The following is a 109,218-nucleotide window of genomic DNA, read 5'->3' on the forward strand; positions in this document are numbered from 1 at the left end:
GAGAGAGAGAGAGAGAGAGAGAGAGAGAGAGAGAGAGAGAGAGAGAGAGAGAGAGAGAGAGAGAGAGAGAGAGAGAGCGCTGCACCACTATACATCCTGCAGATAAGGAAAACCGTGGCACAGATTTCTAAAAATATGTGTCACAATCCAGCTTGAGCAGCTCCCGGTACACTAGACATGCTGTTTTACACTCATCCACATGGTGTGTGTGTGTGTGTGTCTTCAATTTCTCTACTTTCATCCTCCTCTTTTTTTCTTCATTTTCACACTCCGCTCCTCCTCTTGGGCGCCTCCTGATCCCTGCGAGGATCAGCGTGCACGGCCGTGCGCTGCGTGCCCGCACTGACACACTGACCATGCGAACGCGCCCCCGTTCACGCCCCCCCCCCCCCCCTTGATTTGCAGGCAGCTACTGTACAGTAGTTAATTCAGTCTCCGGCGGGGGGGCTCGACGAGCGCTGTCACCAGGCGGAAAACCGCACTGCAGCACCTCCTCTCCTTCTCACTCCCGGCGTCTCCGCTCATTATTTTTTTCCCCTCTTTGTCTCACTGCACGTATCTTTCCTTCCCTCTCGATAACGCGTCGCCGTCAAGGAAGGCGCAGCCATAGTCATCCCCACGCTAATTTCCTCTCCTTATCCGTTTTATTCGTCTGTGTAAAGATGTGTGTCCTCATGAGTCACCTCATGTGCGCGCGAGGGGGAGTGTGAGAGCGCGAGGAGGAGGCGAGGAGCATTGCGTCATCGGGGAGGTGTGTGTCGGGGCGGGGAGGTGGGCAGAGCCGGCCGTCAGTCAGTGACGCCGGCGCAGCACGTGCGTCGCTCATGGCTGAGGCGACGGACGCTCCTCCGGCGAGCAGAGCGAGAGACGCAGCTCCCGCCTCCGCCGGTGGGCTGATCGTTGCAGGGGGGCCAGCCAGCCAGCGTCTTGTGTGCGAGAGTGAGCTTGTGTGAGCAGCGTGCATGTTGGATTCTGCTCCGGCCGCAACCAGAGCCGCCGCCGCTGTTGCTGCAGCCGCTGGTGAATAATGCAGACAGGGGAGCAGAGTTTGGACAGCATGCAGGGAGCCAGATTAATAATGCACCCAGCCGGGTCACCACATCTTCATTAGCCGCTCGCTGCCGGAACCTGTAGCTGCCTCGACTCCGCTGACTGACCGACTCCGCTGACGGACCGCCGGCTGAAAGAAAAAATGTCTCACTACCATTTCATCAAATGCTGTAAGTAGCCGCTGTCGGTCTGCTCGCTGTCTGCCGGTGCACGCAAAGCGTCTGTGAGTGTGAGTGTGTGTGTGTGTGAGAGCTGCGATGTGCACGCCAGTCATGGGCTTTCACACTTATCACAAGCGGGGTGTCATGTTCTGTGTTAAGTTTCCATGCTGAGGAATTCTGCTCACCAGCTGGTCAGAGTGAGTGAGTGTGTGTATGTCTGTGTGTGTGCGTGCGTGTGTGCGTGCGCGCGGGCTAGATGGGTGTGTGAGTCTGCTGCAGAGAGCTGCTGCGGATTGCGAGAAGTTGACCGGTGGATGCGGCAGGTAGCGGCTCGGGCTGGAGATGGAAACGTGCAAATTCCAAAGAGGGTCCGGCTTTTTTTTGGAAAAAACAATTATTTATTTTTTTGTCCTCAAAGTGAGGCGACAGTCTTGACGGAGGGAGAAATGTATTTCAGTTGAACAAGGACAGATGGAGGCAGGGGGGGAGGGGAGGGGGAGTGAGGGTGATGTCGAGAAGGGAGAGGCAGGATGGGGGTGAGGGAGGTGAGGACGAGATGAGTGACGTGGAAGATTGCAGATTTTGGTGCTGCTGCAGAATTAATTACCGGGGGAGGGGGGGGGACGGAGAAGTCGAGCTGATATTTGAGAGGAAGTTGCACAAAAGATTGGAGGAATTCGCCAATTGAGTCTTGGTGCAGGAGTGAAGTCATAAAGTCTCTCTATGACCCTCATGTCCCCCGTGTAACGTCAGTCAATCTGCATCCTTCACCCTTTCCCCCGGTCGAACGTTTGTTTTTTCACAGACAGTGTGTCCTCAGCGTCGGTGCGTCTTTATCCTTGAAATAATTCATTCTTAGAAAGGTTGAAATGTCGGAATCACATTAAGGGAATTCCTTCCCTCACTGCACCAGCATCCAGATATCAGTGGTCAACACTGGAGGTCAAACTGAGCTCTCATCGATCCTGATCTGTTTTTGAAATGGCCCAGATCAGAAACGCCTCAAGGAAACCTTATTAGGTGCCGTCGCAGAAACTCTGACTCATGGCTAGACTGATTTGATGGGCAGAGGTCAAAGTCGGGGTGCGTGCAGAAGAAAAGTGGCATTTCTTTCTGCTGGATCTATTGGATTTTTTTTCTCGGATTATCGACAGCAGTCATTCAAACCACTGAGATGCACGTTTTGCTGTTCTTGGTGACACAAATATTATTCTGGAAGAACAACAATACAAAAAAAGCACTGGCATAGATTCATTCTAATTCCAGTCTCATTTCCAGTCTCCTCCCGCGGTCGCAATCAGCCGCTGCCTGCAGGATGTTTTTCTGCAGTTAATCAGGGTCTGATAACTTGGAGATAGAGGAGAAGAAGAAGAAGAAGAAGAAGAAGAAGAAGAAGAGAGGGCTGCGGCTTTTTATGCTTTCCTCCCTGCAGCTTTCCGATTCATTCAGTTTGCCATTAGAGTCCGACTGTCCTTCATCCCCTCCTCTATTACACGCTATCGATCCACCCACAGTCATTCATTACATGCGAGCAAAACACTTTGCGCTTCATTTGTACGAGCCAGAGCAAGTGCATCATCACTTTTCTTTTAATGGCTGGCTATTGAGTATATATAAAACGCCCTTAAATATGTAACTCATTCATCTGAAAGTTTGAATAAAAAGTCTGATGACGTCCTTGTCAGTGCTGCTGGACATTTTACCCTAAAAAAACAAATTTACGATTGACAGTTTTGGATGACGAGCGGCGACAAGGGGTCACATGTACAGTCACGGCGTGTCAAAACACTTAGAGCTGCCGTGCCGATTAAAGCCAGCCTTTTAGCTCACTGAGCACACGTTATTATTTATTCATAGGTACATTTGTACAACCTCGAGTGTGCTCCTTTACCGACAGGCTGTTTCCCCACTTCGGGTTTTTTTTTCCTTCCTAACAGCCAATTCTGAGAGACGAAGTGGCCGGCTCTATACCGTACCTTCACGTGACTGCTCGGACTTTATAGCCCGCCGCGGCGGCGGCAGCCTTGAATGCATATTTAATGGGTGATGTATGGAGATGGAAGGCTGGTGTGAGCAGGATGGGAGATGGCAACTGGCGGAGTCAAGGCAAGGATGGAGGCAGAGTTCACCGTGCGGCCGACACCGCCGCCGTGGTTTATGCTCCTGGATACCACCCCACCCCTCCCGTCGCCTCGTCTAGGGTCAGCGTGTGGATGAGGGGTGGCTCCATCCGTCAGTCCATGTCGGAACGAGTTTGTTCCGCTCACTAAGCAGCCGTGACTCTCAGCACGGTCGAGCATCGTGTATGTGGATGGACAAACACTCTGGATGGACTGGATTCTAGTCGGTCTTGATGTCAAAGAACTGACTGTCCATCCAATCTATTTTCAATACCCGCTTCTTTCCGAAGCTCAGGTTCACAGGGCTCTGCTAGCCTGTCCCAAAACGAGTCAACGAACTGAACCTTCATGTGGATCTGCAACCACGCTGTTCATAAATGAGCTCCTACGCTTCAAGCCTTACATGTCAGCTAACAGAGGTTGGCCATCTGAAAAATTTGTGACGGACTAAACCCCAGGAACAGAAGTGTAGCCCCAGTTACTGTAAGAAACTGGAAAAGCAAACGTTTCAGTTGGGCGTGTTGCACTGCAGAGAGTTGCTGCTGTGACTAAAAGCATTAGTAAGATCCATGGAGGAGTGGAGTGGGCTTAAACTCGAGCTAGCCGGGGCGGAGCAACTAGCTCCAAACGCTGGCCGCTGGACAAATTCTCACACGCAGAGGATAAATCACACCTTCTTGCCGTGTGCCGAGACCTTCCGTGCCCCCGTCTCTGGCGGTAAGCCCTGGATTTCCAAGCAACAGCGTAGCTTCAAAAGGCAGCACAAGCCCGAGCTAGCTGAGAGGATGCTAGCTGAAAAAGCATCAGGCTCAGACGAAAGGAAAGTCGAGCGGAAAGTCTGTATTTTCGAGCCGACTGAAGCAGACGTCTTTGGTGGAAACACAAACACAAACACACACACACACAGACACGCAAGTCCTGCCACAGCACAGACGAGTTCTGCACCGCTTCTGATGTCTTATTTTAAGTAGCTTCACAGAGAAACGAAAGCGCATAACAGATCGGGGCGACTTTGTATTGAGGCACCCACTCACGGAGGTGTTTGCTGAGGACACGGCGGCTGAGAGCTCAACACAAAAAGAAAAAGTGGGAGTGAAGAAATATGTGAGAGGCAACAACAGGGGTGGACGGAGGCAACTGCTGTTTGAGAGGAGATTATTCAGTGGAGATGGAGTCGCGTGATATTTGACCAGGCAGCACTTTGACTCTGTGTGTGTGTTTCTTTTGTTTTTGTTTGAAACAAAAATGTGTGTTTGAAACAGAATAAAATACAGTGGAAGCCGCCACCTGGCATGAACAGTATAATGATGACCCTCCCCGTCCCACCCCTCTGTCTAGTGCCGGAACACAAAAGGAACCGGAGCAGATGGCGCTGGTGTATTCTGGTGTGTGTGTGTGTGTGTGTGTGTGTGTGTGTGTGTGTGCGTGCGCGTGTGTGTGCGTGCGCGCGCGTGCGCGTGTTTGTGTCTGTGTGTGGAAAAGACCGTTGGGCGGAGGAAGGCAGGTGTTGGAAACGGTGTCTAGATGCATTAAACAGTAAAAACAGCACCTGGGGACACTTTCACTTGCCAGATAAAGATCTAGTCTAAACAAACCTGGCCGACCACAGGCGAGAGACACTTGCAGTCTACTGGTGCCTACTAATGGGCTGTTATTCACAGTGTCTAGTGTTGCCGACTTGCTTTCCTTCCTCCAGGACGCTTCGCTTGCAGCCGCGCTGAGGAGGCGTCCCGCCAACACTTTACCCGGGCTATTAACGCACGCCTTGTCTCGCTCTTCTCTCTCATCTCACAAAAAAAGAGCAAAACAAAAGACGGACAAAAGTGAGACGTTGCAGAAAAACCGCTGGAGACGCATGTGGGGCTCGGAAAAGAAAAAAAATAAGTTGTCGTGCTGAGCGGAGGGAGCTCGCCAGACAAAACGGGCACAAAAGGATGAGAGCGGCAGGGGAGTGGAGGAGCAGAGTGTGATGAAAGCAGGAGTGAGATACAGACGACGGGGCCCAAAAGATTTGGAAGGCTGAAAAACACACAAGCTCGTCTGCTTTTACAGAGACGTCGTCCCCGTCTGACTTCGCCGCTCCTCCTCCTCCCACCGTGACCTGGATTAGTTGAAGTCGATTGACGCTCTTCACAAGAAAACCTGAAGTGCGCGCCTTTTCCATTCTTTTACCCAGGCACGCTCGCAAAGTCTCGTCCCCGAGTCTGAGCCCCTCCCCTCCTCCCTCTCCTCCTGCTGCTCCTGCTGCTGCTGCGGAACCGCACATCCTAATCGTCGCTCTGAGCGGCCCCGTAATAGTTTTGGCAGCCGCCTCCAGAGGAGATCTCGCTTGGCTCGGTTCCAGCCTGAGATTAGGCAGGAGTCAGGAGAGTCACGACGCAGAGAGGCGGTGAGTTGGGAAGAGAGAGAAAGAGAGGGACGGGATGGAGAAAACATTTATCTGGAATCAGATATTTTTTCATGGCTAATGTGCCGAGTTACCCTGATGAAGATGTGAGCGCATAAAAAAAAAACAAACAAAAAAAAGTCGGTCACAGGTTAAAACCAGTTTAACCTGAAGAGGAAAGCGATGCTTCTAGTCGTGTTTGCTCACCTGCATTGTTACAGTAGTGGCAGTCATTTCACCAAACTGACTATTCTATTCTACTCTATTCTTGTCTATTCTATTCTATTCTCTTCCACCTTGGGGTCTTTTCCGCCGCTCAGTCATTATAGACATTATACAAATGCAGTCATTCAGTCTCACCGCGACAACTCTTATCTCCTCTGCTCCGCCGCTTGCAGGTTGTTTCCAGCTATGTAACGTCTTCCGCCAGAACATGGAGATCGACCAGTGCCTGCTGGAGTCCCTCCCCATCGGCCAGCGCCAGCGGCTGGTCAGGAGGATGCGCTGCGACCAGGTGCGGGCCTACTACGAGCGGGAGAGGAGCCTCCTGCGGCAGCAGGGCGCCGCCAAGGCCCCGCCCGCCGGCCACCGCAAGAAGCGCCGCGTCCGCTTCGGCCTGGCCGACGTCATCCAGGACGCCATCATCCGCCACGACGACAAAGAAGGTGTGTGCTTGTGTGTGTGTGTGTGTGTGTGTGTGTGTGTGTGTTGTGTGTGTGTGCACTGTAAACTGTTGGCACAAATTCTGGATATCGAGTTCGCAGCACCGGCTGGATTTAGACTGCAGCTCTTGACGCCCCAATCCAGTTATTCAATTACTTTGTCTTTTTTAAAGTGACCTGTTCTTGGTATCTGCATTAACACCTGCTCAAATTTTGCTCACATTTGAAAAAGGAATCATGCGTGTTATAGATCCCGAGCCAGAAAAGAAAACTAGCCTCTGCTGAACAAGAGAAGTCATCAACATTTTTGCAAAAAACATGTTTTGCAGCTTTTGGGAGACATTATTGCAGTTTAAAAGTTCCTGCATTGCACCACACCCTTGTGTGTGTGTTTGTGTCTGTCAGTGAGCTCACAAAAGCAAAGTTCATCCTTTGCTTTTCACCAAAATGCAGTTCTGGAGATCTGCACCTTATGATGCCACAGATGACACCAGTATCTCATTGATAAACCCATTGACAACCCACACATACAAATACACAGAAAGTCCAAAAAACGTTCAGCTGTGAGCTAAAACCACTTTTACTTCTAGCAGGAGGGCTAAATATGTTTTTATCTGGAAATCCAAAGGGTTTTTTTTTCCTTCTTCTTTTGATAAGAGGTTTCAAAAAGTCCTGCCGCTGATTTTTGTAGGGCATTTTAGTTTTCGGTCCAATCTTCTTCTTTTTTTTTTACCTTTTACTTCCCACTCTGTGCTCACGGTTCACCCTGCCGCCCTCATGTATCTGAGTCAGTTGTTGCAGGTGGCTGCGCTTCGCTCCGAGGCCGCTGAGGTTCTTTCGAGGGCTCCGTGGGAGCAGCTGGCGAGCCGGACCGAAATCAGGCTTCCCGTGAACGGGCATTAATCAGCTCTGCCGCTGATCCTCCCCGCTCGGCCGCGCCACCGAGTCGGGCCTGAGCTGCCTTTTGTTTTTGCTGAGGGCAGCAGTCTTGACCTTCTGCTGGATTTCATTTCAGCCAGACTCGCAGCCGCATCAAACAAAGTGCTTGACTCTTTGAGGAAAACCCTCTCGGTTCTCTCGGCGCTCGCAACCTCTCGACTCGGCTTTGGTGTGACTTTCGTGTGCGGCTTTTGTCGCTTGGGTTATCGCTGCCCTTTGGTGCAGACTGACATGGTGGAGTTTCTCCGTCAAAGCCCTGTGAAATCTTTTCCCTTTCCGGCATCAAAATGTATCTGCACACAACAGCAGGCTCAGGCATAAAGAGACTCGCTGTGCCGATGCGTGCTTCTGCTCTCTCGCATCCAAGAAAGCTCGGGCTGGTTGCAACATCTCGCATGGTCCTAAACAGCGAGGTTTTAATGCCACTTTGAACACTGCAGCGACTGCAGCCCTATCGCACTCAAACGTAATAGTCACGTGAGTGTTTCGAAAAAGGAAAATACCTGGAATGGAATTGAGCTGAGGACGAGGCGAGGCGGCGGAGGAAAGATGAAAGAGACCAAAGGAAATGGAAAATTGGATGGCCGGGATAAAGACGCATCCGCTTGGGAAGCTTCTAAGGTGGTAGGGAAAAAAAAAAAAAGATGATGCGCGGACATGAAGTGCGATAGGAGAATCTTGCACCTCATCTCTGTTTCTCATCCCCGTCGGTCGTATGCAAACATCTCTCTCACTTCCAATGTGACATTTGGTGAAATTGCTTTCCGCCCCGCGCGGCCGTCTCTAAATTTCATCAGAGCAGGACCCCCCGGTTGGACGGCGGCAGCTGTGGCCCCTTGCAGCCATGGAACATGCAATCTTTTTTTTGTTCGCTCGTCCGCTCCTGATTGAACTGAGAGGGTTGATATTTTGATATTTAGAGGTGCAGCCATTTGGTGGTCCACCGCATCTGGCAGAGATCAACGTCAATTAGTGAAAGTCATAAAGGGCCAGTGAGTGGGATTCATTGACTCAATCACCTAATCATATGGTGAGAAACCCTGCTGATGGCCAACTCGATCTCATATCTTTCTGATACCAGCCCAGATGTAGCATGTTCTCATTGTGTGTAGTAGTAGTAGAAGTTCTCCAACTTCTGCAAACAGTCTGAAGACAGACAGCAAGCTGACTGGCAACACCAAATTGTCTGAATTTGTGAGTGCAAATTGCTTTTGGTCCCTCTGTGGCCTTCTGATAGAGTGGTGATTTGTACACCTTCACCTTAACAGAGCTGGGATAGGATCCAGCACCCTCATGACCCGTGAGTCATTAGAGGATGGTTCTTATTCTCTAATAACGTCTCTCGTGTCCAGTAACTATGATTTAGAGGCAAAGAATATGGCTTTCCATCAAGTCAGTCTCTATACTTCAGAGTTAACTCTAAAAGTGTCAGTCTCTCCTCTGCACCCATTCATTCAGACACAGTGAATCAGAACTTCTAGTGGTCGCGGAGGTGCGTTTTACACGACGGCGGTTTCGTCTCGCAGCTGATTTGTGAAGCAGCGGCCACAGGAGGTCAATCAGCGTGGTCGCCGTGTCAGCCGAGCCCAGTTACTCCGCTAACCAGTGCATCGATTCCGTCCGTCAGGCTCAAAAGACAAACTCCTCTCTCCTCTCTGCCTCCACTTTTTGCACAGTAGCGAGAAAGTGGAGGCAGCGGCCGTCAGCTTAGCGCGGCGCTGGCGTTACACAACGTTTAGCCTTTTTCCCCCGCCTTCACGTCAGCGCACAGCAAAAAGCTGCTCGACAAGCAGCTAAGCATACTGTCTAAAAAGTGTTCATACACCACAAGAAGGTGTCCTCTTAACTACCAGACAGCGGTGGATTTTTATTTCCTTTTTTTTTTTTTTTTTTTAATTGGTGCAGGCCCCCCGGAGCGTCTAAAATTAAACCTTTGACTCAGTCCATGACTCACTTCTCCTTTACAGTTCTGTCAGCAGAGGGTGATAAGGTGGAGACTTCCCTCTATCTCTCCGCTGTTTCACTCCTTTTAAAATGTAAAATGGAGATATGAAAGTAGGAGCGTGACACCAATTTAGCCAAAAGACATGAATTGTTTATCTGCAGTCTCTGAAGCCTTGGCCTCTGTGGCTCAGAAACTGGACCATAATTTGAATTTCGGGGTTGTGACGAATTCTGCCTTCCTTCTCAAAAAAAAGAAGTAGAGAGACTCCAGACGTAGGATTTACACCAGGTTTGAAAATGGTTACCAGAGAGTGCAAAAAGAAAGTACTTTAAACTGTTAAACTGTTAAAAGTATACTGACTCAAACCCCAAGGTTTTTTTTTTCAGTTTCATTTTAATGGGTTTTTGTTCAAAGTGCATCAACTCCTCCCTGCGAATGCGTTTCCTTAATGCGCAGCTCTCGCGACTCCTCATATCCATAATTGCTCATTTTGCGTGGGCAACAGATTTCCCCGCTCAAGTCATGCCGGCGCTGTGGATTGAAAAAGCGAACAGTGCATTTTGTGACGACAGTGGAAACAAAGGGAAGAAAATGCCAAAGCTCATTAAGAAAACATGGGTCAGTGAGGTGAGACGGCAGCATCGTGTAGCTACGACTGTGTGATAACAACCCCCCCTAAAAAAAAGAAGATGACAGATGCATTCATAACAGTGAGGAATCGAAATCTTATGTGTATGGGTTGCTTGTGTGTGAGTGTGTTGGGGGCGCATGTGTCTGCTTGCAAGATGAAGAACACCGGCAACACTGATGTAAGTGGAGTATTATGGAGGACGCATTAAGTGGGATTCTATCAAATTCATGGAATGTCACGCTCCGGTGAGATAAGACAGAGGCGGGGAATTGAAAAGAGAGGCTAAGGCGGCAGAGCACTTTCCTGGCTCGTGCACGGAACCCGCGCTTGTGAAACATGGGCATCAGATCAGATTCAAGAGGTTCAGCCAAAGTATTATCACTTAGACGGATCACTGTCACAGGAGCAAAAGCAGTTTCGAGTGGCCTCTTCGCTAGTGGTAATGTTACTTTTTTTCTTCAGTGCTCTCAGAGGGTAGCAAGGGCCAGTTTCTATGCTTTAAATTCAAAAAGAAACGTAGAGGACACAGTCACAGTGCACAGTGAGTCTTTCGGACGAAGTCATTGCTGAACTTTCAGCACTTGTAGTTTTGTCTGCATGATCTAATTTAAATCCTGTTTACTTTACACATTTTTTTGCTGCTGTTTTGCATCCTCCTTTGCCCCCACCTCTCTCCTCTCCAAAGAGGTTCCGGTTGCCATGGAAACTCCATACACAGGCTCTCTTTCCCAACAGCTGTTTCGAAATTTCCCACCTAATGATAGCCAACTTTGCTTCCTGCTCACCATCCATTTCCTGATTGCCAACTCTCTAATAGTCCAATAAGACATCTCATCAAACACAAGCTGCCATACTGACGTTTGAAGGGGCAGTTCACTACTATACGGTTTTTGATCTTATTGGTGCAGATTTTCTTTTGGGAGGAAGTGATGTTAATTCATGCCAAAGAGAACATAAAAGTCATTTCATAAAACTGAAACTTTTTATTATTTTGCAATATTATGCACTATTTAACATTGGGTGATATAACAAAGAGGGAGTTTGAATCAAAAACGGTCCGCCCCAAAAACACACTCTTGAGGAGCCTCAAACACAGAAGATGGCCATCCATCCATCTTGTATCCAGCTACCTGAGGGTCAAGAGAGGATGAATGCTGGACAAGTCCCCATGCAAATGATCATTAAGCCCAGAAATATTGTTATTGTACTTCTCCTGAAATAACTTTAGCGGAATAACAGCATTGAGGCCGTATCCTACTAGCATGGCTCTGGTCCTCTCCATCTTGTCTAAAACGAAAAGATCCATCTTTGACAGACAATGACAATGCCAGAGCCAATGTCTTTGCAGTTTTCACAATCACAGTTTAAGTAATTCTGCTGAGTCCTGTAACGACCAGGCAATCGAGAGCCAGTGGATTTATGGTCTCCAGGTACTGGACCAGACCAGCGATTGGCTTTGAACGGTCTGTAAGCGCTACAGCAATGCAATTGATTTCTGATCGAGATATTGGCAGACAAATACTCGGCTCCTATTTTAAAGTGCCTGCAGGTCAATATGAGGCTCTTGACCCCTGGCCCCTCTTTAAACACTCTCAGTAATGTGCCATCAAAACCCCAATGTGCCCCAATGTGTCCATCCATCAAAGTCTAATTTACTGCCGCGACGGACGGACAGTTTGAGGATCTGACTCCATCCTGGCTGCCCCATACACACCAAACATGCTTATAAATTTCCATTTACAGCCCAATCACAGGATAAGGACAAGGCTGTAAAAGTGCCACTCGGTCCCAGTGTCATATGGTTCTCTTTTTTATTTCTTTTGTAATGACTGTAATGAGCCTGAATTGGCGGTTAACAATTGCTTCTCATCAACAGCGCTGGGTCCATTAAGCACCGAAGGCGATTGTTCAGGGTTTTTTTTTTAAGACAAAAGTACAGTTTTGCCAAATCGTTTGTTGTTGGATTTGCATGAGGAACCAAAACCACGATTGGGATAATGGGAGATTGTGTAATATATCTGTCGTGCCACAAGACTTTGCAATACATGCACAGTTGTTTTTTTTTCGTGTACCTACATTGTACCGCACCAACTGCACCAAAAAACTACAAGCAGCCGAAGAGAAGCCTGTCATCACTTCAGGAAAATCCAAAATGACAGTGGCCATTTGTGACATTGTCGGCCACAGCAGAGTAATACTACCCAACCAGTGCCCTGCGTTCGTCTCCCTCCACCACTCAGTGTCCGGGCTTTGTGTGAGGCTGTGGGATGTGTGGTTGCGTGACACTGGTGTGTGTCTGTCTTACACTGTCTAGTCAAGACTTGGCACTGGCCTGAACTTGTCTGCCCTGCTCCGTTTCTACTGTCGTGCACTTTCCTTCTCTCTTTCCCTTTCGCCCATGCTGAAAAAAACAAACAGGTCCACGCTGTAGTAAAATCATCTTGACCTTGTTTCGCCTGCTGCTGTCTGCTGATTTATTCATGGCCGACTGCGTGAACTTGCTCGCCGCCGCGCCGTTTGTGTTTTTCTCCTCTGCAGATCTGTGTCATTGGGCGAGTGGTTCGAGCGGCTCGCTGGAGCGCTGGATTAGAAGCAAAGCCGACCTGCACTCGCACACACACGTTACTGTCCTGTCAAGGGCATTCAGTGATTTTTTTTGTTGTGGTGGGGAGATTGCAGTTTCTTTGTGTCAGCGGCTCCCTCGCTGTCGGGGTGCATCAAGTGCTAACCTGTGGATCTTTGCTCTTTTCCAGTGCTGCGACTCCTGAAGGAGGGAGTGGATCCCAACACTCTGACTTCTTCCGGAGGCTCTCTGCTGCATCTGGTGAGAGCGCGATCGCAATCTCGCACGCACACACACACACACACACACACACACACACACACACACACACCTGGGAAAAGCGGGGCCACTTTGAAGCGTAACTCCCACATCGGTCCCGACACGCTCTGCAAACACAATCTGCCACTGCTGCCAAGGCAGAATAAGAATAGAGTTAAGGTGGCACAACTGCATTCAGGTAATTGTTCGCTGCATACCTGTTGCCCGTCGAAAGCACCCTCACTATGCTCCTGTTCTGCAGTGCGCCCGCCATGACAACGTGTTTGCGGCGGAACTCCTGATCGAGCGAGGCCTGAACGTGAACCACCAGGACGAAGACCTGTGGACGGCCCTGCACGTCGCCTGCGTCTGCGACCACGCCGACGTGGTGCTGCTGCTGCTGCTCGTAAGGCACACACATGGGGAAATGGTGTATGTTGTGTACTTCCCTTTACATATAAGCACGCTGGGTATTATTGTGTGCCACCAGTGTGACCTTTTCCACCATCAAGTGCAACATTGGGGGTCAATTCTGAAATAATTGAAGCCTGGTTTTATTCCGCTAAAAAAAAAAACACCTGAGTCTGAAGGTTTTTTTTTTTTATGTAATATCATTGTAATGTTATTAGACACACACACCCTATCTTGTGGAAGGGTGCATTCAGTTCTTGTGTGTGTGTGGTTTCGCCGCCTTTGAACTCACTAGCTCTGCCAGCTGCAGAGGAGGGCAAGGGCGCCCGTCCCAGCCACCTCGCAGCATTGATGAGATCCACGGAGGGTTAACTGTATCCTGGAGCGCGTAAGACGTCTGGTTTGCGTTGATTGGGTCCTCAGTGAACGTCGACTGCGCGTCGGCGCAGGAAAAAGCTCATGCAGGGAGGAAGGAAGCGTTTGAAGAGGCGCCAGGCGAAGAGAGTGTGGGCCGAGTGGGTCCGTCCCACTGTTGTGACGGCACGACTGCCGGTTGCTGTTTGTGTGTTTGTGCGTGCGTTTAATTTCCCTCAAGGCAGAGGTTCGTGTTCGCCGACTAGCTCGTGGAGCAGGATGTGGCGGCGACACATAAAATTAAATTCACACAGACGGAATTGAGCCTTCCGGATTGTCGCATGCGTGAGAAAGAGAGATTCAATTCTGCTTCCCTGGAGGCACTTTTTGCATTGCTCCAGTTGTAAATTGGGTTGAATTTACACTAAACTCTGCATTGATGGTAGCGAGCATGTCACAAAGAAAGCAATAGATGGACCTCTGATAATAAAATATGAAAGTCATTCAGTGTGTTAGTAGTGATTGAGGTCAGGGAGCCTGAATCTTATCTGAGAGTTTGCATAGACAAGCACATCAGACAGTAGAGCAGATACATTATTCTTTTCTTGGGGGGGGGGAATGGTGCAGAGTTGCTAGAATAGTGAATGACATGAAGTGTTTCCTAAATCCTTTGGATTAATCTCACAAATCCATTTTATACATCTTATTTTATTGCAAATTTCCACACTGTGGGATTAATAAAGGCACTCTATACAGAACCCTCAAACCATTTCGAAAACAGACCTTGGATTGTGATTGGGCGAAACCTAGCCAGTTTGACTTGCCTATCACAGACCATATCAGATTTGTCCCTTTGCTTAATTAATAATGAATCTCTGCCTCTTTATCTGTAAAGGGCAGCCATTGGTTATTGAACCTACTTTTCCACTAATTAGATTTGCTTAACTAGCTTCCTGTTGACGATAGTTGGAGTCTTTTTCCTTAGCCGCTGAGCTTAGTGGCGTTTAACACAACTCTGAATTTTTAATCGAAGTACAGCTACAGCAGAATCCACACCAATCTGTATAGCAGCACATTGGAGAGCATGGAGCGGTCAACTCTGGCACTCCAACCCTTGGAATCCTGAAGTTTTAACGCACTTTTGTGCTCTCTATAGCAAGTTTGCGATCAGAGATGAAATCTGAGCTGAAGCGACTTCCGTGTGAAGGTTTTCTCATGTAAGCCTTGTGTCCTAAAGGCAAAAAATAACAAAAAAGAAACACTCTCACACACTTGAGTTGGTTTTTCTTCACAAGGAAATATCGTCTCTGTGCAGCAGTTGCCTCGAGGCACTACCAGTCAGGGGTAAACACAGCTTTGGTCAAACGGTTTTCTCTGACGGAGTTGCTGGATCCCTGTTTCCTTTCATTTGTTCTGACACCCGTGTCCTCCGCCGCAGCCCCCCGCCCGCCTGCGCCCGGCGCTTCCGCTCCGGCTGCCGTCTTATCGGAGCCGTGAGTGGGAGATCTTCCCCCACCGAACGTAACAGGTTCGTGTTTTAATGAGTCGCGGAACAGCGCTCTTGCCTGGGGGAGCCTGAATGGCAGCTTTATCTTTGATTGACACGGTGAGGGAATAATGCCCCTAATATGTACTTATCTCCGCCGTCCTACTGCGACACCTCTTTCTCCACCTCCCATCCGGTCATCCTCCGCCTGCGTGACCTTGATTTCCTGTCTCAAGTCGCAGAAAGCAGGTTTTTTTTTTTTTCCTCCTTTCCCCCATTTTTTTTTCTTGCTGACAGAGACGTCACAGAGCTTGTCCTGTGGAGGGGCGGGGGGGAGCGCAGCGGCATTGGCGGGCTGCATTGCGCTGTCCTCTGGCCCCCAGATTGGCAGCGGCGGCTTTAATTCTCTTATCTCCCTCTTCCAAACAGCGGCGGAATGAGAAAGCCGTTTGTAAACTCATTTCATCCACAACCCATTACCAAACACATGCCCAAAACAATCCCCAGCTCCGGCTCTGGTTATTGCCAACCTGGCGTAATTAAATCCACGCTATGCTAAATTGATGCTACGATTCTCGGCTTTGGCGACCAATAACAACCGCTCAGGAGCCTCGCTTTTGTTTTAGATTCTGCAATGAAGAAGAAAAAAATAACCCGTAGGAACATTCAAGTCTGACTGTGTTAAAAAGCTCTTTAGGATCTGCGCTCCCAGCAGATTAGACAAGAGCAGAGCTGGCGCTGTTCCTCTTAATGATCTAACGTGTTTCTCCGCGTAAGTCACCGGATTTTAGCTCGTCAGACACACTGGGAGAACACGGGCGAGCCGGCGGTTTGATGGTTCTGCTGCAGCGCGCACGCCTCGTGCCGCGTGGCTCGGAGCTCAGCAGGGCCGCAGCTATAGGATTGACCCACTTTCCCCCCCATCCTCGTAAATGTTGAATTTAAAACTTCAGAACGCTTGAGTCTTTTGAAGTCAAGCGGTTAGCAGCGTGCCCCCGGCGGCGCGGAACTCCGCTTAGCACCAGTTGAATTCTCTGCGGTTGTCTGAGGCAATGTATGCAGGATATGTTTTGTTTTTTTCCATCCCGTGACCAAATGATCCCTTCTAAAGGCTTGCTGCAAATTAATTAATAGGCGAGAAAAGACTAGAGTAGATACTGCGATGCAAAAAGAGATCCGTGCATCGAGAAAAAGTGTGAGCGACGCACGACAACATTTACAGTAGTCCTTGTTTTTCACCTCGTTTCAACTCTGCAGCCGAACATTGAAGCAGATGCCGTGTGCACCCAGCGCACAATAAAACGAGCAGTGTTCAGTTGTTGCAACATTCTGCCTCTGGTATTTTCCTTTGCAAAAGTCTTTATGGCACTTTGAGCGACAAAGCGTCTGTTTGAACAGAGATTATTGTCTCGTCTAGTTTAGGACTACAATCACTTTGGTACTGCTGCGTCCATTGTTTTTGTGAACTGGATCCAATTGAAGTCAAATTGAATCAACTTGGCAAAAGCATAGATAAACCAATCACAATTTGGAAGTCTGGGCCTAAAGTGAAGCTCCCATAAGCGAGTGAGCCATTGCAATCCTCATCCTGCAGGTTCAATTCCCATCTGGGGCCTTACTGTCTGGATTTACTTGTCGTCCCTGTTGCCTGTGTGGGTGTGTCTACGATGGCTTCCTCCCCCAGTGAAAAGACATTCACATTAGACTAACTGACAACTCTAAATTGGTGCTAACTGCAAATTTGTGTGTGAATGGTTGCATGTCCTTGTGCCCCTTCAATAAACAGGTGACCTGTGCAGGTTGTGACCCCGCCCACACCCTTAGACAGCAAGGTTAGAATTCAGCACCCCCGTGACCCTGAGTGGAGGAGAACCGGGGATAGAAAATGGATGGATGGGTGGATGGATGGATGGATGGATGGGTGTAATTTTAACTGAGCCCTCCTGAGTGATTGACAGGAGGATTCAGCACCATGGACAGTGGCCAAATGCTACCTGTGCGACTCGCTAAGTGAAGGGTGCGTGTCAAGCGTCAGTTATAAAAGTAAAACTAATTTTAAAACATTGTGATCAAGGCAGTCAATTGAAAAACCCTAACAAAATGAGGCCTTTTATTGTTTTTATTTTTAGGCTACAGCAGCTGTCCTTTGAACACGTCTGCCTTTGTGTGGCACATGGCATTTTTGAAGCTGAGTGTCTTATTGTACACACTGAGGTTGTATAAGACAAAGTTTATAGATTATTCCAAGCATGCATGTGGTTAATTCTTGATGGAAAACATTCAGAAATCCCCTCTATATATGATATGCAGTTTTCAAAATTCAGGTAGACAAAGGGACATTTTACCATGTGAGCCCTCCTCTTGAAGACCACCAGGCAGATCCCCTGCGCGGACTCATCATATTGTGGCGCGGAGGAGCATGTCCGGGGTCGGAGGTTAACTCGGATACACTCTGCAGCTTGCGACTGCTGCCAGACTCTGCGAACTCATTTATAACTGTCAGCGCCTTATCGCGCGACACACAGGCAGTGGCACACAGGTCACGCTTCCCTCGCCACGCTGTCTCCGACTGCTGCTCTGCCGGCTTTATGTCCCGAGCAGGAAGTTGATATAAATTATTTTTTACAGTGACAGATGTGTTTTGTCAGCATCTAAAACTACTTACCCAAGGCATAGGAGGTGCAGTCCAGCATTTATAATACGGAGGTTTTTTTTTCCTTAGTTTTTTTTAACAGTACATACTGTTAGTGTGTTGTATCTTTGGGTAATATTTTAGGGCTTGTGTCCTGGTGAGAGTTTACTGTCTTCTAAACACTTTTAAATGAGGGATTCAGCAACGAAAGAGGCTGTCTCCCTGTGCTGATGAGGCCTATTGCCTCAGCAAAGACAGATGGGAGACGTCAAAATCCAGAACAGGATTATTTCCCTCACCAGACTGGAGTTTAGACTTAATTAAAAAAAAAAAAAAAAAAAAAAGACAGTAAACACAAATACACACTTGATCTCAGAGATGGTTTTGTCCAGACAATCCTGTTACCTCTCTGCGTCTCCAACTTCTGTGGTCTCCAACCAGCCCGCTCTGACCTCTGACCCCTGACATCAACTCTGTCTGCTTCTCTTTTACATGCATCATAGCGCTGTCTTCAGGCAAAGACAGGCAACATAGTTTATTTGCAGCAAAGGCTTGATGGAAATATTTCTCATTTTCAACTTTTTTTGGTCGTTGTTGTAAAATATTCAGCAACGGCCAAATGGGAAATTTGCTTTATCCACAGCTGCACTGACATTTACAAAACCTTGAAGTACATGCAAGTCCACGCACCACATGCATGCACACACAAACACAGGCGCACACATTTGCCGTCCCTCCATTACCTCCATATGGCCAGTCCCCATCTTGTTCTGCAAATAGTGTTCACCTTTCTCATAAACCTGTGTGTGTGTGTGTGTGTGTGTGTGTGTGTGTGTGTGTGTGTGTGTGTGTGTGTGTGCACTTGCAGGTGAAGTGGTGGGTGGAGATGCATGCCGTTTTGTTCTCTCCCTCTGTCTCGCTTATCGTCTCATCTTACACTCGTCGAGCTGCGCCTCGGTTTGCGATAGGGCTCTATGTGTCCCCCCCCCGCCCCTCTCATTTCTTCCGCTCATGAATAGTCAGCAGCGCGCGGCGATTAATGTTAATTAATTCCCTTTGTTAACCTTCAGCTCACCCTCGCATGCGAGCGAAAACAGCTCCCGAGAGACGACACGCAAGGGTGCAAAAAAAAAAAGAAAAAAAAGAAAAAGGCATACAGCCCAGCGCGGTGCAGATTTCCTGATAAGCGGAATTGACGACATTGTGCAGGATCACACAATGTTTGTTTTGGGCGGCCTGCAAAAGGAATATCCCATGCATATTCCATAAAAGCATTAACCATTTATAGGTAACAAATGTTTTAACATTTTGTGCATTGCAGTCCCCCCCCTTTTTTTTTTTTATTTCAGCTGAGCTAACAGCAAAGCGCTAAGGATAACAGCCCATGTGTTTCGCTGTCCCCGCCGGTTCCCTTCCTCCCATTTTTCACTTTGACCAACCCTTCTCCCTCTCTGCCCGCCCGAGGACTGGCTCGTAAATCTCCTTTGTCGCACTGCAACTGGGTTGTTAGAAATCTATTAGCTTTAAATATTCAGCAAAGGTCCTCACAGAAAGATCTTGCGCCATCAGATCTGGTTGGGCTGCGATCGTTGCCCAACTCCCCCCTCGCTGTCTTTTATTTTCCCCGTCAAAGAACAAGACTTGGGGATTTATGGCTGGAAACCGTCAACGGCCGCTCGAAAGGACGTATGTAATGTTACCTTTAGTGCCTCGGCCCCTGGAGGTGGGGGGTTAAAATGAGAAAGTGGAGGAGTAAATATTTGCGCTTTTGCACGGTCGACGCAATTCCGCGACGACGGTGAATGTCTGCAACGAATGATAAGTGTCGTAACGCGGCTACGGGAGAGACACAATCAATCATAACGGTGTCGCGTGAGCGGCGGCTGCGTCGCTGTCGCAGTGACGCTTATGAGAGGAGCCGGAGGGAAGGTCCTTCACGTTAGGCGGAGCTGTAACGGCAGACTGCGGCAGCACTGCGCCCCCCCGTCCCCCGCTCCCCGAGCAAACACAGATTAATCTTGTCAAACGCACACATGTGCTCACACTAATGATGCCCGGTGACAGTAACCAATGCCCTCACTCTTCGCAAGCTCAACCCCTGGGCAGTCACTTAATGAGTTCTTTAATTCACTCACCGCATTGTCCGCCAGCGTCTCGGCGGCGCTGCGCGGGTCCGCACCTCTGGGAAGCCCAGATAATGGTGCCCACTTTGTCATCAAGCGAAGTCTGATGAATGGCCACAGATTAAATTCGGTTTTGTTTGTGTCTCCTCTGCCGTTTTCTGCTGCCTGGACTGACTGGAAGACCGGGGTGAACGTTCTGCTGCAGGATGTCAACGGCAACGTTTCCCTGGACTACGCCTCCGACGGCAGCGAGACCTGCTGCATCCTCCGGAAGTACCTGCAGGAGAAGGGTAAAGACACCGTGCACCACAAGCTTCACATTTCGCTTGTCGTGAACTCATTGAATCTGAAGGACAGATGTGAAGCAGAATAGAGAAAAAGATATAACAGGATGATAGAGCGAAGAAGTTAAGGCAGTACAGGAGCCTCGAATAAAACAATTTAAAGTTAAATATAGAAGAGATTCTGGTGGGAATACGGCAGTGCTACCACATGGAGACAGATCGTTATTATTTTTTCTTATGAAACTGAGCCCTGTGACACCTTTATTAGCAATATTCCTGTTTGGGAAGTGAAACTTTTTACTTTCTTTTCTCCGTCTTCTCTCACTTTTAACGTCTCACAGCAGTTTGCCGAACAGTAACAGCGCATCTGCTTAAGTTCCCAGTATTTATCCTCAGTAGGTAATGAAAGCTGTATAATTGCTAAACGTGACCTTCGCAGTCTCAACATTAAATTAGTCAAGAATACGCTGAGTAATCAATCATGAGACAGACCGAGAGACAGGCAGTGTATTTGTTTGTCTGATTGCTGAGGCTCCGTCAGATGTCAGATGGCTGAGGAGGGAAAACAGGAACCGAAAGGAAACAAAAATAGAAAAAAAAAACTATCGAGTTGCATAAGTCTGAGAAGAAGAAGCCAGACAGGAAGCAATCGAGATGGTGACTGTGGTTTGTCTCTCATCCTCACGCCGTCCTTCCCTGGGTTGCATGGTGAACACGCCCCTTCCCCCTCGACGCACACCTACGCACCCGCTCATCCAGGTTCACCCTCGACGGCAGCGCCCGCCTCCTACCTGCTCGCCTGTTATCTCGGAGCGCTCTGCTTCCGTCTGCCGGCCCACGCGCCCCTCTCGTCCCTTTTTTCCGGCCTGCCGAATCCCCTCCGGTCTGCGCTGCCGCGAAGCACCCTCTTACCCGCACAGCCTCCCTCCGCCTCTGTTGCCATAGCAACCCGGGCGCACGCTCTCCGTCCTCATCATGTTCCGCCGGCTCAGTAGGGAAAGAGACGGCCTGTCCGCGAGTGTGCACGTCAGGGAGAGACGTCCTCGCTTAGTCCATCCTGCTCGGCTCACTGCTGCATTCCAACAAAGAAAAAAAACAACCAACTACCGATAACTCTGGTTGTTTCTCCACAAGTGCACACCCCGCAGCTATCATTTTTCTGCCAAGTCTAACTCATTGATTAACGATTCCAACCGGCATGCTCGGGGGAAAAAAGTCCCATTAACTAGTGGCCTGGAGCTTGTCACTGAAGGGATATGGATTCATTGAGAATCAATTGAGGCTATCACAGCAAGTAAACCAGGTCCACTCTGTACATTGAGCTGCAGGGCGCTGATCTCCATAGTGATTCAAAAATGACCCTGTTTGGATGCCTTGCCTTTTAATTACATGGCTCTGAAGGAGTGAGCGTTAGAACGTTAGAGGAACTTAATCTCACAAACAAACTTCAGCTTTAATCCAGCGTTTTCCTTGTTGAACATGCAGCTAAAATCATCTTAAAGGTTCCGCATTAAGCAACTTTTCGTATCATTGTTTTTCCATCCTGGAATCTAATGGAGCAGTCTTTCACCATCTCGAGAAAACAGCAGATTTAGCCCTCTGTTTGTTGTCGGCAAACAAAAAAAGGTTTTCCTGGTTGTCCTTGGTTTCCTGCTAAAAATGACACTTTTAGCCCTTTCATGTTTGGAAAGAGATAGACGACTGGAAGTGGTATCGGCCCTATTTCCAGAACAGTGTTTTGACACACACCCTCTGAAAGGTGGCTGAACTTCTTTGCTTTGTGGGGAATTCACTGACCAGGCCGGAGACACATATGGCTGTGTTTCTGCATAATGTGGGACTGCGAATGACTGTGATTTCCTATTCTGACAAAAAAGTTAGACTCTTTGAGAAGCATACGTTATCATCATTATTGTTATTATCAATATTATTAGTGTTGTTATTGCCCATGAGATCCTGCTCTAACACGGACACAACCTCTTGTGCGTCACTCAGGCGTGGACATGGCCTCCATGCACACCATGAAGATGCAGAGGGCCAGCACCATGATGTCTGACGTTAAGCAGCTTTTGGCAACGGGTGCGAGTCTCAGCCAGCCCAATGAGGACGGGGTCACTCTGGTGAGTCCGCTTTAAGCCACCTCTCACCATTGGATGCTTTGCCTTTGTCGATATCGCAACCTAATCTTTGTTCTTCTCCTCTGAAAGCTCCACATAGCCTGTGCCAGCGGCTACAGAGAGGTGACCTCCGTGCTGCTGGAGAACGGCTCCGACCCCCAGGCCGCCGATGGCAACTTTTGGACCCCGCTCCACCTGGCTTCCAAATACGGACAGGTAATCCGCAGCCGCTCGGCGCGCTGTCAGAAGTTAGTCAGCGAGAGTGGATGGAGAGGTCACTTGATTTGAAGACATCCTGCTGCATCGATCCACTCGCATTAGCGTCGTCTCATGACATAATGAGGGAGTTATGGATTCTGTGGGGTGTGTCTCCGGCGGGTTTTACCTCGGGGGCGGCGTGCACACGCTCTGATAAAGGCACTCTGATAAACTGCTCTTTTTTTGGGCTTATTGATCAGGAAACTCCTGGAGCAGAGAGACAAGACATTTCGGGTTTGGAGTCTAATGGTCCCTCCTTGAAGAGAGGAGATTGATTTCCTGATGGGGCGGTGGCGGTGGCGGCGGCAGCAGGGGCACACTGTTGATTTGGCGGATTTGGAAAGGGTCCAAGCTGGGAAGCAAAGGAAGTGATCACGTTTAGCTCTTGCTGACCCAACAAGATATTTAATTACATTTCTGCGCTGTGTGCTCAGCTGCTGACAAAGACAATTTATTCATTCTCCACATCTTTGGTTCTTCTACCCTAAAGGCATGGGGTTTTTTTTCTCCTTCTTCTTCTCCCCGCACTACACTGAGTTTTTTTCTCCTCTGTTGCTCTGAGCTGCATTTCTCTTTTCATTCATAAAGATCCAGCACTCGGATTTTGCTGCAAAATCAAGATGTACAAAAAAAAAAAAGAAAAGTCTCAGAATGGAACAATGCCTTGCTTGCATCTCTCTGTGCTTTCATGCTTCCCGTGTGAATAATTGCTTCTCGCGCGCGCAAGTGAGTGCGCCTGACTTTGGAATGGCAGTCGGGGGAATCGGAGAATCGATCGGCCCTCTCCCGCAACGCTAAATCACCTCGGCCGTCGCCTCCTCGCCGGTGCCCCAGCTTCACTTCTGCATACCAACTACTTCCCGAGCCCCCCTCTGTACTCCCCCTGCTGTCACCGTTCCCACATGCCCGGCCTCGACGCTGACATGTCAGTAATGCGCGGCGCGACCGGTTCAAGACGAGTGCGTGCATCCGGCTGCGGTAATGCCGGCAGTATCTGCGCTGGGAGCTTTTTTTATTCTTTCGCTTGAATGAGGCACAAGCAAACTGTTGCCTGGAAACACCTGCCGGCAGCCGTAACACGAGCTGCCACAGTAAACCCGGAGAAGCCCTTCGCAGCACGGCATGCGACCCTTTAAAGAAGACGTATGACCCTATTACCGCGGCTAATTAAGCTTTCCTCTCTCATTCTCGAGATAAGCGCCAGGGCCGGGCTCCGGGCTCGAGGCTTTTCAAGTCGCGCTCTCCTGAGGGCCTGATTGGATTTTTTTTTTTTTTTTTTCTATGGGATTTTTAAACAAAGATGACAGAACGTTAAAATGCAACCCCAGCGGAATGGAGATTAAATTGTTCATTTCTGCTCATAAGTGCTTGTGAAGAGAACTTACACAAACGTTCTTTAATGTTAATATTTGGTCTGTCAAACTCTTTTTAAAGGACGTTTTTGTCTCTTGCTCGATTCTTGTGGATCTACTGCGTCTCAGCGGTGAGGTCACGCTGTCCTCAATGATCCCAATGCACCCGTGCACCTTTTCCCTGCCCCCCCTCCCCAGTCGCACCGCCTGTATTTATAGGGTGTGAGTGCAGCTGACTGGGGTTTGTGGGCAGGGGAGATGCTGTGGACCCACTGGTCAAACAGCTGTCGATGTATGTCACATTCTGTCGGCTGAAATGTGCTGACTCATCCTCCCCACTGCCGCAGAAGATGATGTCTTATTCCCCAGCAAAAAAAGTAAATCTTCAGACAATGGCAATGGGTTTCGAACTGCAGTGAGAAACGCATTTGTTATTCTTGCAGAGGAGAATTTTTAAAAATTGGCGTAAAATAAACAGGGTGTCCCAAAAGATTGACATCATTTTAAAAGCAATTATCTTGAAAAATACTAAGTCTTGCTCCATGAAATTGAACAGTTTAGATGTTGAACATCCTAAGGTTATTATGAGACTGATTTCACAAGTGTTCAATATGTGCACCGCCTGTGAAACAGCACACGTCAACTGGGTGTGCCGTGTCACAACTGGGTGACTGTGTGTGAGCATATTCCAGGACCCAAAATGACTTCACTTTGGGAGTGAACGGCATGGCTCAACCTGAAAATAGAGCAAAATCAAAATATTAAATATAAAATCTTGATCTGTTTCTGTACATTCTGTGAAAATGTGAGGTTATTTCAACAAGAATTGCCAAAATGATTGGCCTGCGAAGTGATGTCAAATTTTCTGGACACCCTGTATTATATAAATGGTTTTCCAATGTGTGTCTCTAGCCTGTGAAAAAAGCTCTTCAAAAATCTCCATGCTCCACTTTTGAGAAAGTGGGTGGTCAATGACATGGCTTTGGAAATCCTTCACTTGTGATGTCACAAAGGGCATTGATATCCCTCCCAGATAAGTGGCAACACACCCAGCCAGGTGAGGGTTAGATCGTCTCACGGCTGCTTTGTTTTTACATGAGGTCCTTTTGAAGTCATTACTTTTAGCAGGAAGATACAATCCATGCAGCAGCAAGTGCGGAAAAGTGACAGTATTACTCGGCGTCCCCTAGAATCATTGTAAAACTGTTCAAAGATGATATTTAGTGCTGTCATTTCTTAAGAATTACAAATGAGGACTGATAATTCTTATTCATAGCTGCTCCATTGTCTGGGATCCACAGTCGGGGATAGAGAATAAGGATCTGAAAATAGGGAGAAGCTCGATCGAAACTAAAATTCAAGGCATAATGGAGCACGGAGGTGCCAGCCATCACGCGTCACTCTGGAAAGAAATGAGGGTGGATGACAGCAGGGTTCCTGCAACTGTGACATGTGTCAGGAGAGAGGCTCATTAATAAGGCTTTTCTTCAGTCAGGGGAAACACTTGGACAGCTCTTCTCATGTGTCACACTCTTTTTTTTTTTATCATCTGTTCAAATTCAACATCTACATTTGACCCCCGAGCTGCGAATACGGCCTTGAGCGCAGCGTCCGCTTTGAACGTTGACATGGAGTACAGAGTCCAGGAAGTGCGTCCAGGAATAGATGTTTTGTGTTCTCGTGCTGACGACGCTGAGAATAAACTCTGATCTGATCAAAATGGATGTGGTTGTTTTTTTTTCTCCCGCCGCACACAGACGAGCATCGTCAGCCAGCTGCTCAGACGCGGAGCGAACCCGACTCTGCTCAACTGCAACCAAGACAAACCCTCAGGTAAGACACACACACATACACACACACACAGTGGAAAACCAGTCGTGGTAGTAGCCAGTAGAGAATCGGCTTTCAAGGCAGAGTCTCAAACCAGCAATTTGACTGAAGCTCGTCTTTTACTGCAGCAATCGCAAGGCTGGGCACACAACAATAGATCAAGCTGCTAATGAATGTGTCTGCAGTTCATTAGTTAAAGATACACCACACATTATGTTGACAGCAGTCCTTGCGCTGATTGAATACGTGGGCGAGGTTTATACAAATTTGCCTACATATCTTTATAGAATAAGCCGCCCACTGGAGCAGCCACATTGTCATTATTTGATTGCGACTTTAATTATTACCCTTTTAAGGTAATTGCACTGTAATGCTTCCCTCTGCTTTTGTCACATTGCTGAGGGATGTTGAGAAATCCAGTCCCGCTGTCTGCATTTTAATCTCCACAGCAGAATAATAAGACCACCGGTTGAATCGGGCTATTAGTGACACGACGTGTAGCCACTGACGGGGTTCCCGACGTCTTCATCGCCGGCCAAAGTCTTTCAAACCGTCTCCTGCCATTTACTCCCGCGGCTTTATCTCACCTCTGACTGCCGCGCGGCAGCCTCAATCAATATCTCCTCCGAGCCAGTGGCCTTGGAAGAGATGTGAGACAAGTCCGCTGAGACTGACACATCCCCCCCTCCCCCCAACCTCGCTCCCCCCTCACTTGACTTGAGGCCGAGCGAGCGATAGCGATGCGAGTCGAGGGGCTTGTCAGTCACGCGGAAGTAAAAGGACAGAATGAAGCCATCCGGCTCCCCTGTGGCCTGTTAGACCTCATTACAGACACGGGGAGGGGGAACCCGAGTCCCACTCGCACTTAAGCACAGCTGGACTGATTTACGGGTGGGCTTCGCATTAAGTGAACCAGAACAGGGTCATCAGCTGGGGGTGGTACACGGTATGACGTGGCAGAAGACAAAAGAAGGGAGGAATGTTTCTGATTGGTTGTGACAGTTGGTTGAAGGTGGTGGTCCTCAGGGTCCAAAATAAGCAGCCCTAACTTTCCTCTGTTTTTTTTAAAGACGTTAAAAAACAAGCCCTTCGTGATGTCACAAAAGTCAAAAAATACCTCACTGATCACCTGCCAATCAGCCGCATTGTTTGATTGTTTCTTAGTTCCCATTCCAAATGATGTGAAGGATCCGACCAAGCATCAGTTTCAGCAAGGCACTACCACCGAACCTTATAGCTGGAGGCTGTAAACAGAAGGCTAACACGTGCTGCTATGTTGATAATTCCTCATGCAATCCGTCCTCCCACCAGACATTGCTGCGTCGGAGGCCATCGCTGACCTGCTCCTGAGGGCGGAGGAGAGCTGGCTGCAGAGGCTGACGGACCCCTCGGTGCCCCTGCCGTCCGCCGACCGGCGCTATGACGGCGGCTCGCACGACATCAACACGCCAGTGAAGAACCTGTGGGTGCTCGCTTCCAGAACTGTCGCCTGACGATTTTAAGCGATTAAACGCCTCTAATCTTCGCAGCGCGTTATCTACGTTTTTACTCTCGAATTTGCTTCCCGCTGCCTCTTATCTGCCGCGTCTTAATGGACTCTTCCTCATCCCATCTGTCCCCCAGGAACCCTCTGGGCCTCTCCATATCTAAGCAGGACAGTCTGCTGGAGAAGTGTGCCATGTTCAGAGAGGCAGGTGGAGCCTTGAGCCGGCAGCCGTCACAGGACAATGGCCTGGACGGCCCCTTCGGCTCTGGAAGCAGCAAACTGGAGCAGGTTGGTGCTTTCGTAACCGTAATAGCGAGAGCAAAACAGAAACTATGAGGAAGAACATAACTGTTACCCAATGCTGGCGGGGAGGGGAACAACATTTGTTGCATTGCATTTCACATCATAAATGATGAAGGGATGTGAGACACATCAAACGAAACTTGGGCATTCATTAAAATTTTTGGAGATTTTGTCTTTTTCCAAATTAGGCTCCGGCTCTGTGGGTTCCAGATAAAACTGTTGAGCTGCTCAGCCCATTTTGTGAGACATTAGATTTTATTTTCTTCTTCTTTCGCAATTTCATACAAATCACCAGAGCCAGGTTTCTCATATCAGGTCTGTGTCATCGTCACCCTCATTTGTCCTTGGTGTTATCTCGAGCGATCACAGGCTGCCTAATTGCAATGATTTGGAGCCGGTCCTTTGAGATGAAGGTATTTCATTCAAGTCTTTGTTTAGCTGAGAGGCAGGAGGCGTGACAAAAGAACGCAAAATTGCACAAGACTGAAAAAAAAAAAAAAATGCTGTAGGTTCTTGGCCAATATCCTTCAAAAATCCTCAATGAGAATAAGAATGACACGGAAATTGCACATTTGACTGCCTGCGTGTTCATTCACACCCTCACCTTGTGTGTCACTCAGGTGAAGCTGATGCCGCCGGCTCCCAATGATGACCTGGCGTCCCTCAGCGAGCTGACGGACAGCAGCCTGCTCTACGAGATGCAGAAGCGCTTCGGCAACGACCAAATCTACGTAAGGCCGAAACAATGGGAATCTCGCCCGACGTTAAACTTGCACCAGAACCACAAGACACACACACACAGAGAACACAGGGATTTATTGAAATATGGATGCGCTCTCTCGAGAGCGATGGGACCATTATGGATTATTCATAAGCAGAGTTTTGTCATCGGTTGCAGACTTGGAATGTATGAATGCGTGGATCATGTCACATTTTCAGCCTCTGCTACAGTGTAATCCAACATTGAGCCTTTTCGCTCTGTTGCCCATTGTGCCCGAGGACCTTTCCAGCTCTCTAAGCCACAGTTGGCTTGGTGTCTGTTATTTTTTTATATGTGTTATACACATGTTTCTTACCAGTTTTGCTCGCGTCACTTGTGAGACATTTAATTCTATATCAATGCCTCTCCGCAACACACTGGTGGCAATAGCAAAATCAATGCCATAACCAATCGATACTCTATGTGGGAAGAATCCATTCCAGAACATTCAGCCGTAAAATACCTGCATTTCCTAACAATTGCGCCATATTTTTGGCCCATTTTCTCCTCCCCTTTGATAAAACGAGCCCGGCCCATTCTTCTCTACAGGGACCGGGTCCTATGGAGGCTGGAACCAGATCAATGTGGAAGCTATCCAATGCTCCCCGTTTGTCTGTGAAGAGGCAGTAATAGTCGGTCATTAACCCAGATGGGGTGGGCAGGCAGTAGGGTCGGCCCCAGCAGGGGGCGGAGGGGGAATCGCACCAAAAATACAGGGAGGACAATAAGTGGTGGTAGATTGGTGGATTAAGAATAGAGAATTTATTGGAAGCCATAGTGATGGGTTTCAGTCTATTTGAAAGAAGTGTTGAAAGGGAAGGAGGGCCGGTCGCAGAGGGCAACCATCAGAGGGGATGTGGGCCACGTCTTCCAGTGTCTGAAATCCTGTGTTATTACAGGTAAAAGACATGCAGCATGTCTGAAGACAATAATAGTCCTAATAGATTTACACCTAAGGTCCTAACATGATGACTTCAAACGACATTTCAGGGGAGAGTCTCATCAGGCAGAGACGTGGCGAGGACAAAGACGGTGAATGGTCCATATGCTCCCAGCAGGGTGGGCAGAGAAGGGGCTTTGATGAGTTCTCTCCTTCCTGCCTTCTGTCAGGAGTCAAAGGCCAGTTTACCAGAATAGGACAGAGCAGAGTACTGGTAGGTTTACTGGCACACGTACCACCAAAAAAGAAGGAGATAACTGGGCAAGGCTTCACTGTTGGTGTGCAGAATAACATTGAACATTGAACATTGAGATTAGGCATCATATGCCTTTAATCTGTAGGCATATCATATATCAAAGTCTGTTTTTAAACTCGATTTTTGGACTTGCAACCTTGAATCAGAACCATAAGATGGAACAGCAGATAATGTTTCTTTTTAATTGTATTTTTATTTTATTTATTTGCACCATAATACAGAAACAATTCATAGATTAAAAAAACAAACAATTATACAGAAAGTGCTCGAGAGGTAAAACCCCCAAAATGGGCTTATTCAAGGAGACTTTCCCAAAAATAAAGATAAAATAACAAATAAAATAGAATACTCAAAATTCAAACAACAACAATAGAACAGATACCATATTATAAGACAAAAAAAGTAAAAAATTAAGAGTGAAAGTGAAATAATTAAGTAGAAGCAATAGAGTCTTGATGTATTAGATAGGACTTCAGTCAAGACTTAAAACTACGGCCTGTCTTGTATTTTTAGAATGAAAGGTTTTAGCGAGCAAATGTGGAGGGTAAATGCATTTATAAATAGATATGCAGAATTGAAGGGTATTAATGTCATAAATTGACGAAATGTTAAGTTTTTCGAATAGAGGGGCAAAGGGAGATGATTGTTTAGAAGAGGTGGCTAAGCCTGACAAATTTCTTTTGTGTTATGAATCATTTCTGTAAATTAGTCGGGTATGTGCTTGCCCATGCAATGTTGCGATGACTTCTGCATCTTCATCAAGCTCCAGGCTGATTTTCTTTGCAATGGAAAGGTAGTCAGCAGCTGGATGGAAGGTATTAAACTCCAGAAGATGTTTTTTTTTTTTTTTATCTAAATAGCCTAGGGTTTTAAACGTCCTGTGCCTGGGTTAGGTTTTTTTTTCCGGTCAATTCCTTTGGACAAATGTCACTGCTGAGGTCATCAGCGACGGTTCCTCTCTGACCTTCCTCTGCCGTGAGATTACCATAAGTTTATGCTAATGTAGGTTGTCACAGCCATGAATACTGATCTCCAGGAAAGTGTGGGACAGATATTTTCAGGTCAGCATCGGCCGCCGGCAATCTGCAAGTAATTAACCCCCCCCCTCAGTCCGCCTCCTGTGTGTTTGTCCCGGTAAAATACAGCACAGGCGGATTATAACCCCGAAACAACTCATGTGACTAAATTTCATTTGTTTGCTTTCAATCTCTCATTTATAGACTTACATCGGGCATATACTTCTGCTGGTCAATCCAAACAAGGAGCTGCCCATCTATTCCACTTTGGTAAGCATCAGTTTATTTTTGACACACAGGCTCTCAGTGCTGCTGGGTGCTAGAGTCTCTTACTGTACAAGTCCCAGACCGACGCACCGTAATCCCTGCATAATACATGCGGGCTCGCATTTGAAGGGCCGCATTCTGCACGCGGGATCTTACTATAAATGAGCCGCGTTTGCTGCATAATGAGCAGGACACGAAGAGATGAAATGGACCTTGAGGCTAATAAATAATGCAGCCTTCCTGTTAGTGATACGCGGCGCCGTGCTGCAGCAGCTCGGGGAGAGAGATAGCAGGAAGGTCCGTCTCGTTACGTATGCACACTCATGAAACTGGCCTCCTTATCGTAACACTACCTCCACCCTTGCTTAAAATACTGGGAGGCTGAAAAAAAAATTACGCTTGTTGCAGGAGACCCTTGCATGAATAAAAAAAATATCTTCTCCTGCCATTACGGTACGGAGCCAAGACCCCTCCAGCTGTTCCATTCATGTCCGTCCAGGCATCTGTACCCCGCAGAGGGTGCGTAGGAGCCGGGAGGAGTCACTCCCTAGAGAACATATGTCACGACATTTGCGACCTGCTCGCTGTCTGTCGCCCTCTGCGCTCAGCGGGACCACGGCCAGTCGCTCCCACTCCTCTGTCAAATGGCCCGTCGCTCAGCGGCGCTGCCAGACTGGACACCCGTCAGGTTTTTAACGTCTTTGGCTGGTTGGTGGGGCGGATCGTTGCTGTCAATGGGGTGATCGAGCCTCATCAGAAGCTGGTTAAATACTGACGTGGTGTGTTTCAGCTCCGCTCGGGGACGCCTTTGGGCAGGGATCAAAGGAGTCTAGCACAAACTCACAGAGGCTCATGTCTGAGACACTTTGGATTTGGTGGGAGGAGGTGAAAACACTTCCAACACGTCTATCTGCAAAGATCCTTTTACTATGAAAAATTCACTCCTGTAGTTTTTATTCCTTAGGCTTTCTGTGTACTCTTCAGAAGTGAAAAGGTAGAATTTTTGTCTCTTGTCTGCTCCCCTCTTGGAAACTAAGTGCGAAAAAGTCCTCCAGGAATTTTCAATTTGTCACTTTATGACATCACACCCCGTTTTCTCTCCCAGTTTCTTGGCAACCCCCCCCCCCCACCCCCACCCCCCCAGCCATCTCAGTGTCTGCTCCACCCTCTGACACCATTTCGCTTGGGTGGAAGGTCCAGCATCAGTTTTGCATAAAGCCAAAACCCAGGATATATGCAAGAGGCTGTAAGCAGAGGGCTTAATATGCAGGACATCCACGTTTCCTGGATGAAAAATAAAGATAAAGATAAAGAATGGTGCCTCGCTGGCTGTCTTGCTTGCGTGTATCCAGGTGACATAATCAGCGATCAAATGTCCCGACGGGTTTCTCCTCGTCTTTCAGGTGAGTCAGCTGTACCTGAGCTCCACGGGTCGACTGTGCTCGTCACTGCCACCTCACATCTTCTCCTCGGCGGAGAGGGCCTACCACATGATGCTGCAGGAGAGGCACCCGCAGTGTTTCATCCTGAGGTAAAGTACCGTCATTAAACCACACAAATAAACCCCCGTGTGATCGCAAAAAGCTGTCCATAATTTGACTCAGCTTGCCCACCTGCCCGTCGCTCGGCAACCTGGCCACGCGCACCTGCTCCACGCTGAGGCTCAGACCTGTTGACGTTCCGCATGGTTGGAGCTTCGCTGCGGCGCTGTGTGCTGCGGGCAACTTCCTCGTCCCAATTAAATCTTGTTCCGGCTCTGCACTGGCATTCTCACTGACTTGTAACCAATCTGGCAGCGTTAATGCATCCTGACCACAGGCTATTTATCTCACTTACACACTCTGTGACACACACACACACCCGCACCAAGGCATTCACCAACAACCAAGGACATTGTGTACATAAAGCCAATGCAATGCTTTCCTTGTTTGTCTTGTTTCTCATTCATTCAAGCCTCCTCTTTATTAGGGCCTGTTTGTGTCTTTGGCTGCGTTCAGACAGCAGGCGAATCTGATTCAAATCAGATTCCTTCTCAGATTCTCAGATTTTTGGGGCTAAATATCTGTCGACACTGTTTTTAGCAAGTGTCCAAATGGGATCTGGCTCTGTTCGGATTGGGCCACATTGTTGACCGATCTGACAGGTTACTGTAGCAACGAAGTCGGAGCAGAGGTGTCGTCCACCGCGTGTAGTGGGACATCATATAATTGCGGCACTTGTTGCGTTACATGCCCTGGAGCTTGGCTTGAATGGAGCTATCTCCCCACAGACTGATGAGGCAATAAGTTTCCTCCTCTGTCACGTTCCAGTGGTCTGACGCATTGGGTCTTTCGTCGCGTAGAGTGACGTGACGGACAGTCAAAACTGATCGGTGTGTTTGGAGCTGTTCACACTGAGACGCATCTGTCCAAATGCGATTTGAAACTACCTCCCGAAGATGGTTCCAACCCATTTTGCAAAAATCGGACTTCATGTGATTTGTGACTGTTCAGACTACAAAAGAGCCATCCATTTCGATCTTGATGGGCTAAAAATTGGATTTTGGCTGGCAGTCTAAACGCGGCTTTTATGGCATCAGGGCTCTCTGTCTTAAACCTGTTTGCTCTTTACTTGGTAGTACTAACGGAAACAAACACTTTTGGCTTTCGTAGATAACTAGTGCAGTTCAAGGGGCCCACTAGTGGCACTAATGGCCAAAATACTCACTAGCAGTGCTAGTTGCCCTGTTGCCAAATCGGGAAGCCAGATGAAGTCACTGTTGGCTCTCACTATCTGAACCAGTGACATGAATAAGTGATTGGCTATTGTTTAATGATAATAATAATAATAATAATAATAATAATAATAATAATAATAATAATAATAATAATAATAAACTTTATTTATATAGCACTGCTCATACACAACATGTGCAACCCACAGTGCTTAACACTGCAGGCAAATGTCTAACTGGCTTGGACAAAGAGCAAATTAGTAGAGGGCAGGAAGGAAGAGGTCTGATACTGATTATATGTGTAATAAATGCTCAAAAGGATTGCCGTTACTCTTTATTTCCTAAAACATACATGGCTTCATGTTTAAAGGCAATCAGATGCCACAATTCCCTAACAAGCACTGAACCTCACACACACACACACACACACACACACACACACACACACACACCTAAATGCTTAAATGCAATCAGTGGCCATGACCCCCCAGAGACCAGGGCTGCGCAAAATGCCCTTGAAATCTAATAAAAACTGCTGAATGAGAAGACATGGGAAAGGCCTTTGGACTTCACCCTCCTCAGCAGTCCCGTTAATAGAAAACACAGAGACACGCCTACAGACAGACAAACAGCACCGCGGCACTCTGCGGTCATTAGTGAGGGCTCCTGACCTTCCCCGAGCCATCTGCTCGGTGTTTCCGCATCGTTCTCAGCTGTCCGCAAAATTAAAAAAAAACAAAAAAAAAACAGAACATGCCCCCAGTGCCAGTAAGGTGGTGACAACAGCACGTGCAAAGCGCTGGTCAGCGGGGGCGACGCTAGATGTTGTAAATGAGAAACGGGCTCCCCGGAGGGGTGATGTCAGCCGGCCGGAGGGGATGTTACCGAGGTGACGAATGAAGGAAACACCCTGATCACGAATGCATTGCACACATTCTTGAGAGGGGGGGAGAAAAAAATAACGTGGTGCAGGGGTTAGTATGAAGGTCCAGGGTTCAATTCCCTCGGTAAGAGGGCTTTCCTGCAGGGGGTTTGCAGGCTCTGCCCATATTTGCATGGGCTTGCCCCAGTTTTACCCCCTCTCAATCAAATTACGTGTGTGTATTACATGTATTTGGTGCCCCTGACCGGGCATGAAAATCTGGAGCTGGTATTCTGCCACTGCAGCAGCATCAGCCCTCCTCACATATCACGACAAGTAGTGTAATAATGTGTATGTATGTATTAATCTCACATTGGGGAAATTTACAGCAACAGTACAAAAGAAAAGCAAATGCTGTCCAGAATAACCGCAAAACCGCTATCTAAGGTAACAAATGAGCTGATGAAAGCTTGTAAATGCACACATTTTCTCATTTTGACGATGACTAGTAATTACTTTTCTGCATCCTCCTCCCAGTGGTGAAAGTGGTTCTGGGAAGACGGAGGCCTTTAAACACATTGTGAGACACCTGACGGCTCGCTCAAGCCCCAAAGGTTTTGCACTCGAGCCCAGAATGAAGCACGTAAGTCAAAGTAATCATCATCTCTGTGCTAAAAAAAAAAATGTTTTATGCAACCTGCCTCACATTTTCCCCAGAGGCAGTGGCTTTTTACAAAGGTATAACTGACATGAGTCAGCAGTCAGAGCAATTGTTGGATTTATGCAAACCGTGCAAATAAAGCACCTTCTTCACCTTAAAATGAAATGAGACCATATGAATAGAGAAACACAGTCAGAGAAAACATTCAAACAAGAAGCGTATGATGATTAGACGTGACGTGAAGAAGAGTTGCTCATCAGGAAAAGAAGCCGCAAGTATCAATCAGAGCCAAAGAGGAGCACAACCTGTCATTTAGGTCAGCGTTCAGCTGACTGCTCCCACTCGAGTCATTGCGGTTCCGACTGCAGCATGTCGGCGGTTCTGAACATGTGATTCACTTTCTGCTCTCACTCAGTCTCCCCCATCAAACAACAAAGCAACGCGTTGCCAGGGAGCGCGTAGCGATGAAGTCATCCTTATGTAGCAGATAAGTGGGTCAGCTTGCTCTCTGATCATTCTGGGACACCGGCACACATAAAAAAAATCCCCAGTACCCGCATAGTGGATGTGTATTGACACCTAGTGGTAGAATATGGAAAGCAGCAGAAAATGAATTTTGAAATTTGAACCAAAGATGGAAGAGAGCTACTGTTGTTAGTAATTACAACTAAAGGCACATTCGCTGTGTGTTAAAATTGTTCTTGAGGATTCTGTGTCGTTAATGACAAATGTTTCCTGAATTTCTTTCCCCGTGACATGCAGGTTAACTGTATTCTGGAGGCCTTTGGTCATGCCAAGACTTTAAGGAACAGTAACTCAAGTCGCTTCATCAAGCTGCTGACCATCCAGTACTGTGAGAAGACAAAAATGATGCTCAGAGGTAAATTAGATCGCTGACATTGGAGGACTCCGTGTGAAGTGACCTTGTGTGAAATCCAAATCCTAACTCTGCTATTTATTTATTTATTTTCCCCTCTGAATAACATGTGTTCATTAAGCTTAAAATATTAGAAGGCATGGTGTAAACACCAGGGAACGCCCGCAATTTGAAGAGTTTGTTTTTTTAAATCCTTCGCAGCTCAAGAACGTTATAGTGAGACACCAGCAGGGGGCAGTAAGAGCCCATTAGTCTTCCTGGTGGCGCTTTTTTCAGAAGAGGCAAATTCACCTCATTTAACCTCGTAGACATTCTCTGTTTAGGTCACAAATTGCCTTTTGACATTTTTTTTTTTTTTTTTTTTTAGCGTCGTACGAACTTATTGTAGTATAACTATGATATAACACAACATTATGTTTTTCGTAGCCCGTCTATACACGTACATGCTGGAGAAGTCTCGCCTGGTCCACCTGCGTCCGCAGCAAAACAGCTTCAGCATCTTCTACCTGATGGCTGAAGGTCTCTCCGCCGAGGAGAGCAGCGCACTTTACCTCAACAACGTCCTGGCTCACAGGTACACGAGCTTGTACCGCCACCGAACAGGGGGCTGGTTTTAGATTTCAAGCCGATGTGTTTGTGCTGCATTTACGCGTTGGAGTCATTACCGAATTGTGAAGCGCGAGCCTGGCTTGTCTTTCACTTTCAGCCTAACAGCCCTGAAACCTGAACTTGAACCTGCTGCTCCGTGTGTTTGTTTCCCTGCACCAGATATCTCGGTGGAGGCCTTCCAGGGGAAAACCCTCGAGTAGCCAAAGCCTCGACCCAGAGCAGGGAACGCCTGGCAGCAGTCAAACAGGCGCTTCGAGCACTGGGCTTCAACAAACAGGTATCCAGCGTGGCAAAGTCATAAGAGGTGAAAGGAGGTTTTGAGGGCAGGCGGATGACAGAAATCTAAAGGAGATCTATACAAAATCCATCTTGTTTGACTTCTGGAATGAGGAAGTGCCACGTACAGAACTCGCAGCGTAAGAGTAGGAGCTGACGTCATGCCGTGTTTGTGCTGTTCTCCACTTTCTGGTTTTCATGTATGCAAATCTCCTCTTCCTAAACAGTTAAGCCGCTTCCTCCTCCTCCTCCTCCTCCTTCTCTTGACACTGTGTCAATAAACAGCAAATGACAGCAAACAGACACCTCTGGATGCTGGTTGTGACATTAAACCCGTTAAACCCGGAGCCCTAGTGGCAAATTACAGGACCGCGAAACCATACAGGAGTAAAGAAGTGCATAAATGACGTTGTAAATGTTTGTGCTTCTCTCCGGGCAGACAGCTTCCTCAGCCAGGTATCAAAATATGAGGAAGGTTCAACAATGCTTAAGATTGTAAACCGAGGGCTAAACATACAGAATAGTGTTACTCGTTTATAGATATAAAACTGGATAGAATCTCAGACCTTCAACGCTTTCCGCAAAAGGAACCAGCCTCTTTCTATTATGGGACAGTGAGCGCTATAAACGAGTCGATTCCTCATTCAGACACAAGGCCTCTCTGCTCTGCTCCGACACATAACCACAAGGTTTGAAATTTTTGCAATCCTGATCGGGAGCTCGTTGTGCTCTCCCGTTATCTATCTAAAGCCCCAAATACAGCGTGTGACCACAGTCAGAAGACTGTATATTTGTATCCCGCTGACGGAGCACGCCGTGTTCTGCACGCTACCCTCCGTGTTCCCCAACCCATTATCGGCTTCTATTCTTGGCCTCTCAGTCAGCGTTTGTTAGCGGCGAGTGTCCAGCGGCAGTCACTACAGAGGGTGCGGAGCCATACAGAAGGAGGTGCCACCGGACGGGAGCCGGCGTCCGCTGCTCGAGACAGATGAAGAGGCGAAGAGAGAGTCCGAGTGGCGGGAGTGGATGAGGAGGAGGAGTAGCAGTGGAAGCACTAGACCACCCATTGGTCTCTGTCTCGGTGTAATCAGGGGAAGACTCCCAGTCCCGACCTGGAGGTCAATCGTCATTAATACTCCCCATCATGGCTTTTCTCATTCCGGCCTCCACCTCTGCCTGCGTATAGAGTGTCGGACAGAGACTAATGCCTGCGTTTATCTCCCAGATATCAGCTCCAGCGTCCTGCTTTGAGGGAGCGCGCACGCAGACATATTCACACACACACACATGCACACACACAGTCTCAGACACCCCCCACCCCCACTCACGGATTCACAGCAGTGGAGTGGGGGGATGTGGTGGTGGTGGTGGTGGTGGTGGTGGTTCCCATTAAGTGTCCTTTACTCAAGGGCGGAGTGAAACGGAGAGTCAGACAGTATGGATAGAAGAAGGAGGTGTGATGGTAGATAGGAATTTTTTTTTTCTCAATAGTAATTGTGTTATTAAGACCTGCACAATAGGACAACACTGCTTATTTTGCATTATTTTGAACAGCTAACCGTAAAGAAATTCCATTTTCTCCTGCAATTGCATCTGCTGTCATATCTCCTGGTTCCAAATGGGGGCGTGAGGGTCAAGATTGTTCATTAGAAATCAAAGCCGACGCAACACACACATACACAAACACAGAAATAAACAAGAATAGTTGTTTTTTTTCCTTAAGGCTCGGAAACACATTTTTACGGGTTTGTGTTTTGTAACTCTCCTCTCCTCCTCTCCTCCTCCTCTTCTTCCTTCCCCGCCAGGAGGTCGACTCCATGTTCACGCTGCTCTCCGCCGTTCTCCATCTCGGGGACCTCCGCTTTACTGCGCTGACAGATGCCGATACAGCTTTCCCCTCTGACCTGCAGCTGCTGGAGAGAGGTCAGCGCCCGCCGTCGCACCCCCACCCCCTCCCCCCCCACTCGCAGTCACACAGGGGCGAGAATTCGACGCCACGTTTTGTCCGTCCTCGCCAAGCGGCGATCCGCTCGTCCCCCCCACCGGCTGAAACGTAAACCCAGCGCTGTTGTTGAAACCCACACACGCTTCCCTGCGGCTGCAAGTCGGTTGTTTACCCTCGTCCGCCGCCTCCCTCCCTCTCTCCCTCATTATGCAACTGCTCCATGTGCTCCTGCGACCCCTGACCCCCGGCGAGACGGTAAACAAATGACATCAGCGGCCCCAGAACGGGGAACGAGGCCCCGCCGTCGTCTAGGAGACGTGATGTCACGGCTGGCGATGTCAGCGCGGCCACGCCGGGCTGCTGTCACCTCACTCCGCCGCTCAGACGACGACGGCTTGAGGAGAGCGGCTGATGACTAATCACTGCCAGCGTGGCTAATCGATTAAGCCGGAATGATCCGCGGATGCAGGAAGTTGCAACATGATATCACCGCCAGAGCTGGGAAAGAGCTGCGGGATGATATCAGTGCTTATGTCATGGCCATTACGGTTCAATGCTTTTATTTTGATTGTTTGATTGCTCTCTTTTGTTTTTCTTCTCTCTGCCTCGCCTCTCTGCAGTTTCTGGAATGTTGCAGGTGTGCTCCAATGACCTGAACACCGCCCTCACCTCTGATGTTCAGTACATAAAAGGTATGAAAAAAACAAAATGGCATAAAAAAAAAAGGGTTATTTTCTTCCCTGGTAACTGGGTAATAAACAGAATTCATATTATTTGATTAGATCCATTCAAACTGTGCCTCATTTTCTGAAAACTGCAGCGTTTAAAGAGATTGCCACTGACCACAAGAGCCCTGAACTCAGACTCTGCTGCACTTTTGACCCTCCGCACTTTTTATTAACTAATGTGGCTGATTCTTGTTTTATCTGCTATTGATATAGCTCTTATTTGCAGCTTCAAACCTTTTATTTAATTTCTGACTGATTTTGTTTGACTTCGCATCTGCTTTTAACCTCGGAGGACACTATTTTATTTCTCTGTACTTGTACCAAGAAATGACAAATAAAAGAACATTTGACCTTTAACCTCTGACGTAGGCATTTTCCTTTTCTTTTTGCAAACTTTGATCATGCAAAGTGTACAAAGCGGATGCCTGTCGTGCTCTAGAACTGTATAAAATACATAAACAAACAGTCAAAGTTGCCTTGAATCTGTCTGATTGGAAGACTGATGATGGGGAATTATACTTCTGGCCAAAGGTAATCGCCTCTTTTTTGTCGTCAGGTGACGCAATCACTCGGCGCCACACGGTGGAGATGTCGGAGCAGTACAGGGACCAGCTGGCCAAGGCGATCTACGGACGTCTCTTCGGATACCTGGTCAACAGCGCCAACGACTACCTGCAGGGGCAGGACGACAGCCTGGGGTAAGGCATGAGGCCTGTGTGTGTGTGTGTGTGTGTGTGTGTGTGTGTGTGTGTGTGTGTGTGTGTGTGTGTGTGTGTGTGTGTGTGTGTGTGTGTGTGTGTGTTTTTGTGTGGGTATGTGAGTTAAAAAGGCATCACTTCCCAGCCTAAGCCACCACTAAAGTAACTCTGTCAACACAGAAGAGGCTGTGCACTTATGCAGCCTGTAAAGCGACAGCCGTGTTATTGTGAAATGACACATAGTTTCCAGTTTACTCATCACATGAATCCACAAAATGTACAAATTTGCTCAAAAATAGTTGAGTGGATGAGACGCACACCCACAAAACCTCACCGTCCTACTAGGGGCAACAGGATCCTTGTTATTGTCGACGTATTAGAGCCTTATCACTCTGATGACCTCCAGTAACATCTGCTGGATGTTTGCTGCGTATTTTTGACCTAAGCCCTTTTTCCACTAACATGTCCAGGAACTTTTACTTCTAGGAATTTATTTACCTGGGTGAAAGAATCCTTGCTAATCTACACAGTTTGTGTTTCCACAGCCGCTCAAAGTTCTCCCCCTTTTTTCCGCCTTTTTCTGTGGAAAGTTTGTTGTGTGTGTGTGTGGGGGGGGGGGGGTTGTGCCTTGATTAATTCCACTTTAAACTCGCCAAGGTTTTTCCCCAAATCCCCAGCAAATTAATCAAGTTCCTGCTGTAGAGAAGTGAAAAAAATCAACCCGTGGCACCAACGTGAGATGTGTGCGACTCCGTCATCTCTGTTTTCATGTCCGTAATCTGCGGCTCGCCCTTTGTTCCAGTGACCCCGCGTTCGAAATCAGCGTCTTGGACATCTTTGGCTTCGAGGAGTTTCAGAGGAACGGATTCGAGCAGGTGGGAAAATCCCCAGCACAACACTCCTCCTTAGATCTTACTCATCCCCCCCCTTCAAGTGGATGAATAATGACATGCTGCCACTTTCTGCTTCTTTTTTTCTCTGAGTCTAATCAAATTGCCCAAACATCCTGGCCTGCTTTGGGCAGCATTTGCTTGTCTGGTCCCGTAGTTGCATGAATGAAATGAGTTTTGTGCCTTGCTGTGGTGTGAATGGTGGCTGTCCTCAGATGAACCCCTGTGCCAACACAATGGAGCCCCTGTGTGTGTGTGTGTGTGTGTGTGTGTGTGTGTGTGTGTGTGTGTGTGTGTGTGTGTGTGTGTGTGTGTGTGTGTGTGTGTGTGTGTGTGTGTGTGTTTCGTCGAGAACTGCGCAGCTCCGAGAGATGCCTTCTGTGTCTCTCTCTGAAGAAGCATTTAGTTCTAGCTTCGGCTGGCATTGTTCATTTTTATCGACAAAGCCAAGCAAAACAGTCAAGATTATTTTCTTCTTCTTTTCTCAAACCAGAGACGATCAGCTGGTTGCTAGTGCTTTTTCAGAACCTTGCACTGAACAAGTTGCAAGTCAGAATCAGACATTAGAAAGAGGAGCCTGTAAATCATAAATAGGAAGCTGTTCCTGTAATAATAAATATGTAATGCAGCGCACACTAAAAAATGTATTCTCTTCCGGTGTCATTGAACAGCATCACGCTGAACTTGAGGTAGAATTTCACTTTCTTAAGTGTGTATTCTTGTTACTGGGAGCTTACATTTACCCACAGCGGATCTTCCACTCTCCTCCCAACCCTTTTTTTCCCCAATTTTTTATTTCCGCGCATCTAACATGTCAGCGGCCCGGAATGATCTGTAATCCAAGTGGAAGCCAGATATTGCTTGACCCGTCTTCTCCAGGTCACAGACAGAGCAGCGGTTTGGAAGCACCGGAGGTCGAAAAAGGAAAATAAGCAGGGCGCTGCACTCATGAGATATCCTCCACCGTTGCTGCCGGGCTGCATATTAATGTCAGACTGACATGGGCGATAGAAGAGGAAGAGATAGAAAAAAACAAACAAACAACAGCGTATCAGTGACACAGACAGCCACGCACGGCGACCCTCGAGCCTCCGGGGCCGCCGACTCCGCCGACTCCGCCGAGTGCAGCGTGATCAGGCCCATTAGGGCTCGTTAATTAGAGCCGTGTTTGTCACGGGTGTGTTGTACCTGCTCAGCACTTTGCTAATGAGCTAACCCAATCAGCCACCTGCCGGGACTGAGCCTTTAATGTACTCGAGCGGCTCGCGAAAGACGCTCAGAAATGAAAGAAAAACAACACGGCACGCTGTAGATCTGCGCTGCCTCATCAGCAGACTGCTGAACAAGATGTGGGTCACGGCTCCGCTTTTCTTTTCTTTTTTTAACGCAGACAAATGGCGCCTTCGAGGAATCTTTGTTTACCGCTTGTGCACAGTGCAACATGTACAACAACATGTACATTTAGCCTTTTGTTTTGCACCGTGTCTAATCGAGGCGAAGATTGGGAAAATATGGAATTTCCAGGCCGACTGCAATATCACTGTTTCATGCAACCATTTACCAGTCACCTGTCACATGGCCTTGATTTTTTAATTCCTCTCTTTTTTTTTTTATGCGAGAAAAAATACGTTTGCGAGCCTGATCCGGCCCCCGGGCCACATGTTTGACACCCCTACCCTAAACCTTCTTCTTTTGTCAACGCGCTTACACAGCTAGCGCGATGAATCACCTCTTGGTGGCGCCGCCGCCGCCGTGCCACCTCAGTGTCCTGCGGTGCCCCTCGCTGGGGTTCACGGCGAGTTCACCTGGGCCCCCTGCACTCCGACGCCCCGCGCTGTCGCTCTGCTTCCGTTCGCATCGCTCTGACGATCCTCACCGCCATCTTGCCCTCCGGTGTTTTCTGGGGCGAACACGTCCCGTTGACTCCTCCCACGCCGCGCCGCCATTAGCCGGTTTGCCGGGTTAGGCAGAGTTCACGTAATTCCGGCAGAGCGCGCAATTGCGGAGACGCAGCGGGAGGGTGGGAGGGCGGATGGGGGGGGGCAGCATCCGTTACCGGGGCCAGGTGTGTCGCTCAGGCAGTCATCCGTCTCCGCGACACCGAGCCCAGATTGGATTTGCATGTTTGCGTACGTGTTGGAAAACAAAGTGCGTCTCTGGGGAGGCCGCCTCACGAGTTTCACTGTGCTCCGTGTCGTGTCGTGCATTCCAGCTCTGCGTGAACATAACCAACGAGCGGCTGAGGCAGCACGTCTCCGAGGTGCTCTTCCAGCAGGAGCAGGCCGAGTGTCTGCGGGAGGGCGTCGCCATGGAGACACCACGCTCCCCGTGCGAGCAGCCGGCCGTCCTGGACTTCTTCCTGCAGGTAGGTGTTGTTGGAGGAGGGTGGGGGGGGGGGCGCCGGTTTGGGCCAGTTTGCTCCAGTTGGTTTGTTTTGTTGTTGAATGATTCCATGCAACGTTTTCCATTCAGTCTAGAGCAGAAACTGCAGCTTTGGAATCAGGAAGTGGTGAAGAGCATTGGATTTGGAACAGATATTATTTTTCCTTTTGACCTATTTTCAGTAACCCGCTGGGTGAAATGTTGTGACTGATTGGAGACAGTTTAGCATACAACGTGTAATTACGGCTTCATATGGAGGTCAGGCGCTATTAATCCCATTATTTCCTTACTATTGCGACTCTTGCCTCCTCCATCGTGAGGCCTTTCGTTCCAGGTTTCCTGCCTCTTTGCCCATCTCCATCATCCAAACAAAGCACCACAGGGAAAAATGTATTAAAGCTATTAAATATCACAAAGGCCTCCTTCAAACCCCTGGGGGGACGAATAAAAAAAACAGCCGTAATGAAAAGAGTTTTATGGCTCTCGTCAAGGCCGTTTGTAAATATTCCCGTCATAAACAACGCGCGAGCACCTGCCTGCTTCTCCCTCCTCCAGAGGCCTCAGGGTCTGCTGTGTTTGCTGGACGAGGAGAGCCAGAGCCTGCGGCCTGCCGAGCAAACGCTCTACAAGAGGCTGTCGGCCCAGCTGGACAGCAGCTCCGCCCCCGGCCTCTCCCTCACCACCAAGGACGGAAATGGGAACCCACCGCCCAAGGACCAGGGCCCGGCCTTCACCGTCAGCCACTACGCTGGACAGGTGCGTTTATGTCTGTCAGAATATAGAGTTACAGCTGAACTGGGGACATGGACGGTGACAGAGGCCATGAGTAGTAATGCTTCATTTTTTCAGGGGGGTTTTTTGAGTGCAGAAAAGTAGTAAAAATGTTGAATGGCCATGTTGTTTAAACAACAGTGCGACAAACACTTTATATTATTACATATTCAGGAAAATTCTTTTGTGGCTATTGATATCAAGATTGTCATAGTGTGACGTCCATAACCTGGCTGAAAACGCCAGATGGATAAATTTCCTCTTTAAAATCATTTTATCCATCTTGTCCATCTGGATTTGAGCCCATAGAAAGAAGTTTTAATGGCATTCAAGCCGACTAATCAACCAATTGAGTCACACAAAATTGGCACCATGACCAGAATTCTTGCCAAAGCCATTTAGCAATCAGACAGAACAGCGTTTCAGTAAACGCAATGATGTTGAAAAACCGTCTTCATGCCTTTATGTTGCTGTTTTGATGTAAAAATCTCTTCTAGTTTTGATAAAAATGCTCCATAGCAAAATCAAACCTCATTGTTTACAACTCACACTGTAGTGGTTTTCCTCTGAGCTTTGCATCCATTTAAAAGGCTGATGGTTATGCAATACCTTTAGAATGTATACAAACAATTTTGAAAACACCGTCCAAGACGGTCGAGTGACATAGTCAGAGTGGAATTCAGAAGCGACCCAGCTGCTGCGCGAGGTCAAGGCGGCGGCGGCGGGGGTGGGGTGGTTACACGAACTAACAGTCCAGTCTGTGTGTGCTTCTTCTGTTCTGTTTCTCCAAACCAGATCTCGTATGACCTCACGGGATCTCTCACCAGAAACAAGGACTCCCTCCCTCAGAATCTCTTGTTTACGCTCAAGTGTAAGTGGCCAGACGAAGAACGGGTCGTGCTTTTTTTTTTTTACGCAACCCTCCACCGGCCCCTTCTGACGAGCGCGCGAAAAAAAAAAAAAAAAAAAAAACCCCGCTGCAGGCGTCGGCGTGTGTTTTGGACGCGGGGCGGAGGAACCAGACGGCGCCGTCTGTGCGTACATTGTCCGTAGAAAGGCACCAGATGTGGCGAGCTGCGGTCGGCCGGCGCCGGGGAGACACAAGGCGGCCTGTTGTGCGTTGCGCCGGGCCGGCCTCGCGTCCAGCACCCGTAATTGCCATAATTCCCATGATGAAGCTAATCCCCCCCACCGTCTACTTCACCTCCCCGCTCGCTCACACATTGGCTGGCGTGACGCCTCCATTCATCTGGAATCCTCAGCCTCCATTAAGGACGCGAGCGACTCGTCCGCTCCCACTTTAAGTTAAGCCGTAACGCTAATAGCGGGCTCCCGTCGGGGGATCTGCAGAGTCAATACGCAGGTAAGCGGAGGTGATTGCTCCTCCATTGGAAGACAATTACCGCCAATTCGCACCGAAAGCGTCCGCAGCAGACCACTGCCATTAAAGTCAGTGTGCATGTTTGTGCGCGGGAGTGCCACTTCCCATCATGCCTCTGAAACTCACATGATCTGTTTGGCCAATCAGAACAGTCCTGGAGAATGTCACTTACAGACATGTCAGGACGAGCTGAGGAACGTATGAAGTTGTGACATCACGCTGGGAATAAACTCTTTTCTGGTGATTTGGTGATCAACTAGAAGACCATAACTGAAAAATTTACATTAGAGAGATTTGCTAAGAATCGCATTTGAGGTCACAGTCGTCCTGTCAGCCATTTTAAAGGCGTTTATTTTTGTATTGCCATTTATGGGGAAAATGCTTTTGGGCCTATAGGATTTCTTTGCTGCAGTACCTTTAGTGGCCACTGGGAAAAACCGGCCTGTGCTTTTGGTGTAAATTGGGGGTTAGCGCCCCCTTAGCTCCGTGGAGTCCTGAAACGACGCCGGGGGCTCCCCCCTGTTTGTTTTCTTTACCTGCCGTCGGCCTCCTCGACGCACTCAGAAACCCTCTCGCTCCGTCCCGACACGCCCACAGTCGCGGCCGCACGTGTTGTTTGCAAGACTTTTTTGTGAATAGGCTCATTGTTGTGTTGTTGCGCCGCCCCCCCGCGCCCAAGTGCTCTCCTGATTGTTTACGTTGAGCCTGACTTCATCCCTCCTCCTCCTCCTCCTACTCACTCCTCCACGGCTCCCTCTTTGTTTACATCCTCCTCTCGTCCGCTAGTCCCACCTCTTCCTCGTTCGCCACACACGCACACACACACACCCCCTTGTTTCCACCAATGCCGTTTGTTCCTCTTTGCCCTGACTTTCCTCCCACTCTTTCTTCTTCTTCCTCCCCCCCGGCAGCCAGCGAGAGCGTTTTACTGCAGCAGCTCTTTCAGTCCAAGCTGACGCAGACCGGCTCGCTGGTGCAGGCCAACCAGGGCCGCGCCAGCCTCCGAGGAGCCAAAGCTGCCCTGTTGCTCCACAAGAAACCGTCAGTTACCCTCCTCACTGCCAACACTGCCCCCCAGCAGCCCCGGAGGAACCTTGATCTCACCAAGGTACAAGGAGCAGCAGCTTCAAGACTGTCTCATTGCCGTGGCCCTCCAAATGTTCAAGACCTTTTGAAGGGATCCATTTCCATTCCATTCAAAAGAATGGAATGGAAATATTATTAGTAGTGTTTATTCAGTTCTAAAATTCATGTGTTTAATTGGTTAAAATAAGTATTCGAATTTACACAAGTAGCATCTCCGTGCTTGAGGTTTGATGATAACGCCCTGATTTCACAGCTTTTCTGAGAAAAGCAGGAGAGCCTCGTCATCAGAAAATTCGGCAGCTCAGTGAAATCAAGCCAAAGGTGGACACGTGACGTTAGAAAACCAGGATTAACATCAGGGTGACCTTTCCCAGATGGGAATCTATATAGCGAGAGTCTGATCAATATGTGGGCATTATAGGAGCAATAGGCAGCATTCGCCTTATTAGACTTCAGGATAAACAAAACGTTGCTAGAAAGTGACATCACAGCGCCCCCCGTTTGTGTGTGTGTGTGTGTGTGTGTGTGTGTGTGTGTGTGTGTGTGTGTGTGTGTGCGTGTGTGTGTGTGCGTGTGCGTGCGTGTGTGTGCGTGTGTGTGTGTGTGTTTTATCTGGTTCCCTGTTCCTTCCAGGCCAGATAGGCTGAAAAGTGATGTCAATGCACATGAATGTCCATGTCCTCCCTGCCCTCAGAATACGGCTGTGTAGCAAATACTGCAAACAGTAACACAACTCGCTAACATGGTGCTAAATTGTAATTTACAAGAAAACTAGATTTTTCAGTTAAAAAATTATAAGAAATAATTTCTTCTAGTGATATTAGGTCATAGTGGCGTTTCAAATACTGTGCACAATATAGTGGACTGACATCATCACTGTGACTTTGTGTTATATCAAGCACATCCTTATTTATTCAGTGCTCGCTGCATCAGAGGCTGGCGAGGTCGTGCAGGGAGCCGGTTTGTTTTGGTGACAAACAGTGCCCATGCTGTTCTGGAAATTTGCACTTGATCAACGAGTCAAATGGAAAGCAGCACGGCGAGTCGCAAGTTCTTCTGGGTATCCGGCTGCCGTCTCGATCAATAAAGAGATTGAATTCTTGGAGCGCAGACCGCGGCCTAAAATAAGCCGCTTCCCACGACGGCGCTATATTTAAACCTCTGGGATTCGGACTTGTTTGAGAAACTCAACAGGCACGCAAACAAACTCATGGGACTTGACGGTTTTCTCATGAAGCCGCGGATGGCCACATTAGGTAATGAGGCCGCACCACACGGGAGGTCACGCAGTGAGAGCGCTGATATGCCGGAGTTGTATGTGAGGTTACGATGTTGCTGTTTTTACACCGTCTCTTTCTCTTGTCAGATCTTGAAGAAGAAAGGCTCGAGCTCCTTCCTCCAGCGACTGGAGCGCTGCGGGCCAATCACGGTGGCTGTCCAGCTCCGAGTAAGGACTCTCACATTGACACGTTTTGTCAGGGAACTGTGAAATAGAATGGAAACGAATTAGAGCAGGGGTCACCAACACAGTGCCCGTGGGCACCAGGTAGCCCCCTAAGGACCACATGAGTAGCTCGCAGGCCTCCTCCAAAAATAGCTCATTGAGCTGCGTCTAAAATTCAATTTAATGTAACCATGTCATTGTTGATAATTATTGAGAACTCATTCACGTGAGCATTGTCTCATTGTATCATTGATAATGATATCGAACTAAAGGCCAACTGAGAGAATTGGTTCATCAGGAGTTTCTCAGGGTCTAAAAAAGTTGGTGATCCCTGAATTAGAGTTTTCTCTTTTACAGGTTTTTTTTTTTTTTTTTTCTGGCTGGAAACAGCTGATGTGCGCGTCACTGACAAATGTCATGTGTTCCGTGTTCCTAGCTAAAGCTTTTATCGTAAAGCTTTTTTCGTGACTTTATCAAAATCATCACACCGTCCAAACTAAACTTAACCTTTTCTTTTGGACATACTGAACTTTCACAACTTTCATGCCTTCAGTGTTTTGCGGAGCCAAGCTTGAGCTCAGCGAGACCTTGAGGCGAGTGACATAACAACAAGCAGTGGACTCGTAACGCTCGGAAAAGACGTCATTGCTTTTGTCTTGCGGCGAAATAACAAAATAAATGCATTAAGTCGTGGCGAGCTCACAATAGCTGCAGTGTTAGAAGCAGTGCGTACTTTCAAGAAAAAAAAGCCTCAACATGTGCAAACACTCATCCCTTTCGCGCAATAAGGGGGGGGGCGGCGTGGGGGGGGTGGGGGCAGCTCTCAGTGACAGTTGAGCCCGAGGAGCTGCTCCACAGTGAGTTTTCTCTTCTTTTGCTAATTATACAGAAGGACTCAGTGATATTTGGCGTCTTCCAGTGACGCCACAAGGCCGCGGTGCGCCTCCCTCTCCCCTCCGACTTGAATGAGAGTCAGTGTGTTGTGTTGCACAATCGGGGCTGTGGGCTCTGCGGTCGGCGGGAGTCCCCCGAGGAATGGCGCGAGAGTGGGCTGAAGAATGATGCCGCGCGGAGCAAAAGATGAAGTCCTGCGCGTGAATGAATGAATGAATAAATGAATGAATGAACAATGAACAACGAGCGGCGTGTGCCCAGAGAGTGCGCGCGCGTGGCCAGGGAGGTGCTCTCGGGTGCTGCGAACGTCCCACCTAAAAATACGCCCGCCCGCCCGAGTAGAGGAGAGGAGAGGAGAGGAGAGGAGAGGAGAGGAGAGGAGAGGAGAGACAGACGTAATTGTTTACGCTTCTCGAGAGCGTTCTGAGAGAAACTCCGACACTCAGAAAGAGCAAAGAGCTCTTTGTGTTTTCATGACCCCCCCCCCCCCCCCCCCCCCCCCCCCCCAAACCTCTCAGCCCCCATCCCTCCCTCCAGAGGCAAGAACACGCACTGAATCGGACCACTTTTGTGAGCGACGCAGAAGTCAAACAAGTCAACAAAAGAAAAGGCAGAGGAGCCTTTTAGCCCCGAAACTGTGCAGAAAATATCCCACACGTGAATCACTGTTGTCAATCACGGCCTGGCAGGCGACATGTACAGTAATGATGTCTCTCCGCTCCCTCTTTTAGCACTCGCTGTCGGAGGTGATCGGCAAGCTGCAGGCCTGCACGCCTCACTTTGTGGAGTGTGTGCGGCCCAACGGCGGCGGTCAGCCCGACGCCTTCGACAGCTTCCACGTGTCCGCGCAGCTGCAGCACATCGGGGTCCTGGAGATGGTGCGCATGATCCGCTACGGCTACCCCGTCCGCCTGTCCTTCCCCGGCTTCCTCAGCAGGTCAGTGACTACATTTACATGCAGAGCTGAATCACACCAAGCTCATAATTCAGTTTTCTCGTCTAATGGGACTTCTCTCCTTGTCTCAGTTTACATGCAGCTGAGAAAATTGAATTATTGACGGGAGCACATCCACCTCCCCCACACTAGGGGGCGATATGAGTCTTTTCAGCATGTTAACTTCTGGTTAACCTCTTTCATTGCACAATAACAAAACAACTGGACCATAACACCAGTGTTATGTCAGTACTGTTCTTTAATTTAACGAGTTTCCTCATCGAACAGCTGCAGATGTACTTCGCCACCGTCAGCGGATTGGTCAGAAATTGGGGGGGCGTTACTCACGAATTTGCAGTACTCATGAAAAAGCGTGAGCTGTTCGACTAAGTTATTTGAAAAGGCTGACGCTCCAGGGATATTATATCATCAAAGTAGGGCATTTAAATGGAAGCGCACAGGATTAATTTCATGGAATTAAGCAGTTTATTAAAGCAAAAACATGCAGTTAAATTTGCAGTTAAATGGGTGACAGCTCAGATTTGGGCCCATCTTTCCCTTTTGGTACAACCTCATAGTCTCATCGCACTTATATCATTTTGTCTGCACCGCTTCTTCTTTTAAGGAAAAGTCAAAGGAGCTTGTTGCCCCGCTCGGCGCCTCGTCTTTATCACTGATCTCGTTCAGCCCTTCCAGCGGGTCGCCGTGATCTCTGTCAGTCTCCTCCTTCCGCCGAGGGGGTCAAAGCAGCCGACGGCTCGGAAACGTACACCGACTCTCGCTCAGACGCACGTGCAGACTGAAACATTAGAGCCGGGCAAGTCACATCAACCCCCGGCTGCTGGAGGTGCAGAATGACCTCGAATGGCTTTTTAGAGTGGAGTGTGTGAGTGCGGCTCTCACTGGCAGTGTCAGCCCGACACACACACACACACACATTAACCAGTGTGAGCGATGCCCTGTACCTGAGTCATCATTACACCCCTTTCGCGCCTCCTTAAGAATATTTTCCGCTCTATCCTTGACTGTTTTTTCCATGTCAGTTTGCGTGCCTGTTTGTGTCCGTCTACCCCCCCCGTTCCCTCTGCTTCTGAGAAGCGGTCGGTGGAAGGAGAGCTCTCAGGATTTAGCTCCAGGTCCGCCCCTCTCTCTCCCTTTTTTTTTTGAGGATAAAGGGATTAGCGTGAACATTCCGGCCAGATAATAAGAGAGGACAAACCTGGTGACATGACTACCCCTCCGCCCCCAAAAGTTTCCACTACCCTGCTGTAAACATCCTCTCATCGCCGCACAGAGTGCAGAAAGAGAGAGAGGGAGGGAGAGAGAGAGAGAGAGCTACACAAACAGTGGCTGTCCACTCTGAATCAAAAGCACGAGGAGAAGAAAACCGATTTAATCATCACATTTTAAAGGTCCTGTATTATACCAATTTTTTTTCGGATTTATTAGGTTTCATTCCAGACTCCAGACAATGCATATTTAACCTTTAAAAACTCCTGTTAAATCACTCAGCTCTTCTAAAAGCTGACACTCTGCTGCATCTTCCATGTTTGGAAGGGCATCACAAAGGGCTGATTGCCAGAAATGTGTGTTTTTGAAAATAAGATAAAATAAGAATGATAACGTTTGCTGTCATGCTTGCTGGAAAACATTCAAAATTCTGTTCACGCGTGAACTTAAAGGTTGAACCATAAGAAGAGTCGGCCCGCTGAGAAAACATGAAGTGAACGATGCAGTATTTTTTTATTATTATTGTTAAATTCATTTTCAGCTGATAACTGGCCAAAGAAATACATCATCAAAGATGGAGAAGTAAAGTTATATTGCGATGGAGTGATAGGCAATTATTGCAAGTGGAGACGGCCGCCTGGTTTCCACGCACAGCCGTAACAATAGGCAGGTGGAAGTCAAATAATAAGCTTTCATGATGGAAACGCTGAACGGGGTATTGAATGTGTCCAACTCGACATTTTTCAAATGCGCCAGGAGAGTCAATATAGATTATAGGCCTGGCGTGTCCGTGTAAGCCGCCCGTAGCTCCTTTGTGTTTTTTGATGGACACGCCGGCGAGAGGCACAACTCATTGTTCAGGGAGTAATAGAGGATGGACAGACAGCGTGTGAGTCAGTGTCGCTCGCGCCCGTGTGTTGAACGATAACGGAGTATCAGTGCTGGGTGTGGCCGGCTGATAAATGAACATTGTAAACTATTGTTAACGACGGCAAAAAAATAAAAAAATAAATAAATGCTTGAATCGAGTGTGTGAGGGGCAATTGTGCGCGTGTGGATAATGCCGGTGAATCTGTCTGGCGCACAGGTGCTGTGTGAGATTCTTCCCATTTCAAATGGAATTCATGGTCTTGATACATTTTTTTTAATCAGAGGAGGAGCAGACAGCCAGAGGGGCCGACAGCTAACACTCAGGAGGGTCCTTTGACGTCCCCCACTGCGCCCACATTCATTTATTTAAACTTACACAAACGTCGCAGTGAAGCTGCTTTGGGAAACGATGTTAAGTGATATGAACACACGTGACACACCAAATACATTTTCACATCGATTTCTCGCAACGGCGGTCCACAAGGAACATCCTCGGCATTGTCTTTGTTCAAAAGTCCCATTTTGGATAAAATGTAACTGTTGGAGACACACATACAAAAATGAAGCCAGACTGAGGTTGGTAACAGGAAACCATATCCACCCTGCACACCGTACATCCCAGCTTTGCCCCTGCAGAGCGTGCACCTCTAAACATTAAAATATACAAGATAATCAGTGGGCAAGATGGATAGAGTTTGTAATGTTATATGCAATCCTGCATGCCAGCTCTACTAAGGCATCTTTACATGACCTGCACCACAATTACAATATACGAAGGGTAGAATTTGGTGGCCAAAGGCTAAGGTCACTACAACACATCCTGTTATTCTGCCCGAGCAGAAATGGAAAAATTACGATCAAATTATTCACATACTAAAACGCTGACTTCCATCAATGCCACCTTCAGGTTGTACAGAGACGGAAGCCATCCAACAGGGTTGCCTCTGCAGCTGCATTGCGGCTCTGTATTGAACTGCAGGGTTTTCCAATCAACCTGACTTCTCTGGGCTCATCTAGGATGGACTGACGCATTCACGGAGAGGTGACATTTTAATAGAATTCCAGAAATCAAGGTCGCCGTGTCCTTCGGGCTTAAGTGGGAAAAGGCCCATCAAAATCTTTACCTGCACAAGTTCAAAAGCCAGGACAAGTCAAATCCGATCAATGTTGTCCCTCACGTCTTTCCAAGCCCCAAAGGAATCTCCTGTGCAGCTGTTTATTGATCTTGACCTTCTTGGTATTACTTATAGGAGACCACGCTCAGCTCTTCCTCCTCTTGAATGATCATCAGGGTTAGGGGCACTTGTCTTGGCTTTGGTCGCCTAACCCACAAATTTACAAGATTTATCGGAAAAGGGCTCCTGGTGACGATCGCTCCACCTAAGGATAATAAAATAGCGGCCTGACACTTGGGTAGGATCAGAATAATTTATGAAGCCCTTTTTGGGTAGTTGGTTCCTTACGGTCCCTTAAAGTATTGCACGTTGCACCAGTGCTAGAAGAGTACTGCAGATCACACCAGTTTTCAGGGTTGATTACCACCTTTAATTATTTTGCTCACAACAATGGGTCTATATTACTTGGTATTGGAAAACAATAATCTCATGTTGCTTCTTTGTTAGATCTTTTTTTCAGTCAAGGTGTCGTTCCAAACGACTTTCCCAGCGTACCTTTTTCTTCTATGTTGCAACAAAAAGCAGCCAAACAGGTAGCCGAGCTGTCATTTGCATGTCACACAGTTTTACTGCGGTTAGAGGCACATGACACAAAATGTAATGGCAGTTTAATAGCTTCTTCCTCAGAAGTGGATCACTGCCAGACACTGGTGTGTGTGTGTGTGTGTGTGTGTGTGTGTGTGTGTGTGTGTGTGTGTGTGTGTGTGTGTGTGTGTGTGTGTGTGTGTGTGTGTGTGTGCGCACACTGTGGTTTTGTGCTAAGGCAAATGGCCTCTTTTGAATGTGCCTTTGTCTTCCAGCGTGTTGCCGCTCTGCTGTTTATGCATTAAGGGTGTGGTTCATTTAAGTGGCTGCCACTCACATAGACAACAGTCAGTTCAGTCCCTGGTGCCATTCATATGTCTCTCTCTCTCTCTCTCTCTCTCCCTCCCACACGCACACACATACATGCGCATGCACACACACACACACACACACAAGCCGCAGATAGAGCCAATGAATGAACACAGCCTTGGCCAAGGATCGAGCTGCACCAGAATGGGGGTGGATTCAAATTCTGTCTTCACACTGCATTTTTCCACACACCAATTTCTTACAAATTCTCTCCACTGAACCACCCTTTTCCTCTCGTTTTCTGCCTCGACCTTTTTCTGACTGAAACCATACAAGGTTAGATTTCTTTAACGGTCTCGCTTATTACGGTTTAGTGTGTTCTCCATTCTTTCCACGCGTCCTTTATCAAGATTTGCCCGAGCTTCTCGTTCCCATTTTTTCTCCTCATTTGTGGCTCTTCTAAAACAGCCCCGCACCCTCTACTAATCAAAATGTCAGGCTGGGAATCACACATTAATCTTGAGGTTTCTGTATTCTTGTAAACACACCGGCACACTGTTCCGACCGAACCACGCAGATCCCTCCACCCCCCTTTTCGCCGATTCGGAGCCCCTCCCCAGCCCTTCCCTGGAGCAAATTACATTAGTGTCCCGGTAACCAGAGTGATTTATGGGGAAATCTATTTTACTGTTGCTTTTATTTGTCTTTTATAATGCTCTATATGTTTTGTGACCCTGTTTATATTCTGCCAATGTGCGAGGTCAAACGGCGGCGCTTGAACCTCGCTTCCACTAAACCCCCGGACCACCGCCGTGTTCGGCTCGCGTCGGTTTGCATCGTTATAAAGTGGATGAGAAAGGGACATCAGTATTCATGGAGCATGTCAAAAAACATATTGAGCGGGAGGGGGTGGCAGAGGGGCTTATGTGTCCGAGTGTTGTGTCCACTCTACCTCCCACTGATGGATAAACACACATAATGATAGGTCATTCATTTACTTATGGCACATTATACATCATCCAGACGGAGCAAAGCCATGTGTGGCTTCTAAAAGGTTGTTTTTTTTTTTTTCTTCCTGATAGATCGCAGCAGCGTCACAGAACAAATGACGGCTTGTGCTGTCGCATCTTTAACGTCTTTTGTGATGCCCCACTATTAGTCAGTCACCAACAGTCCTTGTAGGTTGCGATGGTGGCGTTTCCCTTTTCTTTCTTTTTGGGCCCAGCAGCCGCGAGTTTAAACTCGTGTCGAGGAGATTATTCCACTTCTCCAACTCCACGGGAAATCCCCCCCAGGGTCAAGTTGAAATGGCGACCGTCCGCGGTTTTCATATCCACATTGGGGAGGTGGTGGGTTTACAGAGTTTCTTTGTGTTTTATGGGCCCGGTGGGAGGGTGAGTGCCGTCTGTAGCGCTGGTATTACCATACAAAGAGAGGTTAGGGAGAGTTCAGAGGGAGCCCCAGTACTCCAAATCAAACATATCCCACATTCACGCTGGCCCCAATCACTCACCATCGACAGCGGTGGTTGGTTGTTTTATGCCTCCAGTCATTCGCTCCTCACGTCACTGACATCATCAGCTGATGCTGCTTTTTATTTTCATTCATTACGGAGGATGAGCACGCTGTGAAATATGGAACATTGTGACCAGTTTGAAGAATGCGCCTAAAGCGTGTTTTTTCCTTTACTGGTATAGCTGTCATTGCCATATTATTAGCTTCATAGTTTATTATTGAATTGAATTTACAGGGTTTTCAGGGTTTCATTTCATCACTTCACATTGTCCAAAAACAACAGATGATGGTTCCCCCTTTTATATCCAGTATATCCTCGTTTGCACAGTGGATCACTACACTGAGACTACCGAGCACCTGCAGGGAGACGGTTTGTTTTGGTGTGTGTGCAGCGCAAAACTAAACTCGATAAAGTGGCATCAAATCCCGATGCGGATAGAAATAAATTACTGTTTAGAGTGTTTCTCGAATGGGTGTTTATGTTTCCATGTGTTGTTTGGCCTCACTAGCTGGTCTCAGTTCACGATTGGCTAATTTTAAACTTGCTGACAGCCGGACCTTCGGGCTGGGACAGTAGGATGTTGGGAAACATGGGGAACGTTCAAGGTGAATTCCAAAAGTGATCCGCTTCCTAAGTGGTTGTGAAACAGTAACTCATCAATGGCTCAATGTTTGTGAGTTTACCACCCTGGGAAACACCTGACTGTACAACTGTTATGACTGATGTTGCTGATAAAAAAAGTGTTTTTTTGCAAAAGTTTGCATATTTTTTTTTATCTATCTAAAATTGTGTATGTGTTCCTCTACAATGAGAATACTTCTGGTTACAGTTAGTGTTGATTAGAGAAGCTGCTTTTCACTATTTCACATAATTCCATCTTCTTACCACATTCAGTTGATAATAACCTCAGAGTACCTATTATAGACTGCAAGGTTCTTCTCTTTCTGCATAATCTGTAGTTTTTTACGTGTTAATTTCATTCGAAACTGCACTGTTTTTTCCAACCTCATAGCAGAGCATTTGCATTCTTTTTTTTCTATCGGTAACAAAAAGTTGCTCCCATCACTTCTTATTTATTCATGAACATGTGCTCAGTATTCAACACACGTATAAGAACACTGACAGCTATTTACATATAAAGAGATGTCTGTTTTCTATTGACAAAATATATCTGGTAGACTTTTGCCTGCACGCATGCACATTCACACACACACACGCACTTGCACAAGCCCAGTCTCATGCACAAACACACAGCCGTCTCCGTCCAGCTGACCATTCGTAGCAACGGTTGCCAGGGGCGATACCAATAGGAACAGATGCTGTTTGGCTGCTCGGCTGTATGACCCCGCTGACATTTGAACCCATTGTTTCAAAAAATAATAAAAAAGAAAGAAAAGTTGGTCGGGGGGGGCGGTAACCACCTAAAACTTTACGTTCGGCACTTTAAAATCTTCTGCACTTCCGTCTGTAATGTGTCCCCCCTTTTTTATGATCCTCTTTCAGATACAAAGATCTCATCATACCAACTCTGGGCGACAAGAGGAAGCTGTCCCCCGAGGAGAGATGTCGCTCGGTTCTGCAGCAGTGCAAATTCCAAGGGTGGCAGGTGTGTGTGTGTGTGTGTGTGTGTGTGTGTGTGTGTGTGTGTGTGTGTGTGTGTGTGTGTGTGTGTGTGTGTGTGTGTGTGTGTGTGTGTGTGTGTGTGTGTGTGCTTTTTACTTCGACTCTCTCATTGTGCTTGGATCAATACCAAAGATTTGCCTAATGACTTAATCCGTGACCCCCCCGATTCCAAAGATCCCTCGGAATCTTTGACAACTCATTCCAGCTGTCCCGCCTCATCATTATTCCCCTCACACACACACTCACTCACACCACACACACACACACACACACACACACACACACGGCAGTGCTGCAGCTCCGCCTACAACCCCCGTCCCCACCCCGCCCCCTCCATCCTGTCTGCCGCACTGCTGTTGTGTCTGAGTCGGTGACCCCATGGGTCACGTCGGCTCCCGCCTTGCCGCACGCAGGCACACTCAGCCACAATGGCCCCAGCAGACACCTTTTTCTCCTCCGCGCCATTCAAACACACACACACCCTCCCAAGCCGTGTGGGTGTGTGTGTGCTGGAATGACTAGAGTCTGTCAGTGGCAGCATGTCAGCTCTGTGCACCTGGCGCCGAGTGACCCCGGCCGCCCACTCCAACGCCTCCCTAAGCTCAGGAAATCAATGCAGTGTCAACATGCAAGCACTCCCCCCTCCCGCTTTGCCCCAAAATCCACACCCACCATTGTTATGTTTTACTTTCACGTCACAGAAGGCCATCCCTCAAGCAGCAACTCACTGGTTTTGTGGATGTGTCACTTGTAGATGGGCAGCAGCAAAGTGTTCCTGAGGTACTGGCAGGCGGACCAGCTCAACGATCGCTGCTACCAGCTTCATAAAAAGATCATCACCTGTCAGAAGGGTAACAGCAACACACACACACACGCACACGCCGCACCCGCGTCGATCTTCTTCAAAATACCCCGCTCTGTCCATCCGTCACGTTTCAGTGGTGCGCGGCTGGCTGGCGAGGCAGCGGCTCCACCGCAGGCTCTCGTCGCAGCAGGAGGCGGGGTGCGCCGTGCAGCGCTTCCTGCAGGGGGCCGAGGACATGGGGCTGCGGACGTACGACCAGCTGGTCATCCAGAACGCGTCCGACATCGCGCGCGAGAGCGACCGGCTGCGCTGCCATGGCAACAGCCTCACCCACCCCCTGGGCGGCAGCCCGCCCCTCGGCGAGCGGCCCGAGCCAGTGGGCAAGGAGGAGGAGCAGCCGGCCAGGAGGTACGTTAGCGCGTAGCCGCACAGCTTTGACGAAAATGGGATCGCTTGCATCCAGTGTTGTAGTCAAGACCGCATCATCCGAGACCGAGACATTATCAAGACTAAACGTGGTCTTGAGACCAAGACCAATCACAACACTACTTGCATCTATCTATCTATCTATCTATCTATCTATCTATCTATCTACCTACCTACCTGTCTATCCATCCATCCATCGGTTTCTCCACCATCTCACGCTTTAGCTTCTGCCTTGCACTGAAAATTGCGTTTGTCACATGACCACAACCAGGCTGCCCCAGCGCCGCTCTCCCCTAGTTTGACTCAGTGTTTGTGAGATGTAAATGCTCAGGTGTCGTGAGGGCGATTATAGACTCCATGCCGGTGCAACCAGGCCCGACTTTACTCTCGGAGCGAGACAGCTTTCATCAGTCACCGCAATCTAAATAATAAATGGGCCGCGCTCACGGTGGCGGGATTATTTATCCTCAAATATAACAAGCTAATCAGCCGTCGCCGTCCAGTGTAAGATTTATAATTGTGAGGAAAGATAGCTTCCTGTCGACTCGCTAATGTGTGCGCGGCATGAGGCCTGTGAATAATAATGACACTGTATCCATGTGTGCCAGAGGCTTTAATTGTGTGTCTTTCATTAGGGATAGTGAGATAACTGGACCTGTTATCAGATCAGAGAAGTATTGTATTGCGCCTATGGAACACTATCCTGATCTACACATTTCCTTATTCCAATTCAAATAGATCTAATCTTGGAAGCGAACAGCCTCCATTCAAAAAACACTTACATTGGGAGGAAGAAACGAGTGATGCACATCTAAAATATTAAAATTTAGCCTATTATCATAGTAATGTCTCTCTCTTTTTTTTAATGTGAGCGAGGAATCATCACCCTCACCCTATAGCCATCTCCCCTGCTAGCTAGCACTAGCATTGAGCGGCTTGCCAATCACAAGGGTGTGGCCTGATCCAAGGCCCAGCCATGGCTGGAGAGGGGATGGGAGAGTTTTAGACCAAACAAACCTCGCTTATTTTTGAAAGTCGACCACCAACTTTAATGTATTAAATCTGGAAAACATTTGAATCCAAAGATTTTTATTAAAGATTTTTTCTTAAATAGATTATGACAGTCAATGCAGTTAACAGGGGTGTGGCCGAATATTTACACATGTTTATGCAGGGGATATAAACATATATAAATAAAAAGAAGGGCAATGTCATTACATCCAAGTCAATAAAAAAGAGATATATCAGTATCAGTCCAAAGGGTAATACAAGTGGAATGCATGGTAATACGGGTAACAACTGTACCCGTATTACCCGAACATATATAACCCACCAAGGAAAAAAAATGAAATGTGGTTTGTTTTTAGAGTTTTGGAGAAGAGTGGAAAAGGCTACGACGGCTCGCTTACCTTTGGCGGCCGAGGCGTCCGCCACTTCAGGTCCAGCTCCGTGCCCACCCCCCTGGCCATGGAGAGCCTGCTCCACTTCACTGCCAACGCATCCATCAAACCGGCGCTGCAGCAGGTGGCCCACACGGCCGAGGACGGGGCCAGCTCGGGGACCCTCTCCTCCCCCCGGAAGCAGCCTCCCCCGAAACCAAAGAGGGACCCCAACACCCGTCTGAGTGCGTCCTACGAGGCGGTCAGCGCAGGTCTGACCTTGGCCGCCAAGGAGAGCCCCACCCCTGAGGGGTACGGCTCGCCGGCCGGAAGCCCACCCAAGTCCCAGCTCTCCCCCACAGACCCCGCAGGTAGGGACGCCTCCTCTGACGTCCTCAACAGATGGCACTTTGTTATGGTCAAGAGCCATCGAGAGTCGCCCTAAATTAAGTATTACATTTTCAGATAATCACCTAAACAACATTTTATAGGAAACATGCCCAATTTTCACATGCCAGTGACAAATAGTTTCAACCAATCATACATTTTTTACAGTTGCATTTCATCAAACTACTTTTGAATTTCAGCATTCATTGGATATGTAGAGAACATGATTTAAAGTCAATTGAAAATGAACCATAGCAATGTTCATTGTCTTTGAAGCTTCACATTATTTATCTCTTTATTGAAATGACACTGAAAACATTGATGAAACACATCTATTTTATGACTTACTGACTATTAATTTAATTTCTTAAAGTTCAGCGGGCCAGGTTAAAAAGCTGAACGGGCCGTATATAGCCCCCGGGCCATAGTTTGCCCATGCCTGATATAAATGCAAGTATGATTACATTACACATGATTATGATTACATATTTTTTTATTTATTTTTTGCACTACTTTTACAGGCCTTCGAGCGACTCATGTGGTCCTTGAGGGCTACCTGGTGCCTGAGACGCTCTCCAGGTCTAATTGCTTCTTTCATCCCCCACCCTCCTCATTCCAGCTTCATCAAAGCCCCGTCCCCACAGCGACGACTACACCACCATGAGGAAGGTGCCTCCACCCAAGCCCAAGCGCAGCCCCAACACGAAGTTGTCGGGGTCCTACGAGGAGATCAACGCCGCCGCGCCGCAGATCCACCAGCTGCGTCCCGCCGACGTCAAGCTGGCCCTGCTGTCCCGCGCCGGGGGCTTCGGTGCCCCCATGCAGAAGGCCGCCTCCCTGGACGCGCCGCACGGCGTGGGGCTGAGCCTCTACCAGGGCCGCCAGGACGACGAAGACGTCTACATCGAGATGCTGGCGTCCTCCTCGCAGCCTCGCGCCCGCAGCCTGCAGGAGCCGCCCGACAGCCCCGAGCCGGGCGACTCGGAGGCCGTCTACGAGGAGATGAAGTATTTCCCCGCGGAGGACGGCGGCCCACCGGCCACCGCTGCGGGCAGGGCGGCCAAGCTGGAAGCTCTCGGCCTGGGCCTGGTCGGACTGGGGACGCCCCCTTCGGCCCACAGAGGGGACCCTAAACGGGCGACCGCGGGGGGCGACGCCCACCAGCAGGTCACGTTCGGCATTGCCCCCTCCAAGACGTCGGACTGCGACATCCCCGCCCCCTTCCCCAACCTGCTCCCCCACCGGCCGCCTCTGCTGGTGTTCCCGCCCTCGCCCGTCACCTGCTCGCCGGCGTCGGACGAGTCGCCGCTCACCCCGCTGGAGGTGAAGAAGCTGCCCGTGTTCGAGACCAACCTCAACTACGCCGCCGCCGGCGGGCCCGACAGCCCGCTGTCGCCGCAGTACGTGCGGCAGAGGGCCGACTCCTCGCCCAGCCTCACCGTCCTCATGCCCGAGAAGAAGTCCACGCCGCCGCCACTCACCCCGCCGCCGCCGCCCCCTCCCCCCAGCGCCCTGCCGCCCCCCTACCGGCCCCCCTCGCACTTCCCCTTCCCGCCCGAGGCCGGCTTCCTGGCCCTGGCGCGGGCGGCGTCCCTCGCCGGCGGCTCCGACTCCCCGAAGGCCTCTGTGTCGCAGCGGGCCGGCGGCGAGCCGCTGGGGAAGCCGCCGCCCTACTCCCCGGTGAAGATGAGCCGCCCCGAGCCGCGGCGGGCGCACTCGTGCTCCTCCTCGCCGCTGCTGTTCAACCCGGCCAACGGGCGGCCGCTCACCAGCCCCCTGGACGAGCTCAACACCCTGTTCAGCTCCGGACGCAGTCTGCTGAGGAAGTCCACATCTGGTCGCAAGATGAGGGACGGAGGTCTGTCGGCAACACACACACACACACACACACACACACACACACACACACACACACACACACACACACACACACACGGCTTAAATAAGAGCGTAGAAAAAGAAATTGGATGAGGTTGCGTGCGTGCGGTTTGTGTCCTCTCCCTCCTGCGGTCATTTCTAAATCCACCGTGACTGTAACCATTACGCCCAATCAAACAGGGTATTTGTCAACGCGTTCCGAGTGGCGTGCACGTGAGCGCATGGGAGAGCGCCCGTTTGCGCGACGGCTCGCATGCTCACTCAATACAAGAGCCCGCGTCCGCCACCACGATGAGTTCATGATCAAAGTCTGAAAGCCCGTTCAGGTCATGAGATTTATGGGCCACCAGGTGATTACCTTCTGCACAGGAAGAGTAGCGTAGGCTGAGTAATAACCGGTTGCTCCAGTGTGTGTGTGTGTGTGTGTGTGTGTGTGTGTGTGTGTGTGTGTGTGTGTGTGTGTGTGTGTGTGTGTGTGTGAGTGAGTGAGTGCGTCTGTATTGATGTGTGCCTGCGTGCATGTGGGTTTAACGCACACTTTCCGTTGTAGTGTTGTGCGCTCCCGTCTAATGTCCTTCCACGCAAGTTCTCCGCTGCTTTTAGAGACTCAAAACATTGATTCAGATGGTGGTAAATAGAGGTAGGCAGAGATAGGTGGATAGATAGATAGATAGACAGATAGATAGATGGAGAGATAGATAGATAGGAAGATGGATGGATGGACAGATACATACATACATACTTTGTACATACTTTACCTAATGTCATGCTACCAAACCGCGTGTTTGTTTAATGAAGAAAAGAAGACAAGTAAATCATAATCAATTTTAGTGCAAAGAAGAACAAGACATTTGTTACAGAGATTTGATGGAGAGATCTCTGCAGTTATGTCCTGTGACTCCTTTCTCCCAAGAAAGTCCTTTAATGCAAAGACAAACAATCTGATTTGAATGTCTTCTCAAGTGTCGTCCTCTGATTGGCTGTCCATTCTTCTCCCTTCGGTTGCTGGGTGTTACTGTCATTGTTTGTGAATCAGGAAGCAGGTCCTTATTTGACCGTGAGCCAAATGGTCCATCCTTCCTTCCAGTGTGACCTGTTCAAACAATTTGCGGCAAGACAAGCTCGAGGTCACAACTTCCCATCCCTGTGACTGGATGGGTCGCAAACTTTGCAAACTTTTGACTCTCTGGTCCTCCCAGGTCACTGTTCATGAGGCTTAATGAGTTACACAGTCTTTGGTCACAAGGTTTTGAACACCCCCATGGCACTGGTCATGATCATCAAATATACCCAAAGCACTACATATAGCAACATTCAATACATTCATACATTCAGCTCAATGTAATAATTCCAACATATAAATGTAATGTTACCAATTTAATAGCACAATATGCAATGATGCAAGATGTTAAATGTGTGATTCCAACAATACATTGATAGATAGATAAATGCAGCCCATTCCTAGATCTTCCACACTGCCCTTTGGCTGCAGCAGCGTGCTTTCCAACATGTGACCCAATGAGGTCACAGTGGCATCACGCTGCACCGTAAGCACGATATCCAGCTGCGTCAGTGCCTGCGTTGGATCTCGTCACACCGCGTGCAGAGCATGCGCGCGTACACACACACACACACACACGCACGCACACGCACGCACGCACACACACACACACACACACACACACACACACACACACAGGCTGTTTTTATTTTTTTGTTGTTGACACTGATGCAAAGGTTGACCTTTGCAAAATGGAGCCAAACGCGTTTGTTACAGATTGCTCATTTCAGTGGAGCGCTCGCTTCTTTCGCAGTAACGAGGCGACGTCTTCGCGGTCGCTTCTTGTTAAAACAAAATTTCCCGTTTGCAGCTTGAACGAGCGATCGTGAGAGAGAAACTGCCCTCCCAACCCCCCCTCCCCACTCTCCTCCCCTCCCCCCGCGCCTCTTTCCTGCAAGTATATTAGTTGTGGCCGGTTCAATAATACATGAGCCGCTGAGCGATGAGGATGGTGATCAAATATTTAACAGCACACTCATGTTGTACTAAAGGCGGGCGTGACTGTCTCGCGGCAGTGAACGGGACATTCTGAACCATTAGGGAAATGACTTGAAAACAAAATCACGAGAAAACATGTGGGTCAACTGGCTCGTAACGCAGTTCGTTACACAAAACACTTGCGTCACGCTCGCGGAGCTAAAAAAGAAAAAAGAAAAGTAGCCGGAGGGGCCGAGAGGCTGAATGCCTTATATGAGGCGGTATGAGAGAGGAGGCGCGCACGCTGACGCTTGTGCGTCACGCTGAGGCCAACGGCTCCTCGTCAGCGGCCGGACCTGAGAGGGAAATGTGCTGGCATCATGGAAACGGGACGTGTGATTGGCGCTGGGGGTTCACGACCTTGCTGTTATTTTGAGGGGGCGAGGGCGAGGCGGCGCGCTCAGATCAGCGCGCCTGTCGACTTAACAGGATGGCCTACTTCCGCTCCCAGCTCAGCTGTTGCTAATGACCAAATAGGATACCTGACGCCGGGGGAGTGGCCAGGGGTTACAGCTGCCATCCCAGACTGCTCCGTGAGGAGCAGCTGCCTCCACCACCTCCTCCTCCTTTTCCCTTTCATCATCTCCAGGAATGAGGAAACCGCAGGAATGCCACAGGAAGAGGGCAGGTGGTCGCGACAGGCGTCAGGAAACCTTCTGCCGTTAAAGGCCTGATGTGCTGCCATGAAATGGGAAAGAGGATACGTCTGCATGTCGACGGTCATGCAGGCCACGCTTAAAAGATGCTCAAAGGAGCTATGCGCGACATTCAGCTTATTATACTTGGGCAGAAAATAAATGTTGCCCTGTTCAGAATGAAATCCGTAATAGAAAGTGACCTCATCGCATCCTTCACGTCCACTTTGGCCGGTGAAGTCACGTGTGAATTCCCCTCTTCTGTCCTGTCTGGGGGACATAACCTTCCCCACGCTTCCAACACTGCGTCATTAAACGGAAAAATAACAGCAAAGGGGTGCCCCTTTGACACCGACGTTGACGTAGCCTTCTGAAGCGGTATGAGAAAATGAAACAATGCAGAAGAAACCCCAAAAGGTGACTGTTATGTCAAATTTTGCTTGGTGGAGGTTCAATGGTCATTACAGATGAATTCACTGAGGAACTGCAGGGAGCTGGTTTGTTTTGGCATATGCTAGCGTTTTATTCAAGATCGCACCAACCGAGACCAAGACATTATCAAGACCAAAGAGCATTGAGATTGAGACAAGACCAAGACTTAATATATCAAAGAAAAATAACAACAAAACAGAAAAAATGACATATTTTGAACCATTGACAAAAAAACAACTTTGCTTCATAAAATCGAAAAATAAATTAATAACTAGGAATAAGGGGGTGTGTCACTCTGGGTGTTAAAAAAGAAGAGTAAAACGGCAGCTGCTGGATTCTTTTCTGTTATCCGTCATTGTAGTGTTGGCTGAGTGTTGTCTGGTCTTGATCCAAAATCCTGAGTCCGGCCAGTCCGAGACCCAAGAGTAAAAATGCCTCCGAGATGAGACCAAGACCTTTAAAAAGTGGTCTCGAGACCAAGACCAATCTCGAGTACTACAACACTTGCGTATGCGCAGCAAATGATTATTATTTTATTGGTATTATTATTTTCATCATCATCTCATCAGTACTATTCCCATCAAAACAATGTCACATGGAACAAGGATGAGCTTAAGGGTTTTGCCCTGGTCCTGTGCACACCGAAAATATGGGCTTTCATAATAATAATTATTATAATGACAATAATAATGACAGCGCCTCACGCGTTTGCACTGCACTCGCCAACCAATAGCTGCTGTTGAGCGTTGGACACTGTCCATCTGGATCTTCTCCTTTTCTGCAAAACCGGAAGGTTCGACAGTGACTCACCTCTTCCCTTCCCCGCATCCCTCAGCAACAACGCCGCGGCTGCCGCGCCACATGTGACCTATAGCGCGGCCTGCTGGGTTTAAATTTAGGCATCCTGTGATCATGGGGGCGACCGCAAGGCACGCATTCCCAGCGTGGGGACAGCAGCTGATGACTTCCACTCACACTCCCATACGTCGTATGCTGCGTGCGCCCGCAGACGCTTTTTCCCGCCTGAGATTTCCGTGGCGTGTGAGGGGCAGCGGGTTCGCGGGGAGTCACCTTCCTGGCAGGCCGAGAGACTTTTGAGCAACACGGGGCGGGTTTACGCGGAACACCGAGCCGAAATTGTCAAACCTGACTAGCCACATTACAGCGATTTGAGTTTAATTAGTAGTTGGGTTGATAATATTTAGTGCTGCAGGCACAGCTGGTCCTTATCAGGTAGCAGCAACCTAGAAAATGCTTCCAATTATACAATCAGATTAACATAAATAAAAAAATAAAAAAAATAGAAATATTACATGTTTTTTTTTTTCCACTTGCATGCAGGCATACAGCAATATGATACCTCAAAAAACATTGAATTCATTAAATATGGAATGGAACACAATGTTATTCAATTTAAGTCATGAATAAATGTTCGCAAATATGACAGAAAATCTTTGTTTTAAGACGTTACAATAGCCAATTAAAAGTAAGAAATAACTCCTTTTATGTGAATGTTTTGTTGCTATTTAACATTAGCTGATGCTAACAGCACTACTAATGTGTGCACGACATTTCCCTTCTCTGGATGGATCAAAGTTGTTTTTCAATATGATGACACCATTATAATTTTTACAATGTGTATTTTTTAAACATTTGTTGGCACTCCCTTCTCCTTTTTTGACTTTTTTTTTTGCAGGCTTCAACTCCAACATCAACCTGCCGGGGAGGGAGGACAGCGGATCCGCCCCCACCTCGCCATCTCCGCAGCTCCAGGACAAGAACGCCAACAACCACTCCAGTCACTCCCCGAGCCCCGCCCCCATCGAGAACGGCAACCAGATCTCCAACGGTGAGCGGGGACCGACTGAACGACTGCGTCGGCCCGTTGTTTGATTTTGTTTGTTGCTATCAAGCTATCAAGAATGGTTGTTATATTTTTCTCTTTGATTACTTGGAAAAAATATCCAGTGCCCTCTGTCCAAACATAACGCGGCATTTTCACTTGAAGTGAACTGGTCACGTGAGCCCTGTATGTTACGTCCGGTGACGCATAAATGCGAAGATACATCTGAAAAACCGTTAAAAAAAAAAAAAAAAAAAAAAAACTGTAGGAACATAAAAATCTCTTTACGATATTTGAGAGGTTTTTTGAAGTTTAACCGGTTCAATTGCCAGTTCTTTATTGCAATATTTAGGCTTTGCACAATTCTAGGGGTGATGGAAACGCTGTTTATTATGTAAATGTCAGAATAAAAACACAGACATCCATATGCACACTATGGGCATTCATAATTAACACTCTCAGTGAAAGGAGAAAATCTCATTGCTGTGGCACGATGCTAATTCATTTGAAGTATCGCTTATTTATGGTAAATGGTCCCAAAATGCCCTAATTGCTCCACTCTGTCCATGGTGCTGAAGTGTCTGTCATTGGACTTATAGATTCTGTTGCAGCGCCCCGGTGTACATGTTCTTTGTGAGCGGGGCACACTCAGTGTAGCAGATCTTTTTATGGCTGCAGCCATAATTCCAAAAGATGAAGTCAGACTGTGGCCCCATGACAGCAGCAAACTGCCCTCGCAGCTGCTCCACACGCCGCGCCTTCCACCTGCAAAGTGAGCACATGGGCGGTTTTAGTGCACGGCACTGAAAGCAGAACAACATTAAAGTGCAAAATTAAGTGTCTGCAGGAGGCTTCAAACAGATGGCTAAATATGCAGTTTTCTAAAGAATTTATTTTTTTGGGGGGGGGATAATAAAATGGGTAAAGCTGCTCCACTGGAGTCCAGGTTGAATAGTAATGATTATAAAGATATGAAAATGGCTGTCATTTGGGTGCTTTGAAGTAACCCACATTCATCTGCCCTCAAAGCGCAGTGTGAAAGAGAGTCGCGACAAAGTGAGGGAAATAAATTAGAGCCAATGTCATTACAGGTGACCTGCGTGCAGCTGCACCCAGAGGGATCAGAATACTTTTCTTCTCTTTTCAGAGAAAGAGTCCATTCAAATCGGTTGTTGTCTCTCACGCTCCGCGCGCCTGTTTTCACTCATTTTGATGCTTTGTCCTCTTTTTTTTTTCTTTTCTTTTTTTTCTTGTCCTGTCCTTCCACTGTTGCGCATTCAGGGTCACTGGAGGACGACAGTCACAGCAAGACAAACTCGTCCAGCTCCGCCTCTTTGCACAGACACATGGACAGCCATCACACTCAGGTAAACGCCGGCCTACAGCTGCGCACATAAAGACTCTATTAAGGTTAATGCGAGCGGCTCCGCAACGGTAGCTTAAGGTGTGTTGGGCTTTTTGTGTTTTGTTTTTATGTCACCATGCTTTCACAACGCTTTCGTTACGCAATACGGCAACCTGCGCTCTCACACGCGCGAGGACGCTCCCGCCTCACCTCCCCCACGACACTGAGGCGGCGCCCGACGGGCAGACAGGCCACACCGGGCCGGTGTTTTTGTTTTCAGTTTGTTGACGTTTCAAGCGGAGGGGAAAAAGTGGCCTCAGTTAAACAGACAGCGGGTATCATTTGTGCCACGTGAGCTTTCTCTTGTCCCGCAGACAGGTGTACGGTTACTGGATTGAATTTGTTGTCCCTCTGACTTGCACACAAGCGCACCCACCCACCCACACACACACACACACACACACACACACACACACGTGATCCCGTGGTGCAGAGTGAAAAACTGACGAAATAAACTTCCAAATGCATTACTAAGACTAAAACTTATAGAATAGAACTCAACTTTATTGTCATTGCACATGTCACAAGTACAGAACAACGAAATGCAGTTTGCATCCATCCAGAAGTCCTTAGCAAGTATAAATATTTTTACAAATGTACAAGTGTCGCATTAAAATAATGACGTATTAAATGACGCAACAACACAATTAAACTAAATAGGATGGATTAAAGCACAATGACATACACAAACAGATTGTATTCATTGATATATAACAAACTAACAACAAATCAAGGTGGTCCAAGGTGCTCATGATATACTGAAGGAAAAGACAAGACAAACAATATATATAAACACAAAACCTCACTCATCTACGAGCTAAGACAGGGAAACGTATTACACGCCCATTTCTTTAGGTTATTTACCCAAAATCCCCTTCAATGTAGTTCTTTTCTTGTGTTCGATTCACTTCTAGCAGAGCCAAACATACATTTTTAGTAGCGAGTTCTCCCCTGTGATCTGCTTCAGTCTGATTCCCCAAATTACACTCTGTGCAAACGGACTGCAGTTGGATGAAACAGGGCCACTGTAAACGAAATGTTACTGGTAAGGTAAATTATGCACAATATGGGACCTTTAAAAATAAATACATACAAATCATTTTCAGCGCTGTCAGTGTCACTTGATTGTAGATTTTACAAGGCTGCTCTCTCCTTTGAAAGCACCGCAATCAATTTCCATGCGAGATGACTGCATGAAAAGGGATCGAGATGCTTGACGCAGTCAAGAACAACAAGGAGCTGCTGCTGCTGCTGCTGTTGCTGCTTGCTGCTGCATTGCCTCATTCCAATCCTCTGGATTACTGAAATTTGGGGTTGGCTCACCTCAAGCTCCTCTCTAAGCCGGTCTTTCTTTGGGACGTCCTGTTGCGGCGGCACGCTTCCCGTCCCAGCCTCAGCGTGTGAATCCTGCCTCCTTTATCCCCAAACGACCTTTCCTCTCCTCTCCTCTCCTCCCTCTCCATCCCTAACCCTCCTCCTCTCCCCTCTCTCCTAATGAGCTTTGCCGTCTCTCTCCTTCCCCTCCCTGCGTTTTCTCTTCCAGAGGGGTCATCTCAACTTCTCTCCCTTCGGTGCGGGGGCCGCCCTCTGAGCGAGTGAGGGAGGGCGGGGTTGGTGGGCGGGGCTCACCCGAACCTCTCTTTGCATGTATGTGGGATGTGGTGAGTCCTTTAGTTGATTTCTGCCGCCGCCCGCCGCCGCCGTCGCTGCGTCCACGTTCTCCACCCGAAGCCTGGACCTCATTTCATGGACTATGATGTCATTGCTGCAGAAATTTAGAGGAAAAAAATCACCACCATCACCACCACACCTCCCTTTGTTGCTGAAAAGAACGTTCAGCACTGGTCTCACTGCATCTGTGTCTGTGATGAACCATCCCATGCATGTTGTTCCACTAGGCATTTCGAAATGCAAGTCAAATTTTCATGTTGGGACGTCCCTCTCTTGTGTCACGATCACTCGTTTTTATGTTTATGTGATTATTTTAGATGACAAGACAACTGTTCAAAAAGACTAAAAATTTGACTCACAACAGACCAACAAGTGGCAGTCAATATAGGGCACAACTCTATGTAATATCATACTGAAGAGTTGCACTCATGCTTAGTCCTCTTGAGTTTATATGAGTCGCTCACCAAAGAGAATCAGGGTTTTTGAGTCACTGAGTCAGACATCGTTTTGCGCTCCCCAACTCCACTCACTCAATGAGAAACTGAACGATTCACTCATTTTCTAAGTGGGGTCGGGGCGACTGAGTGATTTGTTTGTTCGCACCTCGGCCTCGTGGCGGGGAGGCAAAGTGGGAGCCGAGTTGAAACCAGAAACTAGAGCCGTTGCTTTTCCCACGGGGCTAATACAGCCAATCCCGTGATATATTTAGACAAACGCAGTCGGAATAGCAGCCGCGTTTGTCCCGTTGTTCGGTCCCGTCTTCGCAGTTAGTGAGGTAGCGGCAGCCGGGGGCCGAGTCGGTGGACGAAGGACGAGAAAATAGTGACTTACGAGTCCCTCCAGTTCTGAACAATTCGTTCAGGACCGGTTCACATACTGCCATGAAATGGTCCATGAATTGACTCTCAAGCTGTGAAATAGGCCATCTCCCTTTTTGGGTACTTTTTTGGTTGTTTGCGTTTGAATGTGGGCTGGGTGTAGTGTGTCCTCCGTCAGTGTTGATTCAGCGAGGCTGGGAAAAGTGCAGCTGAACGTGGAGGAAACGAGGATTACCGGCAGCCTGAGGCAACAAAACACGAGAAGCAGGGAAAAAAAAGGACGAGCGGGAAAACGATCGCTTCCGCCGCCGCCGCCGGAGTCTGCAGCTGCGGCCCTCGATGAATATTAAACCCGGCAGGGGCGCACGAACGCCACGCCGGGGTGGGGTCGGGTGCGGAAGGGGGCGAGATTTCCTCCTCGGTCCCGTCACCTGGCCGGGTTCATTCAAAAGCTGGGAAAACGAGCGTGTGACCCCGAATGCCTTTCAATTAGCTGCATACCAAACTGTGTTTATGCAGGATTAGCAGAGCTAATGGGATAAACGGAGGAGAGAGAGTGGGGGGGGGGGGGGGGGGAGAGGAGCAGGATGCATAACTGAGTTGGGAGCCAATGGCGCTGGCTTGTGTCCGCCGCCGAGTGTTACTACCAGTAGACTAAACACCTGACGACACGGAGCCACGGGGCGGCGAAGAGATTAGCACTTCTGTTTTTCCACACATAAACGAGCGCGGGAAGCCAGAGCGTGAGCGCATCTCCGTACTGTGCGGAATGGCCGGCAGGCCGGTTTCCCTGGAATCCTGCGGTCGGCGCTCCGGAGAAAATCACTTCCAGGGAAGAGCTCGCGCGCGCACGGTCGCCCAGCAATGCGCGTCCTAAAATAGAAGTTTTACCTTTTTAAGAGCCGTGGAAAAAGAGATCTAGAACACTCAATGTTTACCCATCGCCAGTTGAGCAATGTGGAGGGAGACGAGACAAACTGAGAGTGTTTTCTATTATTTATATCCAGTCAATGCCTTTAAAGGTCCAGTGTGTAAAATGTCTAAGGAAACCCACCTGACAGTGCCCTAAATACGAAACAGGTTCCCTTAAAAAATGGCAGCGCAAGATGGAAGCTAACTAGGAGCAAGACCCTGATTGCTCTATGTATATTCTTATATATACGGGCATCATTCTAAGGGTCGGAAAACCAAATAGCTGTTAGAGTACTATTATTGTATTAATGAGCACCATGTTAAGCTTTTACCAATTTAATAATCCTAATTCAAGCCAAATTTTACACGCTGGACCATTTTAACACTTTTTATTGCTGAGGATTTTGCATGTTTTAAAAAAAAAAAATCAATCCAGATCTAATTGGCACACATCCAGCAGCCTCTGGATATTGAGTCTGTCCTCCTCCATCCTCCTCCGTTAGCGTGTAATTAATTAGCGTCGCGTTACCGAGTTATTATCACACAAGTCTGCGTACGCTGCTCACTTGATGGCGCTGTAATGAAATGAACATCTCGGAATTGACGCACATGTTGTTGTTTTAAGAGCCAACCAGTCAATTCCAGGAAGTGAAAAGTCGACCTGCGGATCCGATGATGTCGCATCACGATAGTTGTAAGGAGCCCGTTTATGGTTCACCGCACCAGTAGATCATCGACGCTGTCAACAATGCGGAGCGCGGCCTCAGCCTGCAGCGCGACAGAGGTTCGACTTTCACGAGCCGGAGCAACATTCCTGCTGCTGCCGCATTGTTTTCGGGCCGGCGTTATCACACGGGCCTTGGCTCCCGGAATGAGACGCCTGCCGCTCGCACATAACTGCGATGTTCCAGTTTTCGCATACTTGACACGAGAGCGAGTTTGCCTCACACGCCGGCCATGACGCGGCCCAATCGTTTCGGGACGGCCGTTAAGGACAACGCTTCCAGGAATTAGCCTTCAACACCTAAATCCCCCCCACCCCCTCTGAAAATGCTTTTTATCTGAGAGTCGTGCCCTGTTCAAAGCTGCTTCTCGTGCCTTTTGCAGTATGTGTTTTGTGTGTGGATGTGTGCGTGCGTGCGCGTGCATGATAGGTGTTGCAGAAGGACACGGTGTTCCGTCTTGCCCACTGTTCCAGTAGATTGTGTTGAGGGCCGGCGCCAGAGCAAAGAATAGCCCCGGAAAGGGCTATAAATTATGGATAAGGTCACGGAGCATTTTGCCTGCGCAGCCAATCCAGCTATTCTGACCAGACACTTAAAGTTCATTAATTTATTTATTAATTTATTAATTTATTTATTAATTTAGCCCTCAGTGTGTCGAAATGATGCCTGTTTAAGGTGCTTGCATCCTTGAAAGGTGAGTTCATGGTTGTGTTGATGCGTAATTCCCAGTGTTGCACAGTTTATTTTGTTGCCCGGGGAGAAAGACGTGTAAGATTCCAACATAAGCAAAAGTGAAAATACTTGAGATGTGTTCAGCAGGTTTTCCTGAGACCAAATACAGAGATGAGTCGTGCTTTTTTGGTCTGTTTGTTTGTTTTTCACACAGGTGTCAGTCAAAAAATAATAATAATAATTAATTCGGGATCCCCCGCTTCTTCCGTCTGGATCATCTGTCGCACCGGGTGTGATTCAGAACCAGACCCAGATCCCTCGGTGTGTTGTTTATCGCGGTGATTCATCGGGGGAAAAGTGCCGCGGCCCTGGAGCGTGGGTGGTAACCGTCTCTCCTGCGCCGGCGTGGTATTTTAAAAATTTCATTATTTGCCTTCGAGAGGCGTCCAGTCGTGATGAGGCAGCGTTTATTTTTACATCCTTCACCTTCTTCCGTAGGCGGCGCTTGCCGCTCGCTCAGCGGCCTCCCACAGCCGCGACTCATCACAGCTCGTCCCATCGTTTCCATTCATCATTCATCCATCCATCCTTTTTCAAGACCGGCTTCTTCCTGGGTCCAGGTCTGCTGGAGCATATCCCAGCTGTCATAGGGCGAAGGCAGGGTGACACCCTGGACAAGTAGCCAGTCCATCAGACAAACAACTGTTTGCACTCACACTCAGGGACAATTTCGAGTTCTCAGTTCACCTCTCATGCATGTTTTTGGACTGTGAGAAGAAGCCAGAGAACCTGGAAGAACCCACGCAGACACAGGGAGAACATGTAAACTCCACACAGAAAGGCCCCAGGAATCAAACCCTCCATTCAGAATGTTAAAAAAAAAAAAAAAAAAAGGCTTTGTCATTGCTTCCCTTTTAGCATAAAGTCCAAACTTATTTCTTACTTTCCCTCCGATCTGATGGTCCTCCGTCTCCTCCTCCTCCGCCGCCGCAGGTGTTCCAGCGGCTGCAGCGGCTGTCCGGCCGGGACGAGGACGCCGCCCTGCGGGAGCTCCTGCGACTGAGGCGAGTGCAGTGTGAGGGGCGGGGCAGCTGGAAACACCGCCCGCCTCAGGCCCCACCCACCCCCCCCACACTGCTCTGGACCGGCAGGAAGTCCTCACCGTGATCTGGACCTCCTTCACCTCCACGTCCTCCTTCCCCTCCGATCGCAAACGCAACCCGCCGCCCAGGGGTCAAAGGTCGGTGCCGCAAGCCCTTGACCTATGGGCCGAAGGTTCGCACCTCCCACCTTGACTGTGGAGGATCTCCCAGCTGATATCAAAAAGAGATTCCATCCGTCAAAGACTTTCAAACAGACTGACGGTGGAAACGATGATGATCACATTATTTTTCCATTTCTCGAGGGGGAAAAAATACAAAACTGATGTCCATCGGTGGGAGGCCTGCAGTCCTGCTGCTTGGGAAAGAGCTCTGCGCCCCCCGCCGAGAACATGGTGCTGATTTAACTCGAGCCCGAGTCAAAGTCGAACTCGACTTTTGTGTTTTTCCGTTTTCTTATGTGCATCCGAAATTTTCAAACCCTCAAGCAAGCGCATACATACACGAGCTCGGTGCTGCCCCCGCTGTCAGCTGCGAGATGGAACTGCCCCCCCACCAAACCTCCTACCACCCCACCTCCAAATCCCATATTTGCTCCCCTCTTCTGCAGAACCACATGAAATCACAGGCAAATGCACTCGCTTCGCTAATGGGGGGCTTGAACTTACGGTTTACAAGCGAAGCGATGCCTTTTCAGACTCCTCTGGTTTTTTGAGCACCAGGGACACGACTTCAGCACCCCGGTCAGGTACGCAGCTCTCAGTGAAGCTCTCGCGTTTTTCATTTGGCTGCTGCCACCCTGAGCGACCGTGAGCCGAGAGCGTCAGGGTGAACGACAGCGCGAAGCTCCGCGACCCTCCGGCCAAAAATACTAACTGCACTAACCTTTGCCGACAGAAGGTCCAAGAAATCTTTATACCTTCAACCTCGAGTTGTTTTGGGGACCATTAGTAGATGAAGGGCGATGGCTCTCGGCGGGCAAACAGCCAATTGCTGCTCATCGCACAACTGACATTTCGAGATAGCGTAGCCTGTTCCGCACTTCTGCCGAGAAGACTGTGGCGTGAGAGCGAACTTCTGCCACAAGGCCGATTTCTCTTTTTGCTGAGGAAACAAAGAAAATAACTGTGGTGCTCGCCAAACCAATGCCGCTGGAAAACCACCTCGCGCTTCACGTACGCGGGGTGCAAAAAATTCCGGTTAAAGACCTTCGGCAGAGAGGTGTAAGCTCCTAGTATTCGCATGGAACTCTGTGCCAAAGTGTCAAACTATGTCCAACTATGAAAACACATGTATACAGTAGAGCCCGTATGCTTGTACAGACAGAAACGCACTCATATATTCATATTAATATATATATACATATATATATGCATATAAAAAATGACCAAACCCAGGCTGCTACTGCAGTGCTGGCAATTTTTTAACTAGATCAGGAGAACATGTTAGAGAAGCAGGTGAGGAAACGGAGGGGGGGGAGGGGGATGGGGAAGCAGAAAACAAAACTCCTGACACTTGAAAAGTAGCGTCTTAAGTCCCGCAGCGTCCCGTCGGCCTCACGCTGGTTCGCTGTCGTTCAGGAGTCACCGCGCAGAGCTCAGGAACCTCGCGCGCAGGACCAACACCTGGACTTTGTAAGGGCGCGAGGTGCTGCCTCCCCACTCCCCGCCCACTAACCAACCCCCTGCCCTGCCCCCCCGCCTGACCTGCCACCAAATCAAGACTTTTTTTTTTCCCCCCCGCCAAACTTCCTGACGGGATGGAAGCGGCTCTACGGGTTTCCCCGCTCTGTACATAAATACTGTCTATGATGGTGAAGCTGAGATGATGTAAGATTGTCCTGGGGTTCGATGCAATGAGGAAAAGAGAATGGTTTATATATTAAAAGTAATAATAATAATGTGAATATATTTTCTTTTTTTATCAATTGTCTATGGCTATGAAATTATTTCTATTTAATGCCCTTGTCTCCACCACCTTCCCCTCCCCCGCCCCTCGCCCTGCCCACCTGGGTTCTGTTTTCTTTCTGCCATTGCAGGGCTGAATGTTTTTAGCTGTACGCGGACGTTTATTGCACAAATATTTATGTGGCACGTTGTTGTCGACTTCCTGTAATGGGCCGGGCCGCCCGGGCGACGGTCCCGACGAGCGCGTCTGAAATTGTTCTGCTGCCTCCGGGTAGCAATGACTCCGATTGATTTCTCATTCCCGCTGATCACCTGCAATGTGTCCCATTGATTCGGGGGCCCTCGCGAATTAGCCGCCCGGGAATCAATCCGTCTGCCGACACGCCAGCGGAGTCGGCCCGCAGCGAGGGAGCCTGAATGTATAAAATGCAAATAATGTTGTCGTTGGTTTGTTCGTTTGGGTTCCGCGCAAAAATGGATGAGTTGTAAGACTTGAGCAGCTTGGGCGAGATGTTGAGATGAATTTTGCACCGCGAGTGATCAGACCTTGCATGAGCGATGCTGCATCACTGGGCAATTTTCATTTGCTTTTAATTCTCCCAAGTTTGAGTGTGATTAAGCGTCGCACAACGCTCTGAAAAAAAGTCACGACAACGGCAACCTGTCTGCGATCAAGGCACAATAAAAACCGAGTCGACGAGGGAGCGTTCAGGATCCCACCGTTGCTCCTTTGTCTGGGTCAGGGTTCTGGTCAGGGACGTGTGGGCTTTTCTTCAAAACAGAACAACAACAACAACAACAAAAAAAAAAAAAATGAAGTGAGCGTTCATTTCTTGTGTTTAGTTGCCGTCTTCTCAAGCACGTCGGTGCAGTTTGGCCCAGCATGACCGCCCTTGAGGGAACGACCGCGATGAGCTGCTCTCCTGCCTGCACTGTGAACCACTGCAGCTTCCTGCCAAACCCCCACAACACCAACCACACCCACCCGCCCCGACCGCGCCCTCAGGCACTGCAGCTTTCGGCCAAACGCCCTCTGGCTGGTGACCTGTCCGAGATCAGCTTCGCCCCTCCCCCCCAGGTCCATGTATAGCTGTCATTAAAGGTACGAGGGCGCCTCGTTGCCCTCGACGGTGTTTTATTCTGTTGCTGTTGTTGTTATTGCTGTTGGTGTTGTTCTTCTTGTTGTTCTTGTTGTTGTTGTTTTTATTATTATTTAATTACTCTCTTTTTGTATGACGTTCGCAACGTTTTACCCTGCATACAAAACGTGTTCGTGGAAAGCAAAAAAGTAAATAAATATAAAGCGGAGGGTGGGGGAGGGGTCGACCGTATTGCGATCTTTCATAATGGTTATCTCACCCATGTTTTATAACTACTGTACCTGTACAGCAATAAAGCTCAACTGTGTCAATGCCATTTTCTGCGTCACGGCCCCGTTTGTGCGTTGGCGCCTTTCTGAAGACGACTGATGCGGTGAGCGCGCTGCTGGAATCATTTGGTTCAGGCGCGATCCTCCGTTCTTCTTCGTGCTCCTCTTCCTCCTCTTCCTCTTCATTCCGATCGGAATGCACTGGTAATCACTTCCGACCCTGGCCGCCATGATTTTGTAACGTGTTCCAATTACCGAGGTGAAATGGATTCATGCATAACCCTTGCTGTAAAAGACGGGTGAAAAAGAGGGGGGGAGGGGGGGATTCAGTTTTATAAGCAACAGTGTGTTTCCATGGGGAATTTCATTTCATTTTTTAATCAAGAGACTTTGTCCAACCTCTGGACGGTGGATCGGCAGAGAAGAACATCCTCTTCATGTGCTCAGCGAGAGTAAACTGACTAGTTGTTTGTCTGTGTTTGTACACATAGCTTTGTTATTGTGCATGTATTTAAAACCAACCAATCAAGGGGAAAGTTGACGGGAAAAAATCAACAGTGGCGAAAACATTTTCAACATTGACAACAATTCATCGAGCCGTCATTGATCCAGTGCTTTGCAGATTGTCGCGGTCTTCATTAGCCTGATTTATTCAATATTTGACTTTCACGAGGCAGAAAATTGGATGCGGTGTCATCTGCTGGGAGCAGCTTTTACAGCCGCCCTCAGGTGTTTACTCACTAACCTGTGGCTGTTTGTGTTGAGGATCAGGTCGAGACAAGCACAGGTCGTATCACCTGCTTCAATCGAACCCTCGTTTCCCACATAAGTTTCCCTCCATAGTAACCCGGAGGAATGTTTTCCCTGGAGGGCTGCAGCTCGCAGTGTGGGAGCCTGAGTCACGTAATGTTTTCAGATCAGCTGTGTGCCAGCAAATGGCTTTGTGCTGAGCTCACTCTGCACACACCCAGGTGCGAGGGCTCGAAGCTTTGAAATTTGAATAAACAGCAGGCTCAGGCAGCTTTGAGAGGTCATTTGCGAAAGGTAACATGATTTGTTGCCGTTTTTTTATGAACAGTGCGTGGGATTGAAAAGGTTTGTAGAACTCCAGGAATTTTTCCCACGCAAAAAAGAAAAGAATTCCTGACTTTTCACATCCTCAGCAAAAAGGCGGTTCGGAAGTTTGAGGCAAAACTCTGAAGGTGATTGGATGAGACTTTTGTTCAGCTGATGATACTTGCTACAGATTGGCCAGCAGGCTGTCGAAACTTGCAACATTGACCACACACCATCGGCCTCATGGTTAAACAAAATGCTGGTGCAGAGTCTAAGCTAGGGGTGGGCAAACTTATTGACTGGGCCACAATGGGTTCTACAATTTGACAGAGGGGCCAGAACAGATGGATGGAGTGTTTTGGTGGTGGAATATATAGAAAACGTGATTTAATGTCAATTGAAAACAAACAAATGCAACCAAACATGTCGCCCACAGTATTTAACTCTTTGGTGAAATGACTCTTAAAACACTGAAAAAAATGATAAAATACAGCTATTTTATTAGTTATACTATGAATATAATTTCTTCAACTTTGCCGGGCCAGATCAAAAAGCTTAATGGGCCACATATGGCCGCCGGGCTGTAGTTTGCCCATGCCTGGTCTATACTAATCTCTTCTTCTATAGCATCTTACAGTTGAGGTCTCAAATGCTTCTTCATCACGTTCAGAGGCAGTTTTAGCTGGTTGGTTGGGCCTGAGCTTCCATCTTCACACCAGCAATGTTTTCTGACCAAATTCCCCATCCTGGAGTCTTCTTTCAGGTCCTTCAAGTTCAGGAAGAGGTTGATTCTTTTTCAAAACGATGCTTTTACAGATGAACCAAGACCAGTAAAGGATGACCGTATACGCCTGACATTGATAGAAAGCACGAGCACCTCCAGCGAGTGCATAGAGTAATCAACGACAATGGCGATAAAACGGAACAAAGGCAATAAGCTGCAGCGTCGCGCGGCTGTAGATAAAAAAATGTTTAGAAAGGGTTTTGAGAACGGCCTTCCACCCGCCGACCATCAATCTAAAACAAAAAAACGCCATGGCAGTGGTTTTTATTTCTCCCCTCATGTTTCCACGCACCAGAAGTGGTGACAGGGCCATTCTGTCATTCATTTTGGGTTGAAAAGGTCCACTATTACACAGATGGCGGGGGGGGGCAACGGCCAAGTGGTAATTTGGACCAAGCTGGCCTCAACACCAATAAGCCCTGAATCAAACACAGCGCCTTCCTGCCCGGCTCCCACTTAGCGCCCTGACTGGGGTCACTTCTGCCGTGGATGCTCAATCTCTGCTGATTCCCTCTGGTCACCAAACTGCCCCCCCACCACCACCCCCCCATCGCTCCCCTGGGAAAACTTTAGGGCACCATTCGTAACCAGCTGTGCGCTCTGTCCATAAATACCATTTTATGTCTTTTCAGGTTGGTTGGTTGGTTGGTTGGTTGGCCAAGAGGAGACCTAAAGCTTTGGCGTGCCAGCAGCACACAATATAAAGCCACTCTTTGTTTGTTCAACCTATAGTGTTTACATTTGGGCCTGCCCAGCTTGCTTTTCAGGTGAGTGTGTTTAAGTACAGGTTTAAGCAAGCCATGCACCATTGCTCATCTGAAGTAAAACTCTTGAGAAAACTTCTCATTGCTATAAAAACAAGTTACTTCCCCTTTCTTTGGAAGAGGAGGAAAACACTAGCTTAAATAAACATGACAAGGTATCAGAGACATCACCAGTGGCTTTTATCAAGAACTGCGTGTTTGAACATGTGCATGAATCCAAGAACGAAGCCAGCAGAAAGATGGACGGTTCACTGACACATCTTCTTTTTCACAAAACCAACAAAAAAAAAAAATGAGCACGGTAGTTAGTCAAAAACCAATTTGCATTTCCAGCCATGAAACCTGTCATTATCAACTGCTGAAGAACACGAGACTGGCTGTCTTTTATTTGCTTACAGGCGAGACATGAAAAGGTGAAAGAACAACGTTGGATCAGAGCGACTAGGACTAAAACAAAGAAAACCAACAAACAAAAAGAAGCATTACTCTGCATGACACAAACTCATTTGGCTTATTTTTGTTTGTCTGTTTCCACAAAATGTTTTCATTATCTCACTCTTGTTCCAAGCCGGATTGTAATTGTTCCTGGGAATAGCAGTTGCTCAACGGAGTGGGTGGGTGGGGACGGATGGGGGGCCGTGTGCGTGTGTGTGTGTGTGTGTGTGGGGTGGTGGGGGTTGGCAAGGAGAGGAACTGCAGGAAGTGGCTCGCAAAGACGAGGAGGGAGAGGCGAGCTATTGATTAGACGGCGGCTCACTGCGGCCCACAAACAACCTTTATGAACTTAGCCGAGACAGCCGAGACACACACACAAACACACACACGCGCGCTGTTTGTCCTTGTGTGCCTGCGTGTTTGTGTGCTCAACAAAGGGAGGGCGGCGTGACGGCGGCGGGAGGCAGATCAGAGATCTCAGAGGCGCCCCCCCCCCCCCCCCCCCCCGAATGCAGCACCATCGCCGTTCCCACCTCTATTGATCGGTCTGAGGCCTCGCAGGGTTTGTAGCTTTGTGTTGACTTCTGAAACAGCCAGTGGGTGGGGGAGGCGGAGGAGGTGGTCGGAGATGGCGGGGGTGGGGGCCTTCGCTCGCCAAAGCCGCCGCCTGATCAATGCCAAACGCGCAGGTTTCGGGGGTTCAGGTTCTTTCTTCTAAGCCGCGTCCGGCTTTACGATCGGCCAAAGGTTTCGGGGGTTTATTCTCTCTTGGCCTTTTTATTTTTTTTTATTTAATTATTTTCTCACCTTCCAAGCATTTGAAATCCAGCTGATATCCATCCATCAACTTCCTGCCTTCGTCTCCTGATCCCCCGCCAACACCACCACCACCACGCTTACCTCCTCGACCTGCTCCATTTCCTCTATCCTTCATTGACCCAGCCACCCCCAACCCTACACACACACGAGGGTCTTTGCGTGTGTTGCGCGTCGCCAGCGTGTGAGGAAATCAATAACATCATCTCAACACTGTCTCAATTTTCAATGAACGACTTTGAGGTCGGCCTCGTCCAGACGCATCCATCACGCCGGCTCAGCCCGTGCAAACGGCTGGATTACGCGCCCGGGCTCTCGCCCGTTTCGCAACCTCACACGCCGCCGCCGCCGCCACCACCGCAGTTGCTCTGCAGCCCAGCAGTGCAGCGATTGCGGTTGCCAAGACAAGACAAGTTGTTGTTGTTGTTGTTGTCGTCGCCGTTCACGTTAGACTTTGCATTTTTCTTTTCCCCTCAACTCTCGCTGGAATGCGTCCCTGTTTTCTCGCCACAGCTGGCAAACGTTTCAAGTCGTAAAAGTGAGTTGGTTAACACCACTTGCACTTGGCCGACAACACGCTCCGGTAAGGAGCCAAACATTTTTTTTTTTTTTTTGGGGGGGGGGGTTGAGAAAAAAGAAAACAACAAAAAATGTGGTAAATATTGTGGAGCAATTAGCTCTCCTCGGCCCGGAGTTGTTGAGAAGCTCGCGTTTGGCCGAAAGGGCCTTTAAAATGAGCGCTAACGCACAGCGGAGTGAGAGGTTTGTCAACAAGCGTCTCGTAAAAAGAAAAGATGTTATGAGGTGGTAATACGTCACAGCTGCGTTGCCTTCAGAAACTCAGCAAAACAAAAATAACGATCGTGGTTCAGGGCGATCATTGTTTTTGGTACAACAGGGCTGTGTTTGTCTGAAAGCGATGAAAAAGCTTTATTTGTTTTTTTTCATGTTTCTACCCGTTCTAATTTTTTTTTTTTTTTTTTTCGCTTTCCCGAAGACGTCTCACTTCCTGCCTCTGAGCCCATCGGCAACAGCGTCGTTTGTTCTCTAACGCCAGGTGAGTCCACTTCAGGGGTTCGCAGGTTGTTGTTGTGTCACCTGACCACCGCTGCCCCGCCCCTCCCCCGACACGCCACGTCGAACCCGAGGCCAAAGTTTCACTAAACAGTAAATGTATCGAATTACCTTGGAGAGTCAAACAGTGGCTCGCCGTCCTGTGGAGGCTGCTGGTGTTTTGCCAACATCCCAGCAAACATTTTTACTCTCAACACGCGACGCTGCGCACGGCGGATGCTGACGTGGGGACGCACGCTCGTATACAAACCGTTCTCTGAACCGCCTCTGCGCTGCTAACATGAGGTAAATATGATTTTTTTTTTTTTTTCATTAACATAAGCGCAGAGTGGGTCTCCACAGTTTGTCCACAAAAATGATAGATATATAAATATATGGGGAAAACAGAATAATTAGAGTTTTATCATTAATTCTTCAAAAATATATATGCATATACATTCATATATATTTTTTGGAGAATTAAGGGTAAACCTGTTAGTATTCTGTTTTTCCCATTGGCAAAATGTTTGCGTGTATCTGTCGTTTCTGCTGTGTTTTTTGCTTCTTTCCTCTGCCCCTCCCCCCATTTGTTTCTCCCTGCCTGGGTGTGGCAGCCAATTTCTCGGCGTCCGACGTCAACTCCAGTCAGATGAGCACAAAAGCCCGGTTCTCCTCACCGTTCGGCACCAGTTCGCTGTTGGATCCCTCGTGGTAAGTGGTTCCGTGTCTGCAGGTATTGTTATTGGTCATTGATGGGTTTTTTTTTTTTTGGACAGTGGTAGATTTTTTTCCATTTAAAAATAAAAGTCGGAAGGAAATGCATTTTGCTGTCATTTAAAAAAACGGATTTTTATTTCTCTTATCTTAACACTTTATGCTTTCATTTAAAAAAAAAAAAAAATATTGGTGTCACAGCCTTTGGTTTCAACGGTATAAGGAAAAGGGGGGGGTGCTATGGTCCATCACTGCTGCCGCCATCTGCCTCTGATAAACAGACTGATTCCTCCAGACGCTCCAGTGTGTGTTGATGTGGAGGCTGGTGATCCCTGCAAGGGGCTGCGCTCCTAGAAGAAGAAGGAAAAAAAAAAGAAAAAAAAAAGGAAAACCGGCGCAATAAATCAGCGGCAGCAGATCAGCAACAGGAGATGGATCCTGGCTGCTCCACTCCCCTCCCCCCACCTCCAAACCCCCACCTTAGAGCCCCGCCCCCTACTCCCTCTCCTCCCCCTCCTCACCCCGGCAGCAGAGGTGCTCTTTGATGACAAAGCTAATTAACGCGGCAATTAACGAGACTCGGCGTCGCCGGCGAGGTCATCGGTCTGAGACGCACTTTTCTTTTTTCTTTTTCTTTTTTTTTTGCTCCCCTCGTGTGGATCAGAGAGACCCACACTAGCGCAGAGCAGGGAAAGCCGCTGGGAATTTTTAATTGGGTGTCAATGAGGCTGTAAGGCGGAAAGACGGAAAAGACAAATCTCTCGTTTTGAACACGTGACGAGAAATGAAGACGGTGGAACAGCAGCGAGAGCGCAAAGACATCTGCTTCACTGCGGCGGTGGTGACGTCTCCCGTCCAGCCCTCGACGAAAACAAAAAAATAATGCAAAAAAAAACAAAGCGTCGGATTCCTGAGAATTCTGGGAAAAAGGAAAAAAATTCAATAACCTCTGTGGCTGTTTCCTTGGCAACGGGAGGCCTTGTCAGCGCTCTGGAACCATTGTGCTCCCTCCCGGCCGTCTCTCTCTCTCTCCAAGGATCTCTCTCTCTCTCTCTCTCTCTTTCTCACTCTCTCTCTCTCTCTCTCTCTCTCTCTCTTTCCAAGGATCTCTCTCTCTCCAAGGATCTCTCTCTCTTTCTCTCTCTCTCTCTCTCTCTCTCTCTCTCTCTCTCTCTCCACCTCTCTTTCTCTCTGTCTCTCTCCCCCTCTCTCTTTCTCTTTCTCTCTGTCTCTCTCTCTCTCTCTCTCTCTCCCTCTCCCCCCCCACCCCCCCCTCTCTCTCGCCGTATGTCGTGTTTACATTAACAATCCACGCCGCTCCCAAAAGCAAACACGCGGCACCCGGTGCTGCTCCGGGGCACCGTGCTGCAAAAAAGGAAGTTCCGCATGCCTTTGCAGCACCGTGCGCACACGCGTGCACGGTAGGTGGTGGCCGGGGGGTGGGGGGGTTGGCGGAGCTGGAGTGAAACCACTCAGTCGATCCCGAGGATCCATCGCGTTACCGGCTTTCGAATTTGTGAATTCCGCCGGAGATGAGGAGGGAGAAGCGGCGAGGAGCAGACCGGGGAAAACGGACCGGGGAATCGTCCCGGTGGGCCGGGCCTTCATGTGGCGGCCGGGCTTCTCTCCGCGTCGTCCATCTCGCCTGTCAGCGCCAAAATGAGAGATTAGAGAAAAGCCGAGACAATTTATGCATTCGACATCTGAGGAGAAAAGGAAAAACGTGGGAACGCCCTGCCGTTTGTCATGTGGATGTAAAGCTGCGGATTTCACACGTGTTCATTTTTTTATTAAAAAAAAAAAAAGCTCCTTCATTATTTCTAACCCCCCACCACCCTGCTCGGTCCCCTCCCCTGATAAGTGAGTGACAGTGGCCGCGTCCCCGCGCTTCAGCCCATTCTTTAATCAAGCGCTAGTTAAATAGCCAATCAGCCACTCGCCAGCCAATTAAATCTCATAATTGCCCTACTTAAGAGGACTCAGTAATTTAATTAGCGTGGCTGGATGCTCTTTATGGCTAAGAGGGGAGCCGCTAAATAGTTCCACAATGAGCTCCTCGGCCCTTCCTGAATTGCACATCATGGTGCCGACTGCACATCCGACAGTTATTGACCGTCGGGAAAACTGAGGACGGTGACGTGACGGGGGAAAATACTGAGATACACCATACAAATGTTCTCAGCTGCGGCTGAAAGAAGGAGAGATAGACAGAGAGAAAGTTCACCTTGCTAGGAGGCAGCTACCAGTCTTAATTAAGTATCCAGGAAACTTTTTCACTGCCCAACATAGCTTAAGAACTTTCCTCGTGTTTGGACGTGGGACGAAACCATCTGAGACGCTTGAATGAGTTGGCCAATGGAGGGATCGCAAACCTGAGAGAGGTGTTGGCACCCCTGGTGACATCACAAGATTTCTAGGATGTCTTGTTTCTGGAGACACTTTGTGAAAAGTGAAAGAAAGTAAATGACGGACTTCTTTGATGATCGGACCAGAAGACACATAATACTGACATACTGACAAGTATTTCAAAGTTTTTCAAAGGAAGTATCTTTAAAACACAAGTGCCACAATTGAGTTTAGTGAGGCTCAGGTGTTGTGCTTTGCTCTTCTGAGAAGGATAATCGGCTCTGTCATTTTGATGACTCCTGCTCCTCTTTTCCGTGGAACGAACCATGGAAACCACACCTGCTGTTCCACCTGTATTCCTGCTCTCTGAGCTACAGCCCCCGCATTTCATCAAATCCCCGCCCAGAACCAGCACAAGGCAACCTCCGATTCTTTCTCACGTGTGCACGGGAACCAGAAACAACCTGGTGAGAAACCACGTCCAGTGTAAAACGCTTTACCTTAATAATAACCTTGGCATACATTTTATGATCGACCAATCACTGCCTTGTACGAGTTCCCGGCCGGCACATCACAACGTTCCTCTTTGTAAATTATGCTCCATTTATGGGTAAGTATACAATAAAGGAAGTGTGCTTCAGGGCACGGCAGCCCTGTGATTGACGGCTAACTACAGAGTCCCTCGCCTTCTCACGGTCAGGAGGGAAACCTCGGCTGTGCGTTTTCCTCAGCTCTCTTCTTCAAACGTGTGTTTCCTCAGACGATGATTCCAAAGGTTCTGGAATCTCCAGACCTGCGGGTGATGTTTCTTCTTTCATCCAATCCCGGCTTTGTCGTGCGATCAGAGGTGTTTTTTTCTGCAGGTTATTTGAGTTCCTGCTGCCTTTCAATGGTCTCCAACCGGTATGCCCGGTCTGACCTCTGACCCCTGATACCAACAAGGCATTCTCCTCCTCCTGCCGCTCGCTGGGTATTTTCTCATTTTGGGAGCGTCCTCTGTAAAAACCCCAGGGATGGTTGTGATGTCACAGAAACCCCACAGCGGATGAGCAGCAGTTTGTGAAACACTCGCGACCACGTTCAAAGTGACGTCAATCGCGTTACTTTGCCATTTTGATGCTTGCGAGTCCCATTCACCATCATCTACTTCCCTAAATGCACTGAATTGGTGTCGTACGATTGGCTAATCTGATTTGCTGATTTGCGTGGCCCAGCACACTCACAGAAACACACGCATTTCTTTGCAATTTCTCATTCATCCTCCCTTCTAACTGAACTGATATGGAACAAATCAGGAGTAAACCTTGAATCACATTTGCGTGAAGATCACGTGCACCGTAAACGTGCGCTCGCGTGTCCCTCTGCAAGACTAAAGTATTTAAAAACGTGTTGCCCGAGGCTCCTCAGGGGTGCGAAATGCCTCAGAAAGTGATAATAGGGTATTTATTAACAAACAGCGCAGTTGGCAATTGTCTGCTAACTTACGCTGGTTTGAAAAAAAAGAAAAGAAAAAAACAAGAGCATGACTGTGTCTTTGTTCTTAAACACGGCTGCAGACACGCTGACAGCTTCTGCCTGCCCCGGTGCAATGCTGCTGCTGCTGCTGCTGCTGCTGCTGCTGCTGCTGCTGCTGTGTTATCTAACCGGGACTCAGTCGCAGCAACTCAACGTTTCACCAGGCAGGAAGTTACTGTGATTGACTGATGTGGTGTTCAGGGCCAGGACGGAAAAGGGAAGAACGCAGGCGACGGCAGTTAAAGGTGAGGGGGCACAAACTGCAACTATAGCATACGGTCGCAACTGAACCTTTTTTTTTTTTTTCTGGCTCAGTTCCTGTTTCCATCACAGAGGCCCACTTCAAAATGTGTTTTCTGTTTGCCACCGTCCAAAACAGCCTTCATAAGGGTTGATTAATTTGGCTCCTCCCACTCCCCCGCCACTGCTTGTCACAATAAGCACGGGTGACTGACAAAGTGATTTATTTTTCGATCACTTGACCTACTTTTTGAGCAGAGCGCGCGCACACACACACACACACACACACACACACACACACCTTTTTTGTCTCCCACGTTGGGGTTGTTTATAATAACACTGGACTTCAAAAGCCGTCGCCGCCGACGTAGTAATAACACAAATTAGAGTTGTGTGGTAAAAAAACAAAAAAAGAGAGGAGCTTCAGAACAGGCGTCTGTTGGGTAAGATTTAATGAGGAGTAGATCCCGCCGTAGATCCCACCTCCTCCTCCTCCTTTCTTCTGGTACTTTCCAACTCAGAGGGTTCATGTGTTTGTCTTTGAACTGGAGGAAGCTGGAGTGTCTGCAGAGAACCCCCCCACACACATGCAAACTATACAGGGAAAAACCTGAGGAGGAACTGGACCCGCAACCTTTCCTCTGAGAGGCGACAGGCACCACGTGTTGCGCCCCTTACTTCTTTTCAAACGACCTTTAGTGAAGTTAGTTCCAGAAACTAGAACTACACGACGGAACTGTGACTGGATGTAGAAAAACAACAAGAGTTGCGACATATTCGTGTGACCTTCATGCGACTTATTAAATCCCCAACAACAGAATGGCAATCAAGCTAAAAGTAAAATAACACTATTTTTTTATTGTTACTGCTCGCGTATGTGCAGCATGTTGTGAGATAAAAGGAAATAATAAAATTTTAAACACTGATTCATTCTGTTTCCCTCTTCCCAACAGTGACGCTCCGGAGCTGATCATTCACCACTAACATCGGCCCACGTTACAGACGCTAAAACTAGCGACTAGACTAAAGACGTCTCTGCTAAAAGGAGTCTAGAGACTGAAATAATCCTGCATGCCGCCCGCCGCCACCGACTGAAGAGACGTATGAGTCACTGTTCAATTCAAGCGTTTATGCCTCTGCTTGCGTTGCATAACAACAAAGGGGCGGCAGAAGTGTTTCTTCACTCGGAATAAGCAGCTTTGTTGAAATGCATAGCACCACTCTAAGCCTCGCAAACACATTCAGATTGGTTCATTTTTCATTTTCAGCTCTGTGTATATATATCTATATATATATATATATATATATGAAAAAAAACCAAACAGACATGTGTATGAGAGACATTCCACCCCCACCTCTCCTGTGGCAGCACAGGCAACACATGGTCTGGCTGATAACTAATAATCACTTTAACTGGGACTGACAGACTGCGGATGCCTTCAACGAGCGTAAATTGCAGCACTGCGGCTACGTGACGTGGACCTCAAACACACAGGTGCACTCTAGAACCGGGGAAAACGTCAAGGAAACTCTATCTCCACTTGAAAATGTTGCAGTGACCGTCGGATCCGACAGTGTCGAGTAAGGGGCCGTTTATACGGAGACAGATTTGAAACTGCACAATCTCGAAAACGCTCTTGAAAAAAACTTTGTTCACACAAAGCGTTTTTTCCGTTTACACGGAGACGCTGGAAACGACTGAAAACGATAGTGAAAATGTAGTACCTATGCCAGGCCTGGCGTGGCGACGCAAGTTTACTCCCTTAAGAAGGAAGAAGTAATCTCCAACCGCAGGGACTGTTGCTGGCAGCTCAACTGGCTGGAGCCTGGAGTTTTTTTTAATTTTGATGAAAAGGTCGGAAGCGGGGTTACAGTTTTCTGTCTTCATGCACAGATCGTATACGTTGACCGTGTGCATGCTTGTCCGCTGGAAACGTAGAAACAGACAGTGTCTTAAGAAAGATTGAAAATAAATATAAATAAATTGAAAATTAAAGATTGTTTAGCGCTACCTGTGCTATCCTTCGTTTGTATTCCGGTAACAGGAAAATGTTGGCACAGTTGGCACAAAAAAATGCCACTTTTACATTTCACTGCATGCACATCATGAGCATGTGACGAATAAAGTTCTTCAATCTTGAAATCTTGAAACTATTGAGGAGGTTTGTTGTGAGCGGGGCTGCAAACATTTGGGTTCAGCTTGGAGCGAAATTACTTGCAATGAGGATGTTCAAAAAGGTGGAAGAACTATTTTGTTCCTCTGTGTCCTCCTCCAAGCCCCCCAATGCCCCTGTTTTCCACTTTTCCTTTTTCCTCTTTGCAGCCTCCTTCTTCAGGTACATCGTGTCAGAACAGGGAGCACTCAGTTCAAAAGAGGCCCAATGATACAATGTTCTGCTGATTCTTGGCTTCAGAATCACAGCGTCTGGATCAGAGGAAGCCTGGAGCGATCGTGAGGAATGGAAGGAGAGGTATGGATGGGGGGGAGGGGGGGGGGGGGGGGGGTCATGGTTGCCAGATTTGGGATAAAGTCACATTCACAGCGAATCCAAAGCTAACTGAGCCAGACTCAACTTCTCGTCTCTGCTTAAATATGCTGACGACTGTTGCGAAGAATGAGTTGATTTAAAGTCTCCACACGTTCCTTGATATTTTCCATACTTTAAACCCCCCAAAGACACACACACACACACACACACACACACACACACAAGACAACCCCCCTGCACTCGGCCGCACAAACGTCTGACACACAAGCTAGCAGGTCACCTTGCTCTGTTGCTGTTTAAAGAAGGAGTTGAGAAGCACTGCGACTGGCAGAGGCGGCGGAGCTCGCCGTTCCCGTCGCTGGAACAGGACGTTACTGCGGCCTGAAGGTGGGTTTAATTTGGCCCACGAGGAACCCCGTGTTCCTTCCGGCTGTAAAAAGAAAAAAAGAAAAAAGAAATGCCGAGCACAACTCACCCTCAGTCAGCTGCAGAACACGGAGCGGGGAGGCACCTTGGGCCTACACACAAGTGTTTGCACACACACACAAACACACAGACACACGCAAAGTAAGACAGCGTGTCCCCCTCAACGCAAACAGCAGCTGGATGATAAGTAACAATACGGCATTTAAGACGCACGCAGACTTTTCTCTTTTTACAAGTTCGGGTGTGAGAGCTCACTGATAAGTTTCGTACGGTCCTCACGCCCCCAACCTCCCCACCGCTCGTGCACGCTCCGCTCCTCGAGAATGTCCGCTCACAGCCCCCCCACCCCCCTCGCTCCAGCCGACGCTGCCGCTCTGCACACAGCCTCACATAAAAACCAATTGTGCTACACCTCCATGGTCATGCGCTTTCAATAGCTGACGCCGGCGATAACGCACAACCTTATCCGCCGTCGCCATGGCAACATTTGCCGGATCCACTGCCGGGGCCCTGACGCCTTCCCCCCAACCCTTGTTTCTTTTTCTTTTCTTGAAGCAGCAAGAGTGTCTTGAATGGTGCTCAGATAGAGAAACTGAGGCCTGCTGCTGCTGCTGCTGCTGCTGCTGCTGCTGCTGGCTGGAGCTAGAAATGTTTCCTTGGCGTGGCCGCAGATCATGGTTCACTTTGTGGTGGCAAGAAGTAGATACCTGAAATGTCTATGTCACTGTTTTCATTATATCTAAGTGTTCCTGTACTTGTTTGCATTTATGAAATGTTTTCAGCGTGATCTTGTAACAGTCGGCCTCTGAATTAGAGACAGCAAATCTTCACCAATGTTAATATTAATACGGAACCAATGTCAGCTTGTTCCAAATGTCCTTGGCTCAGGGTTAGAGCTACATTACATTTCTATCGTTGAGTGTCTTGTTTGCATCAATCAACAAAGATATGACTTGAGACGCTGTAGTGTGGAAGTGTAAGACATTTTGTCAGATTATCCCCCCCTGCAATGGGGTGGCCAGTACTGTAGCTCCACCCCTGCGCTGCTGCTGCTGCTGCTGCTGCTGCTTCTGCTGCCGCTGTGGGAAAACTGCAAGATAGCAGCTCCTCTGATAGTTGGCCAGATAACCTCGTTAAAAGGATTCTGGGAACACTCTCTGTTCTGATGACCTTGAAGTGGATTGTTTGCTCCCCGCCCCGACTTATTTGAATGGCATGGTGCAGCAAAAAAAAAAAAAAAAAAAAAAAAATGACAGCAGATGGCCTACATATATAGCGGATGGAGGAGGAGGAGGAGTTAAAAGTGGCCGACTTGACAGCCAGGACAGATAAAAGTCGTCGGCTTTCGTCGTGCGGCAGCTAATGTTTGGACCCCAAACAACAGGGTCTTCTTTATTTGACTTTGCCATAATAGGAGGCGCCCCCACTACCACCCCCCCAACCCCCATTCCCTTCACCCCCACCTACAGTTGGCCGTCCTTCTGCAGACAGAAAGGTCAGTCGGGGAGCGCCATTAAGAGGAGCCGAGCATGGCGGCGGGGTTCCCCTGAAGTTCAATGAGATTCAGGAGAGACACCAAAACAACCCCCCCGCCCGCAGCCCCCCACGCAGCACCCCAATTATTTGTGGACGGTAGGCCATAGAGGGGAGGGGCCAGCAGCGCTCTAAGATTTTAAGATTGCCCTTAATAAGCATGGCTGGCTGCGGTGGGAAGGTTGGGGGGTGTCACACTGACCCTGAGGCACACTGATCCCAGGGTCAAAACAACAGGAAGGAAGTCACATGACCCACTGGAACTCCGAGACAGAGAGAGGGAGAGCGCAGTGTCGGGCGAGTGGAGAGACAAACACGGGGAGGGAGGGGTGTGGGGGGAGGGGTGAGCTGCTTCCAGATCTGCTCTCCCCCTCTCTCTCTCTCTCTCTCTCTCTTTCGCTCTTGTTTTTCCCGGCTGGTTCTGACGCAGGTGTCTGCAGATATGCCTGGCATCTCTCCAGGTGTGGATTACAACACCGGCGGAGCGGCGAGGCAGAGCCGGGAGCAAGACAGAGCCGGGAGCAAGACGCGGTGTCGCTCCTCTGTTCCTCGCTGCAACCCACAACAGCTTCCAGCTCCAGCAGCTCAGTTGTTGTTGCTGTTGTGAAGAGGTGAAGCTGCCAGGCAGCAAGTAGCCACACGCTAATGCTAAAAAACAAAGAATGTGTAGTGAAGACTGAAAGGTCTTAAACTTCACTAGACACGTTGATTTGTGTCTGTAGCCCGTCAGTGAACTCCTGGGAATGAGGGACTTTCCTCCTTGACCTTTCTGGCTTGTTCTGTTTTTCCGACTGTGTGCTGAACCCTTTGTAACCTCTCATGATGTCGCAAAGTCTCAATAACAAGGCAAACAGAACGTCAAAGAATTCATTGTAGTTGAGGGGATAACATCCTGCTTGTAAACAAAGAGTAACTACGCTATGGAACAGTTCCGGAAATCAACCCTTTTTGTGATGTCATGAAGTGCATGGGACAACACCCCCAAGTGTTTTCCGCTTTCCTTCCATTCCAAAACACGCGCTCCCGCCGACAAAGCCTTCGCTCCGGGCTAAAACTTTACAGTGTCGCTGCAGGCTGTAAACATAGGGCTAAATAAAGAAGAATGGCCTTTATAGGAAATCCCCTGAACGACAGAGAAAGGCGGAAAACGCTCGAGGTTCTTTGCTCTCCCCCTAGTTTTACGGGAGACGTCCAGGTCAAGAGGCAGGATAAGCGGCCGCCATTAATGACACAAGTTATTGGTCCCTGAAGCCCAAACAAAGTGGCGTTGGGATATTGGGTCATATGAAAGTGGGCTGTAAGAACTGCCGGTTTATTGGCCGGGCTGTTAAACCCTGACCTCTGATGTTTCCTGTGCGGGATATCTCTCGGACGGTGGTCAGATGAGTGCACGCAGTTCCAGGAAAGGAGGCGTCAATGAATGGATCGATTCCACAAGCTGCCAATATCTGTTTTATTTTGGATATGTCTAATTTGTAGTGTTTTTTGTTTTTTTTTTTTGTTTTTTAAATACACTCCATCCATCTGCTGCTGCTCTGGCCCCTCTGTCAAATTTTAGAACCCATCGTGACCCCACCAGTCAAATAGTTTGCCCGGCCCTGGTTTAAAGGGGAAAATGATTGCACTATGTGGAAAATCTCTGTTGTCACTTCTCAGCAAAAAACAATCAGCTTTTACACAGTGACTGTTTACTAAAGCATTAATACTGAAAATGGGGCTGCACTTGAGGCCTTATTGTAAATTCTAATGCCGTCTCCAGGTCTGTTGAATACGTTATGCTTTGGACAGGACACGGCTGTAACGTGCACTTTGATTGATGCATTCCCCGCAATCCGACTTTTTTTTTTTTTTTTTCCCCATTATTATTTCCTCCTACTGGCGCATCACCACGTCATGTGTCAAACACAGGAAGGAAGTTATTAGTTTCCTGCCGAGGGGTCAGACAGGGAGGAGGGCAGGATGAGGTCAGCGGCCGTATGGATCGGCTGGTCGGAAGCTCTCAGTATCAGTTACCCCAACAGCGCGAGAGCCGCGGAAATTATGAGCGTGTCGGCCGGAGCGAGTGAGGAGAGCGGCCGGAATATTTTTTTTCTTTTTTGGCAGATAATAAATAATTGCGTCGCCACGGGCTTTTCTCCGGAAATCACTCAGTGTCATGTGGGGAGAGTGATGCTGGCTGCTGGGAGAAAGTGATATTGTTCCAGGCAGGATGTGGAGGTCAGCAGGCTCTCTGACCGAGGAAACACTCGGGCCAGAACACTCCATTAAAACTGGCCTGACCTTCAGTCTGCCTCCAGACTCAGGCTGCTCGTCACCTCTCTTATCATTCGCCCCCGGCGGCCACGATTGCCGCATGACATGCGCTGCCAGTGTGTCTTGTCTTGTGGGTGTTTTTACCCAGCGGACACCTGACGAGGAGTTGTGTTCCCTGAGGGGAAGTGAGCCAAACAGTCACAGACCAGACGAGGCTGCCCGCAACCAAACCAATCAAAGTGGGCGTGTTTGAGACATTAATGCAGGAAATGTGTATTTGTAGAATGTGTGTGTTTTCTGTTGAGCTGTGTAGTGTTTGTATCGACTTTGACTGCGCTTGTATTAGGTTGTTTGCCACGTACGTCAGGCTAGGCAACCGACATGTTGAGATTTTGCACCTCATCTTATCCTAAGATATGATGACTTTTGCATCGATTGAAGTATTTTGTTGTTGTTGTTCACAAAAAAAAAATGTAATTTCAGTGTATTAGCTGAGTAAAGTCCTTTATTTATTTTTTATCAGAAAAAAAAAAAAAAACATATGTCAGACATGTTGTGAGTTTGCGATCGACCACCCCGTCTCATGTTAAACTAAACTGATAGGATGGTCATTTTGGTGAGTTTCAGACTGATTAAAGGGTTTTGTTTGGTTTTTTTGCCCCCCCCCCCAAAAAAACGACATGTATCTTTTTCCGATTTTCGCACATGTTGAGATTTCGCATTCTACTACTCCGTCTCATGCTAAACCAGTGTTTTTTTTAAAGTGGGTGGCGCGCCCGACCTTGGAGGAATTTTCTTCCTCCAAGGTGGGGCGTGACAGAGAAAGTTTAAGAAGCACTGCCCTAATAGCATGCAAGTCTATGGGGTCAAAAGTCAACTTTGTCCTAGAGACATGGGGCCACTTGAAGGTTCATCGGGATCCCTCAACCCTTCTAGCATGAAAAATGTTCTTCCTCCAAGGTGGGGCGTGACGGAGAGAGTTTGAGAACCACTGTGGACAAAAGACATTTTAAATGCTCAAATACAGAGCTAAAATACAGTTATAATAATTCAGAAAATGTTTAAATGCATCGTTAAGACATCTAATATAAAATATGCCGACAACATTTCTAGACAAAATATGCTCAATGAAATGAAAAGTATTATGCTCTTACTTTTCCGCTTCCCATAAAATGTGCTTGCACTGACGGAGGCCATTTTCCTGAATGAGGAAGAGAAAGTTACCAAAGCACCACCCCCAAACATTCGGTGTCATTGAAAAGCCCTAAATGTCCTCTGTAGAGAGCAAAAGGAGTTATTCCAGTGTCGTGCAGTGGGTGAGAGACATTCTGGTTTACAAATGTCCTCCACAGAGGACAAATTTAAATTACTGGTAGTCAGGAGAGTGTTTCTTTTTGTTTTTGTTTTTTCAGAACGGCCAGTTCTGCTGCAACTCTTTTGGTTCAAACTGCAGGTCACTCTGTACTAGTTCTTCATCCACCTAATGTGAATTGAACAGTTCATCTTCGCACCATTTATGTTGTTTTTGCTTTTTTTTTCACTTTCAAGTTAATCTTGGCACTGAGGTCTGGCAACGTGTCATGTGTTTGTCATGTTTAGAAAAAGAGAGAGAGAGAGAGAGAGAGAGAGAGAGAGAGAGAGAAGTGAGGCCTTGAGGTTCATTGTTGTGGATGGCGCGATGGGTGTGTTGACAACATTGTTATTAACGCGCAGGAGAAGAGGGGAGCCATTCACTGCGCTGCCCCGTAAACACAAACACATCACTCTCACTGCCTCTGTCTATTATGCACAAACACATTTGCCCAATCCTGCCCTTCACTCGGCTTTGTTCCGACGAGCAAGTGGGTTTAAAAAACAAATGACGTGCTTGGCCTTTTATTATGTTCCGGACACTGTTTTTCCTGAGGCTGGAATGCGGACAGGAATGTGTTTTGCTCTGCGAGCGCTCAGAGGGAGAAAAACCTAGCGCGCCTGCTCGAGAGAAGAGTAGAGAGGTGCAGAAAGGAGGGAGGGGCGGAGGGAGCTGGGGGGGTGGGGGGGGGGGTTTGGTTTTTAGGGTGAAAAAAAACAAGACCCAAATACTAAGTGTTGAGGCAGGCTAACCTGAGGGGGGGTGAGGGTGTTGGCGATGGCTGCTGTGCGTCCGAGGCTGCGGTCGGAGCTTCACGGCTCTCTGACTCCGTCTCTGGTTTTCATTACAGCTGTTATGATGCAGGCCAGGACGACACTCGCATAACAGGCTGCTGGGTTTGGGGCCTGCGAGACTCGGCCGTGACTCCTCCTGAAGCGTCTTCCCCGGTTTCAGGATCAGCATTTCCTGTGTGTTTGGGCTGCGCCAGACAGATGTGCACGCAAGCCAGCTGGAATGGGATAGTTGGAAAAAAATGAAAGATCCAAAAGAAAAACAAAAACCGCAATGTTGACTTTTACCAGCAAGCGCAGAAGTTTGCGCTTTTAAACATTGAAGAACTGCTCTGGGAAACTACTGGCTACTCGCTAATCTCACTATCTACTACTCACGAAACTGCTTATTCATTTTCCTTGCTTACTAAGCGCTGATCACTAAACACTATAGTTTGAGTGTCACAATCCATATGTTTGGACTTCCTGTTTTATTTTGACTGTGTGTCTTCTTTTGTATTGTCTGGAGTTTTAACTTCCTGTCTTAGTGTTCCCGTTTTTTTGTGATTGGGTAATATTTCTCACCTGCTTCCTTTCTCCCACCCTCGTTAATGAATTAGTGTTTTTCACCCGTCTTGCTTCCCAGTGTATTTAAGAGTTGCCCCTTGCGTCTAGTTATCTGTAGCTGCGTTTCCGTTATAGTTTTTCGCCAAATTAAAGCGATATTTGTAAAGCTTTGACAAAGTACAATTGCGATTTGCAGGTGTTTCTATTGAATGGTGCGTAGCGCAAAAGCCGGAATTCTTGTAAAATCTCATCCAGCGAGGATTTAAGTAATTCTCACGGGACAAGATTCTCGTGAAATCTTTGAAAAACCTCCATGTTATATATATATATATATATATATATGTAATTGCTAAAAGGTTTTGACGCTGTCGTGAGGTGGTTTTTCAGACGTAGGGCTCATCTTTCTCCAGCAGCACTCGGGGACCCATTTGTCCCAGCAGAAGCAGCAGCAGGCAGGTGAGGGATGAGCCCAGCGCCTGCAGCCAACCCTCGGCTCGACCCTCGGAGCTCCGAGCGGGGAACGGGAACACCCAGGATGGATCGGGGGGAGCGGAGGGGAGGGGATGAGAGCGAGGGAGGAGGTTTCGCTGGGAAGAGGAAGAGGAGGAGGAGAGAAGATGAGCAATGGGCCGAGGGGCTTTCTTCAGATCCGTCACTGAGCGACGCTCGTCCATTCAGCGCATGGTGCGGAGACCACCTCAGGGGTGGGGGGGGGGGGGGACTCCCGGGGAGCCCGCGTGTTTGTTTGTTTGCGCCTCCCCGGGGGGTGTTTGGTGGGCGGGGGAGGGGCATCGCTCATCTGCGGGGGCGGCTGCCAGGCCGCCCGGCCGACCGGCCGGCTGCTGCTCCTCCGTCCGCATTAGGGTGATTGAGCGATGCTGACGGCCCACTTCCACGCCACGTCAGTGTCAGTGTCGGGGCCCAGCGGCGGGAGGAGGACCTGCCGCAGTGACAGGCTGCTTGTGTTACACAGAGAGAGAGAGAGAGAGAGAGAGAGAGAGAACAAACAAGGAAGTCTTTTGTGTCGCCAGGTCGGCCTCTTTTGTCGTCAGTATTCGTAACGTGAGCGGCCTCGCGGAGACGTTTGGCATCGTGATCGTTTTCCTCTCTTTCCTTTCATGTTTTAAATCTATTATCTTCAGAAGAGACAGAGGCCATGCGCTCCCCTCCCCCACCCCTCCGCCACCTCCAATTATTTATTTATCTTCCCTTCCCCCATCGCCCCCTCCTCTCCCCTCCCCCCCGCCTTCCTCATCATTCATAGAATAATGGTCATTTCCAAATGAGTCTCCCCTCCCCCCTCATTTCTCCTCCTCCCGAGTCTCCGCCCATCCACCTACCCCGGCTCTTTAATTATTTATTTATTTATTCATTTGGACATATTTTTTTCACACACCTACAAAATATGACCCTGCCGAGTTGGGTCAGCGCTCCTCGCTACTGGTTCCCCTGAAACATCCTCTCCCTCCACAAATATACATAGAAAGTCTTCCAAAGGCAGGAACGCAGGGCGGAGATTGTTGTCACGCCGTGAGAGAGGGAGAGCGATACAAAGAGAGAGAGAGAAAGACAGACAGATAAGGCAGGAGCCCTGAGAGTTGGGGAATAGCGGCGGGCAGAGAGAGAAAAACAAAACAACAAAAAAATACCCAGCGATAGAAGCGACGTGGAGATTAGAGGCGGCGAAACATTTGAGGTCATCAGTTAAGGCGGCAAAGACGCTCAGAGGACGTCTGAGAAGCCGCAAGTTCCAGGGGTGGGAATTCAGCAGGCCGACATGAAGGCCTGTGCATCAGGTGAACGCCAGGAACGAGCGCACGACCCCGCGTTATCGCACACATAACACACACACACACACACACGTTTCTCTGAGTTACCCCACCCCTTCCACAGAAGTTAGGGAAACGTCTGTGAGGACTTGTCTTCTTCTTTGTGGGTTTCGCAGCCTCGCGGCCGTCAGACCTCAGAAGGAGGTCAGCGTCTCATTAGTGGCTCGCTGATGTGTTTCTCGCGGCCGCTGGAACAGCAGAACCCAGAGTTTCGTCCCTCGTTTTCAGCGATGGTTTCCTGGTTACATTGTTTACCCACCGCACGTTTGGACATTTTTGGCTCACGTGTGTAACAAGTAATTAAAGAACGCATCTAAGGACCCGCAGTTTCCCCGTTGGGATACGTGGTGGAATGAAATGTCTCGTTAGCGGAATAGAAAACAGACCAAATTGAAATGGTGGGGAACCAACCTCGCAGAGGAAGCCGCGAGAGCGTCCAGCCGAAGCAGCTGTTTGAAGTTCGCCAATGGGCGAACGGAGACGAGTCAGCTGAGCTGTCAGCTGCTGACTCGGCCGGCCTTTGATCAGACTACGTGGCCTGTAAGAAGCGATGTGACGGTCTGTTACAGTCATAATGGAGGGAAGATTGTTAATGGAAAAGGACGTGGCTATGCAGAATTTAGTTGAATGTATTTTTTCCAAAACCAAAAATGGACATCTGCAAAGAGGCAACACTGTCGACAGTCTCACTAGCTGCGTTTCCATTACCCCTAGAATTGACCCAAGACCTAAATATCGCAATAAAAACTGGTCATGGAAACACCTAAACTTGGAAAAACCTCTCAAATATCGTTAAAAGGTTTTGTCGCTCTCATGAAGTGGTTTTTCAGACGTATCGATACAGAGGTATATCACAAAAGTGTCATGGAAACACATTTGTGCACAGGACATGACGTACGGGGTCATGTGACCAGTTAAAGTGAAAATGGCGCGTTATGTTTGGACGGAGGAGGAGACGGAATCTTTTTTTTTTTTTTACAAGTAAGCACAACCTAACAACCAGCAAACAACATTGTAAAATTCGTAAAGAAATCCTGTCCCGTGAGATTTTACGAGAAATTAAGTCCTAATGCACTTCACACCATTCAATGAAAACACCTGCAAATCGCAATTGTACTTTGTTGAAATTTTTTGAAATATTGCTTTTATTTTGCGAAAAACTGTAATGGAAACGCAGCTAGTTTTAACCACTTTTTAACAACATGACGTGCAAACGTAATGATTAGCATCAATAGTGGTAAAAAAAAAAAGAACAACAAAGAATCCCGGCCGATAAGTATATACGCTAAAAATACCCATCATCCTCTTGTTCCCAGCCTGTTCTTTCTCACCAACCTGTCACGGGATCACATGACTCGATCGGCAGCAGTAAAATAATTGTATTGACACTACACACTGCAGGAGTGTTTGGACTAATAATGGCTGGTGGCCGGTGGAGTCGAGGCCGATAGCGTCTGAGTGAGTGTGGCTGTGAGCATAAATGTCAAGATTCATGAGATTCCGCTCTCGAGAAAGACCTTTTATTTATGTTGTGAACACACACACACACACACACACACACACACACACACACACACGGACGGAATTTAACCTTCTGTTCTCGGCAGTGAGGGACACTCAAGGTAAAAATAAAGGAGCCGGCGCTCAAAGAAATTCAGCAGCGCTTTGCTGATGTCTGGCGACGGAACGCCGTGCAAAGCTCCAGCGAGGACGCTGAACTCTCCACGGGTTTGAATATTCAGTGGCGAAATAAATGTTCTCTTCTTTACTTTACTTTTCTTCTCTTGACATTTTTTCATTCAAAGTTTTTGTCTAAAGCAGAGGGGGGAGCATCTTCGTCACAGCTGTTTGAGCTCAGGCTTCTCCTGTTGAAGAAGACAAAACACCCTAACCCCCCCAGAAAAATATTTTTAAAAATCCTCTGCCTTGATGATACACATGATCCTGAAGGAGGGAGGGAAGAACACATGAAGCACATCGTCAAACACGGCTGCAGAGTCTTAGCAGATGTCGCTTCCCTTCTAAGGCTGCGGCGGCTGGGGCGGCTGCGGCGGCCGTCTGCAGGTCGTGTGCCGTCTTTCTGCCGACCACATCCATCACTTTGAGGCAGCAGGAGCCGGGAGGCCCCGACTCCCAAAAAGAAAGAGAACAAAAAGAAGGAAAAAAAAATGCCTCTTGCGCTCTGCTCTCGGGGAGGATGTGGTTACTTCTGAAGGTCGGGGGAGTGGAAGGCTGCTCGCTGCAGAGTTTCCAAATTTGTCACGGACGTTACGTCACTGCGCTCTGATCCCCGCTACTGTTTCTCCCCCCCGAAATGTGTGGCCCAGATACTCTGTTCTCAAAGGGCTCTGTCTGTCTGTCTGTCTGTCTGTCTGTCTGTCTGTCTGTTGTGGCCGATGATTGGCCTCGTAGAGTAAGGAGAGTGGCTGCTGCTGCTGCTGCTGCTGCGTGATGAAAGGGCCCTACCTGTGCTTGAGGGAACATGTTTCCCAGCAGTCCAACAAGGACACACCCAGGGCTGACCCGCAGCTGTTAACACACACGCACACACACACACACACACACACACAGACACACACACACAGACACACACACACATAGCACGCAGACACACCTGCCAAGTGTGAGTCACACAGAGGAGGAGGGAGCATGAGCTCATCCGTTGCTTCCCGCACATTCCCACATTTCACCTCCGCCTCCCCTTCTTCTTCTCCTCTTGGGTCTGGCCCCGCCCCCCCTCCGACCTGCCACTTCCTGTTTCGCCGTTTTTCACCTGCGCACCACCGCCGCTCCTGCACAAGTGTGCTGTCCTTTCCTTCCTCCCTGATTCACTTTTCTGCCCTCTCTACACGCTGACTTACAGAAAGAGGTGTTTACTTTCTGTTCACCTGGTGGCCAGGTGAAGGAGGCGCGGCCACGTGTGTACGTGTGTGTACGTGTGTTTGTGTTATGCGTGTTGATTGCAGGGATTACCGTCAAAACGAGCGCTCCGAAGTTGCGAGAAATGCCAGCGTGAGAACTCCGCTACCTGGAGAGCAGCCAGGAATGTGTGCCGAAGGAGCCTCCACAAACACACTTGTACATGCGCACTGCATGCTGGAAAAGGCACGCACGCATACACTCAATCATGCAAGAGCAACACCCCCCCCCCTCCCCCCCCAGCACACACCCACCTCTCCTCTCCTCTCCTCTTTCCCCCTGATGCACACGCATGTTTTCGACGTTGCATAATCGGCCGGAGAGATGGTCGCAAACAAGAGGGCGACTTCCTCCTTTCGCTGTCATTTGGAGGTGCTTCACTTCTTCAGTTCAACGCCCTTTATGGTGAGCATTTCACACCTTCCACGTCCACCACATCCTAGGATAAAAACAACAACATGGCTGTGAAGGCAGGACCTCCAGACGTTCTCAGGCCTCCAGAACTTCTCTTGAGAAAGAAAAGTCCCACTTGAGTCTGGAGCAGCATGAGTTCTAGAGTAGTGTGTGTGTGTGTGTGTTGTGTATGGACATACAGATAGGAATAGGCTGAGCCGCCATCCGCACACACACAGCACAGTCCGAGGCAGGGCATGTTTTCTCTCTCCTTCTGCTTCTGCCTGCACATACACAAATATGGTCAAAAACATTGCTGGACACATCCGTGGTTCGCATTCCTTCTGTCCCTCAATCTGTGGGAAATCTCCGGGAACGTGAACACGGATGAGTCGGAGCGCATTTACAAGTTTGACGAAGCGCAGACGTCTGAGCCGAAGTAACGTTCGCACGGCGTCGGGGAGCTTTCATATAAAACACAGCAGCAGTGTTTCACAGTATCCCACTACTTTTTTACCAGACATTAAAGGTGCAGTGCGTAGGATTATACTTTGCAATGTTTTGTTTCAATAGGGCGTAATACCATTAAGAAATGTCATTTGTGTTTACCATCTGCCCAGCAGAGCTTCTTGAAGGAAGGCTGCCATGTTTCTATGGAGGCCCACAAAGGACAAACAGCAAACAGACAAACCCAAGTCATCAACGGATGTAAATATCATTTATCATTTCCTTTTTCTTCTACAATTCCAACTTTTTTTTAGAATGTACTTGCATAAATGTTCTTATATATAACTATAATAATTGTCAGTAATAGATGTGTGTGCGTGTGTGTGTGTGTGTGTGTGTGTGTGTGTGTGTGTATATGTATATATGTGTATATATATGTATATAAAATATACACACACACAACCTTCAAGAGCATTTCAGGTCATTTCATGGAAATCTCTCAGCCACCTGCCTAAAGCTGCTTTAAATGTACCTTCCACACCCGCGCCTTTAAGGTGAATCATATGGATGTAGGATGGAATGCACCGGTGTCTCTTTTATTAATCTGAAACTGTGAAGCCTGACATTTCAGAGGGATTACAGAGGTCTCAGTGTTTGTCACGGCGCTCCACAGTCGACAGAGCTTTTGTCACACTATCTGACAAGCCTCAAGGTTTGTCGCGGCGCGGCGAGACGGCCTTTAATGAAAACGCAAGATCGCCGTTATCGTGTAGGGTAGCGAGTCCCTCTTGAAGATTTACATGGTAATTTTTTTTTCACAGACATCTGCTTTCGGGACGAATGCATGAGTGTGTGCGCGCTCTGCTTTTTTCTTTTTTTTTCATTTTAAAGGGGGAAAAAAGTGCAGAATTGACTTTATCGCTGTTTTGTAACAGTATCAAGCCTCTGGTCTGGTTTGATTTGTCTTTAATGGATGAAATAATTAGTTTCTTGAAATTCTCTAGCTCACGCAACGCCAGGTGAAAATAAAAAGAAAGATCTGAAAATAACTTTAATATAGGACCTTCATTATCGTATAGCAAATAACATGTTGAATGTTAACCAGGGCTGGACACACAAAGCTACTAGAGACAGAGGGTAGTACATTTTAAAAGCATACACACACACACACACACACACACACACACACACACACACACACACACACACACACACACACACAGCTGCTAGTGTAGTAGCAGTGTCCCAGACAGCTTCTCCGGAAGGATGCCATTTCCTGTGGAGCTACAGAAGGTCTCCGGCCATACGGCTGATGACTCCCTGGGGCAACCGGCCACTTTGGGCCCCTTCATTGCGGACCTTATCTTATGATGCATGGGCCGGCCCATCCCCAACCCCCAACCCCACCCCCACCCACCTATCCCCCTCTCTACCCACCTCCTGATAAAACACATGCTCTGTCACACAGGCAAACACACACACACTCGCACACCAGCTGACATGCAGACCACGTTCACACGCGAGCTCGTCCGGTTTGCATAATGTCGCCGCCCGTCGTGGCCATTTGCATGACTTTTATCCAGAGACGGTTCAGTGCATGCCCAGTTTTTTTTCTTTCTCTCTTTTTTGTATTTTAACTCTATTAATATATACCAGGCGTGGGCAAACCTTTTGACTGGTGGGGCCACGATGGGTTCTAAAATTTGACAGAGGGGCCGGAGCAGCAGCAGATGGATGGAATGTTTTGGTGAGCCACCTCATAGGAGAAATTAACATATCATGGGATGTGTAGGAAACATGTGCTTTGATGTCAATCGAAAATGAAGGCAGCACAGAATTTAGCTCTTTATTGGAATGACTCTGAAACACTGGATGACATACAGCTAGTTTATCATTCACATACTCTTAATACAATTTCTTCAAGTTTGGCGGGCCGGATTAAAAATCTTAACGGGCCGCATATGGCCCTCAGGCCATAGTCTGCCCACCCCTGCGAAAAACAAATGTGTTGGAAGCCTACTTCTGCCGCCCCTCCCCCGCAATCAATCTCTGCCTTGTATCTATGAATACACGCGCATATGATGCCGGCTATCAGTAAATACTTTAAGGAGGTGGTTGAGCAGCGACGTGCGCGGTGATGGATGCGAGCTCGGTTCCGCCGGGGATCCGTCACCGGCCGCGCCACACAGCGCGATAAATCGCTTGGCCCTCGGAGATGTTCTCTCCTCCTCCCTCCAGGTTGGAGCGGCGCTGCGGGTACAAATCTGCCTAATGGAAGAGATCTCCCTGAAGGCTCGCACGCCGTCTATCAGTCATCCTGCATTTCCTTCCACATCGCAGGCCTCCTCTCTCTCCAGCTGTTCCCCTCCACTAACCCTCCCCCCCCCCAACACCCACCCACCTTTTATGTTTTTTGACAGGCGACAGTTTTATACCTCGCATTACTTGAGACCCAAACCGGGGGACTATTTTTCACGCAGGCTGACCTTATCGAGTGCATTTATTTCGTGTTTCGCATGATGTTAGACGTCTCTGTTACGCCCGACTCCATTGTTCATTTGATGCATTTCAGCCTGGTATTCCAGAACGGGAATGGTTTGGGGTGGGTGGGTGCGGGGCAGAGCGCACGCTTTCATAAACTACCGACAGTGGTTTTGTAATTACTATCACGGCCAGGAGGCAAAGACAAAAGCTTGCATGTCTGCATAGAAAAGTGCCATTTGTGTTGCCCTTGTGCAATGTACACAAGCCTGAACGCCGGCCCCTCCTCCCACAACATTTGTGAAAATTGCAACAGTTTCACCAGCATTAATTACCATTTTAATTAGCGGGGCTGTGAGAACGAATAATCTGACAGCATATGGCTAAGGGTGAAAAATATCATAATCCTATCAGAGGTTGTTTATTCCCTCCCAGTTCTAAGCGTCTGTTTTAGCATACTGGTCTAATTGCGAATGCTGGGGGGTGGGGTGGGGTGGCGTGGGCGTAGGAAAAGAAATAGATAAATAACAGCTGTGGAGGTGGCTGGAAGGTCGGGAAAGACCTTCACCTGAGTGTCTACGAGCGGACGTTAACACAAGAGTGGAGAATGAAGGTTCATGACGGGAGCCAAGGAAAAACAAACAAGCATCTTTCTTAAATAACATCATTATTTATTGCATGTGTCTATAAAGAATCATTACAATCTAAAGCAATGAACTAAGTTTTAAGTTATCAGCTCTTGGTAGCATCACAATATGCAAGATGTGAAATATTTACAATGAAAGACACAGCAAGATAGGCGGGAAGCCCGTATCATAACCTTTAGATGCTAAATAAAAACATTATCCAAAATGCAAAAAAACAGAAACACTGCTCAAAACATCAAGAGGCTCGATTAGCAAAAAACACACAGAAAAGGTTGTATTTTTTTTTTTTTTTTTCTTATTTTAAAATTCAAATTTGGAGGAAAAAATGTACAAACAGCAAAAATCTGATTTGAACTTTTAACAAACACTAATAACAGGATTTATACATTTGGTACGTCTTTGTAAACTAATTTTACTTCTCAAAAGTGTAAATATTGCATATATGCCTTTGTGTTGTACCTCGGTAACAATAATTAATTTGTCAGGTATTAATGATCTTACTATTATTATCATTATTTTTAGAAATACAGCATTAAAAAATATCCTCATAGTGGCATCCGTTTCACAAGACTATCCCATGACAGTTTAATAAAAAGCAATCAAAAGCCAAACCATCCCGGTTAGCATATAACTTAATTAGTGCTTCTGTTGTATCAGAAAAAAAAATTCACTCAAAACACATACTATGTACAGTACAAACAAGATAAGTTATTTAACTTAACATTTGTGAAAGATTTTTCAGCATTTCGCCCTCTGGTAATTCTCTGCAAAGTTCCGCTATTTACAGTTTATAGGCAAAAAAATAAAAAATAAAAAGGTCAAAGTACCAGTGAGTTTTCATTGACAATGGGACACTACGACAACTACTACTACTACTACTACTAGAACTACTACTACTACTACTCCTGCTTCGTGCCGTAGTCTCCGTTCAGTACCTGCACGTTTTCACTGTGGCCGTTGCAGCTGTTGTGGGCATTTTTGCGGGTTGCGTTTCCGAGCTGGAAACCAAGCGGGGGTGGAGTGGGTGGGGGGGAGGGGTGTAACTACATTCAGGGTGTCTTGTGTTACAATCCAGAACAGTTTGGAAGTGCAAGACCAAGCATCGACTCCGGGTGGGACGTCCCGCCCACCGCCCCGCCCACCTGCCCGCCCGCAATTTGCCACATTTTCAGCCGCCGTGAGGCATTCAGGTGAGGAAAAAAAAAAACAACAACGAAAAAGTAAGATTCGGAGCTGTCCGGTTAAAAACATTCATGTGTTTGCGAAAAAAACAGAACAAAAAAAGTAGAAACCCTTCTGTTTGTGCGGCGGGATATCACAGGCGACAGGCGGGCGGGTCGACGTGTAGAAGGGGGCCGAGTTGTGGACTCGGCCAGGCCACAGACATGGTGGTCAGGTCCAGTTGGGTTCATGCAGCAGTGTTGTCTGTGTACGTGTGTGCACGTGTGGTTCTTGCATGCACGGCTGACGTGATGCAACGTCCGCTCCTCCCGTCTCGTCTTTGTGGAATCTTAATGGATATCGTCCAGCTCGGGCTCGCTAGTACATATATTACTCTACGACTTTAATAGATATTGTAACATGAACACGGGGGGGGGGGGGGGGGTTTATCTTTCTTAATCTCTGGGAGGCTTCCGCCCACTTGGCTCTGGTCAACATTCGGTGTAGAAGGTGATAGGTTTGAGGCCCAGGGTGGAAGATTTGGTGGCATCCAATGGCAGGACTGCGCAGTGACGCTAACGTGTCAGCCGATGAACTTTCCTCAGCGAGCTGCGGTGAACGGATTCGCCCGCCCGGCTGCCGCAGGTGCGAGGAGCCATTTGGCCGCCTCATCACAAGCCCGGCCGCTTTTTATGTAAATATAAACTAGTACCGCACTACAAAACAAACCTTGCCGTCGCTGCCGGGAGATCCGCGGAAATGTTCCACGCTGGGCCTTTCAATCTTTGATATACTGCGTGTTTATAGGTCCAAAAAAAAATTTTTTAAATAAAATTAAAAATAAGAAGTCCACCAAATAGAGGCTGGTGGCTCAAGTAAGGCTTTGGATTGGTGATTTTTCTTTTCATTTATAAAACATTCACCTCGGAAAATAAATATTTTTTTTTCTCTATATTTCTACTGTGTGAATTGGTACCAACCTGGTTATTTGCTGAGGTAGGGTTTTAGTTTTTTTTTCTTTTAAATTTTAAGCAAATGTTAACTTTTTAAATATGTTATATAAATGCCACCTCTTTTTGTGAAGCACACTCTGTATACAAACACGCACTTCATTAGATGCATACTTGCATGATAAATAAATAAATATATGTCATCTGTATGCAAGAAAAAGGGATTTTTTTTATTTATTTTTTTTGCGTTGGTGTGTGTGTGTCTGGTTTGTGCACACGATGCTCTCCAGGTTTGGTTCACAGGTTTTCAGGCAAGGGCAGAAACAAATAATAATAATAATATTAATAAGTAACATAATAATGCACTGCAGAGTAATTTTTGCAGCTCTTAACACAAGAGATAAATAGTCACCGTTCCTAAGTTAGAGATCAGAGTCTGTTTAGGTTCTCGTTACTTTTCTGTTTTGAAGTCATTCCATAAAGCAGCAGCAGCAGCAGCAGCAGCAGCAGCAGCGATGGTGCCTCGGGTGATTTCGGTGCCAGGAGGAGAAGCAGGGGAGGGCGGGGAAGATTTGGGGCAAGGGTCAAGTGTCCGTGTTACCATGGCAATGGCTGTCCCTGTGACCCCCCCCCCCCCTCCCTCCGCCACCCTGAAGGCGGCGAAGAGGTCAAAGAACGTCGACTGCGGCGCGCGGTCCAGCTGTCGCCGGGGCGACCTCGTCACCCGGCCGCAGGAGCGGAGGGGTCGGGGGGGGGGGGGGGGGTCGGGGTGTAGGGGGCGCCGTGGATCCCATCAGAGCTTCATTCTGAAAAATGAAAAAGAAAATGAATCAGCATGTTGTTTGTTTTAATCTAAGAGCATTTAATCAATAAAGATAATGGCGGTATAGATGATGATAATAATAACAGCATGTAGCGGAGAGCAGAAGGTCAAACGGAGACCCCCACTCTGTTACCAAGTAAGGACTAAGTGCTCTTCACGCTGCCTGCCTTTGTATGTGCGTGTGTGTGTGTGTGTGTGTGTGTGTGTGTGTGTGTGTGTGTGTGTGTGTGTGTGTGTGTGTGTGTGTGTGTGTGTGTGTGTGTGTGTCTCCTTCAGCCGGTAGACGCAGGAGCGGCAGGTGCTTTCACGGCAGGGGAAAAACGGAGTGGCATTTAGCACCGCGCAGCTGACGGACACACACACACACACACACACACACACACACACACACACACACACACACACACACACACACACACACACACACACACACACACACACACACACACGGGTATTTAATTGCACGGCTCAAAGTCAACTAGCAAACACTCAGACGCAGGAGCGTATAAGTATCAATGATTGGAACTCTGACCCTCCCGAACACGGAGAGAAACCTTCTGAGTGGACTGCAGCTAAAGCAGCCCACTGCTGTGCATTTACTCTTACACACCTATGCACGTCCTTCTGTATTCCTATATTCAAATTATTCACTTATGCATATCTACATCTATATTATGTGCACTCTGTTGTCTGGCCTGTCTGCCACTCTGGCTCCATTTCTCTCTCGACAGTTTTTGTCTTTCCTTTTCACCCCAACTGGTCAGAGCAGATGACCTCTGACCCTCTGTAGTCTGGATCCGCTCAAGGTTTCTTCCCACAGGGGGAGTTTCTCCTGGCCACCGTCGCACTTCACTTGCTCTGAGGAGCCCGGTTTGTTTTTTTCGTCTGGTTGTGCGAAGCGCTGTGAGACGCCTTTGGGTTGTGATTTAGCAGCTGCACTGATGAAAGTTGATTGATGTATATGCGTTTTCTGTTGTTGTTGTTTGTTTGTTTGTTTGTTTGTTGTTTGGTCTCAAATTCCTTTTTCAAAGCGTCACTGCCCCCCCACCCCAGCCGCGCTGCGCT

At 48.3% G+C, this 109,218-nt stretch overlaps 1 protein-coding gene and 1 long non-coding RNA gene across 4 annotated transcripts; both read left to right on the forward strand.

The window, feature by feature from the left end:
- Positions 1 to 836: 836 nt before the first annotated feature.
- On the forward strand, positions 837 to 74,351 carry myo16 (myosin XVI). Of its 3 annotated transcripts, none has more exons than XR_012925780.1 (36): positions 837 to 1,220; positions 6,116 to 6,382; positions 12,648 to 12,718; positions 12,978 to 13,121; positions 19,903 to 20,011; positions 22,001 to 22,125; positions 22,213 to 22,338; positions 25,490 to 25,565; positions 26,874 to 27,024; positions 27,186 to 27,336; positions 27,972 to 28,082; positions 30,528 to 30,593; positions 31,994 to 32,121; positions 34,703 to 34,808; positions 35,589 to 35,706; positions 36,130 to 36,277; positions 36,472 to 36,589; positions 38,394 to 38,511; positions 39,154 to 39,225; positions 39,818 to 39,959; positions 40,762 to 40,834; positions 43,062 to 43,214; positions 43,787 to 43,987; positions 44,798 to 44,873; positions 46,295 to 46,491; positions 47,836 to 47,916; positions 49,539 to 49,744; positions 56,870 to 56,972; positions 57,744 to 57,840; positions 57,929 to 58,202; positions 59,588 to 59,970; positions 60,606 to 61,844; positions 66,666 to 66,818; positions 68,094 to 68,179; positions 69,761 to 69,864; positions 74,009 to 74,145. XR_012925780.1 is itself a non-coding variant. In XM_076017095.1 (35 exons), exons 1-35 carry the CDS (start codon positions 1,193 to 1,195, stop codon positions 74,180 to 74,182), a joined length of 5,871 nt encoding a protein of 1,956 aa, XP_075873210.1. In that variant the 5' UTR covers positions 838 to 1,192; the 3' UTR covers positions 74,183 to 74,351. The 3 variants fall into 3 exon arrangements, 1 of the variants encoding a protein (XP_075873210.1); XR_012925779.1 differs by having other exon boundaries at positions 69,761 to 69,878; positions 74,009 to 74,144; XM_076017095.1 differs by lacking the exon at positions 69,761 to 69,864 and having other exon boundaries at positions 838 to 1,220; positions 74,009 to 74,351.
- Positions 74,352 to 74,366: 15 nt separating this feature from the next.
- Positions 74,367 to 77,438, forward strand: LOC142882379 (uncharacterized). Its single transcript, XR_012925781.1, has 2 exons — positions 74,367 to 74,510; positions 76,866 to 77,438. It is a non-coding gene; the product is annotated as an uncharacterized LOC142882379 (long non-coding RNA).
- Positions 77,439 to 109,218: the final 31,780 nt, after the last annotated feature.

Source organism: Nelusetta ayraudi, unplaced genomic scaffold (genome assembly GCF_046127955.1).
Source record: "Nelusetta ayraudi isolate G7.1 ecotype Tasmania unplaced genomic scaffold, CSIRO-AGI_Nayr_v1 ptg000259l, whole genome shotgun sequence".
NCBI lineage: Eukaryota > Metazoa > Chordata > Actinopteri > Tetraodontiformes > Monacanthidae > Nelusetta > Nelusetta ayraudi.

Excerpts from the sequence above, each read along its gene's own strand:
- myo16 (XM_076017095.1), top strand. The coding sequence starts at position 1,193 with ATGTCTCACTACCATTTCATCAAATGCT. Across the intron at positions 30,594-31,993 it reads TGCCCATCTATTCCACTTTG|GTGAGTCAGCTGTACCTGAG; the intron begins GTAAGCATCAGT and ends CTCGTCTTTCAG. Across the intron at positions 40,835-43,061 it reads AGAGGAACGGATTCGAGCAG|CTCTGCGTGAACATAACCAA; the intron begins GTGGGAAAATCC and ends CGTGCATTCCAG.